Source organism: Lethenteron reissneri, chromosome 53, assembly GCF_015708825.2.
Source record: "Lethenteron reissneri isolate LAM-NWPU_2019-01 chromosome 53, ASM1570882v1, whole genome shotgun sequence".
Classification (NCBI taxonomy): Eukaryota; Metazoa; Chordata; class Hyperoartia; order Petromyzontiformes; family Petromyzontidae; genus Lethenteron; species Lethenteron reissneri.
Window position 1 is genome coordinate 2,049,436 of NC_083831.1, and position 102,255 is coordinate 2,151,690.

At 54.5% G+C, this 102,255-nt stretch overlaps 5 protein-coding genes across 9 annotated transcripts; 2 read left to right on the forward strand and 3 right to left on the reverse strand.

Annotated features, from left to right (window-relative positions):
• The first annotated feature begins 2,350 nt into the window (after positions 1 to 2,350).
• LOC133356282 (nuclear pore glycoprotein p62-like) lies at positions 2,351 to 18,788 on the forward strand. The gene is given in 14 exon segments (XM_061573705.1): positions 2,351 to 2,475; positions 5,622 to 5,940; positions 5,942 to 6,123; positions 7,219 to 7,349; positions 7,983 to 8,087; positions 8,898 to 9,074; positions 10,261 to 10,404; positions 11,644 to 11,791; positions 12,268 to 12,412; positions 12,698 to 12,747; positions 13,609 to 13,743; positions 14,032 to 14,143; positions 15,236 to 15,302; positions 17,667 to 18,788. Coding segments are annotated over 13 exon segments (1,794 nt in total). The 5' UTR covers positions 2,351 to 2,475; positions 5,622 to 5,634; the 3' UTR covers positions 17,759 to 18,788.
• Positions 18,789 to 21,888: 3,100 nt separating this feature from the next.
• Positions 21,889 to 30,024, forward strand: IYD (iodotyrosine deiodinase). Its single transcript, XM_061573782.1, has 5 exons — positions 21,889 to 22,286; positions 22,942 to 23,208; positions 25,537 to 25,702; positions 26,542 to 26,701; positions 27,403 to 30,024. Exons 1-5 carry the CDS (start codon positions 22,109 to 22,111, stop codon positions 27,583 to 27,585), a joined length of 954 nt encoding a protein of 317 aa, XP_061429766.1. The 5' UTR covers positions 21,889 to 22,108; the 3' UTR covers positions 27,586 to 30,024.
• Positions 30,025 to 30,096: 72 nt separating this feature from the next.
• LOC133356285 (zinc finger protein 526-like) lies at positions 30,097 to 38,751 on the reverse strand. 5 transcript variants are annotated; one of them, XM_061573715.1, is made up of 6 exons: positions 38,710 to 38,751; positions 36,407 to 36,940; positions 34,777 to 34,998; positions 34,037 to 34,153; positions 32,261 to 32,602; positions 30,097 to 31,745 (listed from the first exon to the last, which is right to left on the reverse strand). In XM_061573715.1, the coding sequence occupies exons 2-6, from the start codon at positions 36,906 to 36,908 to the stop codon at positions 31,213 to 31,215; spliced, it is 1,716 nt and encodes a 571-aa protein (XP_061429699.1). In that variant the 5' UTR covers positions 36,909 to 36,940; positions 38,710 to 38,751; the 3' UTR covers positions 30,097 to 31,212. The 5 variants fall into 5 exon arrangements, with proteins under 5 accessions (XP_061429699.1, XP_061429697.1, XP_061429700.1 ...); XM_061573713.1 differs by having other exon boundaries at positions 36,407 to 37,639; positions 38,670 to 38,738; XM_061573716.1 differs by having other exon boundaries at positions 38,670 to 38,732.
• Positions 38,752 to 52,661: 13,910 nt separating this feature from the next.
• Positions 52,662 to 85,315, reverse strand: LOC133356279 (glutamate--cysteine ligase catalytic subunit-like). Its single transcript, XM_061573701.1, is given in 18 exon segments — positions 52,662 to 53,551; positions 54,030 to 54,078; positions 54,080 to 54,151; positions 54,856 to 54,935; positions 55,842 to 55,923; positions 58,001 to 58,105; positions 58,602 to 58,694; positions 59,757 to 59,872; positions 62,114 to 62,252; positions 64,105 to 64,221; positions 64,793 to 64,867; positions 65,478 to 65,614; positions 65,766 to 65,824; positions 66,765 to 66,875; positions 70,904 to 71,086; positions 73,076 to 73,188; positions 76,804 to 77,280; positions 85,068 to 85,315. Coding segments are annotated over 17 exon segments (1,875 nt in total). The 5' UTR covers positions 76,951 to 77,280; positions 85,068 to 85,315; the 3' UTR covers positions 52,662 to 53,354.
• Positions 85,316 to 87,988: 2,673 nt separating this feature from the next.
• Positions 87,989 to 100,246, reverse strand: LOC133356193 (uncharacterized). The gene is made up of 4 exons (XM_061573571.1): positions 99,545 to 100,246; positions 92,803 to 93,249; positions 88,681 to 88,807; positions 87,989 to 88,009 (listed from the first exon to the last, which is right to left on the reverse strand). Exons 1-4 carry the CDS (start codon positions 99,553 to 99,555, stop codon positions 87,989 to 87,991), a joined length of 606 nt encoding a protein of 201 aa, XP_061429555.1. The 5' UTR covers positions 99,556 to 100,246.
• Between the last annotated feature and the right edge of the window lie 2,009 nt (positions 100,247 to 102,255).

A 102,255-nucleotide genomic window follows, 5' to 3' on the forward strand; every position in this document is an offset into this window, starting at 1 on the left:
CTAGTGTAGGTAGCCTGGTGGTGACCATCATAGGCAGTTACCCCGTGTGTTGGTGTTAAATAAATGTGTTGCCTCCGAGAGTACGTCTGCGACTAACTTGAACTCAACTACATAGGCACTAAATTTTGATTTAAAGCTTTCATGGCTGCAGGGATTCACATTCTTGCAGTCGAAACGTCGTGAGAATTTTTATTGTTTTATATTTATTTTATTTTGTTATCTCCCTTCTACGTGACTTTACCGAAAGAACCAAGAATACATAGGCACTGATAAGGGGTTGACATGTATGCGAGTTAGCACCTTGGCTGCTACATTGGGCACAGTCTGCAACTGCCTCGGACCCATAATTTTTCGGCCTCAGGAATGTGTGTGTGCTCAAGTACTTGAATTAACAACGCCGAATTGTACTTGAATTGTAAATTTTGTCGTGGGTTTACTCTCCAACACAACTGGTTAGTGCTGTACTAGTAACTAATTGACCACTTTTTTGTTTACGTGACAAACCTCTTACTAATTGGCTGTGTCGGTGGGGGCGGGTTTAACGAAATATTTATATTCACGCTAACCAACCCAAAAAATACCTCGTAGATAATATTGCTGGCGAAAGCCTACATGTTAAATATATTTTTATTAAGTTGGTGATTGGGCCCAGGCAATCATTGCTGTGTGGATTGTGCGGTGACCTCACTACACAGTTCTACCCATAGTGCAGATTTGCCAGCACCTTTTAACGATTTTACTTTCAATATAAATTAGTTTATATTGAGATATTTTTTTGTATTGAAGAGTGTATTACACAACAGCCACTGTTGGGAAACTATCCACATGGTAATAAAACAACTGACATGAAGAAGGGCCATTGCCTGAAACGTCGCCTGTTAGATAATTCTCCTTTAAAGACAACAACAGCAACAGTGTTTTTGACAACAACAAAAAGTGTTCAGTGTTTACAACAAAATGAGCACGCTCCCTTGAATGGCGAATGAGGCGCGTTCGTATTGTTTGGTTCTTTGGGTAAAGTCACGTAGATAGAAAAATAATAAAGCAAATAAAGTTAATAAACCCACTGCGTTGTCGTCGCTTCCTTCGACATTAGCATTATTTGCCCCGCCAATGCTGCTGACACACTTGGGCTACGCCCATTTTAAACCTTTATAAACAGTTTGCCTTTAGAGGCTAACCCCCCTTTTCCTGATGACGACCGCTTGTGTTGCCATCGAAACGTCGTGGTTTATATTTTTATTTTATATAAAAAAAGTTTATTTTATTTTATTCAGGTTAAGAACCAGGCTACAGTCTATATTATAGACTGCCAGTACGCTCATTCAGTTGAATAACCATTGCTACAGTCTACATCATAGACTGCCAATATGCTCACCAGCTAAAAAAAACGGCTACAGTCTACATTATAGACTGCCAGTACATCCACCGAGGTTAAGAATCAGGCTACAGTCTACATTATAGACTGCCAGCACACTCACCAAACTTAATAACCAGGATACAGTCTACATTATAGGGGCCGTCCATAAATGACGTCACGCACCTGGGGGGGGTGGGGGTCAGACATTTGTGACGATTTGTGACGAGGGGGGGGGGGTTTAGAAATGTGACATCACATCAAAATGCGCAACTTTAAATAAATATAGACAACACGTTCTACTGAATTAAATATACTTTTCAATAAATGTTTTCTCCTACAACATCAGAGTGCAGCGCCGCATTAAATACGCACTACAATGACAATAGTTTAAAGCGATTCGAAGCATGTTTTATTTTCAAAATGGAAATATGGTTTTGGGAGGGGGGGGTGCAGAGCTTTGTGACGTCATATTTGAGGGGGGGGGGTCTGACTTTTTGTGACGCCATGTGACGGGGGGGGGGGGGTCAAAAATTGTCCAAAATCGCTTGACGTCATTTATGGACGGCTCCATAGACTACCAGTACACTTTAGAACCAGGCTACAGTCTACATTAGTGCATTTTTTAAAATTAACTTTATTTTTATTATAATTTTTCTATCTGCGTGCCTTTACCGAAAGGTACAAAAGAAGATTAATTCATGCAGTTACGAAGACTACCAGTACACTTTAGAACCAGGCTACAGTCCACATTAGTGCATTTTTTATTCACTTTATTTTTATCATAATTTTCTATCTGCGTGCCTTTACCGAAAGGTACAAAAGAAGATGAATTCATGCAGTTGCGAAAGTTTTCAGTCCAAATTGGAGTCGCGCTCCCTTGAATGACGAATGAGGGAGCTGGGAATCAGGTGACGGGTGCCGGGGGGGGGGGTAGGGGTGGGGGGCGGTGACATTGTACGCGCGAATCTCGTGGCGCGAATCGGGAGTTGGCGGCACGTGGACTTGGCGGCATCGCGTGGTGAAGGCCCGAGGAGAGGAACGCCATAGAGAGAGGCGCGGAGTGCAGTACAACTCTCCCGACTCGCTCCAACACTCTCCCCGTCTCTCTCAACCAGGCGGGTACAACTCTGCCCACTCGCCCCGTCTCCTCTCACCCAGGCCGGTACAACTCTCACTCTACAACTCTCACCCAGGCGGCTTGAAAACTTATTTCTTTAGAACTGTGTTTAGGTCGTTGTCCTCCCCACCGCACCTCCGATTAGCACGGTTGGCTACGTACGGTGCGAAGGAAGTTCTACATACTACACACGGACTCACGCAGAGACCTATGTACTCACGCAGAGACCCATGTACTCACGCAGAGACCCATGGACTCACGCAGAGACCCATAGACTCACGCAGAGACCCACGGACTTACGCAGAGACCCACAGACTTGCACAGAGAACCATGGACTCACCCGGAGACCCATGGACTCGCGCGGAGACCCCATAGACTCACGCAGAGACACATGGACTCACGCAGAGACACATGGATTCACGCCGAGACACATGGACTCACGCAGAGACCCATGGACTCACGCAGAGACCCATAGACTCACGCAGAGACACATGGACTCACACGTAGACCCATGGACTCGCGCAGAGACTCATGGACTCGCGCAGAGACTCATAGACTCACGCAGAGACTCATAGACTCACGCAGAGACACATGGACTCACGCAGAGACACATGGATTCACGCAGAGACACATGGACTCACGCAGAGACCCACGGACTCGCGCAGAGACCCATGTAGTCACGCAGAGACCCATGGACTCACGCAGAGACCCATAGACTCACGCAGAGACCCATGGACTCACGCAGAGACCCATAGACTCACGCAGAGACACATGGACTCACACGGAGACCCATGGACTCGCGCAGAGACTCATGGACTCGCGCAGAGGCCCATGTACTCACGCAGAGACCCATGGACTCACGCCAAGACCCATGTACTCACGCAGAGACCCATGGACTCACGCCGAGACCCATGGACTCGCGCAGAGACCCATGGACTCACGCAGAGACCCATGTACTCACGCAGAGACCCATGGACTCACGCCAAGACCCATGGACTCGCGCAGAGACCCATGGACTCGCGCAGAGACCCATGGACTCACGCAGAGACCCATGGACTCACGCCGAGACCCATGGACTCACGCAGAGACTCATGGACTCGCGCAGAGACCCATGGACTCACGCAGAGACCCATGTACTCACGCAGAGACCCATGGACTCGCACGGAGACCCATGGACTCACGCCGAGACCCATGGACTCACGCAGAGACCCATAGACTCACGCAGAGACACATGGACTCACACGGAGACCCATGGACTCACACGGAGACCCATGGACTCACACCGAGACCCATGGACTCACGCAGAGACACATGGACTCAAGCAGAGACCCATGGACTCACGCAGAGACCCATGTACTCACGCAGAGACCCATGTAGTCACGCAGAGACCCATGTAGTCACGCAGAGACCCATGGACTCACGCAGAGACCCATGTAGTCACGCGGAGAACCATGGACTCACGCAGAGACCCATGTAGTCACGCAGAGACCCATGTACTCACGCAGAGACACATGGACTCACGCCGAGACCCATGGACTCACGCAGAGACACATGGACTCAAGCAGAGACCCATGTAGTCACGCAGAGACCCATGTACTCACGCAGAGACACATGGACTCACGCAGAGACCCATGGACTCACGCAGAGACACATGGACTCAAGCAGAGACCCATGGACTCAAGCAGAGACCCATGTACTCACGCAGAGACCCATGTAGTCACGCAGAGACCCATGTACTCACGCAGAGACCCATGGACTCACGCAGAGACCCATGTAGTCACGCAGAAACCCATAGACTCACGCGGAGACCCATGGACTTACGCATCGACCCACAGACTTGCACAGAGACCCATGGACTCACGCGGAGACCCATGGACACACACAGAGGCCCATGGACTCGCGCAGAGACTCATAGACTGACACAGACACCCATAGTTTGTTGCCCTCCCCCCCCCCACCGATTAACACGGGGTTAGCTACGTACAGTGCAACAGAAGTACACACAAACTTGCATCTCTCATGAATGCACTTGATTATTCGCTATTCCGCAACGGGTAAAGGCGCCGCCCTGCTATTGCTCCACTCAAGGGGGCTCTAGTGGATATTTGGTCTACTCTTCCAGGCTGGCCAAGTAGTCTTAGAAGAGGTGGCAGTACCCACACTTTACCCCAGGCACACGTGACGTGCCGATCGACTGTGGTGTACCAATTTAACACGTAGTAGTAGGACTTAAGCGACCAATATCCATAATATAAGTTTTTTGTTTGGTTTAGATCGCGTAAATATAAATGCGTCGTTAAACCCGCCACCACCCGACACAGCCAATTAGTAAGGTTTGTCACGTAAACAAAACGTGGCAATTAGTTACTAGTAAAGCACTAACCGGTTGTTGTGTGTTGGAGAGTAAACCCAATATAACATTGACAATTCGAGTACCTTGAAGTTTTGCCTGGATGGGGCAGCGATGGGGACATTTCATAAAAATGTTCCCACTGTTTGAATTGTTGAGCCAGGGAGATGGAATCGAACCTGCATCCTCTTGGATTCCAAGTCCAGTGGGGCTGCTCACCATTACATTACCGGGACAGTCCCCTTCTAGAGGTTGTCATTCATGGGAGGCGAGAACAAGTAACCCCAGTAGACCCCTTGGCAGATTTCCGAAGAATGTGAATCGGCACCAGCGGTAGAGACATTGTGTTTTGATGGTGTGAGTGGCACGTGATCAACAGTGTCGAAAGCCTTGGACTGATCCGTAGCGATGGCGTCAGGAATCTTGGCCTTGGTCCATAGCTGTGTGGTCCATGTGTCGGCTGTAACTTACAACAGGATTCATACTCTTAGGTTTTTTCGGTAAAGTCACGTAGGTAAAAATAAATAAGAAAAATATTAAAAATAAGTAATAATTACTTCTATTACTATTTCTATCATTTAATAATTTTATTTATTTATTTTTACCTACGTGACTTTACCGAAAAAACCTAAGAGTATGAATCCTTGCAGTCACGAAAGCTTCAAATCTAGAATTACAACAGGGTGGTTATTGTTGAATGCTTTTCGTGAAACCCAGATTCAAAACCGGTTAATAAATTATCACCAAGCATCAAATGCCATTTAATTTATATCAACTGTATATATTATCCACAGCTCTCGTTCCATCATGAGTTTCGTCTCTGGTGGCACGGGGAACGCCACCGGCTTCTCCTTCGGTGCTCAGCCCGGCGGTGCCGGCGGTGGGTTTTCCTTCGGCGGCGCCGGTGCCCCAACTGCGGCGGCGCCGGGGGCGCAAATGCCGGCCGCCGGCTCGGCCTTCAGCTTTGCCCCGGCCACCGCGGCCGCCCCGGCGGCGTCGTCCGGGTTCTCGTTTGGCGGCGCCGGTGCCGGGACAGGTGCCAACACCGGATTCTCGTTCGGTCAGTCGGCCATGGGCGCCCCTACTACCGCAGCTGCCCCTTCAGTATCCGCCGTCCGCTGCCCCCGCCGCTGCCCCCGCCGCCGCCACGGGGTTCCAGCTTGGGGGAGCACCGGTGGGGATGGCGGCGCCAGGGGGGTTTGCGTTTGGGGCAAGCGGTGCGGCCACCCCGGCCAGCAGCGCCCCGACGGCGAGCTTCGGGTTCGGTGGCGGAGCGACGGGCGCCTTCTCATTCAGGTGCCGACGCGGCGAGTGTGTGTGAGAGAGTCTATGAGAGCAGTGTGTTTGTGTGTAGTACAAGTGTGCGTGGACCTGTGTGTCTGTGATGGGAGCGGTAAGTGCAGTGGTTCTCGCACCGCACTACAAACCCGGAAACATAGGTTCAGTTCCAGGCTACAGGCAACATCGGTGCCAAATATTCCACTCCGTCCATGGCTTCCCCTAGGTCGACTTGGCGTTATTGGAATACCTGGCGCAGTGTGTAGTAGACATCTTCACTGGGGAGCCAGGTGTGCTACTGGTCACACCATCCCCTCGTAGATGCGCCGTGTTAGCCTTAATAGGCGCTTGCTAACAGCAATTTCCGCAACAGTCTGTCTATGCCACACGGGCATATGTGTCTTTGTTTAAATAAAACTTAGTGTGGTGTGCGCAGTAGCAGGGTGTGTGTGGATGCGGTTTCTAAACAGTGTGGTAAGTACCTGTGAATGCGTCTTTGCCATGCCTAGTGTGTGTGTGTAGTGTGGTGTATGTCGTGCGTATGGGTAGCAGTGGTTAGTGCAGCGCACTACAAAACCAGTGACCCTCTCACGGTCAACATCGAATATCTTAACTGGTCCTGGGCTTCCCCTAGTTTGCCCCAGCCTTAAATGAGCACCTGGTGTCTAAACATGAGCACTGGTGGCCGGGCTTGGTATTGGCCACACACTATCTTGTGCCGTGCCGGCCTTAATAGGTGCTTGCTAACAGTACTTGCCCGCAACAGCCTGTTAAAGTTTAACACGTAGGCTTTCGCGACCAATATCCATAATATAGGTTTTTTTGGGTTAGACTGCGTAAACATAAATGTGTCGTTAAACCCGCCACCACCCGACACGACCAATTAGTAAGGTTTGTCACGTAAACAGAACATGCCAATTCGTTACTAGTACAGCACACCGGTGTGTGGGAGGGACAATCCACAACATTTACAATCTGGCTTATCCGCCTGATGATGCTAGTTGTAATTACTGGCGAAACGTGGTACTCGGCCTGTTAAAGGCTATGTGGGGGACCTACATCTTTGTGGTAGTGTGTATGAGGTTATAACACTGTGTGTGCGCTGTTGTGCAGTACGCCCACCACCACCACGCAAGGCCTGATGCTGGGAGGAGCCCTGACGGGCGCCAGCTCTCTTGGGGGACCAGGAGCAGGGGCCTCCGCCGCCAAGCTGCCGTTTAGCTTTGGCGGCGCCACCTCGACTGGTGAGGGGAACTTCGGCCACTGGCACCGCAGTCCGGTGACGGTGGAGCTCGGTCGTGCGGATATTTTAGTAAGCGATTACACGGAGTTGGATTTTGGCCGCATCTGTGGCACTGAAGGTTTGCGGCTGCGTGCTTGCAATATTTGATTCGATGCTTCCGTTACCTTAATTCAACAGGGGAGAGCAGCCTCTGTAGGCCCGACCCTTCTTTAGTCCCTGACTCCTTCTTTGGGCCCCAGCCCTTCCTGATTAGGCCCCCATCGTCTCCTCTTCTATCGGCTCTGCGCCTCTCCTTTTGTAGGACACGCCCCTTCTTTTGGGGCCCCTCTTTCTGTTTAAGCGCCGCCCCTCTGCACAGTACTGGGCTAGTTTGGATAGTGGTGGGAATTGTGGAAGGTGGGGGGGGGAGTGCTCATGTGCAGCAGCAGTGGCAATGGTGGCCGGGGACAGTCGGGGTATGGGTGGGGCGGCTTCACTATAACAACCAGAATCCCTCTTACAGCGGCAATAAAACGCTAGATTCCAATTTACGTTTACGGCACCGTCCTTGTCGAGCCGATGTTTGTGGGTTCCGTGTTGCCGCCGCGATGTTTCTTGACGCAATCTCTGCTCGCCGCCGCTGCCGCCCACGCAGGCCTGACCCTGGGAGGGGTCGCGGCGCCCACCAGCACGATGGCCCAGAACACCGGCCAGGCCACTGTCGTGTCCTTCGGACAGAAGCCCCTAGGCGGCGCACAAGGTAAGACGGGGCCGGCGGCCGCCAGGAATGTGCCCAGGCGGTGTCGGATCTCGCGAGCTCGGCGAATATTTCCCCGCGTCGTGCTCGGGTTGTGAACTGAACCACCCCGCGTGTCCGTGATGGGTGCCAGGTGGCAATGTGGCAAGATGCGTTGTTGCGCTGTACTTCTGTGCTTCCGCGTCTACGCTCGGACCCGCCTTCAGCAATTGGCACGGTGAAGTACGGTCAAATAACCCTCACGACCTGCTCGTCTTGGGTAGGCCATCTTCCAATTGTGGATTGACAAAGGGGCTGTACGCGTTCCCATTGAGTCGTTGCAGAGTGGTGCCGCAGCAGTGTGCACACTGCACATAATCATCATCAGTGGTGATTTTGTGAACCGGTTCTGGGCCTCCCCTAGGTGTGTCGTGAGTTGAAGCTTTCGTGACTGCAGGGATCCATACTCTGGTTCTTTCGGTAAAGTCACGTAGGTATAAAATAAAATAAATCACGACGTTTCGATGGCAACACAAGCGGTTCCACTGCTGGATTATATTTTTTCCGCTTGAGGACGACCGCTTGTGTTGCGTTCGAAACGTCGTGATTTATTTTATTTTATACCTACGTGACTTTATCGAAAGAACCAAAGAGTATAGGTGTGTCGGCTGAACGTTAACGCCGGCGAGGTATGACAGCCAAGTGTGGTTCTGGCCACACCGCCCCGTCGTGCGCCGTGCCAACCTCAATCAGTGCTCACTCACAGCTCTTGCCGCGACCGCCTGTGTCGGCCACACAGGTGATCTTTTGTCTATTTTGTTGCTCTCTCTCCAGGTACGGGCATGGGTCTGAGTGGCGGACTGAGCATGGGCGGGACCCCGCTCACGTCCGCTGCTGCCGGGTTTGCGCAGGGAGCCCCCCAACTAGCCACGGCTGCCCCCTCGGCCGGATTCTCGCTCGGCTTGGGCCTGGCGAAGACCGAGACGACCACTGCACCGACTTCACTCAGCGGTGAGGGTGGTGGGGTCCCCGTGAACCAAGGAGGTAGAGCCGGGGCGGTTATAGCCGATGGGACGATTACTCGATTGATCAACTGGGACGGCCGCGTGACCCAGCAAAAGCGCGCTCGCCGGCTCGTCGGAGAAGCTCGCGGTTGTAATCCGGCAGGATGTCCTGATTAATGCCGCAGGTGTGTTAACCGTAAAATGATGAGCCTTGTGTTTCACGGTGGACGTTCAGGATCCCATGAAGTAATGCGAAGAAGAGTAGGCCATTGTGTGCCCGGCGTCACGATAAAATTTGTCAATGTTGAAAAATTACTTGATTATAAACACGGCAATCCTGAAATAGTCTGGAGGCTCAGTGAGGCTCTCCTGGGTGAACGAGCATGAAAATAATAAAAGTGGTCGGCTGCGTTGTTGGTGGTCGATTGTTCGGGCCCCTTGAGTGCTCTCTCAGCCATCCCTTTCCCAACCGTACGTCATTCTGCAGCCAGCCTCTCTTAATTAATTAAGTAAACCTGGTCACTTTGACTCGTTTAGTAACAATTGGGCATGACTGGTCCCTTTGTGTGCAGTTAGTTGTCTTGTCCAGATGTTGCCACTGGGTGGCAGCAGGAGGCACGTGCCGCGTGTGGCCGTAAACAAAATCTGCGCTCGCACCACGTGACGCTATGTCGGGACGGGCCGTGGAAGGCGTCACGGCCGGGTCGCGGGAGTAGACTGCTGTGAGAGGGAATAACTCGAAAGATCCGAAAATCTGGCCTAGATACGAAAGTATCATCCGAAAAACAACACCTTAGCTTTGGATTGCTCCGAAATTATGACCTCAGGGGTATTGACGTCACGTGTAATGCATAAGAGTGTCGTCAGGTGCTGCGGTTTCTTCCCACATGTACACTCATTGCCTGGCTGACAACACCTTAATATATAGAGGACTGCAGAGCCTGGGCAATTGTTGGCACCGGCTCAGTGTGGCTGACGATCCCGCTTGTCTGTGGCTGATCGCACTTCCGAGTCTCTCCGTCTCTACGAGAGCGAGCGGACACTTTGCGGCGGCGCAGTGTTACGAGTTGACGTTGTTATTCTTCGACGATGCTAGCGGTAGCCTCCGAGCCGCGCTCAGGAGTCATGCCACGGGCAAGTATGGCCGCGCTCGGGCTGCGAGCGGGGCTCACCGGCCCGGCTGTCGCTCGCAGGGACGACCAGAGGATTCTCCCTGGCCGGCGCCGCTGCTGCCGTCGTGGCCCCAAGTGCCACTGCAGCCGCCAGCACCGCAACGTCGGCGTCCTCCTCCTTCGGCTTTGGGACGGCGCCTGCCTCCTGTACGACCGCACAGCAAGGTGGGGCCTGCTCGGGGCACCCGTCCGGATGAACGCTTTCGCAACGAAGGTTGAAGGCGCGGATGAATTAGCTGTGTCCTTAGCTGTGTCCGTGTGTCTGCAACCTGGAGCCAGGGTGACTCTCGTGAAGATGATTATTTGAAAGTAATAACACTGGTCAACAAAAAAAAACTCTGGCCTTGATTTTTGCAGCTGTTTTAGACTCATTTCAGGGTGCTGATTCCAAATCTGATCTCAGATTTGCTCTATCACATCATTTTTATGCTATCGGCATTCCCCATTTTCATTGATTTTACCCGAAATTAACTCTGTCACTTATGATTGCAAGTTGTTGCGAGTCAGTGACTGCTTTAGTGTTAAAATATGGTGCTGTATTTTTAGGGTGTTTACAATATCATTTTATATAGATATCCACATTTATTTAATATTTTTCTTCTGAAGTTTTTATTGAAAATGCAATATTTGATATCTCAAAACCTTAAAACCGTTGGAATACCTTATTCCAGAAAAAGTGTGTTGACCAGTGTAATAGTTTAACTGAACCTGGAAGCCACACCGAGTCAGAGGGCTCGGTTTTTAGGAGGGTTCCTGCATTGGGTATTTATTTTAACGTATTCAACCGGTTTATGATGAGTGTTTATTACGACAAGTGGGATGAACGAGAGCACCCATAAAGAATCCACTCTGTCCCCTCGCAGATGGAAACATGCTGATTTAGTTCACTTTCTCTACTGCCTATGGCGCCTCCTCAAAACCCTCACATTTGTGCAATCCACCAACCCTGGCCTCCACAGTGCTGGATTGCAAGGCGTGCGCCACCACCGGCTGGTGTAAAGTTCTGTCGTTATCAGGGACGAGAGAAATCTTGGCACCACTCGTTTGTCTTGGTTCCCCAGTTTTATCCCAGTTGTGCTACCACATCACGAGATGGAGAATCTGTTCAGATATCTCACAGAGCAGTGCCCCGTGAAAGCGGATATCATAGAACTACACCTGAGATCAAGTGACCTCTGGTCCACATGGTAGAGGGGCATCACCTTCGACATTTGCCGAAGTTTCATATTATCCGTGTTTTTATGTTATCCTTGCCATCCTTTCCCCCCTGATCATTCCGGATTACGGAGGAGTTGCCTGTGGGGACGATCTTTCAGACGGCACAGCGACTGCCGTTCGCGGCGAGGCGTGCCTAGGCGTGCACGTCGTTAACGCGTGCCGTTTCTCGGTTGTTGTTCTCGACAGTGGCGGGCGCGGCAGGCGCCGGGCTGGCGTCCTTCGCTGGATTTAAACCGCCCTCTGCCGCCACCGCCACCAGCGCCGCCGCCAGCGTCTCAGCCGCCCCGGCCACAAGCTCCGCCAGTGTGGCGCCGGTCAGCACCACCGCCACCAGGTAACGGCACCCGCCCCGCGAGGAGCGCGAGTGTGTGACCTCCTGATGCGTGCGGGGAATCGCTCGTGCCGTGCGGAGCCGCGGAGTCCGGGGTTATCCAGCTGCTCCACCGCTCGATCGTCGCCGCTTCATCCAGCCCACACGGCCTTGTCGCTCCACCGCGCAGCCGTGCTAAGGGACCGTCCACAACAGTGTGGAGGGGTGGCCAGCTCCACAGTCGAAAGACTCATGGGTCTGTGTCGGTATACGTAATTCTACGTGATTTATACGTCTCTGTGTGAACGTACGGGTCTCTGTGTGAGTCTATGGGGTCTGTGTGAGTCTACAGGATCTGTGTGAGTCTATGTCTCCGTGTGAATTTGCGGGTCTCTGTGCGAGTCTGTGGGGTCTGTGCGAGTCTACGTCTCCGTGTGAATCTGCGCGGTGGCGCTGCAGCACCGCATCTCACCGCACCATCTGCCACCCTTCCACCGCAGTGCGGCACCCTCGCTATCGTTCGGGCAACTGGAGGAGTTGCTGAACAAGTGGGGCTCGGACCTGGAGGAACAGGAGAAGCATTTCCTGCACCAGGCGACGCAGGTCAACGCGTGGGACCGCACGCTCATCGAGAACGGGGACATGGTGAGTGCCGCTCGTGGCGGCCCGCGGCGCCGCAGGCACGGTGCAGCAGGCACGGTGCAGCAGGCACGGTGCAGCATGCACGGTGCAGCAGGCACGGTGCAGCAGGCACGGGTGCAGCAGGCACGGTGCAGCAGGCACGGTGCAGCAGGCACGGTGCAGCGACCGTGACTTGCGCAGAGGGCCGCGGACTTGCGTAGAGACTTTGTGCGCGATGCCCATTGTGGAATATAACCCAAACTGGAGTTGAATTCACATCGCGTCTCGTGCTCCCTGTGTTCTGTGCAGATCACGTCTCTGCACAAGGACGTGGAGAAAGTGAAGCTGGATCAGAAGAGGTGAGTGCTGCTTTTGCACCTGCGCAGGGTCTTGTTCTGTTTTTCTGCACGCAGCGCCGTTGATGCAGATTGCTTCTCAAAACGCTGTCGATTTCGTCACGCGCGCAGGCGTGGGAAGGAGGCATCCAGAACTGGCACCAGCAATGGCCTAAGCTCTGTGGTCCGATCTTGCCATGTTTTGCCAACTCCATTAATAGGTTGTTTATTCATGTGGGTGGAAGTTTCACGAGTGAGTGTGTGTGTGTGTGATCTACCAACTCTTGCTGCCTCCACACTTATGGGGTCGCAGGCCACCAGCGCCTGGGGTGCAGGGATTAGTTTACCACACAGGGTGTGAACACTACAGTTCCCAAAGATATATTTAAGACAAAGATCCCCCCCCCCCCCGTACAGCCTCAAACACGAAGGCTATATGGGGGAACTTTGTCTTCATGTATCTTAGGGAACCATAGTGCAGTGGTTAGTGCACTACACTACGAACTCAGTGACCCAAGTTCAATTCCCACTCACGATCAACGTCAGTGGCGAATATCTGGACTGGTTATGGACCTCTCCCAGGTTGGCTCGGCCAAAAATTAGTACCTGGTGCAGTGTATAAACAGCATTGATGAGACAGACAGATGGGCATGGTGCTAGCCACCCACCTCTGTGCCATGCTGACCATAGGTGCTCACGAACAGCAGTTATCCCATCAGTCTGTTGAAGGCTGTACGGCTAATCATTGTCCTATGCATGTTGAACTTTTACACCGTAATTAGCTAACTGTGCGCGCCTCACATCCCTGCGAGGGACGTCGTGCCATGGTAACGTCGTGAGCGCGCACGACCCCTCCTCTCCGTGCCGCCCCCCCACCCCCCTCAGGCTGGACCAAGAGCTGGACTTCATCCTGTCCCAGCAGCGCGAGCTGGAGGATCTGCTGGTGCCACTCGAGGACTCGGTGAAGGAGCAAACGGGGACGATCTACATGCAGCACGCGGACGAGGAGCGCCAGCACACGTACGCACGCACGCACGCACGCACGCACACGGAGGGAGAACTGGCACGTGTACACACAGAGACAGCACGCACACCGAGCCGGCACACGTAAGCACGCCCGCGCTGACCCCGCGGGGTTAAACACCACGGTCAAGGTTGGTGGACGGCTTCAGAAGCCCCGTGAAGCCCACGTGCCGACGCGTTGTGGAGCTGTTGGTGACGGTGCGACCCCGTGACCCCAGCCACGTCGACGAATTGTCAGTTATCGCTGCGACCCCGTGACCCCGTCGCCCGTGCCGATGCGCGCAGGTACAAGTTGGCCGAGAACATCGACGCGCAGCTCAAGAGGATGGCCCAGGACCTCAAGGAGATCATCGAGCACATCAACACCTCGAGCAGCTCGCACAACTCCACCGACCCCGTGAGTCACCCCCCCCCCCCCCCCCCCCCCCGCGTTCCCGCTGCAGGCCCCTGCACGGTCGAGCCGTTCGCCTAACCCTTGGCGAATGGGAACCTCGGTCGGTGGGCTTCGTGGGGGCGTCAGTCACGAGAGGCGGTGGATGTGCGGAGAGCAGACGTCCCGTTTTCCGCTCGTCGTGAAGTAGAGTCGAGGCGCAGCATTTCCCCGCAACTCGCTCTGCCGCTGGAAGTGCCGTGGAAGTTTGTGCCAAAATTAGGTGGGGAACCGAATTTTACCGTGTGAAAAATAAGAAAAGGTTTAACCCTTTCTGGCAAGAAGACAGCAGGTGTTAAGATGCTCAGACACCCAAATAGAAACCTTTTGCAAGGAATCAAGTCTGCATTACCCACATGTACTTGTGGTGAACATGCTAACAAACATGCTCTGATAATTACGTATGCGTTGTCTTTGAAACTGATTGGCCTACATCAGAGACGGCCTTCTCCATGGCCCTGTCTCACCAGCGTCAGACCAGAGGACAACGCCATTATCAGAACACGTTTGTTTGCATGTTTTGCCACAAGTACGTGTGGTTCATGCAGATTTGATTCATTGCAAAAGGTTTCTATTTGGTGTTTGAACATCTTAACACCATAATAATAGGGTTTTCCCCCTTTTTTCTGGCAACAAAACTGAAACCTTTTTACGAGGATTCATGTCTGCATTAACCGCAATACTTGCAGTCAAATGCAAACAAAAACACACTATGTGGTTAATGCAGACATGAATCCTTGTAAAAAGGCTTCAGTTTTGTTGCCAGAAAAAAGGGGAAAAACCCTATTATATTTTGGTACTGGCAAAGGAGGTCTAATGATGTAGATCTTAACACCAGTTTTATTTCCATAAAGGGTAAAACCTATTCTTATTATTCATACTTTAATGCTGGCAAAAAAAAGGTCCCATCAAATTTGACTTTAATTGGATTTTTTTGTGCAACCATTGGCGACCGGGTTGACACCATCAACTCACTGCGTCGTCAGTTCCGCCGTCCGCTCGGAATCCGTTTCATTGTGAGCGAAAATCCGCGTGTGGTTTCCTCTCCCTTGTCTCCAGCTGCAGCAAATCTGCAAGATCCTGAACGCGCACATGGACTCTCTGCAGTGGATTGACCAGAACACAGGTGGGGCCGGCACCGGTCACAACTCGCTGCACCGTGCCAGCACGCCACACACAGACCTCACTCGCTCACCATGCCAGCACGCCACACACAGACCTAGCTCGCTCACCATTCCAGCACGCCACACACAGACCTCACTCGCTCATCATGCCAGCACGCCACACACAGACCTCACTCGCTCACCATGCCAGCACGCCACACACAGACCTCACTCGCTCACCGTGCCAGCACGCCACACACAGATCTCACTCACTCACCATGCCAGCACGCCACACACAGACCTCACTCGCTCACCATGCCAGCACGCCACACACAGATCTCACTCGCTCACCATGCCAGCACGCCACACACAGACCTCGCTCACCGTGCCAGCACGCCACACACAGACCTCACTCGCTCACCATGCCAGCACGCCACATACAGACCTCACTCGCTCACCGTGCCAGCACGCCACACACAGATCTCACTCGCTCACCATGCCAGCACGCCACACACAGACCTAGCTCGCTCACCATGCCAGCACGCCACACACAGACCTCACTCGCTCACCGTGCCAGCACGCCACACACAGACCTCACTCGCTCACCATGCCAGCACGCCACACACAGATCTCACTCGCTCACCATGCCAGCACGCCACACACAGACCTAGCTCGCTCACCATTCCAGCACGCCACACACAGACCTCACTCGCTCACCATGCCAGCACGCCACACACAGACCTCACTCGCTCACCGTGCCAGCACGCCACACACAGACCTCACTCGCTCACCATGCCAGCACGCCACACACAGATCTCACTCGCTCACCATGCCAGCACGCCACACACAGACCTAGCTCGCTCACCATTCCAGCACGCCACACACAGACCTCACTCGCTCACCATGCCAGCACGCCACACACAGATCTCACTCGCTCACCATGCCAGCACGCCACACACAAACCTCACTCGCTCACCATGCCAGCACGCCACACACAGATCTCACTCGCTCACCATGCCAGCACGCCACACACAGACCTCGCTCGCTCACCGTGCCAGCACGCCACACACAGACCTCACTCGCTCACCATGCCAGCACGCCACACACAGATCTCACTCGCTCACCATGCCAACACACCCACACACAGAACTCACTCGCTCGCCATGCCAACACGCCACACACAGACCTCACTCACTCACCATGCCAGCACGCCACACACAGATCTCACTCGCTCACCATGCCAGCACGCCACACACAGACCTCACTCGCTCACCATGCCAGCACGCCACACACAGATCTCACTCGCTCACCATGCCAGCACGCCACACACAGACCTCACTCGCTCACCATGCCAACACGGCACACACAGACCTCACTCGCTCACCATAACAGCACGCCACACACAGACCTCATTCGCTCACCATGCCAACACGCCACACACAGACCTCACTCGCTCACCGTGCCAGCACGCCACACACATACCTCACTCGCTCACCATGCCAGCACGCCACACACAGACCTCGCTCACCATGCCAGCACGCCACACACAGACCTCACTCGCTCACCATGCCAGCACGCCACACACAGACCTCACTCGCTCACCATGCCAGCACGCCACACACACACACCTCACTCGCTCACCATGCCAGCACGCCACACACAGACCTCACTCGCTCACCGTGCCAGCACGCCACACACAGACCTCACTCGCTCACCATGCCAACACACCCACACAGACCTCACTCGCTCACCATGCCAGCACGCCACACACAGACCTCGCTCACCATGCCAGCACGCCACACACAGACCTCACTCGCTCACCATGCCAGCACGCCACACACAGACCTCACTCGCTCACCATGCCAGCACGCCACACACACACACCTCACTCGCTCACCATGCCAGCACGCCACACACAGACCTCACTCGCTCACCGTGCCAGCACGCCACACACACACACCTCACTCGCTCACCATGCCAGCACGCCACACACAGACCTCACTCGCTCACCGTGCCAGCACGCCACACACAGACCTCACTCGCTCACCGTGCCAACACGCCACACACAGACCTCACTCGCTCACCATGCCAACACGCCACACACAGACCTCACTCGCTCACCATACCAGCACGCCACACACAGACCTCACTCGCTCACCGTGCCAGCACGCCACACACAAACCTCACTCGCTCACCATGCCAGCACGCCACACACAGACCTCACTCGCTCACCATGCCAGCACGCCACACACAGACCTCACTCACTCACCATGCCAGCACGCCACACACAGACCTCACTCGCTCACCATTCCAGCACACCTCGTACACACCTGCGAGTGTTGTTTGCGACTGCGTTTGTGACTGTGACCATGCGTGTGTGGGTGCAGTCTTTCTGCAGAAGAAGGTGGACGAGGTGGCCAAGCAGTTTGAGACGCAGAGGAAGGAGCAGGAGCATCCGTACCGCCTGGGCCTCAACTGATTCTGGCCACAGTCCGCCGACAGACCCCCGTAACCCGCCGATAGGAGCGATCGGCCGCTCGGCCAGTTGTCTGTGGCTTAAGCCGTTCGCAAAACTACCGCCTGCAAAACATTCCATCGGCATCCGTGTAATAGTCTCGCTTTCGGTTCCTTGTCTTGCGTTGAGACTGCCCTTGTCGATGCCACTCACTCCTTCGTCCTGATGCTCGGTGGTCGGCTACTTGTGGGCCATATTAATCTTTTTGTTTTTGATGGAAGTGGAGTCCCCGTGTAAAGTTCACCTGTGAGACGGAATGAGTCTCTCGGATAGTTAAATGAGATTAGAATTGGAAGCATCGTCGCCTGGGCGCTGTGAGTGTGGTGAAGCCGCACTCGAGTATATGTGCGTGTATAAGTAACAAAGGCTATACGGGGGATCTTTGTCTTTGTAATCAACAGAGTCAAAGATCCCCGTTAATAGCCTTTACAGACCGTTAGGGGCAATTGCTGTTAGTGAGTGACACCGATGAAGGCCGGCACGGCACACGAGGGGGTGGGTGGCCAACACCACGTCCGGTCGCCATTGTCTCCCTTGTGGCGATGTTTTACACACCGCACCAGGTACTCAATCGAGGCTGAGTCGACCTAGGGGAGGCCCAGGACCGGTTCAGATAATCGTCACCGGTGTTTTAGATGCGAGGAGCGATGTCCCTGCTGGTGCCACCCTGGCGTTGTCGGTGTCCACAGCTGGAGCTGAACTGCGCCGGCCCTCACGGTGACTTGGTAACGACCTTCACGTCCCAGAGGTCGCAAACGGGTTTTGATTCCTTACCCGTACCCGGCCGGGTACGGGTAGCCGGGTATCGGGTAGGGTACAGGTATCGGGTACCCGGTTGCGACCTCTGCCACGTCCTGCCCAGTGGTGCAGCAGCAGCATTCAGGGCACCACCATCCTCCACGGCCTGTACCGGCGTGGAATATTAAAATGTCGCTACTTTTTGGATTTCTCAAAGTATTGAGCCCTGTAAAGGTAATAAAGAGTGTTATGGTAAGCTATGGCTCGTGTGCGCTGCAATCTCTTTCCCTCGGGTTTGTGCGTTGCGTGGCATCTGCTGGGTGTGCCCAGTGACAAATATCCGTCTCTGGCGCCGGGGACCAAGAAGAGGAATGGCTGAGGTTGAAGAAAACGTTCACGAGCAGCTTGACGAGGATCCCTCCACGAACACCACCCAGCCATGGGGGATGCTCATGGCCAGTACCCCCTGCTGCCTCGCAAGCAGCGGGCAGCCGCCTCACAAGCAGCGGGCGGCCGCCTCGTGACGGATCTGCACCGAACACGGCACGTGCAGTCACTCGCATCACCCGCCACTCGAAAATAAAATAACGAGACGGCCTGCGAACGGTGGAACACATCGCGAGCCTGTGGGCCTCTGTGTCTATAGGGTTCTGTGTCTATAGGGCTCTGTCTATAGGGCTCTGTGTCTATAGGGCTCTGTGGCTATAGGGCTCTGTGTCTATAGGTCTCTGTCTATAGGGCTCTGTGTCTATAGGGTTCTGTGTCTATAGGTCTCTGTGTCTATAGGGCTCTGTGTCTATAGGGTTCTGTGTCTATAGGGCTGTGTCTATAGGGCTCTGAGTCTATAGGGCCCTGAGTTTAGGTCTCTGTCTATAGGGTTCTCTGTCTACAGGGTTCTGTGTCTATAGGGCTCTGTGTCTATAGGGCTCTGTGTCTATAGGGCTCTGTGTCTATAGGGCTCTGTGTCTATAGGTCTCTGTGTCTATAGGGCTCTGTGTCTATAGGTCTCTGTGTCTATAGGGTTATGTGTCTATAGGCCTCTGTGTCTATAGGGCTCTGTGTCTATAGGGCTCTGTGTCTATAGGGCTCTGTATCTATAGGGCTCTGTCTATAGGGTTCTGTGTCTATAGGGCTGTGTCTATAGGGCTCTGAGTCTATAGGTCTCTGTCTATAGGTCTGTCTATAGGTCTCGTGTCTTTAGGGCTCTGAGTCTATAGGTCTCTGTCTATAGGGCTCTGAGTCTATAGGTCTCTGTCTATAGGGCTCTGAGTCTATAGGTCTCTGTCTATAGGTCTGTCTATAGGGCTCTGAGTCTATAGGTCTCTGTCTATAGGTCTCTGTCTATAGGGATCTGAGTCTATAGGTCTCTGTCTATAGGGCTCTGTGTCTATAGGGCTCTGAGTCTATAGGTCTCTGTCTATAGAGCTCTGAGTCTATAGGTCTCTGTCTATAGGTCTGTCTATAGGGCTCTGAGTCTATAGGTCTCTGTCTATAGGGCTTTGTGTCTATAGGGCTCTGAGTCTATAGGTCTCTGTCTATAGGTCTCTGTCTATAGGGCTCTGAGTCTATAGGTCTCTGTCTATAGGGCTTTGTGTCTATAGGGCTCTGAGTCTATAGGTCTCTGTCTATAGGGCTCAGTCTATAACTCTCTGGAGTCTATACGTCGCCAATTCTATATGTCTCTGTGTGAGTCTAGGTCTGTGAGTGAGTATAGGCTTGAGTCTATAGGTTTCTGAGTTTATAGCTCTCAGCCTATAGGTTTCTTAGTCTATAGGTCTCAGATTCTGCGGGTCCCTGTGTGAACTAATTAACTCTCCAAGAGCACTAGTGGTGACGGTCCGACGGCAGCGCGTTCACCGTTTTGTTGCAGAGGTGCACGGTTCGAATCCAGTGACCGCCCTGATTAACGTTGCGGGGTATAACTGATAATACTACGCGCCGTCTACGTCACTCGCAGTGGACATTGCAGTGCCGTGCACCCAATGAGATCCCCCTCGAGACGCAAAGCAATACATAGAGGTGGTATTGGGCACCACTGTAGTCCGTGCTCCTTCAGCGGAGGAGGTGGGGGGGTGGGGATAGCAAAAAGTTCACGAGCTCTCTGCTGAAGCCCTCTCGCGGCGAGCTGAAGAACCTTGACATTTACACCGACCACGCGGGCGACGTCGCCGTCGGCGGCGTCACGCGCTCGGATGATCGTGTCGCCCACTCCGAGTGCTGCACACCCGAGTTTTCTGGATGATGTAGCTGGTGAAGATGATGTTGCTGCTGATGATGATGTTGCTGGTGAAGATGATGTAGCTGCTGATAATGTAGCTGGTGAAGATGATGTTGCTGCTGATGATGATGTAGCTGCTGCTGATGATGAAGTAGATGATGATGTAGCTGGTGAAGATGATGTTGCTGCTGATGATGTAGCTGGTGAAGATGATGTTGCTGCTGATGATGATGTAGCTGGTGAAGATGATGTTGCTGCTGATGAAGATGTAGCTGGTGAAGATGATGTAGCTGCTGCTGATGATGTAGCTGCTGCTGATGATGTAGCTGGTGAAGATGATGTAGCTGGTGAAGATGATGTAGCTGCTGCTGATGATGTAGCTGCTGCTGATGATGTAGCTGCTGCTGATGATGATGTCGCTGCTGCTTGATGTAGTTGCTGATGATGTGGTAGCTGCTTTTGCTGCTGATGTAGCTGCTGCTGATGAGGTAGCTGTTGCTGATGATGTAGCTACAGATAATGATGTAGCTGCTGCTGATGAAGTAGCTTGTGCTGTTGATGAGGTAGCTGCTGATGATGATGTTGCTGCTGATGTAGTTTCTGATGATGTAGTTGCTGATGATGATGTAGTTGCTGCTGATGAAGTAGCTGCTGCTACTGATGATGTAGTTGGTGCTGATGATGTAGCTGCTGCTGTTGATGTAGCTGCAGATGATGTAGCTACAGATGTAGTTGCTGCTGATGATGTAGCTGCTGCTGATGAAGTAGCTGCTGCTGATGAAGTAGCTGATGATGTAGCTGCTTCTGATGATGTAGCTCCTAAAATAGCTGCCGCTGATGATGTAGTTGCTGCTGATCATGATGTAGCTACAGATGATGATGTAGCTACAGATAATGATGTAACTACAGATGATGATGTAGCTGCTGATGATGATGTAGCTGCTGCTGCTGCTGCACAGCAACACGATGGGGGGAGGGGGTAGGGGCAGCATCGCGTGGCCGACTCCGGCTGAACGGAATGCGCCAATGTCACTTAACCCCCCCCCGTCCTCCCCCTACCGAGCGAAGTCCTCTTGTCAACAGAGACCCGGGAGGGCAGGGGGGGGCAGGGGGGGCTTCTGTCTGCGCCTCTCGAGCCGTAGCGAGGACGCCACTCAGCATCAGCAGCGACAGCAGCAGCAGCCCGTCACGGAATTCTCTGCGCGGCTGAGACTTCGCTGCGCACTCATCTCGACATCCATCGCCACGGTCGGTTCAGTTTTCCACGGCGGGGGAAGGTGGGGGGGCATAGAATCGTGTGGAAGTGCCCCCCAATCCAGGAGAAGGGAGGTTAGGGGGAATCGCCGCCACGTGTCCCGATGTCGTGGCTGGTGTGGTGGGGGCTGCCACTCACCTCGTCGCTCTCGGCTCCCCTCCTCCTCGTCCTCGCCGCGTGCCTCCTGCTGGGATGGGCCCTGGGGATGAAGGGAGGAGGAGGAGGAAGGATGGAGGTCTGGGCAGGCGACGACACCGACCCGGCGAAGGAGGAAACCGAGGGTGAGTCGCGGCTCCAGCACGCGCTTGATATAGGTGCGCTGCGTAACCGGTAATCGCATGGGGGAAACCGGTTAATACCGGTTTGTCGCACACGTAGAGACCCCGAGAGCAGTGAGCACAACTTTGGTGTCAGCGAGTCCAGCAACGCGCCCATCCTTTGGACTTGACCGTCCGTCGCAGTCGGCCAGCCAGCCAGCAAAACTTTTATAAATGTAATACAGTCGGAGTTGTGACACGGAGACATTGGCATCGAGAACGTGAGACACATTGTTGCTGCGACCCGAGTTCGATTTCCGCTCTCGGCCAACACCAGTGACGATTATCTGAACCGGTCCTAGGCCTCCCCTTGGTCGACTCAGCCTCAAATGAGTACCTGGTGCTGTGTGTAAACATCGCCACTGGGGAGACAAAGGCGGCCGGGCGTGGTTCTGGCCATCCACCCCCTCGTGTGCCGTTCCGGCCTTCATAGGTGTTCGCTAACAGCACTTGCCCCAACAGTATGTTAAGGCTACACGGGGGATCTTTGTCTTTTGTGATCCAGAAAGCCTCGCTGCTGCTGTCTGCATAGCAGCAGCACAGCCACGAGCAGCAACAGCAGCAGCCCACGATCGCGCGCGTCTCTAACCACGGTCCGTGCCGCGTGGCGTGTCTACAGGGCCCGCCGAGGAGGAGGGTGACGAGGTGGGGGAGGGTGACGAGGTGGAGGAGGGTGAAGAGGTGGAGGAGGGTGGAGAGGTGGAGGAGGGTGACGAGGTGGAGGAGGCGAGCTCCATCCCCTTCTCGCTGCCGCGGCACGGCGAGGCGGACATGCTGCGTCGCTCGCGGGAATTCTACGAGCTGATGGACGCGCGGCGCTCGGTCCGCCACTTCAGCGCCGAGCCCGTGCCGCTGGCGGTGATCCGGAACGTCGTCCGCACGGCCGGTGCGCGCGCGCGCGCCCCACGTGACCCCTACGGCCGCGAGTGCCGGGGCGGTTTGTTCCCTCGAGCGCAGCGGTGGCCAATTGCACCCACGTGGTAGCGACGGGGTCCACTCCGGTGGTGTCTCTACGATCACCCCCCAGACAGCCCCGTGACCCCCACCCCCACCACCCCCACCCTACCACCCCCACCACCCCCACCCTACCACCCCCACGACCCCCACCACCCCCACCCTACCACCCCCACAACCCCCACCACCCCCACCCCCCTACCACCCCCACCACTCCCACCACCCCCACGACCCTACCACCCCCACGACCCCCACGACCCCCATCACCCCACCACCCCCACAACCCCCACCACCCCCACAACCCCCACCACCCTACCACCCCCACGACCCCCACCACCCGACCACCCCCACCACCCCTACCACCCCCCCCACCACCCCCCCGGGTGGATTGGACCACGTGATGCAACACTCGGAACACTCGCGCCATCCATCGGTCGCGGGTTGTTGACGTCTGCCCACACTGGGCATCTGCGGAAAAAAGCGCTTTCTAGCTCATCGGATTCCTCCAGGATAAAAAAAAGGATTGGATTCTGGTGTATGTTGAACTTCTTTAGCACCGTACGTAGACAACGGTGCGAATCGGAGGTGCGGGAGGACAACAAACGAAACACAAAGCGATCTCAGATGTAGCTCTGGGATATCCGCTTCCTCGGACCATCCTCAGCCGTAATGGGGATTGCTCCCAGCCGATGTTGGCGGTGCCTGTTATTGTTTCTCCTGAGACCCACGACATCTTTCGCGGCCATCCCACCCGTGGATCGGGATGCCCGGATTGGCCACCGCTGGGATAGAGCGGCCGGATATGATGGCCGTACCAAGACGCTGTATACATCCAGATCATTAGTATTGTTAGAGCTCCTTACTATTAAAATTCCTTCCCTTTATTACTGCTAACCCTACCTCCTCCCTTTGTTTCTGCTAATCCTACATAATGGACGGGCATAATATGACTTTGAGACCCCCCCCCCCCTCCTATGCATTCCACAAGTAGTGACTAATCCCATACCTGCATTTTCCATAAATATGCTAAATTCCTCCGTTGATATGCAAATTCCTTTGTCAAGGCGCCCTTCCTCCCCTAACCCAGCTTAAATATACGCTGCCCAGCTTGGTGGTGCTCATTCAGACGCTGTCTTTCCGACAGACCTGTTCTTCACCTGAGGACGGCTGCTTGCGTTGTGGCCGAAACGTCGTGAGAATTGTATTTTATGTTTTCTTTTTATTATTTTATTATTTCCCTTCTACGTGACTTTATCGAAAGAACCAAGAAGATTGTTAGGGCAGTTCGTGTTAAATCACGAGACAGATAATCCATTCGGAATTCTCGCAGAATGGTGCCGCCCTCCGTGTTGTTCGAGAACAGTCCGTGGAATCGGATATCACAGAGTTAGGGGCCGTCCATAAATGACGTCACGCACCTAGGTGGGTGGGGGTCAGACATTTGTGACGATGTGTGACGAGGGGGGGGGGGGGTTGAGAAATGTGACGTCACATCAAAATGCGCAACTTTAAATAAATATAGACAACACGTTCTACTTAATTAAATATACTTTTTGATAAATGTTTACTCTTACAACATCAAAGTGCAGCGCCACATTAAATACGCATTACAATGACAATAGTTTAAAGCGATTTGAAGCATGTTTTTTTTGGGGGGGGGCAGAGCTTTGTGACGTCATTTGAGGGGGGGGGACTTTTTGTGACGCCGTGTGACGATGAGGGGGGGGGGGTCAAAAATCGTCCAAAATCGCGTGACGTCATTTATGGACGGCCCCATTGGTGACCAGGCTGAGACCGTCAAACAACTCGCTGCTACTGCGGCCCGCAGAGAGGATATCCTTGAGACCCCCTCGAGGGTTTCACTGCTTCTGCAAGAGTTCCGAATGGCGTCGTCTCACACCCCACTCGCTCCCCATGCCTCCCTCCCCCCACCACCCCAGTGTCTCCCCTACCCAAGCCCCCCAACCCCCAGTAGCCCATGCCCCACGCCCTCCCTATGCCTCCCCCCACCCCACCATCCCAGTGTCTCCCCTCCCCATGCCCCCCCCCCCAGTGTCTCCCCTCCCCATACCTCCACCACCCCACCCCCGATATCCCCCTCCACGTCTCCCCCCCCCCCCTTCGTGTCTCCATCCTCCCACCCCGTGTCTCCCCACCCCGTCTCCGCCCCCCTAAGCCTCTTCCCCAGTGCCCCCCCCCCTAATGTCTCCCTCCCCCCACCAATATTCCCCCCCCCCCGTTCCGCCCCCGGTGGGAGCAGGCTCGTCCCCGAGCGGGGCTCACACGGAGCCGTGGACCTTCGTGGTGGTGCGTGACGCCGCCACCAAGCGGCGAGTGCGTCTCGCCGTGGAGGCCGAGGAGGAGGTGAACTACCGGCGGCGCATGGGCGCCCGCTGGGTGCGCGATGTCCGCCGCCTCTCGCACAGGCACGTGGGGACAGCTGCCACTGGGGGTTCCGCCCCTCCCCGCCCGCCCTCCGGTTTTTTCCCTCCATGCTATATAAATCCACGTGATAAGCCACTTCGTTGAGCTATCATTTGCAGCCAGGTCCAAGGCCGTAATTATAATATATATTGGCGGGGACACATCCCCCCCAATATTCAAATATGCTAAAAATGCCCCCCCCCCCAATATATTGCTATAAAATAGATTTATGTTTATATGATTGCGGTTTTGGTTGTACTTTATTAATTCCTAATCTCTGCCATTACATACAATGAAACAAGAAAAGGTAAAAATTTTAAAACAGAGCAATGTAATACAATAAACTATTAAACATTATTGTAAAAAATAAATAAAAAGTCCATCCTATGTGTTAGAAAATTTTTTAATATTTTAGGCAGGAAATTCGTTTTCAAATTGAGATATTTTTTTTCTGGGGTGGCGACCCCCAGACCCCCTGGAAGATTTGGTCCCCCCCAATGTTGACTCCATGGCTACGGCCTTGGCCAGGTCGCTTCTGGAAAAGAGCTACATAGCTCAGTGGGCTTTACCTGGTACAATAAAAAGTTAGTATAGTTTAAATGAGTACCTGGTGCAGTGTGTAAATATCACCACTGGGGGGACAAAGGCCGTCAGGTGTGGTGCTGGCCACCCACCCCCTCGTGTGCCACGCCGGCCTTCATAGGTACTCGCTAACAACACTTACCCCAACAGTCTATTGAAGGCTATACGGCTAATAATTGTATGCATGAACTTCTTTCACACACTGGTATGGCAATACAGGGGGAGGGGGTCTTTGTCTTTGTGTTGTCTACCTATCCAGCCTGTCCTGGCAGAAGCCCTACCTGGAGACGGCCCCGTACCTCATCGTGGTGTTCAAGCAGGTGTACGGCACGCGGCCCCACGACGGGAGCCGCGTGGTTCACTACTACAACGAGATCAGCACATCCATCGCGTGCGGCATCTTGCTGGCAGCCCTGCAGGTGAGGACGGGGGGTGGCGGTACGACCTCACACGGGGGGCACACTCGGGCGACGACGACCACGACTACCACGACGTCAGCTGTCGATGCCTTGCACTTCCGCCAAGGTTGCGAGATGGCGGTGCCCGGTATTAGCGGTTAAAGCAAACACAGTTTGGGAAGTTGGCTTTGTTTATTTTACAATTCACATTCTCCACAACGACGCGTAATGATCATTTGGTGTTTACGCACTTCTCCTTGGTCTCGTTGTCCTGCCACCACACACTCCTCTGTTTATCAAGTTAAGTGGCACCTATGACCAGCAGTGGATGGACCATGGCACGTGATGACGTAGCCCAATCCGGAGCCCTGGCAAGCTCCTCCAGCGCACGGCACCTGCAGGAGCCGCCACGCCAACAAGACGCTCCACGCTCCGTGTCCCACCGCTATGTCGCGAGTAGCCCCACGTCCCCACGCCGACTCTCCAGCTGCCCGCTGCCATTCGAGGGAGATGTGAACGCATCTGCCTTGACCCATCTCTCTCCACGCTGGTGGTGGCGGCGGCGAGGTTTTCGGCAACATCCCTGGCAGTTGTGCCAAGCTGTGATCCCCACGTTCCCGGTCGTATTTTCTTCCAAGCGGTTCTGATTTCTGCGGCTCGGATGCTTTTCGTTTGATCCGTTTAAATCGGTCTCCCTTGCCCCCCCCCTCGCCGCTGCGCAGAACGTGGGGCTGGCGACGCTGACGTCCACGCCGCTGAACTGTGGCGCGCGACTCAGGGAGCTCCTCCGCCGCCCGGACAACGAGAAGCTGCTGATGCTGCTGCCCGTGGGTTTCCCCGCGCGCGGCGCCACCGTGCCCAACCTCGCGCGCAAGCCGCTCGACGACATCATGGTCCTCGTCTGAGAGCGAGCGAGCGAGCGGGAACTAGTTGGGGCTGTGATGCGCGAACACTAAGGACTGCCACGCTCGCCCTCGTGTATTCGACGTGGAGAGTATTGCTCACCCGTGTGGGGACGCAGTGCTCTCGCACTCGAGTTATATCGACACACAACTGAACATTGCAATGCGTGCCATCTCCAGTACTCTGAAGTAGACGCCGACCTAGCGGCTCCCGGTGCTCACCCACCGCAAATCCCATCCGGGAATACCAAAAAATTATCGTCAACCCGCACCTTCCGGTACGTTGGAATATAAACCCAGCGCCGCTTATCCACCTAAAATCACGCTACCCATTCTGGATCACAGCAGCCTCGCTCCAAGCCACAAATACAAATGAAGTCGAGAGATAGAAGCGAGTCTCTGGACTGCGCCCGATGTCAAAAATTAACATCTCGTACAGGCCCCTACCGTCGAACCTCCCCGTTTCAACCTTCCACACCACCAATGATCGACCATCAACCAAATCAGGACCGGGGCATGTGGCCGATGCGGCCACCCGATGCACAAATGGCGCATCAAAGATTCGGCGGCATGCGAGTGCGGCCACGAATACCAAACCATCGACCCACATAAAGACTCACCTGCTGCTGCCTTCACTCATTCCAATAGACAAGTGAGTGGATAACAAATCTAAAATTACATCTGTAATCTGCCGCTATTAATCCATACGAAATATGAATAGAGCGGGTGAGCAACCTACGACGCTGGCGCAAACTCACGGAGAGAGGCAGACGGAGGAAGAGAAAGGCGGGGAGCACTAGACACGTTTCGGCAGCAGCGCGCGGCCATCGCGAGTTGCTTTATAAACCGGGAACCCGTTTATGAAGGAACTCGCCTGGCGAGCGAGCGACACTGTGGGGTCACGCGCACAACAGGACGGTCCCAACTTCGATGAACCGGAAAGGGGAGGTCAAATCAGCGGTTCGGTGCCACGTCGCCATCAGCACAGCAGGGCTGATGGCGACATTCGCAACGGCATTAATACCGAATCAGAGGGCCCGTATCGACAAGCTCGCATCCCGGTCCTCTTATCGCTACAACCACAAATTACCTTTCCCGCGCACCCCGGACATCGCCGCCGCCGCCAGTGTCACGGACCCCTTCTGCTGGTTTAACACGGACGCTGTCGCCTGATGACGCTAGCTGCAATCACTAGCGAAACGTACTCGAATTGTAAATGTCATAGTGGATTTACTCTCAAACACACCGGTGTGCTGTGCTAGTAACGAATTGGCGTGTTTTTATTAACGTGATCAAAACCTTGCTAATTGGCTGTCGGCTGGTGGCAGTTTTAACGACACATTTACATTGAACTAACCCAAAAACATGGATTATGGACCCTCCTGCCAGATTGGCCGTTTCCTTTCGGAGTGTTCAACCACCATATTGCCGGGCCTCCTCCTCTCTGACCACCCCCACCATCTCCTTGACCCCCGACTTCTTATAACCTTCGCTCGAGTCGTCGCACGTGTAAAACGTTGCCTGCCATGTTGAAGAGTGCCTTCCATCACATGCTGTGGAACTCCGCATTCCCAAATACCCCACCCTGTCTGCTGCCCCCCAACGTAGCTGCTCGCGGCCGTGTTTATTACTTCACGTTGTACGATACCAGCGAGTTGCCATTTTACCCATGGCGATTATGCGAACCCGGTCTCTGTGTTCAATAAGGCTCGTTAGTTGTACGCACATTGTACGGCTCGGCGGATAAAACGCATTCGTCGTTTCATTGTGGAGATTTGCCCCTGGTAATACAGCGGTGTATTAACCAATTACCAGGCGCCGTCTGGTAATTACAGCGTACAAATACAAATATGCCAGGCACAGTCTGGTAATTACATCTGGTAATTACAGCGGTGTAATAACCGCGCGAATACCAGGCGCCGTCTGCCTCACAGTGAACATTAAAAGATCCCCTGACATCATTCGCAAGAGTACCCGTGTCACGGTCCAAACTTGACGGGTTACACCGCAAATTGCTCACTTGGGAATACGCACGATGACCTCGCCCCGCCGCCGTGAACACTCCCGCAGGCTGCATCTGTGAAACCCAATGGGCGGCGCCTACCTTCATGATCACCACCTACGCGCCATAAAGAACCATAGTACTGATGCCAAAATGTGCGAATGACTTATTATCATCATCATCTTTATAATAAAGGCGACAACCGTAAACGTGGCGCGAACCGCGGGGGGGGGGAGAGAGAAACGACGGGCGAAGCCACGCACGTTCCCGTTTGCGACTGCTCCCGCCGCGGTGGGAATCCACACGAGTCGAAGGCGGGAGGCGGGGATCGACGCGGAGCAGCGATCGGCTCGGCCGAGGAGAACGCGACGGCAGGGCGTGACGGGAAGCCGCTGGTACGCTGCGGCGTGGTGACGGCTCGGCATCGGGCGAGCGAAGGCCTCGACTCGCGACGGGACACGCGCCGGGCCGCAACGTGCACAGTCGCGCATAAAAATCTCTCGAGACCCGTCCATGTTTGCATCCCTTAAGTTATATTTGCATGGCAGACAAGTGTGTACGCGACAAGCAGCGGCTGCCACCCTCACCGCTTCATCACCGACTACACACACACACACACCGCGGGATTTCGATTCACTACATTCACCCCCTGGACTCCAGCGTGTCTACGAGCCCTGGACGAGCACAGGCTTCACAAACCCTTGCGGCTACGCCTCGCATCATCACGGCGTGGCGCGCGCGTGTGGAACATGATACAAAAGAGTTCTTGGCACCCACGGACATTAAGCTTGCATGCACCACGGTTCGTTTGGTTTTCACTCGCTGTGCTTATTGCCACGACAGAAACAAAATTTCGCAGACCGCTCGGTCAAAAACGCGAAACGCGCACCCCTCTCCCTCGTGCCCCCGAGTCCGTGAAAGACGCCGCGATCGCCGCCGCCACTGCGCACGCGGCAGCGACCCGAGTCGTCTCTCGATCCTTGCTATAGAGATCGTGGCAAACTGCGGTTATTTATTTGGTTTATGAAGGGGGATAAATCCGTGTCATTTGCCGTCTCCTACCGGTCCACAGCTCACACATTGGCCAATACTTCATCGTGTCAACACAAACTCTTGTTATGTTGGAAGTGGCAATTTCTCTTTCACGCCACCAACTGTGATCGATAAAAAAAACACTTGTATTACTTTAATTCGGCATGTCACGTCCGCCACGGCAGATAGTTTGCCCCCAGCGGCGAAGGCCGCGAGGCGTCTGCAGAGCGCGGAGTTCCCAGTTTGTAACGACGTGATGCAAGCACGGTGAACGTTTACCAACGACGCTGACCGCGAGCAGAGTAGGCGTGTCCGAGCTGCGCGCGCACACAACGGTGCACTTCCACGTCACCTTCCGACTCTGAAAACACGACCCGAGCAAAAGAGTCCAAATTACAAACCTATCAAAAAGGAATTAAAAAGATGACCTCTCTGCACCAAAGCAGCTCCCAGTGCGACAACAGTTCACCGGATCAAGGTCGCCGGCTCGGAGCGACAACTCTCAATGTGTCCTACGACGGTGCAGGCCTCCGCGGTGCCATGGCCTGGACCGCGGTCGAAAATCCCAGCGAGAAGAGAGCGGCAAAAGCGGCGTCTCATCCCTCGAACACTCCGTGCTGCTCCTCCCCAGCGGGCTCCCCCAGGGGCTTCAGGGCGTGCATCTCCTTCTTGTGGTGCGCCAGCATGTAGAAGCGCGAGAAGTGCTTGCCGCACACCTCGCACGCGAACGTCTCGCCGCGGTGGATGCGCTTGTGCCGCGACAGGTTGTGCGACAGCGAGAAGGTCTTGCCGCACAGCTCGCACGAGAAGGGCTTCTCGCCCGTGTGCTTGCGCATATGCAATGCCAGCAAGCACTGGTAGCGGAAGCTGGCCCGGCACACGTGGCACTGCAGCTGCCCGCACCGCCCGCCGTGCTGCGCCGTCGCCGCCGCCGCCGCCTTCTTCGCCCGGCTGCCGCCGCCGCCGCCGAAGGCCGCGTCGCCGCGCGTGGGGTGCGAGGGGGCCGGCGCCGCCCCCCCCCGCGTGCCGTGCGGCTCCAGGTCCCCCGCGCTGAACTGGGCGCCGGCGGGGCCCGGCACCTGGGAGTAGGTGAAGCCGTACCAGCCCCGGGGCTCCCCCCACTCGGCGGCTGGGAAAGAGACGGGGGGGAAGGGGTTAGAATGCAAAGCTCCGTGGCGGTGTGCCCAGTAGCCATCGCGCGTTTGGCGGGGGTCTCGTACTCAATGTGTCAAGATTCATCATTGGATTTTTTTGGGTTAAGCCGCGTAGCAATGATACAGCCAAATTTGTGCCGTGAGACACTCTCACACTCTCACACACCCGACACGGCCAAGTAAATTAAGTGGCCGCGTGTACAAGCGTTCAACATGCCGATTATCACCGTTGTTGCAGCTCACCGGTGAGTTTAAGAACAAATCTCACATACAAATTTAGCAGCTATCACATGTAATTTTATCAATGGTATTCGTTTGGCTACGTTGGGTTATGCAAGTCGCTTATCGCGTGTAAAGCGCCGCCCAAAGTGCCCCCCCTCCCCACAATCCCTGGCATCAGGGACGGTGGCTCCATCGCGAACACAAAACCGTGATCGTCGTGGCGAGAGGGGTCCGCGAGCGCGTCGCCCCTGGGTGGACGCATGCTCACATCGCTGCTGGCTCGCGTTGCCGGCGCCGGGTGCCGCCAGGCCGCGCGCGCTCGGGCACGCGTGCTGCTCCCGCCGCTCGCACGGGAGCCATCCTAGCGCCGCTCCGTCGTCGCCGCCGCCTCCGCCGCCCCCCCTGGTCCGCGACTCCGAGCCGTTAGCCGAGCCGGAGCCGCGCTGGCGCACGCCCACACGGCCGCTCCCTCCCTCCCCCGCGGCGCCGGCGAATGGCCGCCATGCGGGGAACCCCCGGGGTGCCGGGGCCTTCCTCGCCGGGGCGAGTGGAGGGGTCCCTCCGTCCGCCGCGTGGCGCAGGGGCTCGCTGCCCTCTTTTTTCAGGTCGCCTGCAAAGAGAGAAGCGCAGAGCCCACTTGACCGCGAGCTCCGTCTCGGATGATAATCTTCACCCAAGCGCGTAGGTGTCGGCAGCCGAGGTTACGATTTCACAATTGATTTCTTTTGGTCATGGCCATGTAATGGTCGGCTCAAATTTGTGTCGTTCAGACCCTCCACCAACCCGACGCAGCCAAAGAAATGAAAATGTGAGATTATTGTTTCAGCTCGCTCACCGGTGAGTTGAAAAACAATGCTCATTTGGCCACAATTAGATACGTTGCTTGAAACTGCGCCAGGCATCTGCAGGTCAAGATTCAATAAGTCGGAATAAAAATCGCGTCTCACGACCTGACACGTGTACAGTTATGACGTCGGAAGGCGGCACCACAAGGCAAAAGTGGCCACCGAGCCAGTGCTATGCAAGGAGGGCCAATGCCTCAATCTCCCCAGCAAATCAGGCTGGTACACAAACAGCAAGCCAGACCCCTGGCCCGCCATTCACGATCAGTCCGTGCGCTGTGTGGCCATACGGCAGAGAGTGTGCGGGTAGAGTGTGTGAGCAGAGTGTGCGCGCATAGTGTGTGTGGGCAGAGTGTGCGGGCAGAGTGTGTGTGGGCAGAGTGTGTGTGGGCAGAGAGTGTGTGGGCAGAGTGTGTGTGGGCAGAGTGTACGGGCAGAGTGAGTGTGGGCAGAGTGTGTGGGCAGAGTGTGTGTGGGCAGAGTGTGTGTGGGCAGAGTGTGTGTGGGCAGAGTGTACGGGCAGAGTGAGTGTGGGCAGAGAGTGTGTGGGCAGAGTGTGTGGGCAGAGTGTGTGTGGGCAGAGAGTGTGTGGGCAGAGTGTGTGTGGGCAGAGTGTGTGGGCAGAGTGTGCGGGCAGAGTGTGCGGGCAAGAGTGTGTGTGGGCAGAGTGTGTGGGCAGAGTGTGCGGGCAGAGTGTGTGTGGGCAGAGCGTGTGGGCAGAGTGTGTGGGCAGAGCGTGTGGGCAGAGCGTGTGGGCAGATCGTGTGAGCAGAGTGTGTGTGGGCAGAGTGTGTGGGCAGAGTGTGTGGGCAGAGCGTGTGTGGGCAGAGTGTGTGTGGGCAGAGCGTGTGGGCAGAGTGTGTGGGCAGAGTGTGTGGGCAGAGTGTGTGGGCAGAGCGTGTGGGCAGAGTGTGCGGGCAGAGTGTGTGGGCAGAGCGTGTGGGCAGAGCGTGTGGGCAGATCGTGTGGGCAGAGTGTGTGTGGGCAGAGTGTGTGGGCAGAGTGTGTGGGCAGAGCGTGTGGGCAGAGCGTGTGGGCAGAGTGTGTGGGCAGAGCGTGTGGGCAGATCGTGTGGGCAGAGTGTGCGGGCAGAGTGTGTGGGCGGCGAGTGTGCGGGCAGAGAGTGTGTGTGGGCAGAGTGTGTGGGCAGAGTGTGTGGGCAGAGTGTGCGGGCGGTGTGTGTGCGGGCGGTGAGTGTTTACACGCGTCGCCGGCGTTCTTCATGTCGTCCGCCTTCACGTCCACGTCCCAGTTGGTTTCACCGTCGTCGCTATCTTCTCCCACCCCAGTGTCTCCCTCCACGTGCCAGTCTTCCAGCTCTGGGTCACAGATCACACTTCGCTTAGTTCGATCTAGCCAATCAACAAGAGTTTCTCTGTGTAGGCCGACAATGAACCACACTTTCTGTGGATGAGAAACCCGTGAGATGGAAATTCAGGAGGCCGGGTGGCACAGAGGTCCGAGCGCAGAAGTGGTACTGCCGGTGACTAAAACTGGGTTCTCAAGGGCAGTGAGTTGATGGTCTTGGTGAATACCAGCTAAAAAAAAACAAAGGAGAAATTTGGTTTTCCAGTGCATAAATTCAAGCTCTGTAAAGCATTTTTTTGTTCACCACGGGATGAACATCACTCTCAGTGGCACGGTGGACAAAAAAGTGCTACCCCCCCCCCCCCCCTATGTGAAACAGAGGTCATGGGGATCTCAGAGGTAGCTCCGAGAACTCCGATTCTGCGGGCCGTTCTCCAACGCCAAGTGTGGCAATGCTCTGCGCGAGTCCGTAAACGGATTCTGTCTCGTGCCCAGATGTCGCCGACAAAGTAAACTGAATAAAAATTGATGACGTGTTTTTTTTCTTCCCCCATCATCAAGGTTGACGACCGACTCACTGCCCGTTGACTCACTGCCGCCTCGCCCTGTACACTCACTGCCCTGGATGCCGTACCTTCGTACGCTTGCTCCGTCTTGATGTTCGTCGTCTCCCAGAGGCTGTTGTTGTCCTGCGCGTCGCAGTTCTCCTGCAGTTCCCCCGAGGCTTCAGTCAAGTCATGGGCCCCGTCGTGGGCCCCGTCGTGGTCCCCGTCGTGGTCCCCGTCGTGGGCCCCGTCGTGGGCCCCGTCGTGGGCCCCGTCGTGGGCCCCGTCGTAGGCCGAACCGTCTCCCGCTTCTGAAAGCGCAAACGCCAGGTGTCACAACAGCGGCCTAAAAAGATCGCACGTGAGCAGCTTGGAGCACGCAGCACCGCAGCAAAGCGTGGTACGGCGCAGGCGTAAGCCAGATTTCCTGACCCCAAGAGGCAGCGACGCGACCCCCCAGCGGTAGCATGTTTGGCGCTTGTTGCAGAGGTCCGCCGTTCGAATCCGGCAGGACTCCCTGGTTACTTCTGCGGTGCGTGTTAACCGCAATTACTACACGTCGTGTGTTTCACAGCGTACCCCTGACATTCCAAAGAATCCCTGACATTCCAAATGCGTAGGCCATTGTGTGCCACCATCATATCCAAATTGGCCAAATTCTAAAATTGCCAGTACTACGTATGGGAATCATCAAGGGACCGCTGCCACTGGGGGTGGCCTTTGAATGCTTGAGACGCGATGTAAAGTGCTTTGAGTTGCCGAGACATTCCAGCAAGATCCATGTGAATGAAAAAGATCGATAGATTGCATGGCCTAGAGTCACAAGACACACAGTGGTGGTCATGCGGGGATGGTCATGAAGGTCAATTTGCCCGCGCTGGTTGGTCAATTGTTAAACCCAGACATTACAAATACGGGAACGCGTCGTGGAACGTTGAGCGTAAAACCGCCTGTCATAAAGGTTCAGGTTCCACGTTCAACAATAGATATCAAATGAGAGAGGGGCAAGAGGGGCATGCGAGTGACTAGTAGAGGCATTCACCCACAAAACAAAGATCCTTCGTGTATCCTACATAGATTGTGGGGCAAGTGCTCTTAGCGAGTACCTTTTAAAGTCATAATGGCGCATGAAGGAGTAGTGTGGCCGAGACCAAAGCCGACTGCATTTGTGTCCTCGGTGCTAACGTTTACAAACGGCGCTAGGTGCTCACTTAAGGCCGAGTCCAACTACTGGAGGCCCCACGTTTTCACCACGGCCCCTACAATTAAACACCACCGATATCACAACCCGCACACTTCGTTGCCCTAAATCTGCAGCCGACTCCTCACGTCGACGGTGACGGTGTTGGCACAAGTCAGAGGTCGCAATCGGGTACCCGATACCCGTACCCTACCCGATACCTGGCTACCCGTACCCAGCCGGGTACCCGTTTGCAACCCTGGTGCGGCCAGGTACGGGTAGGCCGTGAGTCACTGGTGAGTAACCGTTTGTCACTCATTTCCCAACGTCTTGTCTCTTCTCACAATTCAAGTTCCTAGAATCAACCCACCCGCGCCTGCAACATGGCTTCATCCCAGAGGTCGCAATCAGGTACCCGATACCCGTACCCTACCCATACCCGGCCGGGTACAGGTAGGGTACGGGTACGGCCAGGTACGGGTACGGGTAAAGAATCAAAACCTGTTTGCGACCTCTGGCACAAGTAGAGCGCTGCGCACCTGAGCCAGCGTTATCCTGCACGGTCACGCCATCCCCCGCTCCGCCGTCGTCCAGCGTGCCGCCGTACAGCGCCGGCTCCAGGCGGGTGAACCGCTCCGCCGACTGCAGAAGCTCCTGGCTCAGACTGTTGAGCATCACCACGATGGCGTCCAGGAGGCCGCTCAGGAACGGCCGCACCGCCGACACGTGGCCACCCGGCGAGCCCGGCACGACGCCGCCACCGCCGTCCCGGCACGCGGGGGCGGACGCCTCGGCCACGCGGCGCAACACGGCGTAGAAGGCGAAGGGCAAGCGTTCGCGCGCGGCGGCGAACAGCTCGGCACGCACGTGCGACTGTTCGGCGCACGCCAGCAGCGCCTCGTAGTCGCCGATGCCGAGCTCGCGATTCACCGCCTCCGCCACGCTCATGCTCATGCCTTGAGCCGCAAGCCACGCGGGGAAGTCTTGCCGCGGGTTCACGGACCCCCCCACCGCCGCCGCCACCGCCACTACCGCCGCCATCGCTCAGTCGCTGGCTTCCTGGTCACCGCTCGCTGACACGGGAAGGGGAACGTGATGGAAGATGCTGTAGAGGAAGACGTGTTTTGCGGTTGTGTCCCGTACCAGCGCGTCTCCGACGTGTTTTTTGGTTGTGCCGTCCGTTGTTCGGCACGATGTCAGATGTTTTTGCTAGGCTTGATGGGGGGAGCAAGACATCAGACATCGCGTCTAACAACAGAGAGGAAAAGACGGTCCCCTCCATTGCCAGGCCTCTCGATGTGCTATCAGTTTCAAGTTACGAGACAAATAACTAATTCAGAATTCTCACCTAGAAGTGCAACCCACAGAAGCGGATATTACAGAGCTACCTGCGAGATCCCTGTTTCATGTGACCACTGGGTCTGCACAACAGGGAGGGGGTGAAAGCACTTTCCCATCAGCACTGGTACCGAGCTAAATGTTCGTCACAAGGTCACAACTTTAACAGCTTGTGGCATTTTTAAACCGTCAATGTAAACATGCGCTAAGGTTTGTATTGATTGGCACCATTTTTTTTTACTGTTATAGTCATGGTAAAATGATAATTCTCAGCAATAAGGGTATGGTCTCATTAATTGGTAAATATCAGTGGTGATGTGTTTAAATCTAAATGATGTGTGCTCCACACCGTACCACCTCGCATTCCCCAAGTGAATTCTCAGGCTTATGACTTCTGCTGGCTTGGGTGGTAGGACTGTATACGTATCAAACCCCTGCGAAAACAGTGAGATGAAAAACCACCTCATGTCCCTGTGACATGAGACGTTAACACCTTGACTCCGAGAGCTAAGCAAGAACACGCTGTTGTAATGGGGCGAGACTATGAGTTGAACCCATGTCGATGCGTATGACGAATGTGCCGTGTTACCAAGATAACATAGAATGCGTTACCAGGTCGACACAAGAGGTTTCGCGTAACCAGGTTAACAGAGAAGCGACGTTATCAGGTTAACACAGATAACCCACGTTATTATATTTAGAGACCCTCCATTAGCAGGTTAACACAGAGACTATGTTATCAGGTTAACACAGACTACGTTATCATGTTAACACGGAGATCGCGTTACCAGGTTAACACAGAGACTATGTTATCAGGTTAACACAGACTACGTTACCAGGTTAACACGGAGATCGCGTTACCAGGTTAACACAGAGACTATGTTATCAGGTTAACACAGACTACGTTATCAGGTTAACACGGAGATCGCGTTACCAGGTTAACACGGAGATCGCGTTACCAGGTTGACACCGAAATCGCGTTACCAGGTTAACGCAGAGACAACGTTATCAGGTTAACAGACTACGTTATCATGTTAACACGGAGATCGCGTTACCAGGTTAACACAGAGACCGCGTTACCAGGTTAACACAGAGACCGCGTTACCAGGTTAACAGAGATCGCGTTACCAGGTTAACACAGAGACCGCGTTACCAGGTTAACAGAGATCGCGTTACCAGGTTAACACAGAGACCGCGTTACCAGGTTAACAGAGATCGCGTTGCCAGGTTAACACAGAGACCGCGTTACCAGGTTAACAGAGATCGCGTTACCAGGTTAACACAGAGACCGCGTTACCAGGTTAACAGAGATCGCGTTACCAGGTTAACACAGAGACCGCGTTACCAGGTTAACAGAGATCGCGTTACCAGGTTAACACAGAGACCGCGTTACCAGGTTAACAGAAATCGCGTTACCAGGTTAACACAGAGACCGCGTTACCAGGTTAACAGAGATCGCGTTACCAGGTTAACAGAGATCGCGTTGCCAAGCGCCGGGACCCACTTCAGCTGCGAAGAGGCCTTGGGCCTACCACTCGCAGTGATGGCGCCCAGACCCCGCCCCCTCCACCCCAACCCCGCCCCCTCCACCCCAACCCCGCCCCCTCCACCCCAACCCCGCCCCCTCCACCCCAACCCCGCCCCCTCCACCCCAACCCCGCCCCCTCCACCCCAACCCCGCCCCCTCCACCCCAACCCCGCCCCCTCCACCCCAACCCCGCCCCCTCCACCCCAACCCCGCCCCCTCCACCCCAACCCCGCCCCCTCCACCCCAACCCCGCCCCCTCCACCCCAACCCCGCCCCCTCCACCCCAACCCCGCCCCCTCCACCCCAACTCCCCCCCCTCCACCCCAACCCCGCCCCCTCCACCCCAACCCCGCCCCCTCCACCCCAACCCCAACCCCGCCCCCTCCACCCCAACCCCGCCCCCTCCACCCAACTCCCCCCCCCTCCACCCCAACCCCAACCCCGCCCCCTCCACCCCAACCCCGCCCCCTCCACCCCAACCCCGCCCCCTCCACCCCAACTCCCCCCCCTCCACCACAACCCCGCCCCCTCCACCACAACCCCCCCCCTCCACCCCAACCCCGCCCCCTCCACCCCAACCCCCCCCTCCACCCCAACTCCGCCCCCTCCACCCCAACCCCGCCCCCTCCACCCCAACCCCCCCCTCCACCCCAACTCCCCCCCCTCCACCACAACCCCGCCCCCTCCACCACAACCCCGCCCCCGCCACCCCAACCCCCCCCTCCACCCCAACCCCCCCCCTCCACCACAACCCCGCCCCCTCCACCACAACCCCCCCCTCCACCCCAACCCCGCCCCCTCCACCCCAACCCCCCCGCCACCCCAACTCCGCCCCCTCCACCCCAACCCCCCCCCTCCACCACAACCCCGCCCCCTCCACCCCAACCCCCCCCTCCACCCCAACCCCGCCCCCTCCACCCCAACCCCGCCCCCTCCACCCCAACCCCCCCCTCCACCCCAACCCCCCCCTCCACCCCAACCCCGCCCCCTCCACCCCAACCCCGCCCCCTCCACCCCAACCCCCCCCTCCACCCCAACTCCGCCCCCTCCACCCCAACCCCCCCCTCCACCCAACTCCGCCCCCTCCACCCCAACCCCGCCCCCTCCACCCCAACCCCCCCCTCCACCCCAACCCCCCCCTCCACCCCAACCCCGCCCCCTCCACCCCAACCCCCCTCCTCCACCCCAACCCCGCCCCCTCCACCCCAACCCCCCCCCTCCACCCCAACCCCCCCCCTCCACCCCAACTCCCCTCCTCCACCCCAACCCCCCCCTCCACCCCCCCCCCCTCCACCCCAACCCCCCCCCCTCCACCCCAACCCCCCCCCTCCACCCCCCCCTCCACCCCAACCCCCCCCTCCACCCCAACCCCCCCCCTCCACCCCAACCCCCCCCTCCATCCCAACCCCGCCCCCTCCACCCCAACCCCCCCCTCCACCCCAACCCCCCCCCTCCACCCCAACCCCGCCCCCTCCACCCCAACCCCCTCCACCCCAACTCCCTCCACCCCAACTCCCTCCACCCCAACCCCGCCCCCTCCACCCCAACTCCCCCCCCTCCACCCCAACTCCGCCCCCTCCACCCCAACCCCCCCCCCCTCCACCCCAACCCCCCCCCCTCCACCCCAACCCCGCCCCCTCCACCCCAACCCCCCCCCCTCCACCCCAACCCCGGCCCCTCCACCCCAACCCCCCCCCTCCACCCCAACTCCGCCCCCTCCACCCCAACCCCCCCCTCCACCCCAACCCCGCCCCCTCCACCCCAACCCCCCCCCCTCCACCCCAACCCCCTCCACCCCAACTCCCCCCCCCTCCACCCCAACCCCACCCCCTCCACCCCAACTCCCCCCACCTCCACCCCAACTCCCCCCACCTCCACCCCAACCCCCCCCCCCTCCACCCCAACCCCGCCCCCTCCACCCCAACCCCGCCCCCTCCACCCCAACCCCGCCCCCTCCACCCCAACTCCCTCCACCTCCACCCCAACTCCCCCCCCCCTCCACCCCAACCCCGCCCCCTCCACCCCAACTCCCCCCCCTCCACCCCAACTCCCCCCCCTCCACCCCAACTCCCCCCCTCCACCCCAACTCCCCCCCCCCTCCACCCCAACCCCGCCCCCTCCACCCCAACTCCCCCCCCTCCACCCCAACTCCCCCCCCTCCACCCCAACCCCGCCCCCTCCACCCCAACCCCCCCCTCCACCCCAACTCCGCCCCCTCCACCCCAACCCCGCCCCCTCCACCCCAACCCCGCCCCCTCCACCACAACCCCCCCCTCCACCCCAACCCCGCCCCCTCCACCCCAACCCCCCCCTCCACCCCAACCCCGCCCCCTCCACCCCAACCCCCCTCCTCCACCCCAACTCCCCCCCCTCCACCACAACCCCGCCCCCTCCACCCCACCCCCCCCTCCACCCCAACTCCGCCCCCTCCACCCCAACCCCGCCCCCTCCACCACAACCCCGCCCCCTCCACCCCAACCCCCCTCCTCCACCCCAACTCCCCCCCCTCCACCACAACCCCGCCCCCTCCACCCCAACCCCCCCCCTCCACCCCAACCCCGCCCCCTCCACCCCAACCCCCCCCTCCACCCCAACTCCGCCCCCTCCACCCCAACCCCGCCCCCTCCACCCCAACCCCCCCTCCACCCCAACCCCGCCCCCTCCACCCCAACCCCCCCCCTCCACCCCAACCCCGCCCCCTCCACCCCAACCCCCCCCTCCACCCCAACCCCCCCTCCACCCCAACCCGCCCCCTCCACCCCAACCCGCCCCCTCCACCCCAACCCCCCCCTCCACCCCAACCCCGCCCCCTCCACCCCAACCCCCCCCCTCCACCCCAACTCCCCCCCCTCCACCCAACCCCCCCCTCCACCCCAACCCCCCCCCTCCACCCCAACCCCCCCCTCCACCCCAACCCCCCCCCTCCACCCCAACCCCGCCCCTCCACCCCAACCCCCGCCCCCTCCACCCCAACCCCCCCCTCCACCCCAACCCCCCCCTCCACCCCAACCCCCCCCTCCACCCCAACTCCGCCCCCTCCACCCCAACCCGCCCCCTCCACCCTAACCCCCCCCTCCACCCCAACCCCGCCCCCTCCACCCCAACCCCCCCCCTCCACCCCAACCCCGCCCCCTCCACCCAACCCCCCCCTCCACCCCAACCCCGCCCCCTCCACCCCAAACCCCGCCCCCTCCACCCCAACTCCGCCCCCTCCACCCCAACCCCGCCCCCTCCACCCCAACCCCCCCCCTCCACCCCAACTCCGCCCCCTCCACCCCAACCCCCCCCCTCCACCCCAAACTCCGCCCCCTCCACCCCAACCCCGCCCCCCTCCACCCCAACCCCGCCCCCTCCACCCCAACCTCCACCCAACCCCCCCCTCCACCCCAACCCCCCCCTCCACCCCAACCCCGCCCCCTCCACCCCAACCCCGCCCCCTCCACCCCAACCCCCCCCCTCCACCCCAACTCCCCTCCTCCACCCCAACCCCCCCCCTCCACCCCCCCCTCTCCACCCCAACCTCCCCCTCCACCCCAACCCCCCCCCTCCACCCCCCCCCTCCACCCCAACCCCCCCCTCCACCCCAACCCCCCCCCTCCACCCCAACCCCCCCCTCCACCCCAACCCCCCCCCTCCACCCCAACCCCCCCCTCCACCCCTTCCCTCCACCCCAACCCCCCCCCTCCACCCCAACCCCCCCCCTCCACCCCAACCCCGCCCCCTCCACCCCAACCCCCTCCACCCCAACTCCCTCCACCCCAACTCCCTCCACCCCAACCCCGCCCCCTCCACCCAAACCCCCCCCCCCTCCACCCCAACTCCGCCCCCTCCACCCAACCCCCCCCCTCCACCCCAACCCCGCCCCCTCCACCCCAACCCCCTCCACCCCAACTCCCTCCACCCCAACCCCGCCCCCTCCACCCCAACCCCCCCCCCCTCCACCCCAACTCCACCCCCTCCACCCCAACCCCGCCCCCTCCACCCAACCCCGCCCCCTCCACCCCAACCCCGCCCCCTCCACCCCAACCCCCCCCCCTCCACCCCAACTCCCTCCACCCCAACTCCCCCCCCCTCCACCCCAACCCCACCCCCTCCACCCCAACTCCCCCCACCTCCACCCCAACTCCCCCCACCTCCACCCCAACCCCCCCCCTCCACCCCAACCCCGCCCCCTCCACCCCAACCCCGCCCCCTCCACCCCAACTCCCCCCCCTCCACCCCAACCCCGCCCCCTCCACCCCAACCCCCCCCTCCACCCCAACTCCGCCCCCTCCACCCCAACCCCGCCCCCTCCACCCCAACCCCGCCCCCTCCACCCCAACCCCGCCCCCTCCACCACAACCCCCCCCCCTCCACCCCAACCCCGCCCCCTCCACCCCAACCCCCCCCCTCCACCCCAACTCCGCCCCCTCCACCACAACCCCCCCCCCTCCACCCCAACCCCGCCCCCTCCACCCCAACCCCGCCCCCTCCACCCCAACCCCCCCCCTCCACCCCAACCCCGCCCCCTCCACCACAACCCCGCCCCCTCCACCCCAACCCCGCCCCCTCCACCCCAACCCCCCCCCCCTCCACCCCAACCCCGCCCCCTCCACCCCAACCCCGCCCCCTCCACCCCAACCCCCCCCCTCCACCCCAACCCCCCCCCTCCACCCCAACCCCGCCCCCTCCACCCCAACCCCCCCCCTCCACCCCAACCCCGCCCCCTCCACCCCAACCCCCCCCCTCCACCCCAACCCCCCCCCCTCCACCCCAACCCCGCCCCCTCCACCCCAACCCCGCCCCCTCCACCCCAACCCCGCCCCCTCCACCCCAACCCCCCCCCTCCACCCCAACCCCCCCCTCCACCCCAACCCCCCTCCTCCACCCCAACTCCCCCCCTCCACCACAAACCCCCCCCCTCCACCCCAACTCCCCCCCCTCCACCCCAACTCCCCCCCCTCCACCACAACCCCCCCCTCCACCCCAACCCCCCCCCTCCACCCCAACTCCCCCCCCTCCACCCCAACTCCCCTCCTCCACCCAACCCCCCCCCCCTCCACCCCAACCCCCCCCTCCACCCCCCCCTCCACCCCAACCCCCCCCCTCCACCCCAACCCCCCCCCTCCACCCCTTCCCTCCACCCCAACCCCCCCCCTCCACCCCAACCCCCCCCCTCCACCCCAACTACCCCCTCCTCCACCCCAACCCCCCCCCCTCCACCCACCCCCCCCTCCACCCCCCCTCCACCCACCCCCCCTCCACCCACCCCCCCTCCACCCCAACCCCCCCCTCCACCCCAACTCCCCCCTCCTCCACCCCAACCCCCCCCTCCACCCCCCCCTCCACCCCAACCCCCCCCCAACCCCCCCCCTCCACCCCAACTCCCCCCCCCTCCACCCAACCCCGCCCCCTCTACTCCCGCTCGTGAGTCGTGAGTGGGTGTTGTTGTCAAGGCCCATGAGATAATAGGCGAGGGCTGTGGGTTATTGGGGCCGTCCATAAATGACGTCACGCGATTTTGGACGATTTTTGACCCCCCCCCCCCCTCGTCACACGGCGTCACAAAAAGTAAGACCCCCCCTCAAATATGACGTCACAAAGCTCTACCCCCCCCCCCCCCCAAATAAAACATGCTTCAAATCGCTTTAAACTATTGTCATTGTAGTGCGTATTTAATGTGGCGCTGCACTCTGATGTTGTAGGAGAAAACATTTATTATAAAGTCAATTAAATTAAGTAGAACGTGTTGTTTATATTTATTTAAAGTTGCGCATTCTGATGTGACGTCACATTTCTCAACCCCCCCCCCCCTCGTCACACATCGTCACAAATGTCTGACCCCCCACCCCCCCTAGGTGCGTGACGTCATTTATGGACGGCCCCTAAGAGGTGGGGGCCTTACCATCAGACCCATCTAAACTAAGCACCTGCCTGGGAATTTAGTGTCATAAATACTGCGCCCGTCTAACTCCCCATGAGGGATGGGGCAGTTGTGGAGAGAGTGGAGATGTTTCTATACCCGGGCAGTGTGTTTAGGGACCGCCCATAAATGACGTCACGCACCGAGGGGGGGGGGGGTCAGACATTTGTGACGATGTGTGACGAGGGGGGGGGGTGAGAAACGTGACGTCACATCAAAATGCGCAACTTTAAGTAAATATGGACAACACGTTCTATTGAATTAACTTTTAAATAAATGTTTTCTCCTACATCAGAGTACAGCGGCACATTAAACACGTACTACTATGACAGTAGTTTAAAGCGAATTGAAGCATGTTTTATTTGGGGGGGGGGCAGAGCTTTGTGACGTCATATTTGAGGGAGGGTCTGACAAAATCGCGTGACGTCATTTATGGACGGCCCCTCAGCTGTGCAATGCTGTGTAGAAGCTACCTGGCCTGTCGCTCTACACCAGGGGTCCTCAAACTTTTTAAACAGGGGGCCAGTTCACTGTCCCTCAGACCGTTGGAGGGCCGGACTATAGTTAAAAAAAACTATGAACAAATTCCTATGCACACTGCATATATCTTATTTTGAAGTGAAGAAACAAAACGGGAACAAATACAATATTTAAAATGAAGAACAAGTAAAGTTAAATCAACAAACTTTCCAGTATTTCAATGGGAACTATGGGCCTGCTTTTGGCTAATGAGATGGTCAATGTCCGGTTCCATATTTGTCACTGCTAGTCGTAACAAGTGATGCAAGATGTGTATCCGTTAGTCTAGATCTGGTTGGAGATTTCAAATGTTTCATTCTGGTACAAGTCTGTTCACAGACATAAGTGCTGCCAAAGATGGTTGCCATTTTGAGTGCATGGTTCCTGCGATGAGGATATGTCTCAGAGGGTAGAGATGCATAGAAATTATGAAGGCTGCTTGACTTGAATGCGTCTTTCAGAGAGTCACAATTCTGCAGTTCAGCCAGTTCCATTTGGTAAATTGTATCCACATTTTCAATGTCAATAGAAAATGGGTTATGGAAAAGCTGTATGTCCTGTTCATGGAGATGAAGCTCTTTAAATCTAAATTGGAACTCCTTTTGCAATTTTTCCAATAAATCCACACATGTTTTGTTTGGGAATGCAACCAATGGTTTTTCTGCTAACAGATTTTGAGTTGTGGGGAGATGGCAGAAGTTTTCCTCCTTCACTTGTTTGATGAGGAGGCCTAATTTTACTTCAAATGCTTTGACATGTGATTGCATATCACAGATGAGCTTCCCCTTTCCTTGAAGTTGCACATTGAAACTGTTGAGTAGCTCTGTTACATCTGTCAGAAAGGCAAGGTGCCATTTCCATTCTGCATCATTGAGCTCTGGTACTTCTTTGTTTTTTGAAAGCAGAAAAGCTGTAATCTGTGGAAGTAAGTCATATAAACGTTTCATAACTATCCCTCGACTCAGCCAACGGACTTCTGTGTGGTACAGAACATCTTCATAGTCAACATTTAGCTCAGACAGAAATTCCTGAAATTGTCTGTGGTTTTGTGCATGAGCTCTAATGAAGTTAACACAAGATACCACAATTTTCATAACAGTCCCACTTCAGTGATTTACTACACAGCGCTTGTTGGTGGATGAGGCAGTGTATGGCTATTGGATGAGAATGGTTATGTGTGTCCATCTCTTGGTTAATGCGAGCAATTACTCCTTTCTTAGACCCCACCATGCTAGGAGCACCATCAGTTGTCACACTGGCTAGTTTAGCCCAGTTCAGCTCCAAACCATTCACAGTTTGGCAAACCTTTTCATAGATATCCTCTCCTGTAGTTGTTCTTTTGATGCTTTGCAGTGCAGCAAGCTCTTCTGTGACTTCGAAATCGTCATTCGTCCCACGAATAAAAATTAGAAGTTGTGCAGAATCACGAACATCATTGCTTTCGTCGAGTGCCAACGAAAAATAGGAAAGTTTTTTTGTGGAGTTTTGCAAATGCTGATGCAAATTGTCTCCCATTTCTTCAATCCTCCGTGTAATTGTAGGTCCTGAAAGACTCACTGTACTAAATAAATCGACCTTCTCTGGACACATCTCTTTGGCAACAGAAAGAAAGCATTCTTTAACAAATTCTCCCTCCACGAATGGTCTGCCAGTGCACGCTATTAGCTTGGCAACTTGAAAACTTGCTCGCAGTGATGACATTTAGCTGCTTCTGCTTCACAAAAGTATTTTGCTGAGTTGTTAATGTGTTTTTCAGTTTTAATAGTTTATCTTTTCTCACTTCTCCGACCAAACAATCATATTTATCTTTATGTTTAGTTTCATAGTGTCGAAGTAAATTGTATTATTTGAACACAGACACTATATTCTGGCATATCAGACACACAGCTCTTTCCTTGTACTGCATGAAAAAGTAATCATAAGTCCACTGTTCTTTGAATATCCTACACTCCGAGTAAATTTTTCTTTTTCTTGACATCATTGTTTCCTAGGGAGTCAAAATTGCTATTAGTAAAATACCAATATATATACAGCGCTACACAAACAATATACCAGCAATAACTTTGCCCACACAGATACATACAGACTGCACTGCCCATCAATGCAGTCTGATTGGGGGGAACTCCGCCCCCTCTCACTCTTCCACCAATGACCGTCCTTCTCATGCAGAAAAAAAGTAACAGACAGGCAGCGGCGGCAAAAACACCCGGCGGGCCGGATAAATGTCCTCGGCGGGCCGCATGTGGCCCGCGGGCCGTAGTTTGAGGACCCCTGCTCTACACGAAGCGTCGGGTCTTCGCCACATTTTTGCCCTCCCTTCTCTATGTTTGCGAAATGTCGACCCCTCTAATGGAACATCTGCGCCCGTTAGAAACATTCAGGCGGACATGGCTATGATCCTGCCTTCGATTTAACTCGACTGGATTGTGCGAGAAGCTCGCAGATCCTTGAAAGATCTGGACAATCCCATCGGTGAGATCTTGAGGCAGGCAATGCTGCAATGGCTGGGTCACGTAGCCTGCATGCCCAGCCACCGCATGTCCAAACAGCTTTTGTTCGGCCGGATTAGAGGGGGGCTAAACAGACACAGCACGGGCGAGAGAAGTGGTGGGCTTATGCGGTACATGAGGATGTGGAGCTGATTTGAGTTGCCGAACACAAGCGGTGTCAAGATCGGCTTCTGTGGAGGAGGCTCATGAAGGACGCTACTGGGCAGTTGGAGGCAGTCGCCCTCCAACAACAACGCTCACAACAACGAGTGGAGTGCCGGACGGATAAAACGCAGCAAAGTCTGCAAAGTAGGGAGCACAGGTGGTGCACTTCCCAGCTAATCCATAGCACCTGGGATCTGTCCCATGACATCCAAAGAGCAAGCCTCTGACACTTTACGTGGCCTCAAAGTGCACCTAGCCTGGCACAAGCGCTGTGGTGACCACTACTCGAGTGGCAAATGGAGCCTGCTGTTATTGTTGCGAGCTGCGTTGTGGGCGAGTTGAGTGAGTGTCGTTGTGGGGAGCTGAAGTGTAGTGGTTAGCGTGCTGCACTACGAACCCAGCGACCCGAGTTCGGTTCCCGCTCACGGCCCCCAACACCAGTGACGATGATCTGGACCGGTCCTGGGCCTGCCCTAGGTCGACTCAGCCTCAAATGAGTACCTGGTGCGGTGTGGAAACATCGCCACTAGGGAGACAAAGGCGGCCGGGTGTGGTGTTTGTCACCCACCCCCTCGTGTGCCGTGTCGGCCTTCATTGGTGCTCACTAACACCACTTGCCCCAACAGTCTGTTAAGGCTACACGGGGGATATTTGTCTTTGTCGTGGTTGAACGCCGTGTGGACAGTCTTAGTGGGCCGATCCTCAACATGGGTGAAGTTCACAGGAACAGTGACCACTCACCAATCCCTACAGCACACACTTAGCGTCACAACAGGAACGCACAGAAATATTTTCTAAGAGTTTTATTTTATGAATTTGCCGTGACGGGTGGAGGAGGGTGGAACGACACATTCTACTCGTAGCCATCTGACCAAAAAGCGATTTCGAATTGCATCGGGTCGTGAAAGCCTACACGCGTTAAATCTGTACACGGGGTCACTTTGGTCCACCTAGATATTTTGTTAGTCTGCGGTGGACAATTCACACGCGGTTCCCTGCTGACCTCACCTGAAACCCACAGACCACCACGACTTCTACAAAAGCTTTGTCTTCGTTTTTTTTATCCAATTGTAGTAACATCGCGGATGTCACTGTGTAATGCCGGCTCTCGATAGGCACGGCGTGCGAAGTTGTGACATCACGTGCATCACGTGGATGTGGGTACAGTGCCGGCCCTAGAGGGGCTCGGTGAGCGCTGACTGACAGCGCAGGATGGCACCACGCTCTGCATGCAGTGCCGACCCCTACAGGATAGGGTGTGAGAGTGCCGGCCACGGGAATGGAGTTACTAAGGGCCATGGCACTCTGGTTGACCCTAGAGGCCACGTAACGGGCAAAGTCTACACAGGGCCCCCAGGTGGGGACTAGGGGTGGTCACGTGTCATGGCCGAGATCCTGCTCGAGGGTTCTCGAAGGTGGGCGTGGCTAAGGGCGGGGCCAGCCACGCCGCGGAGGACATAAGCCGGGTCCCCCAGAGGGGATATAGATTTCAGTAAAGAGACCAGGTCTGGCTTGAGGGCAGTTGTTGAGATGCGTAAAATGCCACGCAAGTGGGAGTCACTCATCCTTGACCTCAATCGGTTCTTGTTTAAGTTCATGACTGAGAATGTTTGCTCACACAAATATGTGGAGCCGAATAAGCTCAGCATTTTCTTAGCGAATGACCGCATTTCTGAAAACCTGCTTTTGTCCAGCTGCCGGTAAAAGTCAACAAGATAACACTGCTGGTGTTTTCCGCGGCACTCATCGTCACACTGCAGCTCAATGAGCTCCAGCTGCAGCTGTGGAGGAGCATCATCAGGGTCCACGGCCTTGATGTGAGCATATAGCTGGCTCACCACTGCATCTTTTCCTTGAAGATTAACATTCAGCGCATTCAGATCCTTCGTTATGTCAACCAAAAAAGCCAGATTTGCCAACAATACAGGATCGGACAGTTCTTCCATTGGTTGTCCCTTCTCACCCAAAAAATGTCCAATTTCCTCTTTGAGAGAGAAAAATCGCTGCAGTGCAGACCCCCGACTTAGCCACCTCACATCGTTGTGATATATTACGTCACCATATTCAGCCTGGATGTCACGCAATAACTGCTGAAACTGTCAGTGGTATAGAGCTTTAGAGCGAATATAATTGATTGCCTTTGCCACTGGTTTCATAACATCGTCAAATTTGAGATGTTTGGCGCAGAGAGCCTGCTGGTGAATGATACAGTGAAGTTTAATAGCGTTGCCTGCTTCTTCGCTGACTTTATTGCAGATCAGTGTGGACAATCCACTTCGCTCACCAGCCATTGGAGGTGCACCATGCCACCATCGGTAATGATCCCAGAAACTTTACTCCATGGTAGTTTCATATCAACAGCTTCACAAACAGAAACGAAAAAAATCTGTTCCTCTGGTTTACCCATTAAGGCTTTTGAGGTCAAGCAGCTCCTCTGTCACGTTCATGTTGTTATCAACTCCTCTTAAAAAAAATAAGTAGTTGTGCAGTGTCAGATGCATCGGTGCTTTCATCGCAGGCTGATGAAAAATAATCAAAAGCCACTCCCCTGTCCCCCAGTTGTCTCTGAATATCTGACGATATGTCCTCAACTCTCCGTGCCACAGTGTTGCATGCCAGGCAAACATTCATAAATTCTTGCTTCTTCTCGGGGAAAATGTTCTCCACCATTTTCATGACACAGTCTTTGATAAATGCACCTTCAGTAAAAGGTTTTCCATGTTTAGCTATTAAGATGGCCATGTGGTGCCACAGCGACGGGGCCGCTCTGCCGAGCCAGGGAGCCGCCCGGCTTCCCCCACCGCACTTCCCCCCATCCCCCCCCCCCCCCCCCCCACATAAGCACGCACCCGCACCCACGTAGGGCCTCGTGGTCGGGTCACCTACCCTGAGTTTTCACCCGAGGGCCCCCTCGGGGGGTTACCCCACGGTTTCTCAGGGCCAGGGAATTTGACAGGACCCTTCCCAGGCCAAGTAACACTGCGGCGCCGTGGGCGGATTTGAGATCGCACGACCACGGCGAGCTCAGAGAGCCCCGCAGTTAGAAACGCATACAAACACAAACACGGGTCAGCAAGGCGAATAGCTGGGATCAGGACCAAAAAAAAAAAGAGCAGCGTTGGCGGAGAGCGACGGACCCGGGGCTACTGATTGGTCGAAAGGTCAAAAGCCGGCGGGATCGCAAAAGGGCGGGAAATCCTAGGCTCAGGATTGGTCGAGAGACCAAGGCGGTTGGGACGGGGGCGCCTAGCCTTTGATGTGAATAGGATAAAGGACGGAGGGCAGAGTAGGGGAGGCTCTCTTCTTCTGGAGTTTTGACACGGAGTCAGCGATGAAGGAGTCATCGGGCGAACCGCTAGATTGTCTGCAGGACGATCTGAGCGCCGCAAGGCCACCAAGGACTACAAACGGTATCGTATTACGCGCCTTACAACACCTCAGAGCGGAGAGTAGGATCGTAGGAGAAGGGTTAGTTCGGGGTAAGGACGAGAGGAAAGCAGTTTAACAGAGAGCGCAGCATAGAATAGGGCTGCACGCCACCAGAGTGTGGGTTAGAAGCGCCTTGCTGGCCCGCACACACACACGGGTGGCTCGGTTGGTTAACAAGGGCTAATAAAATCTCGAGCGTAGTAATAAAACCGTGTTGTTGGGTATTTTTGCACGTGGTATTAGCGTGCGCTGCATTCGCGGGTGTGTGGTCGTTGTATGCGTAAAGGCCGTGGTCTCTGTACGATTGTGCGGGTACGGAGGTGTGTGTGTTGACGCCCGGGGAGCGCACAGTGTATTTGTATAAACGCGCGGCCGCGCAAGAGGGGGGTTTTACGTGCTCTCGCTCGAGCGTGGGCGTCGCTCGCGTGTGTGCACGCCGCGCTCGGTAAAACCCGCAAGCCGCACACGGTGAACCCGCGAGCCGCGGCGCCGGAGCGCGCTGTGATCGCACGGCCGGGGGGAGCGAGAAGAGGAGGAGGGAGAGCGCTTTTGTGTGTTTGCGTGCCTACGCAGCCGTGTGAGAGGAGAATCGTCCTTGTACGATACTTGTGTTGACGTACACGTGCGAGTGCGGGAGGGGACGAGTCGTTGTGTCGGCGTGTGCCCCGCTCGCGTGTGCGAAACCGCTATGCGCATTGAAGCTGTTAGCTTTGTGCGATCGTGTGTGTGCTCGTTACTTGCGTAAGTGCGGCGCGGTGGTGGGCCCCTGACCCCCAACCCCGCGGCTCGAGCGCGTAATCGGCTGCGCATTGTCGTGCTGTCTATCTCGCGCGCACGGCGGCGGCAACTTGCGCTCCGCGACCAACATCAGCGCAGGGAGAGCATGCACACACGATCCGCAGCACTCACGGGGGTACAGGATAGGGAGCAGATGGGGGACGAAAGTCCGGACCCCACCAGACAGCAAGGGGGTAATGATACGGAGGGGACGATGGAGACAGAAGCGAGCAGCCTCCACAGCCACTTCGTAGCTGGCTTTGGTGAAGTTTTCCTTTGACTCACAGGCCCGCGTGAAGAATCGCCGTTGCGATGCCAGAGCAGCACGGAGTTGCTTCACTTTTTCAGCGCGGTCACTCCCTGTTAGCTTGTCATATGTTGTAGCATGTTAAGTTTTGTAGTGTCTCTTTATGTTGAAATCCTTAAACAAGGCATCCGTCTCTTTACAAATTAGACAAACACAATTGCCTCGATTTCCAGTGAAGAAGTATTGTAATTCCCACCGCGCCTGAAAGCGGCGGCCCTCACTGTCAACTTTTCTCTTTTATTTGCAGTCGCCATGGCAGAAATGACTCGAGAAGGGTTCGCGGCACGGATGCAGAGCCAGAGGGCATTAGAATTGTGCTGCCACCGTGTGGCGGAAGGAGGAAGTTTTATGATTTATTTATTCTGACAGAGATAGCGAGCCATAAATAACACATTATAAGACCGAAGCTGCGGACCGTATGAAATCTGACCGCGGGCCGGACTTTGGACATGCCTTTTCTACAGTCACCAACACGTGGACCTGGACCCAAACTGGGGTCCTGTCAGTTGTAGCTACTCCAGTGTGATTAGTGCAGTTAGCCTGGTGGTCCACCACCATTGGTTGTTATCTGGTGAAGGGGCAGTTACCCCTTTGTGTTGGTATCAATGAATGTGTTGCCTCCAAAGAGTACGTCTGCACAATTATGTGACGTGAAGCGCCCCGTAAAACAATTAATTGATATGAAGTGAAGTGACGGGCCACGCAAAAACAAAGCATGGCCCCCGTCTGGCCCACATGCCACAGGGTCCCTGCTGTCCTGGGGCCTGTGGGTTTATCAGAGTGTGGTGAGCGTGGTGAGCGCAAGGAGCGAGGTGAGTGCAGGGAGCAAGGTGAGCGTGGTAAGCATTGTGAGCGTGGTGAGTGCGGTGAGCGTGGTGAGTGCGGCGAGTGAGGTGATTGTGGCGAGCGAGGTGAGCATAGTGAGCGTGGTGACCAAGGTGAGTACGTTGAGCGAGGTAAGCGTGGCGAATGAGGTGAGCGTGGTGAGTGCGCTGAGCGTGGCGTGCGATGTGAGCGTGGTGAGCGAGGTAAGCTAGCCGGTCTGGCAAGCACCGTGGCTGAGCTCGTGCAAGGGGTCCGTGCCGTGGCCGTGGGGCCGCGCCCGCGCCAGGGCGTCGCAGCGCAGCAGCAGGTCATAGTTGACGCGCTCCGAGATGACGCTGTCGTGCGCGTAGTCGGGGTGGCCGCTCACGAAGGCGCGCAGCCGCTGGGCCGTCGTCCCCAGCTCCCCTGGGGGAAACCAACGAGACGCGCGCGCGGTCACCACGGCGTCGGCGGTGGCAAAGGAGGCGGAGACGACGACGACGACGACGGCTCCCATGCGCGTAGCGATGCGCGAAGACTCTCGCGCGCGTAAAGCGCCCGGGCTCGTCGCACCGCGCAACCCGAGCAGGATTTATGAGCCCGGAGAGCGCCTGGATGTTAGACCGCCGCGCACGCCGAGGTGTTACAGGCTGCTGCGGTGCTACGTCGTCGGCAGCAGAGGGCAGTGTACCCAGATTCAATTGTACTGTACTACGCTCCCGCTTCTACGCTCCAGGCCATCAACAATCCGCGGTCATCACCCCTTCGGTTGCTTCCCCGCTTATGGCTGCCATTCCAACACCGAAATCGTATGTCGGGCACCGACGATGAGGTTTGCACGAGGTCAGGACTCATCGTCGCTTGCACTTGGAAAAGGGGCGGTGCTCCCCCGGAGTGCACTCACCGGACGCGCGCTTGCTGATGAGCTCCAAGTAGTGGGAGATCGTGCACCTGAGTCTCCACGTCGACCTCCATGTCCTCCAGGAAGCTGTAGACTATGGGGACGAGGCCCTGGAACACCCCGACCTGTGCTTGCACAGCACACCACAGCACACCGTAAACACCACAGCACAGCACAGCACACCACATGACAACTGATCACACCGCACCACACCACACCATAGCAGCAGTGTCAGCTACAGCCTTCAGTTTAATAGTGTTACTCTCACCAGGCTTGTCACGTCGTTTTGTTGCATCACAGGATGGCGACAGATGGCAATGCCGTGGGGGAGGCCTGCATCCAGCAGTGGATTGATCATGGCTGATGATGATATGTGGGATGGATCCACGACTGGGAAGTGGCGAGCCGGTCTGCTGTACGGGAAGCGCGAGTGACTGCTCTGAGTGGAGCTGAACGCTTGAAGGCAGCTCACGTGATCACTGGGGGACGATGAGCTCTAATCATAATTGACAACCGTCAATCCACCGCTTGATGATGGCCTCCCCACACAGTCATGGGGGCTTTTACCATACGTCACATATGCCAGCGTGGGGTTTTTTTTATGGGCACGTTGGGAGCGTGGCGGAGTCTCCAGAACTGGTTCAGATTTCGCCGACCACTACACCATCGCACAAAACGGCGGCAGCGAGACGTTGAAACGCGGCGATTTGTTGCGGCGTTCTGGACCGCCACGGCGGTGGACGGCACAGGGTGAGCGCGATGCTGCAAGAGTCCGCGGGGCCTGACACTGCGAGGATGGTCGTGCGCACTGCCCCGCCGGGTTGCCCACCTTGCCGTTGATGATGGTGTCAATGCTCATGAGGATCCCCACCTCGGACTCGGTGCCGTCCGCTGGGGGAGCGTCCATCTCTGGTCGCAAAAAAAAGAAACGGCACACGGCAGTTTGATGGTGCGTGTGACGCGCACAAACACGCAGGGCAGGGTCGGGTGAAGGCTCGGGTTGTCAGGAGGCCCGGATCGGTGGCCCGGAGGTCAGAGTGGCTGAGCCGGCACTGCTGAGACCCTGGGTCCCAATCCGGGGTTCAGTGGCCGCCTGTGATCAAACCGGGTTCTCAAGTGCGGTGAGTTGATAATCTCAGCCCGGTCAACAATGATTGCTCAAAAATGACTAAATCCATGACGTAAAATTTGGTTCTGCACTTAACTTCGCCAAATTCCAGTTGTGAGACTTAACACATTCCTGCGGAGGGAGCTGGTAGGAACGTTGGGTTGCTCGGTCAATGGCCAGGGTCAACGGCGGCGTGGTGTATTCCGCAAATATGGCCGACTGTGAGGGCGGACACAAGCCGGCGTGAGTAGGTTAAACGTTGAGTTTTATAAGGGCACTACGGGGTGACCAGCCCCTCCTCACCCAGCCCCTCCCCACCCTCCCATCTCCACCCAACCCCCCCCCATTTTTGGATGCACGATGGACGGACACAATAATCCCCTGTGGGCTGGTGTAACCAGGAGGTTCCTACCAGTAAAATATCACTTTGACTGCCATGTGACAAACATTTCTGTCGGCAGCGGAGCGAGTGCTGCCCCCTCCCTACCTTATGACCCGGAGGTCATATGCAGAAGGGATCTCAAAAATAGTTCCGGGATATTAACTTCTGTGGGCTGTTCTCTAACACGGGGATTGGGGGGGGTGGTCACTGCCACGTGAGATTTCTGAATGGATTCTTCATCTCGTGACTCGACACCGAGAGCTCAATCAGGGTAAAGTTGTGAGAAAAAAAAAGACAACGTATGATTTGTAATGGCTCGACTTGCCTGCCTGAATGTCCTTCCTGAAATAAAACATCTCATCCAGCACCGCGTTCCTCTTCTGCGCCTTCCTGATGTTCTGATCTATCTGCGGTGGAAGAGAATTGGCGGTCAGGCACATGCCGAACATTCAGGTGGCAACCTTTTGCGCCAAAGATGCTTGAGAGAGGCAATACAAAAGTAGCAAAGTAACAAAAAATCGCACACATTTGTAACGCGCTGCACAGTTCTCATAACATTCAGGGGCGATGGAACCAGAGCCCGGTGCTAAAAATTGCCCAAGCTCTGAGGTCCAATATAGGGACTTCTCTACTTACGAACATTCGACTTACGAACTTTCAGAGATACAAACGCACCGAACAGTCGTAAGCTCAACCGCTGTGCAAGAGATGGCAGTGGTGGCATCTACATCTACAGAACATGAAGAATCAGTGGCATCTGCATCTGCAGAACCAGTGGCATCTACATCTGCAGAGCATGAAGAACACAGTGGCATCTACAGCTACAGAAGATTATTCAACTTTTGAAGCCATTCCCCGTATTTAGTGTACACGCCGTATAACGGATTTGGAATCGATGGGAGTAAAGTTGGACTTACGAACAAATCGATTTACGAACAGACTTCTGGAACCTAAACTTCGTTCGCAAGAGGAGTTCCCGTATTAGGATGCTTAGGCCAACTCTATGAACGTGTGTTTCTACACGTGGGAGGAAAGCAGAACACCCGGAGAAAACCCACCGTGTGCGAACGGGGGGGAGAGGGGGGGAGGTTACAGATGGAATACATATAGTAATGAATTCACTTGCTGCACTGACATACCCTGGGTAAAGCCAGGAGATGGCAACCTTGCAGCGCGAGCGGCACCGGGAGTTTCATGAAGGTGCGCGCGTGTGTGCGCGTGTGTGCGCGTGTGTGCGCGTGTGTGTGCGCGTGTGTGTGCGTGTGCGTGTGGGGAGCGGTAGTGTAGCGGTTAGCGCACTGCGCTATGAACCCGGCGACACGGGTTCGATTCCCGCTCACGGACAACACCGGTGACGATTATCCGAACCGGTCCCGGGCCTCCCCTAGGTCGACTCAGCCTCAAGTGAGTACCTGGTGTGGTGTGTAAACATTGCGACTAGGGAGACAAAGGCGGTCGGGCGTGGTGCTGGCCACCCACCCCCTCGTGTACCGTTATGGCCTTCATAGGTGCTCGCTAACAGCACTTGCCCCTACAGTCTGTTAAGGCTATAGGGGGGATCTTTGTGGGGAGCGGTGTGCGTAATGCAAACGTACCGTTAGTCACAATGTTAACGTGAGTTGAAACAATGGGGTCCTTATGGGAGGTGAAACGTTCACCGCAAAAACCGTTAACTAGGTATCACTGTTAACCGATGGACTACCGTACAAGTTACATTGTGTGTGGAGGTCTGTTTGTTTTAGCTATGGGAGGAAACCAGAGAACCCGTTTAGGAAACCCATGCAGAACAGAATCCACTGATGAAGGTACCCAAGTCTGGAATAAAACCCAGGGCATTCTTACTCCGAGGCACAACCTCTACCATAATCATAGGCTATCCGTCGCAATCGAGGATAATTGTCTTCCATAGAAAAGTCTGATTCTCTGTGGGCCCCAAGATGACTGAAGAGACGGATGTGGGATTGACAGATGATTGACAGATTCTCCCGCAGCTCGGGCACGTGTCCGGCAAGAGTGGCTGGGTGGAACCGGGTTAAGAAGTCTGGCTGCAGCGTCGTGCTGTTTCCACCGTTCTCGCTTTTCCTCTCCCTACTCTTCGGTTCTTTCGGTAAAGTCACGTTGCCGCGAGATAACTAACGAATATGGATTCCTGCAGTCACGAAAGCTTCAAATCAAGATTTTCCTCTTCCTGTTTCCGCCGTTCAGTTAAAAAATGTGTGGATCCGTGAAAGAAACGATGTCTCCAGCGCTACCACTGCGCTACCATTTATACATATGCGGCCGAGTTGCAATGCGACCAGATCGAGCCTCGCGGCAGCGATCACACGTGCCCGAGTCGGGAATCGAATCCAGGACATTCTTACTCCTAGGCACAAGCGCTACCACTTGCGCCAGCCTATATACAAGCGGCCGGGTTGCAATGCGACCAGGACGGACCTCCCGGCGGCGCTCGCGCGGCCGGTGGGAAGGGACGTGGCTCCTTACCTTGGAGAGCGGCACGAGGAAGTTGAGGCCATAGGAGACGATGACGCGCGTGAGCAGCACCACGAACACCACGTAGGCCGCGTTCTCAAAGTCTGTGAGCTGCACCTACACCACACGCTGGGCACTCGGTCTGGCTGCTTCATCTCACCCGCACTCTGCTCAACCACCACGATTGCATGTCACAGCATACTCACTCAGTCGTCCACTCACTCACACGCTCATCCACTCACTCACCACACTGCATGTGACAACAACAACAACACTCGCCCACCCACTCAATCGCCCATTCACTCATCCACTCACTTATTCACCCACTCACCACACTGCATGTGACAACAACAACACTGGCCCACCCACGCAATCGCCCACTCACTCACCACACTGCATGTGACAACAACAACACTCAATCACCCACTCACTTACTCACCCACTCACTCACCACACTGCGGGGTCACAACGCTTCTCGTTTTGCTCCTTCCCACGCACTGCTCCACTTTGAAATTCCCTCCTCCCATCATCACCTCCTTTCCCAAGCTCAGAGGCATCTCGGTATGACTCCACCTCAGCGTATAATCCGCGTCGCCCTCTCGGAGAGACTTACGTCCATCGGCCGGAACTCGACGCGCCACCCGATGTTGGTGTTCGGCGGTGGAGGCTTTAAGCGCAATGTCTTCCAGTTTGTGGCCTGGATGCACTGTAACGCACACGCACACGGACGCACGCACGCATGCACATGCACGGGACAGGCGCTCCGGTCAGCGGCCACGATCACGGAAGACACGCGCCAGATCTCTCGCAGGCTGTGCTCCAGTCTGGCTTTCACTTCTCACGGAATATTTTTACGGGGTCGCCGGTTAGGCTGGCACGCGACTGGTAGCTACGGACACCGCGAATGGGGAATTCGGGGGTCGGCAGGGCAGATCGGTAGTAACGCACTTGTGTAATAAAGGACTATGACGACACACAGCTTGGTCTCCATCTCTGTCTTTATTCTTATTATGCCGCTCACACCCCGCCGGTCCCGACTGTGGACCGGCTGTTCCACTGGCGCGCCCTGCACGCTCTTTCCGTCAGTAGCACTACCGCACACCGCTATCCCAACTGCCCCGAGCCTCTTCCGGATCCCCCTTATATTCCCCTCCCACGTCATCCCGTCTCCACCTTCCACCACGCCCTTTCCGAACCTTCCAGATCACGCCCTTCACTTAGCGCCCCCCCCCCGGCTCCGCCCCTAGGCTCCGCCCCTGATCATCCGGGCATCCGATTGGACTGGAGGTGGGCGGCAGACCTTCCCATACGCCCACCTTACTGGGCCCCGCCCCCAGTACTCCGGGCCGTCCGATTGGCCCAGAGCTGAGCGGCGAAACCTCGCTTACGCTCGCATTACACTTGTATATCACAGTAGGAAGAGGCCTGGGTTAGATTCCTGACTCGGGCACCTTTCTGCGTGGAAGACTTTGTGTGTGCTTTTGCCCCCTGTTCTCTACGGGTCTCCTACGGGTTCTCCAGTTTCATTCCGCAGCTAAAAACGCCATTGGCCAAACAACATCCCAATGCTGAAAAATTACCTGCAAATTACTCAAATTAGCATCAAACAGAAGCAGCTGCAGCAATATCGCAACCCCCACCATATGCGAAAATTGGCGGCACCCTCCTGAAAAATCTTCTTGGGACCAGGCGAGGCTTTTATGGGTAAACAAGCGAAATAATATTAATATTTATAAAGTACATTGGCAATGGTGTGTGGATGTCTCACTTCAAAGTGGTAGTCCTCGTTCTCATCGTCGTCGGCGTAGATCTTCTCCCAGAGTATCACGAGGGGGTCGCGGAGGAAGAGGTGAGCAAAGTGCCGAGCGAGCAGCGGATCGATGCCTGCAGGCCAGAGGCACGGCACATGCAAAAATACAAAAATCTCCCCCCCCCCCGCCCCCCGTGTGGCCTTGAACAGACGCTGCTGGGAGCAAGCGCTGTTAAGAGAGCACAAATGACATCCGGAACGGTACACGAGGGATGTGGGTGGCCAGCACCACGTCCCCAGTAGCGATGTTTACACACCGCACCGGGTACTCATTTGAGGCTGAGTCGACCTAGGGGAGGCCCACGACCGGTTCAGATAATCATCACTGGTCGCTAGTTTCGTAGAGCAGCACGCCAACTGCTACACGACCGCTTCTCCACGTGCACACACAGTTCACGCACACGCACGTTGCATGTCACTCGAATAAGAATAAAAACACTTTGCATTGACGAATCAAAAAATAAAACAATTACAACCAGCTTCATCAGGCGATAGCCAGAAATGTGGAGAATTCCTCCTGTTTCGGTCTTAACTCCTCCTGGAATTAGCAACGAAATGTCACAGTACGAGAATTGTAAATCTTGTGGGGTTTACTCTCCAACACACAACCGGTGTGCTGAACGAGTAACGAATTGGTACGTTTTGTTTAAGTGACAACCCTTACCAATTGGCTGTATATCCAATAAACGCCCTCTATTATGGCCTGAACCAGTTTAAAAAGCGAAGAGGGGAGAGCTGGAGGGGATGGGGAAGTGGGGGCCTGCAAGGGACACCAGCCAGGTGACGCACTCAGCCCTAGGCCTCGGCAAGGTAAGGAAATTTACCCTTTTTACCGGGTAAAAGGGTAAAGGTAAAGGTGTCGACATGCCAAAGGTAGTGCGAAGTATTACCCGGTAAATACGGTACCTTGTTTACCGCTAAAAGCTCCGTGGCGCAGTCCGTGGTTTCCATTTAATAAATAATATTAAAAAAAACTTTTTTTTAAACACGCTTTTATGTAATGTACTAGTAATGGCAGAACTCCACGACTCCAGGAAGTGGCCCCGAAGCTTGCCATAACGTAAGGGACCGTGGTGATTTACAGCCAACGTCAGTTGACCGTGGACAATTAGACCCAAGCCGAAACATAACATATAAAAAATAATGTTTAAAAGAATATATTTAAAATTTTTATGATAGAATATATTATTGTCATCAGTATGACAAAAGTATACAAAGTTTTCAGTCGATATCATATTGGGAAGTGGGTTAAAATTGAGTTACAAGATTTGAGAATACAACAACGACAACAACAACAACAAGCGTGTAAAATTGGAATCTACGAGAGTATTCTATATGAATAAAGCGCTCTACCTAGCATTTACCGTTATACACCTTGTTCATGTGCAGTCCCCCAGTAATTACCCTGTAATCGGGTCATTTGTATGGGGTAAGGGTAAAAGGTAGGCTCGTTGCTTTTACCTTTTACCTTACATTGACGAGGCCTACTCAGCCCCATCACAATCGACGTGACGTATCAGGGTCCCCTCGCCCGCATGCCTGTGGTCACGCAGCACCGAGTTACGTGTCCTCGACCAGTGAGGAGCAGCTGATAGTAGAACCGGCACGGCAGGTCAAAAAAACCTTCGGTGTTTCACAGCAAGTGCGATTAATCCATAACCCCAATTCACGGTCGGTGAGAATGAAGGAGAGGAGAGGTGAGCACGGAGGGGGAGGTGAGTGCGGAGGGGAAGGTGAGAGGGGAGGGGGAGGTGAGCGCGGAAGGGGAGGTGAGTGGCCAGTACGGTAGGGGAGGTGAGTAAAGCAGGGGAGGTGAGCGTGGTGGTGGAGGTGAGCGTGGTGGTGGTGGAGGTGAGCGTGGTGGTGGTGGAGGTGAGCGTGGTGGTGGTGGAGGTGAGCATGGTGGTGGAGGTGAGCGTGGTGGTGGAGGTGAGCGTGGTGGTGGAGGTAAAGCGTGGTGGTGGAGGTGAGCGTGGTGGTGGAGGTGAGCGTGGTGGTGGAGGTGAGCGTGGTGGTGGTGGAGGTGAGCGTGGTGGTGGTGGAGGTGAGCGTGGTGGTGGAGGTGAGCGTGGTGGTGGAGGTAGAGCGTGGTGGTGGAGGCGAGCGTGGTGGTGGAGGTGAGCGTGGTGGTGGTGGAGGTGAGCGTGGTGGTGGTGGAGGTGAGCGTGGTGGTGGAGGTGAGCGTGGTGGTGGAGGTAGAGCGTGGTGGTGGAGGCGAGCGTGGTGGTGGAGGTGAGCGTGGTGGTGGAGGTGAGCGTGGTGGTGGAGGTGAGCGTGGTGGTGGAGGTGAGCGTGGTGGTGGAGAACTTCCGTGCCTGCGTCCAGGAGCTGCAGGTAGACGTCCTCGTCCTTGGGCAGCTCCAAGTCATTGAACTTCGCTCCGCCGGGCGACAGGAAGCTCTCGATGGAGTCGAACCGCAACTTGGGGATTCGCCACTTGCACGTCGTCAGGGGCTGCAAGGGGGAGATGCGCCGATTGTCACTTTGATTGTGAAGATTATCAGCGGCGCCAGCTCAATGCTCACGCCTCAGGGGCCGTCCATAAATGACGTCACGCGATTTTGGACGATTTTTGACCCCCCCCCCCCCCCCATCGTCACACGGCGTCACAAAAAGTCAGACCCCCCCCCCTCAAATTTGACGTCACAAAGCTCTGCCCGCCCCCCCAAAAATAAAACATGCTTCAATTCGCTTTAAACTATTGTCATTGTAGCGCGTATTTAATGTGCCGCTGCACTCTGATGTTGTAGGAGAAAACATTTATTAAAAAGTCTATTTAATTAAGTAGAACGTGTCGTCTATATTTATTTAAAGTTGCGCATTTTGATGTGACGTCACATTTCTCAAACCCCCCTCCCTTGTCACACATCGTCACACATTTCTGACCCCCCCCCCCCCCCTAGGTGCGTGACGTCATTTATGGACGGCCCCTCATGGCCACGACAACCGAAGGCTGCAAAAAACAAATGGCGATAAACCCGGTGCCTAGGAAACAAAAAACAAATGGCGATAAACCCGGTGCCTAGGAAACAATGCTTAATTATATATATTATTATTTCAAATGTAGTCACGGATTTTCGCGAGCACGTACGCACTCCCCCTGGAGAGTTAACTGCGACGCGGTGTTTAGCAGCGACGCCCACGATCGCAGGTCACCGACTCGAGTGACCGGCAAGCACCGTTTGTCCGCGAAATGTCACGAGGTCACGAGATTTCAAGCGTTGTCAAAGTGATCCATTAACAGACGCGAAACAGGAAGCACTGGCAAGTCAGGGCTTGAATTCAGCCAGGGGGCCTGTCTAGGTTGTCGATCCAGAAGATGTTTCTGATCCCGGCAATCCCTTGCCTCCCCCCAGGTTTCCAGAACATTGCTCCTTGGACAGAAGCTCTGCTTCACTCTGCTGTCCGGTTATAAAACTGCCTGCCCTGAACACATCGGCGAAAATCACTGATTCTGGTCTTCTCGGCCTCCAAATGCCGAGCGTATATGGTCCATCTCCTAACTTCACCACACACCTTGTAAGACTGAGTCTTTTAGCTGCAGTGAACCAATGAATATGCTGATTAGATATAATAATGTCTTATATGGCTATTGTTTACAAATTCACCCAAAAATGAAAGAAATATCCAGGATATCTCTCATCACTACGGCTGTGGCTCGTCACGTGCCCCCTACTCCAGTCACCAGCAACCAGGAAGATTTTCAGTGACAGAACTTAAACTCCCATTGCAATATGCGGCTCCATAGATGTCGTGCAGCCTGAAAGATCGTTGCAAAGTTCAAGAGGTCACCACGGCTGAGGATAAGGAGTATAACCACCGCAGATTAGACGGGAGCCGGAATCGAAGGAGTGGAAATACAAAATTCTCATTGAGGCCGCCTTCTATGTTTTTCTTTTCTTTATGTCAGCTGTGTTTCGGTTATATCCCTCTCTCCCTTGGCGTATGCTGATGGTATGTGTACACGTGCGTCACAACGTAATGTGTTGGGTCTGCACATTGCCTCAATAAAAATAAATAGAAAGAACATTTTTAATTGGTTTTGGCAGAATTACAGCTCCGAAAATAAAATGAAAATACCGGTTTGGCTGCCGTGCAACGCACAAGTGAAAGAGCGCTGGACCAGATGGCACTTTGAAGTGGGGATCTCAGCGATAGTTCTGTGATATTCGCTTTCGTGGGAGCCGCTCTCTTAAACGGGGGTGGGGGGGGGGGTGTCGGAATATCCATCGTGAACACAGAGAGAGTGATCAGAGGGGGGAGAGAATGCATTTGGCGGAGTAAAAAAAAGGATTATAATCGTCACCTCGAGCCCTCTCTCCTGTCGCGTGCGGTCGTCGCATGCGACGGAGTTGATGCTCCAGCGGCAGTCCACGTCCGACACGAGCCCCCGGTAGAAGGGGGCGGCGGCGCTGAGGGCCATCTGCAGGAGGGGCGAGCGCACGCACTCAGATGGTACTCGCCGATGATGGAGGGAGCCAGCTGTACTAACCACGATGGGACAGAGCAGCCAGCTGTACTCACTGACACTCACTCACCATGATGGGACAGAGAACAGCCAGCTGTACTCACTGGCACTAACCACGATGGGACAGAGCAACCAGCTGTACTCACTGACACTCACTCACCACGATGGGACAGAGAGCAGCCAGCTGTACTCACTGACACTCACTCACCATGATGGGACAGAGAGCAGCCAGCTATACTCACTGGCACTAACCACGATGGGACAGAGCAGGCAGCTGTACTCACTGACACTCACTCACCATGATGGGACAGACAACAGCCAGCTGTACTCACTGGCACTAACCACGATGGGACAGAGCAACCAGCTGTACTCACTGACACTCACTCACCACGATGGGACAGAGAGCAGCCAGCTGTACTCACTGACACTCACTCACCATGATGGGACAAAGAGCAGCCAGCTATACTCACTGGCACTAACCACGATGGGACAGAGCAGGCAGCTGTACTCACTGACACTCACTCACCATGATGGGACACAGAAGAGCCAGCTGATCGTAGATATGTCGCGCTTCTTCTATGTTTTTCGCCTGCATTGTGACCTGTGACGCAAAAGAGAAAGCTTCCGAAGCAGTATTGATCATTCTCTCTCTCGCCTCTCTCCGTGTGCGTGAGAGTGAATGAAATCTGTGCACGCGACGAATGTTTCAGATCGTTTTCGTGTGGTAAGCCAGTTTGTGGGATTTTGCAAATCCCGCGGTGGACATGAGTGGGCCCCGAGGGGGGTAGGCTTGTCTAACTGGGGCGCCACAGTGGCTAGGAGATGTTAACTACCTCGCCTGGTGTACAGGAGATTGTGGGTTCGAGCCTGACCCTGACGCCTGTATATTTGGAGTTTGCATGTTCTCCCCTCGTGGTCGCGTAGATTTTTACTCCGGGCCCTCCGGCTTTTCCCCTCCACATTTAGAATCATCATCGCACGTTCAGAGTCTTTGGCTGCTGCATCACGACGACGATGATGATGATGAGCCCATTTCGTCGAGCTATCATTTGTGATAGCCAGGTCGCTTCTGGAAAGAGCTACCTAGCTCAGTGGGCCTTCTTATCATGAAATATGTTTCGTAATTAGAAAAAAAATTGTTGAGATTCAACTTCCTACACCGATGTGAAATGCCTGGCAATAGTTTAATATATATATTTTTTAAACTCTACCTGGAGGCAGCAGTTTCCCGCGCCGAATCCCATCGTGTCCATGTATATGTGGTCGGCCTTCATTGCGATGGCCGCTTCCTCGTCACCGTCCGGGATTTTGTCGATGAATGGGGATGGAGTGTTTCTGTCCCTGAAGACTGGGGGGGGGGGGGGGGGTGGGGGGGTGGTAGACGAGGGGGGGAAGCGAGGTTTGAAGCGCAGAGCACATACTCCTGTTGTTGAACGTTGCAAGTGAAAGGGAAAAGAAAGGGGGTGGGGGGGGGGGCAGCTGGTTTGAATGATACCCACTCGGTACGTTCACCACGATCTTCTCTCCTCGCCTCTCGCGGAGGTTCCTCGCAAGCGCGCTGCTGGGCGAGAGACGACAAAAAACGACGTCCCTGTGAATTTCAAATGAATGCAATGGCCCTCCGTAATGATACCCCGCAACATCGGCATTCCCTGCCCCCTGACGTCAATCCCAGGGTGCCACGGTGGCGATGAGATGTTAACTACCACGCCTGGTATACACGAGGTTGTGGAGTTCGATCCCGATGCTGCCGTCTGTATATTTGGAATTGCATGTTGTCCCCGTGGTTGCGTGGATTTAGTTTACTCCCAAGTACTCGTTTGAGGTTGAGTCGACCTAGGGGAGGCCCAGAACCGGTTCAGATAATCGTCACTCGTGTTGATCATGAGTGGGGATCTAACTGGGTTCAGTAGCGCAGCGCGCTGACCGCTACTACACTATCGCTCCCCACACTGTGGGGCTGTCCATAAATGACGTCACGCACCTGGGGGGGGTCAGACATTTGTGACGATGTGTGACGAGGGTGGGGGGGGGGTTTGAGAAATGTGACGTCACATCAAAATGCGCAACTTTAAATAAATATAGACAACACGTTCTACTTAATTAAATAGACTTTTTAAGAAATGTTTTCTCCTACAACATCAGAGTGCAGCGCCACATTAAATACGCACTACAATGACAATAGTTTAAAGCGATTTGAAGCATGTTTTATTTTTGGGGGGGGGGGGGCAGAGCTTTGTGACGTCATTTGAGGGGGGGTCTGACTTTTTGTGACGTCGTGTGACGAATGGGGGGGGGGGGTCAAAAATCGTCCAAAATCGCGTGACGTCATTTGTAGACGGCCCCTGTCCAGATCTCACGCACTCACTCACATACTCACTCCACACACTCATACACTCACCACACACACTCATAAACTCACCACACACACTCATAAACTCACCACACACACTCACACACTCACCACACACACTCATACACTCACCACACACACTCACGTAAAGCGCGCGTGGCCGACGATCGCCTCGTCCGGCAAGAACAGTGACGTGAATATTCCGTCTCGGTGCTGGGGCACAAACTCAGGCTGAGAGAAACCCGGGCAGCCGAGTCTGCGTCAACAGGAGCCACACACGGGGGGGGGGGGGCACGCAAAGGTGAGTCAGCGCACGTGGACGCCCAGGGCTGCAACATTTTCTTCATTTTTAGTTTTTTTTTAAACTGAGAAACGAGGGCGAATGTTCCACGCGGTCAATTCGCGGACCCCCCCCCCCTTCCCCACGTGGCATTCTGTGTCGGGCTTCTGGGAACATCTGGGTGGGCCTCGTGCTTTTAAATGTAGATCTAAAAAGGAATTTTCTTTAAAAATGCTTGTTGTTGTGTTTAGTTTGTTGTCCCCCGCCCCCCACACACTTCGATTAGCAAGGTTGGCTGCGTTCAGTGCGAAAGAAGTTCAACATACATATGTAGTGACACAGCGCTGACTGCTGTACAGCAGCTGCAACTGCAGGTAGACACTTAGCGCACACGCCGTTGAACATATACACGGTGTGTGTGCCGGCAGGGCGGAGGAACTGGGTCAAGGGTCACGGTAGACCTCGTGGGGAGGCCCCTGGAACCCTCTGGTAGGTTCGAGAAGGGAGGCGCGGCTAGGGCGGAGCCAAGCCGGGCCGAGGGGAATAAAAGCAGCGGAGAGTGAGAGCCCCGGGCTGATGGTTCTGGGAGTGGGCTCGTCTCATAGTCGCCGCTGTCGGCACGGCCGGACAGTAGTTGGCTTTCTCGGTCGATGCTGTCGATGCAACACTGCCAGGGTCGTGTCTGGGCCGGGTCGTACAGCAGCGTGGTCGTGAGAGAGAGAGAGGGGGCCGGAGTTGGTAGTGTGAACGTAAGGGGCCGTCCATAAATGACGTCACGCACCTAGGGGGGGGAGGGGTCAGACATTTGTGACGATGTGTGACGAGGGGGGTTGGAGAAATGTGAAGTCACATAAAAATGCGCAACTTTAAGTAAATATAAACAACACGTTCTACTTAATTAAATAGACTTTTTAATAAATGTTTTCTCCTACAACAGGGGTGTCCAAACCTTTTGCAAAGAGGGCCAAATTTGATAAAGTGAAGATGCCGGGGGGCCAATAGTTCCTTCTGACATTTTTTAACCACAAAAGTTACGTGAAAATACACACTGTTATAAAAAATGTCATTGTCACAATTACCTTTATTTTTCAAATGACAATGTAACCAAATATAAGCCACTCAGGCAGACGTGAACAACTCTAAAAACACAATTCTGCCTTTCATTTAGTCAGATAACATTGAACAAACTGTATAGAATACCTTACATTTCCATGAGTTAAATATCTTTGCCTCATAAACATTTTAAACCGGAGATATAAGTAATGCAAAGTGGTCTGTTATCGTTAAACTTTAAAACAAGTGAATTTTGCCCCTGTCTTTTACAAGATCTTTCAGAAACCAATAGTTTGTGTCACATCTACAGGTACATAACATCAACAGTTATAACCAAATCTTATTCAAGAGTTTAATAAAACAAGTGCCATAAGTCCAAGTGCATTAGTGTGCTTTAGACTTTTCACTGTTAATAGTGACAGATGTTACCGTTCAAAACACTCAATTTCAGATTGATCAAGGAACAGATAACTTGCCGACACTAATGAGAAGGGTGATACTGAGATCAAGATTTCAGTAAAGAGACCAGGTCTGGCTTGAGGACAGTAGTTGAGATGCGTAAAATGTCACGCAAATGAGAGTCACTCATCCTTGACGTCAATCGGTTCTTGTTTAAGTTCATGACTGAGAATGTTTGCTCACGCAAATATGTGGAGCGAATGACCGCATTTCTGGAAACCTGCTTTTGTCCAGCTGCCGGTACAAGTCAACAAGATAACACTGCTGGTGTTTTCCGCGGCACTCATCGTCACACTGCAGCTCAATGAGCTCCAGCTGCAGCTGTGGAGGAGCATCATCAGGGTCCACGGAGAAGGGAGAAGAGAAAAGCAACATGTCCTTTTCAATAACTGCAAAGTCCCGAAAGCGTTTGTTAAATTCCACAGAAAGAGATGCGATAGCTGTTGCATAACTCTTCACTCCCTGTCAGCTTGTTGCATAACTCTTCATTTGCGCACCAATGTTGTCCTGTGGGAAACTGCCAATGACCTCTTTCAAAGCTGGGAAGTGCACAGTGCAGGGCTCTGTTTGGGACAAGTGTCTTTGGAAAAGTTGCAGTTTGGTTCCAAAGGCCTTGATGTGAGCGTATAGCTGGCTCACCACTGCATCTTTTCCTTGAAGATTAACATTCAGCGCATTCAGATGCTTCGTTATGTCAACCAAAAAAGCCAGATTTGCCAGCCATACAGGATCGGACAGTTCTTCCATTGGTTGTCCCTTCTCACCCAAAAAATGTCCAATTTCCTCTTTGAGAGAGAAAAATCGCTGCAGTGCGGACCCCCGACTTAGCCACCTCACATCGTTGTGATATATTACGTCACCGTATTCAGCCTGGGTGTCACGTAAGAACTGCTGAAACTGTCGGTGGTATAGAGCTTTAGAGCGAATAGAATTGATTGCCTTGCCACTGGTTTCATAACATCGTCAAATTTGAGATGTTTGGCGCAGAGAGCCTGCTGGTGAATGATACAGTGAAGTTTAATAGCGTTGCCTGCTTCTTCGCTGACTTTATTGCAGATCAGTGTGGACAATCCACTTCGCTCACCAGCCATTGGAGGTGCACCATGCCACCATCGGTAATGATCCCAGAAACTTTACTCCATGGTAGTTTCATATCAACAGCTTCACAAACAGAAACGAATAAATCTGTTCTTCTGGTTTGCCCTTTAAGGGTTTTGAGGTCAAGCAGCTCCTCTGTCACGTTCATGTTGTCATCAACTCCTCTTAAAAAAATAAGTAGTTGTGCAGTGTCAGATGCATCGGTGCTTTCATCGCAGGCTGATGAAAAATAATCAAAAGCCACTCCCCTGTCCCCCAGTTGTCTCTGAATATCTGACGATATGTCCTCAACTCTCCGTGCCACAGTGTTGCGATGCCAGGCAAACATTCATACATTCTTGCTTCTTCTCGGGGAAAATGTTCTCCACCATTTTCATGACACAGTCTTTGATAAACGCACCTTCAGTAAAAGGTTTGCCATGTTTAGCTATTAACATGGCCACTTCGTAGCTGGCTTTGGTGATGTTTTCCTTTGACTCACAGGCCCACGTGAAGAATCGCTGTTGCGATGCCAGAGCAGCTTGGAGTTGCTTCACTTTTTCAGCGCGGTCACTCCCTGTCAGCTTGTCGTATGTTGTAGCATGTTTAGTTTTGTAGTGTCTCTTTACGTTGACATCCTTTAACAAGGCAATCGTCTCTTTACAAATTAGACAAACACAATTGCCTCGATTTCCAGTGAAGAAGTATTGTAATTCCCACCGCTCCTGAAAGCGGCGGCCCTCACTGTCAACTTTTCTCTTTTATTTGCAGTCGCCATGGCAGAAATGACTCGAGAAGGGTTCGCGGCACGGATGCAGAGCCAGAGGGCATTAGAATGGTGCTGCCACCGTGTGGCGGAAGGAGGAAGTTTTATGATTTATTTATTCTGACAGAGATAGCGAGCCATAAATAACACATTATAAGACCGAAGCTGCGGGCCGTATGAAATCTGACCGCGGGCCGTGATTGGCCCATGGGCCGGACTTTGGACATGCCTGTCTTACAATATCAGAGTGCAGCGCCACATTAAATACGCACTACAATGACAATAGTTTAAAGCGATTTGAAGCATGTTTTATTTTTGGGGGGGGCATAGCTTTGTGACGTCATATTTGAGGGGGGGGTCTGACTTTTTGTGACGTCGTGTAACGAAGGGGGGGGGGGGGTCAAAAATCGTCCAAAATCGGGTGACGTAATTTATGGACGGCCCCTAATAAAGGAAGGACGGTGCCTCCTGCGACTACCTCGTCTCCGGCTGAGCGTGTGCGCCACACGCCACCCGCACGCGCACACAAGCTTCAACAAGGGAGAAGATACCTACGACACTACACATACATACAAAGGGGGTGAGCTTGCACGCAGGTGCCTACTTCTTCTCCTGAGAGGAGAGAGACGCCAACGACGCACCCTCTCACCTGGGGAAGGTGGTGAGGGAGCATATCGTCTCGTTCGCGTGCAGCCGAGCCAGCACGTCCCTCCGCCGCAGCCTCATGCTCGTCTCCACGCTCGTCAGCTCGGCCATGGAGCCTCCGTACGGCTGCGCTGGGATTCCCTCCACCATGTAGCTGCTAAACTCCAGGTGCCACCGCGACGGGTGCCTGCCGCATGGAAGGGATATTACCATTGTTATTGTTATTATTGTTGCTTTGCTTCATCCTGCTTACTAATAGGGTTTTTCCCCTTTTTTCTGGCAACAAAACTGACATCTTTTGCAAGGAATCATGTTTACATTAACCACAATACTTGCAGTCAAAAAAAAAGTATTGTTTTTTGTTTGCATTTGACTGCAAGTATTGTGGTTAATGTAAACATGATTCCTTGCAAAAGGTGTCAGTTTTGTTGCCAGAAAAAAGGGGGGAAACCCTATTAGTATATTTTGGTACTGGCAAAGGAGGTCCCATGATGTAGCTGATCGTCCTGCTTGTTTGTACGTGCAAGGAAATCTCACCGACATAAAAATTACTCTCTTTAAGTGGAGTCCTGCCATATTGTCATGGGTGGAGATGATTGATATGTATATTCCAATGCATGTAATTTTGCGGGTATTTTTTTTCTTCAAAATAGGCAAAATTAAAACTGTTAAACTATTTTTTGATTTTACCAGGTAAGGCTCACTGAGCTGTATAGCTCTTTTCAGAAGCGACCTGGCCACAAATGATAGCTCAACGAGGTGGGTTATCATGTGGAAATGTATAGCAGCCAAATACACTAAACCCATGTTGGTAAATGTGGAGGGAAACCCCGGGGAGAAGCTGGAGAAAAATCCACGCCACCACAGGGAGAATATGCAAACTCCAAATACACAACAGGCGTCAAGGTCGGGATCGAACCCATGACCTCCTGCACACCAGGCGAGGTAGTTAACATCTCCTAGCCACCGTGACATCCCCGTGGATGCTGATACACAACGGGCCTCCTGCAAAAGACGTCACGAGACCTTTAGCGTCCCCTTTGAAGCAGACGGCGGGAGCGTACCATGTGACCCACTCATGAACTGGCAGTTCCCGTGATGGTTGGGTGCCTTCGCTCGACCGTGTTCGCTTCCACCTTAGCGCTCATCTCCTCTCGTCCTTGTCTTTGGTGCAATGTGCCTGTTCGTTTGGTTAATATTGTCATGTTTTGATAACCTTTAAAACAGTCTGCCTCAGCAGCACTCCTCCTTTTTTTCCTCCTGATGACGATCGCTTGTGTTGTGATCGAAACGTCGTAGTTTTTTGTTATTTTCTTTGAACCTATCTACGTGACTTTACCGAAAGATATTATTTGGGTCTTTCGGTAAAGTCACGTTGATAGGTTTGAGAGAAAATAGCAAAAAACTACGACGTTTCGATCACAACACAAGCGATCGTGATCAGTAGGGAAAAAAAACTATCTACGTGACTTTACCGAAAGACCCAAAGAATATGAATTCCTGCATTCACGAAAGCTTTAAGTCAAGATTACCGAAAGATTTCGATTTAAAGCTTTCGTGACTGCATGGATTCATCTTCTTGGTTCTTTCGGTAAAGTCACGTAGAATGGAAGTAATAAAATAATAAAAATATTACATAACAAAATAATTCTTACGACGCTTCGGCCACAACGCAAGCAGCCGTCTTCAGGTGGAGAATAGGTCTGTCGAGAAGGCAGAGTCTGATAATTATTTTTGTTATGTTTTATTTTATTATTTTATTACTTCCCTTCTACGTGACTTTACCGAAAGAACCAAGAAGATTACCGAAAGACTCAAAGAATGTCTCCACCCTGCGTGCATTCCTCCTGCCACTCCCCCGAGGGGAATTCTCACAATTTACACAAAGTGTTGGGTTTGACAAACATCTTGGGGCCGTTGGGGCACGGCCACTCTCCCGTGAGCACGTGGCAGGGTGCGGAGGAGGGTGCATTCCTCCTGCCACTCTCCCGAGGGGAATTCTCACAATTTACACAAAGTGTTGGGTTTGACAAACATCTTGGGGGCGTTGGGGCACGGCCACTCTCCCGTGAGCACGTGGCAGGGTGCGGAGGAGGGTGAGGAGGAGGGTGAGGAGGAGGGTGCGGAGGAGGGTGAGGAGGAGGGTGCGGAGGAGGGTGAGAGGAGGAAGTCTCACCCCGGGTTGGCCTCCTCGTCCATGGCTGTCAAGTCGTTGGCCAGCTCCTCTGCGTTGAACAGGAGTCGGGCCCTGCGAGCCACGTGATCGAAGGAGACGAGCATGTACTCGACCTGCCAGCTCACACGGGGGCAGACGCAGAGAGGATTCGGAGACGGAGAGAGGAGGGGGACACGGAGAGGTGGAGGGAGGAAACAGCGGCACGGCCAAGCCGATGCCCCTTTCAGACTGAAAATATCAACAAACACATTCGTCAGTAAAACTGTGGCCCTAGAAGTAAAACGACGAGTTTTTTCGTTGCTGGATTGTGTTTTGTTTATTATTATTTTGTGTTGAATTGCCCCCCCCCCCCACCCGCCCGCGCTCCTTCCCCCCTGTGCGACAAGCTTGCGACAGAAGTTCAACATACGACCAGCACCACCACCAGCTCCACAAGCACCATCATCACTACCTTCAAAGATCACCCCGTATAGCCTTAACAGACTGCTGGGGCAAGTGCTGTTAGCGAGTAGCACCTATGAAGGCTGGCACGGCACACGAGGGAGTGGGTGGCCAGCACCAAACCCGGCCGCTTTTGTCTCCCCAGTGGCGATGTTTACACACCGCACCAGGTAACTCATTTGAGGCTGAGTCGACCTAGGGAAAGCCCAGGACCGGTTCGAACAATCGTCACCGGTGTTGTCCGTGAGCGGGAATCGAACTACCGCCGACGGCAACGATGCCTCCCGTTACAGGCTTCACAGACTGCGGGATAAAGTTGGTGTGAGCGATCAACCACCATCTACCGACTGGCCTCAGCAGCATTCGATGTCAACCAAGGCTGTAGCCATGGAGTCAACATTGGGGGGGACCAAATCTTCCAGGGATCTGGGGCTCCCAACCCAGATTTTTTTTTTAAAACGAATTTCCTGCCATTTCCTGCCTAAAAATAATAAAACATTCACTAACACATGGGATGAACTTTTTATTTATTTTTTACAATAATGTCTAATAGTGTATTGTATTACATTGCTCTGTTTTAACTTTTTTAACATTTCTTGTTTTATTGTATGTAATGTTTGGGATTAGGGATTAATAAAGTACAACCGCAATCATATAAGCAGAAATCTATGCATTGATTTTTATGAAGACTAGTCCAGATATTGTGGCCATGGTTTAGCAAATTGTTGTTTTTATTTACATAGCATCGCATTTTTATATTTACATATGGGGGGGGGGGCATTTTGAGCATTTTTGAATATTGGGGGGGATTGTGTCCCTCCCAATACCTATTATAATGACGGCCTTGATGTCAGTGATAACTCACAAAGTCACGCTGGAATGGGCTCAAGGCATAGGCGTGTAATTGTAATTGCTGCTGTTGCCTGGACCTAGAGGCAACAGGAAACCCACCTCATCACCTCAGATACACGCTCGTCAATTCACACTGACCTCATCCTCTCACCTCGTCTTATCACCTCGTCTTATCACCTCGTCTCATTTACCTCGTCCCCTAAACAATCTCATCGCCGCGACCTCTCACTTGATTTTTCAGTCGCCTCATCACCGCGCTCACTCGCTTTCTCGTCATCTCGTCTCTCTCACCTCGTCCCCTCACTCATCACCTCATTGCCTCACTCATCACCTCATTGCCTCACTCATCATCTCATTGCCTCACCCATCATCTCATTGCCTCACTCATCACCTCGTCCCCTCACTCATCACCTCATTGCCTCACTCATCACCTCGTCCCCTCATTCATCACCCCATTGCCTCACTCATTACCTCGTCCCCTCACTCATCACCTCATTGCCTCACTCATCACCTCGTCCCCTCACTCATCACCTCATTGCCTCACTCATCACCCCATTGCCTCACTCATTACCTCGTCCCCTCACTCATCACCTCATTGCCTCACTCATCACCTCGTCCCCTCACTCATCACCTCATTGCCTCACTCATCACCTCGTCCCCTCACTCATCACCCCATTGTCTCACTCATCACCTCATTGCCTCACTCATCACCTCATTGCCTCACTCATCACCTCAATGCCTCACTCATCACCCCATTGCCTCACTCATCACCCCATTGCCTCACTCATCACCTCGTCCCCTCACTCATCACCTCATTGCCTCACTCATCACCTCGTCTCCTCACTCATCACCTCGTCTCCTCACTCATCACCTCGTCCCCTAACTCATCACCCCATTGCCTCACTCATCATCTCATTGCCTCACTCATCATCTCATTGCCTCACTCATCACCCCATTGCCTCACTCATCACCCCATTGCCTCACTCATCACCTCATTGCCTCACTCATCATCTCATTGCCTCACTCATCACCTCGTCCCCTCACTCATCACCTCGTCCCCTAACTCATCACCCCATTGCCTCACTCATCATCTCATTGCCTCACTCATCACCTCGCCCCCTCACTCATCACCTCATTGCCTCACTCATCACCTCATTGCCTCACTCATCACCTCATTGCCTCACTCATCACCTCATTGCCTCACTCATCACCTCATTGCCTCACTCAGCACCCCATTGCCTCACTCATCACCCCATTGCCTCACTCATCACCTCGTCCCCTCACTCATCACCTCGTCCCCTAACTCATCATCTCATTGCCTCACTCATCACCCCATTGCCTCACTCATCACCTCATTGCCTCACTCATCACCCCATTGCCTCACTCATCACCTCATTGCCTCACTCATCACCTCATTGCCTCACTCATCACCCCATTGCCTCACTCATCACCTCATTGCCTCACTCATCACCTCATTGCCTCACTCATCACCCCATTGCCTCACTCATCACCTCATTGCCTCACTCATCACCTCATTGCCTCACTCATCACCTCATTGCCTCACTCATCACCTCATTGCCTCACTCATCACCCCATTGCCTCACTCATGCCTCACTCATCACCCCATTGCCTCACTCATCACCTCATTGCCTCACTCATCACCTCATTGCTTCACTCATCACCCCATTGCCTCACTCATCACCTCATTGCCTCACTCATCATCCCATTGCCTCACTCATCACCCCATTGCCTCACTCATCATCTCATTGCCTCACTCATCACCTCATTGCCTCACTCATCATCTCATTGCCTCACTCATCACCCCATTGCCTCACTCATCACCCCATTGCCTCACTCATCACCCCATTGCCTCACTCATCACCTCATTGCCTCACTCATCACCTCATTGCCTCACTCATCACCCCATTGCCTCACTCATCACCTCATTGCCTCACTCATCACCTCATTGCCTCACTCATCACCCCATTGCCTCACTCATCACCTCATTGTCTCACTCATCACCTCATTGCCTCACTCATCACCTCATTGCCTCACTCATCACCCCATTGCCTCACTCATCACCCCATTGCCTCACTCATCACCTCATTGCCTCACTCATCACCTCATTGCCTCACTCATCACCTCATTGCCTCACTCATCACCTCATTGCCTCACTCATCACCCCATTGCCTCACTCATCACCTCATTGCCTCACTCATCACCTCATTGCCTCACTCATCACCTCATTGCCTCACTCATCACCTCATTGCCTCACTCATCATCTCATTGCCTCACTCATCACCTCATTGCCTCACTCATCATCTCATTGCCTCACTCATCACCCCATTGCCTCACTCATCACCTCCCCCCTCACTCATCACCTCATTTGCCTCACTCATCACCTCCCCCCTCACTAGTCACCTCGTCGCTCTCACCTCGTCGCCCCAGAGGAACGGGTAGTCCCCGTGTCCCCGCCGCGCGAGGATCCGCACGAGCTGCTGGAGGCCGCGTGCGCGCACCAACCCCGCGAGCGCCTCCACGTCGCTCCAGCGCAGCGTCGTGCCTCTCAGTTGCGGCCCCATCCTCGGTGACGAGGTGAAGCGACGAGGTGGAGGGAGGGAGGGCAGGGCGAGTGAAGAGGGGAGGAGATGAGGGAGATGACGGGGGCTAGGGAGAGACGACGAGGTGAGTGACGTGGTGAGTTGATGAGGTGGAGGGGGGATGAGGGGAGTGACGAGATGAGGGAGATGAAGGGGGCTAGGGAGAAACGATGAGGTGAGTGACGACGTTTGGCGGAGGGAGTGAGGGGCGCGATGCCGAGATGAGGTGAATGACGAGCGGGTGTGAGAGCAGGTGAGGGGAGGCGATGAGATTCAGAGAGACGTTGATGAGGTTAAAGACGACTTGCGGACCTGAGACGAGGTGAGAGAGTGTGACGAGGTGAGGGTAAGGGTGTGTGACGAGGTGATGGTAAGGGTGTGTGATGAGGTGAGGGTAAGGGAGTGTGATGAGGTGAGGGTAAGGGTGTGTGATGAGGTGAGGGTAAGGGAGTGTAATGAGGTGAGGGTAAGAGTGTGTAATGAGGTGATGGTAAGGGAGTGTGACGAGGTGAGGGTAAGGGTGTGTGATGAGGTGAGGGTAAGGGTGTGTGATGAGGTGAGGGTAAGGGTGTGTGATGAGGTGAGGGTAAGGGTGTGTGATGAGGTGAGGGTAAGGGTGTGTGATGAGGTGAGGGTAAGGGTGTGTGATGAGGTGAGGGTAAGGGTGTGTAATGAGGTGATGGTAAGGGTGTGTGACGAGGTGAGGGTAAGGGAGTGTGACGAGGTGAGGGTAAGGGTGTGTGATGAGGTGAGGGTAAGGGTGTGTAATGAGGTGATGGTAAGGGAGTGTGATGAGGTGAGGGTAAGGGTGTGTGACGAGGTGAGGGTAAGGGTGTGTGATGAGGTGAGGGTAAGGGAGTGTGATGAGGTGAGGGTAAGGGTGTGTGATGAGGTGAGGGTAAGGGTGTGTGATGAGGTGAGGGTAAGGGTGTGTGATGAGGTGAGGGTAAGGGTGTGTGATGAGGTGAGGGTAAGGGTGTGTGATGAGGTGAGGGTAAGGGTGTGTGATGAGGTGAGGGTAAGGGTGTGTGATGAGGTGAGGGTAAGGGTGTGTAATGAGGTGATGGTAAGGGTGTGTGATGAGGTGAGGGTAAGGGTGTGTGATGAGGTGAGGGTAAGGGTGTGTGATGAGGTGAGGGTAAGGGTGTGTGATGAGGTGAGGGTAAGGGTGTGTGATGAGGTGAGGGTAAGGGTGTGTGATGAGGTGAGGGTAAGGGTGTGTGATGAGGTGAGGGTAAGGGTGTGTGATGAGGTGAGGGTAAGGGTGTGTGATGAGGTGAGGGTAAGGGTGTGTGATGAGGTGAGGGTAAGGGTGTGTGATGAGGTGAGGGTAAGGGTGTGTGATGAGGTGAGGGTAAGGGTGTGTGATGAGGTGAGGGTAAGGGTGTGTAATGAGGTGATGGTAAGGGAGTGTGATGAGGTGAGGATAAGGGTGTGTAATGAGGTGAGGGTAAGGGTGTGTGATGAGGTGAGGGTAAGGGTGTGTGATGAGGTGAGGGTAAGGGAGTGTGATGAGGTGAGGGTAAGGGTGTGTGATGAGGTGAGGGTAAGGGAGTGTGATGAGGTGAGGATAAGGGTGTGTAATGAGGTGAGGGTAAGGGAGTGTAATGAGGTGAGGGTAAGGGAGTGTGATGAGGTGAGGGTAAGGGTGTGTAATGAGGTGAGGGTAAGGGTGTGTGACGAGGTGAGGGTAAGGGTGTGTGATGAGGTGAGGGTAAGGGTGTGTAATGAGGTGAGGGTAAGGGTGTGTGATGAGGTGAGGGTAAGGGAGTGTGATGAGGCGAGGGTAAGGGAGTGTAATGAGGTGAGGGTAAGGGTGTGTAATGAGGTGATGGTAAGGGAGTGTAATGAGGTGATGGTAAGGGAGTGTAATGAGGTGATGGTAAGGGAGTGTAATGAGGTGAGGGTAAGGGTGTGTGATGAGGTGATGGTAAGGGAGTGTGATGAGGTGAGGGAAAGGGTGTGTAATGAGGTGAGGGTAAGGGAGTGTAATGAGGTGAGGGTAAGGGTGTGTGATGAGGTGAGGGTAAGGGAGTGTAATGAGGTGAGGGTAAGGGTGTGTAATGAGGTGAGGGCAAGGGAGTGTGATGAGGTGATGGTAAGGGAGTGTGTTGAGGTGAGGGTAAGGGTGTGTGATGAGGTGAGGGTAAGGGAGTGTAATGAGGTGAGGGTAAGGGTGTGTAATGAGGTGATGGTAAGGGAGTGTAATGAGGTGATGGTAAGGGTGTGTGATGAGGTGAGGGTAAGGGTGTGTGATGAGGTGAGGGTAAGGGAGTGTAATGAGGTGAGGGTAAGGGAGTGTGATGAGGTGAGGGTAAGGGAGTGTAATGAGGTGATGGTAAGGGTGTGTAATGAGGTGAGGGTAAGGGAGTGTGATGAGGTGAGGGTAAGGGTGTGTGATGAGGTGAGGGTAAGGGTGTGTAATGAGGTGAGGGTAAGGGAGTGTGATGAGGTGAGGGTAAGGGAGTGTGATGAGGTGAGGGTAAGGGTGTGCGATGAGGTGATGGTAAAGGAGTGTAATGAGGTGAGGGTAAGGGAGTGTAATGAGGTGAGGGTAAGGGTGTGTAATGAGGTGATGGTAAGGGAGTGTAATGAGGTGAGGGTAAGGGTGTGTGATGAGGTGAGGGTAATGAAGTGTGATGAGGTGAGGGTAAGGGAGTGTGACGAGGTGAGGGTAAGGGAGTGTGACGAGGTGAGGGTAAGGGAGCGTGACGAGGTGAGGGTAATGGAGTGTGATGAGGTGAGGGTAAGGGAGTGTGACGAGGTGAGGGTAAGGGTGTGTGATGAGGTGAGGGTAAGGGTGTGTGATGAGGTGAGGGTAAGGGAGTGTAATGAGGTGATGGTACGGGTGTGTGATGAGGTGATGGTAAGGGAGTGTGATGAGGTGAGGGTAAGGGAGTGTGATGAGGTGAGGGTAAGGGTGTGTAATGAGGTGAGGGTAATGGAGTGTAATGAGGTGATGGTAAGGGTGTGTAATGAGGTGAGGGTAAGGGAGTGTAATGAGGTGAGGGTAAGGGTGTGTGATGAGGTGAGGGTAATGGAGTGTAATGAGGTGATGGTAAGGGTGGGTAATGAGGTGAGGGTAGGGTGTGATGAGGTGAGGGTAAGGGAGTGTGATGAGGTGATGGTAAGGGTGTGTGATGAGGTGAGGGTAAGGGAGTGTAATGAGGTGATGGTAAGGGTGTGTGATGAGGTGAGGGTAAGGGTGTGTAATGAGGTGAGGGTAAGGGTGTGTGATGAGGTGAGGGTAAGGGTTGTGTAATGAGGTGAGGGTACGGGTGTGTAATGAGGTGATAGTAAGGGTGTGTAATGAGGTGAGGGTACGGGTGTGTAATGAGGGTGAGGGTAAGGGAGTGTGATGAGGTGAGGGTAAGGGAGTGTGATGAGGTGAGGATAAGGGTGTGTAATGAGGTGAGGGTAAGGGAGTGTAATGAGGTGAGGGTAAGGGAGTGTGATGAGGTGAGGGTAAGGGTGTGTAATGAGGTGAGGGTAAGGGTGTGTGATGAGGTGAGGGTAAGGGTGTGTGATGAGGTGAGGGTAAGGGTGTGTAATGAGGTGAGGGTAAGGGTGTGTGATGAGGTGAGGGTAAGGGTGTGTGATGAGGTGAGGGTAAGGGAGTGTGATGAGGTGAGGGTAAGGGAGTGTGACGAGGTGAGGGTAAGGGTGTGTAATGAGGTGAGGGTAAGGGTGTGTGATGAGGTGAGGGTAAGGGAGTGTGATGAGGTGAGGGTAAGGGTGTGTGATGAGGTGAGGGTAAGGGAGTGTGATGAGGTGAGGGTAAGGGTGTGTGATGAGGTGAGGGTAAGGGTGTGTGATGAGGTGAGGGTAAGGGAGTGTGATGAGGTGAGGGTAAGGGAGTGTGACGAGGTGAGGGTAAGGGTGTGTAATGAGGTGAGGGTAAGGGTGTGTGATGAGGTGAGGGTAAGGGTGTGTGATGAGGTGAGGGTAAGGGTGTGTGATGAGGTGAGGGTAAGGGAGTGTGATGAGGTGAAGGTAAGGGTGTGTGACGAGGTGAGGGTAAGGGTGTGTAATGAGGTGAGGGTAAGGGAGTGTGATGAGGTGAGGGTAAGGGTGTGTGATGAGGTGAGGGTAAGGGTGTGTGATGAGGTGAGGGTAAGGGTTGTGTGATGAGGTGAGGGTAAGGGTGTGTGATGAGGTGAGGGTAAGGGAGTGTGATGAGGTGAGGGTAAGGGTGTGTGACGAGGTGAGGGTAAGGGTGTGTAATGAGGTGAGGGTAAGGGAGTGTGATGAGGTGAGGGTAAGGGTGTGTGATGAGGTGAGGGTAAGGGTGTGTGATGAGGTGAGGGTAAGGGTGTGTGATGAGGTGAGGGTAAGGGTGTGTGATGAGGTGAGGGTAAGGGAGTGTGATGAGGTGAGGGTAAGGGAGTGTGATGAGGTGAGGGTAAGGGAGTGTGATGAGGTGAGGGTAAGGGAGTGTGACGAGGTGAGGGTAAGGGTGTGTAATGAGGTGAGGGTAAGGGTGTGTGATGAGGTGAGGGTAAGGGTGTGTGATGAGGTGAGGGTAAGGGTGTGTGATGAGGTGAGGGTAAGGGAGTGTGATGAGGTGAGGGTAAGGGTGTGTGACGAGGTGAGGGTAAGGGTGTGTAATGTGGTGAGGGTAAGGGAGTGTGATGAGGTGAGGGTAAGGGTGTGTGATGAGGTGAGGGTAAGGGTGTGTGATGAGGTGAGGGTAAGGGTGTGTGATGAGGTGAGGGTAAGGGTGTGTGATGAGGTGAGGGTAAGGGAGTGTGATGAGGTGAGGGTAAGGGTGTGTGATGAGGTGAGGGTAAGGGTGTGTGATGAGGTGATGGTAACGGTGTGTGATGAGGTGATGGTAAGGGTGTGTAATGAGGTGAGGGTAAGGGTGTGTGATGAGGTGAGGGTAAGGGTGTGTGATGAGGTGAGGGTAAGGGTGTGTGATGAGGTGAGGGTAAGGGTGTGTGATGAGGTGAGGGTAAGGGAGTGTGATGAGGTGAGGGTAAGGGAGTGTAATGAGGTGAGGGTAAGGGTGTGTAATGAGGTGAGGGTAAGGGAGTGTGATGAGGTGAGGATAAGGGTGTGTAATGAGGTGAGGGTAAGGGAGTGTAATGAGGTGAGGGTAAGGGTGTGTGATGAGGTGAGGGTAAGGGTGTGTAATGAGGTGAGGGTAAGGGTGTGTGATGAGGTGAGGGTAAGGGTGTGTGATGAGGTGAGGGTAAGGGAGTGTGATGAGGTGAGGGTAAGGGAGTGTGATGAGGTGAGGGTAAGGGTGTGTAATGAGGTGAGGGTAAAGGTGTGTGATGAGGTGAACGTAAGGGTGTGTGATGAGGTGAGGGTAAGGTGTGTGATGAGGTGAGGGTAAGGGTGTGTGATGAGGTGAGGGTAAGGGTGTGTGATGAGGTGAGGGTAAGGGTGTGTGATGAGGTGAGGGTAAGGGTGTGTGATGAGGTGAGGGTAAGGGTGTGTAATGAGGTGAGGGTAAGGGTGTGTGATGAGGTGAGGGTAAGGGTGTGTGATGAGGTGAGGGTAAGGGTGTGTGATGAGGTGATGGTAAGGGTGTGTGACGAGGTGAGGGTAAGGGAGTGTGATGAGGTGAGGATAAGGGTGTGTAATGAGGTGAGGGTAAGGGAGTGTGATGAGGTGAGGGTAAAGGTGTGTAATGAGGTGATGGTAAGGGAGTGTGATGAGGTGAGGGTAAGGGTGTGTGATGAGGTGAGGGTAAGGGAGTGTGATGAGGTGAGGGTAAGGGTGTGTGATGAGGTGAGGGTAAGGGAGTGTGATGAGGTGAGGATAAGGGTGTGTAATGAGGTGAGGGTAAGGGAGTGTAATGAGGTGAGGGTAAGGGAGTGTGATGAGGTGAGGGTAAGGGTGTGTAATGAGGTGAGGGTAAGGGTGTGTGACGAGGTGAGGGTAAGGGTGTGTGATGAGGTGAGGGTAAGGGTGTGTAATGAGGTGAGGGTAAGGGTGTGTGATGAGGTGAGGGTAAGGGTGTGTAATGAGGTGAGGGTAAGGGTGTGTAATGAGGTGATGGTAAGGGAGTGTAATGAGGTGATGGTAAGGGTGTGTGATGAGGTGAGGGTAAGGGTGTGTGATGAGGTGAGGGTAAGGGAGTGTAATGAGGTGAGGGTAAGGGAGTGTGATGAGGTGAGGGTAAGGGAGTGTAATGAGGTGATGGTAAGGGTGTGTAATGAGGTGAGGGTAAGAAAGTGTGATGAGGTGAGGGTAAGGGTGTGTGATGAGGTGAGGGTAAGGGTGTGTGATGAGGTGAGGGTAAGGGTGTGTGATGAGGTGAGGGTAAGGGTGTGTGATGAGGTGAGGGTAAGGGAGTGTGATGAGATGAGGGTAAGGGAGTGTGATGAGGTGAGGGTAAGGGTGTGTAATGAGGTGAGGGTAAGGGTGTGTGATGAGGTGAGGGTAAGGGTGTGTGATGAGGTGAGGGTAAGGGTGTGTGATGAGGTGAGGGTAAGGGTGTGTGATGAGGTGAGGGTAAAGAGTGTGATGAGGTGAGGGTAAGGGTGTGTGACGAGGTGAGGGTAAGGGTGTGTAATGAGGTGAGGGTAAGGGTGTGTGATGAGGTGAGGGTAAGGGTGTGTAATGAGGTGAGGGTAAGGGTGTGTGATGAGGTGAGGGTAAGGGAGTGTGATGAGGTGAGGGTAAGGGTGTGTAATGAGGTGAGGGTAAGGGTGTGTGATGAGGTGAGGGTAAGGGTGTGTGATGAGGTGAGGGTAAGGGTGTGTGATGAGGTGAGGGTAAGGGTGTGTGATGAGGTGAGGGTAAGGGAGTGTGATGAGGTGAGGGTAAGGGTGTGTGATGAGGTGAGGGTAAGGGTGTGTGATGAGGTGAGGGTAAGGGTGTGTAATGAGGTGAGGGTAAGGGTGTGTGATGAGGTGAGGGTAAGGGTGTGTAATGAGGTGAGGGTAAGGGTGTGTAATGAGGTGATGGTAAGGGTGTGTAATGAGGTGAGGGTAAGGGTGTGTGATGAGGTGAGGGTAAGGGTGTGTGATGAGGTGATGGTAAGGGTGTGTAATGAGGTGATGGTAAGGGTGTGTGACGAGGTGAGGGTAAGGGAGTGTAATGAGGTGATGGTAAGGGAGTGTAATGAGGTGAGGGTAAGGGTGTGTGATGAGGTGAGGGTAAGGGTGTGTGATTAGGTGAGGGTAAGGGAGTGTAATGAGGTGAGGGTAAGGGAGTGTGATGAGGTGACGAGGTGAGGGTAGAGTGTTTTGAGGTGATGAGGTGTGTGAGGTGAGTGTGGAACAGCCACGCGAGAGTTACATATAAAACAAGTATCAGGACATACGCGTGAACACATTAGAACAAGAGGCACTGATGTTAATCACAGCGACATTAGAAGACACTTCTCACACACTCTTATTGGGAGATAAAAAATTAACCCGTAAATACAAAGTTTTTCACTATAAATCCTTTATATGCGTGGCGGCTAGAGTCCTCTCGTCCTCTGGCTTGAGATGGCTGCCACCTATGGGTCAGATGATTGCCTGCCACCATTAAGCAATTGGTAATAAAATAGAATTAATTTTTTCCTAAAAAGTGTAAAATTTAGGAAAATTTTTTTTACGAAAATAAATTGTCACGCACAACGAGTCTGTGTGCAAAATGTCAGCTCGATTGGATCACGGGAAGTGGGTTACAAAACGACCGAAAGATTTGCACGGTCGTAAGCGCGCAATCAAGCAAGCAAGTGAACTTAATATAAAGGATTTAAAAAGGCGGTAATGAACTCCGAGACATTGTAGAGAGAAGCCGCTGCCAAGTGGGCAAAACTAAACTTATTAACCACAAGTTCGCCACATTGTTCACTCATCAGCGCCTATTGTGCATGTTCGCGTGAACGTCTGTGTGTTCACGTGTGTGCGTTGATGTGATATGTGCTCGTGTTGATGTGCACGTGTGTTCATGTGTATACGTGTGTGTGTATTATCGCGCGTATGCGTTCACGTGCATATGGAGGTGTTGATGCGCAAATGTTGATGTGCAGTGTGTTCGCGTGCGTCGTTTGCACGGTGCGCGAGAGCCAGAGAGGTCCCTTGCGCTCTCCCGAGGTGGTGCCACGCACCTGGGGTGACCCCGTGTCTCTCCCCGCCTCGCCCGTCTCTCACCTGGCCAACATCCAGAGTCGTCACTACCACCACCACCGCCGCCGTCTCCTCTTCCTCCTAATCCTCTCCCTGCGTGTCTCTCTCGCTTTTATAGGCAGCGTTAGCCAGGTGAAGCGCCACAGGGAGTCACACACACGAACACACACCTCACGCGCATACCAACAGATAACAATCACGATGACGTGCCCTGACCATCTGCAGACGGTCAGGTTGCACTCAACCTCAAACGTGCCGAGTGCATTTTTTTTTTTGCAGTGTGCAGGAGAAGGGTTTCAACCACTACCATTAACATCACACCTCCCCCGCAGGGTACCACGGTGACTCGCACGCGATCTTCACGTACATGGGGACCTGGGTTCCATCCCTGACACGGGGATCTTCAGTTTGCATTCTCCCACAGCGAGCATAAATACGCAAATGTTACCGGTATGGGGCCGTCCATAAATGACGTCACGCACCTAGGGGGGACATTTGTGACGATGTGTGAAGATGGGGAGGGGGTCTGTTGAGATATGTGACAGCAAAATGCGCAACTTTAAATAAGTATAGACAACACGTTCTACTTAATTAAATAGACTTTTAATAAATGTTTTCTCCTACAACATCAGAGTGCAGCGCCACATTAAATACGCACTACAATGACACCTCATCCACCACGCCAATGTCCATCATCACCACCCACCACCTCATCCACCACACCAATATCCATCATCACCACCCACCACCTCATCCACCACACCAATATCCATCATCATCACCCACCACCTCATCCACCACACCAATGTCCATCATCACCACCCACCACCTCATCCACCATACCAATATCCATCATCACCACCCACCACCTCATCCACCACACCAATATCCATCATCACCACCCACCACCTCATCCACCACATCAATATCCATCATCACCACCCACCACCTCATCCACCATACCAATGTCCATCATCACCACCCACCACCTCATCCACCACACCAATATCCATCATCACCACCCACCACCTCATCCACCACACCAATATCCATCATCACCACCCACCACCTCATCCACCACACCAATATCCATCATCATCACCCACCACTTCATCCACCACACCAATATCCATCATCATCACCCACCACTTCATCCACCACACCAATATCCATCATCATCACCCACCACCTCATCCACCATACCAATATCCATCATCATCACCCACCACCTCATCCACCACACCAATATCCATCATCACCACCCACCACCTCATCCACCACACCAATATCCATCATCACCACCCACCACCTCATCCACCACACCAATATCCATCATCATCACCCACCACCTCATCCACCACACCAGTATCCATCATCATCACCCACCACCTCATCCACCACACCAGTATCCATCATCATCACCCACCACCTCATCCACCACATCAATATCCATCATCATCACCCACCACCTCATCCACCACGCCAATATCCATCATCACCACCCATCACCTCATCCACCACGCCAGTATCCATCATCACCACCCACCACCTCATCCACCACATCAATATCCATCATCACCACCCACCACCTCATCCACCACACCAATATCCATCATCACCCACCACCTCATCCACCACATCAATATCCATCATCACCACCCACCACCTCATCCACCACATCAATATCCATCATCACCACCCACCACCTCATCCACCACACCAGTATCCATCATCACCACCCACCACCTCATCCACCACATCAATATCCATCATCACCACCCACCACCTCATCCACCACACCAGTATCCATCATCACCACCCACCACCTCATCCACCACATCAATATCCATCATCACCACCCACCACCTCATCCACCACGCCAATATCTATCCTCGCACCGGGGGTTCAGTTGAGAAACCCCGAGGCCAGTCTGTTATCACGTGGCTCGTGAGCAGAGCCCCCCACTGTCGCTGTCATGCCGCATCGCCCCCACCCCCCACCACCTTTCTCTGTTCGCCTGGCGGCGGCGCGCCCCCACTTCCCACCTACCACCGGGGCAGTGTCTGCACACGCGTGACCTTGCGCCCACGCCCACGTGTCCAACTCCACGTGTCACGGTGGCTAGGAGATGTTAGCTACCTCACCTGGTACACAGGAAGTCGTGGGTTCGATCTCGAACCTGCTGTATATTTGAGGTTTGCATGGTGGCGAGATGTTAGCTACCTCGTCTGGTACACAGGAGGTCGTGGGTTCGATCTCGAACCTGCTGTATATTTGGAGTTTGCATGGTGGCGAGATGTTAGCTACCTCGCCTGGTATGCAGGAGGTCGTGGGTTCGATCTCGAACCTGCTGTATATTTGGATTTTGCATGGTGGCGAGATGTTAGCTACCTCGCCTGGTACGCAGGAGGTCGTGGGTTCGATCTCGAACCTGCTGTATATTTAAAGTTTGCATGGTGGCGAGATGTTAGCTACCTCGCCTGGTACACAGGAGGTCGTGGGTTCGATCTCGAACCTGCTCTATATTTGGAGTTTGCATGGTGGCGATATGTTAACTACCTTGCCTGGTACACAGGAGGTCGTGGGTTCGATCTCGAACCTGCTGTATATGTAATATCTTCAATAATGGCGGGAGACGAGTTGACGGGGCAGCACTTGTTTATTCACAATGGTTGCACAGTAACAGGCACAACCGAGATAACGCCTATGTTACGCGTGCCTGACTCGGCCACGCACTCCGTCTCCCCCGTGGGGTACGCATACCTAACTCTGCCTTGCACTCAGGCTCTCCGGCTACGCTCTCCCCACGGGGAGCTATCAGACCCCTACGCGCGCCCGGCTCGGGCCGCACTCATTCTCTCCCGTAGGGTATGCGTGCCTAACTCTGCCTTGCCTCAGGCTCTCCGGCCACGCTCTCCCCACGGGGAGCTATCAGACCCGCCTTGTCAGGCCACGGGTCTCGACCACTGAGTTACACAGCCCGGCCCTTACAAGGGCGTTGGGCCGTGAATCCCAAGGCCTCGCCTCTGAGCCTCACAGAGCCCCGGCCCTTACAAGGGCAGCGGGGCTAGGGGTCCCAGGGCCTATCTCTTCCTCCGTCTTCTGTCTTCGCCGGTTACCAACTCCCCGAGTGCCCCCGCGCATTGCCTTACATAGCCCTCCGCTCCCGGGGGGGGCGGAGCCTATGCGGACCGCGATGTGGGCACCCGCTTGCGGACCGTGATGTAACCACCCACCACGCGCTGTCTCACGATCCCCCCTGCCAGCACGTATCACCACTACATCACCCCCTCCCACATAGCTCGCAGCTGGCCCGGCTGCAAAAAAAAAACCCCACTCCACATGTGCGCCCCGTAACATGAACACAACGCAACACAACACAACCCAACACAACACAACAGCAATAACCCCGAACATTAAACAGTAATAACAACGAACATATGTACAAACCGACGAGTAAATCGAATAAAGTTTTTACAAGAATGACGTGTCCAGCGTCCCCTCGACCCCCTGGTCCCCCCCCCCCCCCCCGCTCGCCCCTTGAACGGAACAATAGAGCGGTCGGACGGACGGGGAACGCTGTGACGAGACGATCCGGCGGAACCGTCCTGCACCCCCCCTGGCCGGTCCGTCGTACGGGACGGGACGTTGTTGACCGTCCGGTGGCTCCGGCAGCCCAGGAAGGCATGGAGCAGGCCTGGAAGAACCGCACGTGCCTTGGGGATCCGGTCGCCGATGGTCGGCAGTCGTCAGTTCCGAGACACCTGGGAGCGGATCAGGCGGAGACATGTGAGGATCAGGCGGAGACATTTCCCTTCCCGAGTCGCCGGCCACATCACATGCTCGGTCCTCACGACATAAAGGAAGGCTATATGGTGCCGAGAATGGTTTCAGCCGGGAGGGGTGAACGTACCAACGGCGCTTTCCCCATTTTATCTGAATACACTGGGGTCGTGCAACCCGCACGACCTCCACGGGTCCCCGCCATGGCCTCAGTAGTTTAGGGGACGTAGCCAACGGCGCATGCGGGCAGTGCAGCCAGGCCCTATCGCCCGGTTTCCATTCGTGCACTACACCTTCCGTGCACGCAACCGCTCGTTAGCGATTTGGCGAGACCTCGAATTCAGCCTTGCAGCCTCCCGTGCCTCGGCCAGTTTCGCTATGTTAAATTTAATATAGTCGGCCAACTTAGATTTAGGCCGCGGCTCGGAAATCCCCAGCTGGGTCTCCATGGGCGGATCGGCCTCCCGACCGTACATCAGATAAAATGGGGAAAACCCCGTAGTCGCATGGGGGGCCATCCTGTACGCGGCGAGGACACCCGGGACCTGCAAGTCCCAGTCAACCTGTGCCTCGCATACCTGTTGGCACAACATGGAAGTTATTGTTCTGTGGAGTCGCTCCACCATCCCATCAGTCTGTGGGTGGTACGGGGAGGTACGCACTTTTTTGTACCCAAAAGGTCGCACACCTCATGCAGTAATTTGCTCGAAAAATTCTTCCCCTGGTCGGTCAGCAAGCGTTCGGGAACACCTTTGTCCAAGACATAGCCCTGGACAAAGGCGTCCGCCACGGCCGCTGCCGACTGGTTGGCAAGCGGCCACGCCATGGGCCATCGAGTGAAGTATTCCACACCAACCAGCAGGTACTTGTTACCCCTAGGCGTCACCGGAAAAGGCCCCAAGATATCCAGCGCAACGAGCTCGTTCGTGCGCGAGACCTGAATGGACTGTAGCGGTGGATTAGCCGCAACGGGCGGTGGTTTCCATTGAGCGCACCCTACACACCCCTTTAGTATGTTGACCACATCGCTCCCCATCCCCGGCCAATAATAGTCCCGCTGGAGCAGAGCGAGCGTTTTGTTAACTCCCAGATGCAAGAGGCGTTCGTGTGCGGCCAGAACAACTTTGCCCCGCATAGCGGAGGGCACGACAAGTGCGTGCCGCCGGGACATACTGTCCCATCTCATGAGCAGGCCCTGTTTAAGCAGCCAGGATCCGGCTCCCTTCTGACCTTCCTCGGGACCCCCTGCCCTACGACGCAAAGCAAGCAGGGAGCTGTCAGCCATCTGGAGTCGGCCCCACTCAACGAGAGACAACGAAAGTAGCGAGTCCCCGCCCACAGGAGTAGCGGGAACGTCGACCCGCGGTGCATTTGCGGCCGCGACCAACTCACCCCCGGGGACAGCGACATGCGGCTTACAGCGCGCCGACCCCATAAAACACGCACATTCGGAACGAGGCGACAACCGCGACAGGGCATCCGCGTTGGTGTGGCGCAACCCCTTACGGTAAGTGGTCGTAAATTGGTAGTCCTGGAGGACCTCCAACCACCGTGATAATTGGCCCGAGGATTGGGCGACCCGCAATGCGTATTGAAGCGCCGCATGGTCCGTACGGACCGTAAAATGACGGCCGTAGAGATACGGTCTAAATTGCTGTACAAAAAAAACGATAGCCAGCAACTCGCGACGGGTCACACAGTAGCGCTGTTCCGCTGGCGACAAAACCCTGCTACCGTAGGCGACCACCCGTTCGACTCCCCCGACCACCTGCGAGAGCACCCCCCCCAATGCCTGTGTTGCTGGCATCCGTATCCAGCAGGAAGGGTTTCGTAAAATCAGGGTAACACAAGGGCGGAGCACCCACCAAGGCGTCCCGAAGGGAGCAGAACGCGGCCTCCTCCTCTGGCCCCCAGCGAAACCTGACCCCTTTGGCTGTCAGAGCATGCAAGGGTTTGGCTATGGTGGCGAAGTGCTCAACGAACCGACGGTAGTAGGAAGCAAACCCAATGAAACTGCGGACCTCAGTAACCGACGTGGGCGTTGGCCATGAACTGACGCAGTTTGTCTTCGCGGGATCGGTGGAGATCCCCGAACGGCCGACAATGTGCCAAGTACCGTACGGATTCCCGAAGTAGGTGGCGTTTAGCTGGTTTAAACTTTAACTTAGCCGATCGCATCCTCAGGAACACCCCCCTTAAGCGTTGGAGGTGTTCCTCGAAAGTTCTACTGAAAACGATGACGTTGTCAAGGTAAATTAAGCAGGTATCCCATTGCAGACCCGACAAAACCAATTCCATAAGGCGCTGAAACGTCGCGGGAGCAGAATGGAGTCCCATGGGCAACCGATTAAACTGGAACAGGCCTACTGGGGTCCGGAATGCGGTCTTAGGTTTCGACTCGTCGTCGAGTGGTAATTGCCAGAATCCCGACAGTAAGTCTAGCGTAGAAAAATAACGCGCCCCTGCTAATGCATCCAGAGATTCATCCATTCTGGGGAGCGGATACGCATCAGCCACGGAGATCTTATTGAGGCGACGGAAATCTATGCAAAACCGCAAGGACCCGTCTTGTTTTTTAACAAGAACGATGGGTGCTTCCCATGGACTGGATGAGGGCGAAATGATGTCGGCGGTCAGCATGTCATTGACGGCCAATTGAGCGTGTTCCTTCTCGGTTGGACTCAACCAAAAGGGATTCTGCCGAACCGGGGCTGCGTCACCCGTTTCAATGTGGTGGCGTAACAGGTCCGTGCACCCAATATCATATTTGTGCTTGCTGAATACGTCCAAAAATTCGATCAGCAGAGCGCGCAGCGCACCCAATTGCACACCCGACAAATTACTGGAGCCCGCACACAGCGAGTCCAACCACTGCTGGTCCTCCCCCGATTGAAATTTCTGCACCGGAACGGGATCAATGTGCGCAATAAGCCGCTCTTCCACAGGGACCGGTGCCGCGTGAGCAAGCACGGTGCCCTGTGGAATAACGGCCGGCCGCGACCCCGCGTTCAAAACCATGACGAACGGGTCCCTGTCAGCCCGTACCAACGTCTGAGCCACCGCCAAGTCCAGACCCCCAACAGCTCTGTTCGACGGACCCAACAGCACGCCCTGCCCCGCAGTCTCCCCACCCAATGGCTTCCGCAACCGGAGGGATACCAACATCTGCGAACCCGGGGGTACGTGCACCGTATGGGTCGCCAGCGCTTGGACCGTCGCACAAGCCGTCCACAGTTTAGAAGGGTTAGACAAAAAGAAATACGGCGACCCGATGGCAGCTCGATACAACCTTGATCAACGAGAATTTTAATCGGCATTTTAGCCAAAAAGTCTGCTCCCAACTGACATGGAACCGCCAGGGAAGAAGAGACCAAAACAGGTCCCACCAATTTAATATCCCCTATACAAATGCTCGCCCGAATCTGGCCGACAATGCCCAACGAGCCCCCATTCGCCGCATAACATGGCACGTCTACCGGGAGCAGGGGCCGACATTGGACGGGGAGAATGTTGTAAATAAGATCAGAAATGATAGTCGCCGACGCACCCGTGTCCACCAGCACCCTGACTTCGATACCGTCTATAAATCCCGTAACCACAGACGACCCGGCCGACGCAGCCACCATCCTGTGGCCCAACTCGGACCATTCAATCGCTCCCGGCCCCCGTACGAACCCCCCTTGCCGAACTGAATCCCCGGCCCCCATGCGCACCTCCTCCGCCGCGAAGCGGCGGCCCATGTGTGACGTGTATGTGGACCGAGCATGTGTAGTGCCGCGACTTGCCGGGGGTAGTTGGGACGACTTTGGGCCTTGGTCGTCGTCCAGCCGAGGTCCCGTGGCGCGCTGACGTGGAGCGCGGCACCCGGACGCCACGTGGCCGCGAAGGCCGCAGTTGTAGCACGTGACGAGGGACGTCGCAGGTTTCGGTTGCTCCAGCTTGCGGGTTGATCGCAGAGGCGAACGACCCCCCCGACCTCCAATCCCCCGGTCGCGCTGTAGCGAATGCCTCCTCCCGAGGCCGGCTGACTTGGGGGTCGGTGTCCACCGGGGCAGGAGTTGAGACCGCGGCAGAAGCGCAGACGACCGCCTGCTTCTGTTTCAGGACCTCATGCGCCTGGATGCTCGTTGCAACCCGCAATGAACAAATGTCCACCTCGTCCGCCGTGTTGATGGGGACCCCCAGGTCCTGAGCCAACGTCAGCAGCTGTTCCATCACCATGGCGTCCTGCCCCTCCTCATCCATGCGAGGGAAGGCGGCGTCCGCGAGAGCAAGCAGCGCTGTGCGGTAGGCGAGCGTAGTCTCCGTGTCCCCCTTCCGTCGCCTGTAGAATTGGTGGCGGCAGGCCGAGGGTGGTCCATACACCTTGGCCATAAGGCCCAGCGCGGCCTTGAGTGTGGAGCGGGCCGATCTCGGGGCGGACCTGAGGGTAAGGGAGTGTAATGAGGTGAGGGTAAGGGTGTGTAATGAGGTGATGGTAAGGGAGTGTAATGAGGTGATGGTAAGGGAGTGTAATGAGGTGATGGTAAGGGAGTGTAATGAGGTGAGGGTAAGGGTGTGTGATGAGGTGATGGTAAGGGAGTGTGATGAGGTGAGGGAAAGGGTGTGTAATGAGGTGAGGGTAAGGGAGTGTAATGAGGTGAGGGTAAGGGTGTGTGATGAGGTGAGGGTAAGGGAGTGTAATGAGGTGAGGGTAAGGGTGTGTAATGAGGTGAGGGCAAGGGAGTGTGATGAGGTGATGGTAAGGGAGTGTGATGAGGTGAGGGTAAGGGTGTGTGATGAGGTGAGGGTAAGGGAGTGTAATGAGGTGAGGGTAAGGGTGTGTAATGAGGTGATGGTAAGGGAGTGTAATGAGGTGATGGTAAGGGTGTGTGATGAGGTGAGGGTAAGGGTGTGTGATGAGGTGAGGGTAAGGGAGTGTAATGAGGTGAGGGTAAGGGAGTGTGATGAGGTGAGGGTAAGGGAGTGTAATGAGGTGATGGTAAGGGTGTGTAATGAGGTGAGGGTAAGGGAGTGTGATGAGGTGAGGGTAAGGGTGTGTGATGAGGTGAGGGTAAGGGTGTGTAATGAGGTGAGGGTAAGGGAGTGTGATGAGGTGAGGGTAAGGGAGTGTGATGAGGTGAGGGTAAGGGTGTGCGATGAGGTGATGGTAAAGGAGTGTAATGAGGTGAGGGTAAGGGAGTGTAATGAGGTGAGGGTAAGGGTGTGTAATGAGGTGATGGTAAGGGAGTGTAATGAGGTGAGGGTAAGGGTGTGTGATGAGGTGAGGGTAATGAAGTGTGATGAGGTGAGGGTAAGGGAGTGTGACGAGGTGAGGGTAAGGGAGTGTGACGAGGTGAGGGTAAGGGAGCGTGACGAGGTGAGGGTAATGGAGTGTGATGAGGTGAGGGTAAGGGAGTGTGACGAGGTGAGGGTAAGGGTGTGTGATGAGGTGAGGGTAAGGGTGTGTGATGAGGTGAGGGTAAGGGAGTGTAATGAGGTGATGGTAAGGGTGTGTGATGAGGTGATGGTAAGGGAGTGTGATGAGGTGAGGGTAAGGGAGTGTGATGAGGTGAGGGTAAGGGTGTGTAATGAGGTGAGGGTAATGGAGTGTAATGAGGTGATGGTAAGGGTGTGTAATGAGGTGAGGGTAAGGGAGTGTAATGAGGTGAGGGTAAGGGTGTGTGATGAGGTGAGGGTAATGGAGTGTAATGAGGTGATGGTAAGGGTGTGTAATGAGGTGAGGGTAAGGGAGTGTGATGAGGTGAGGGTAAGGGAGTGTGATGAGGTGATGGTAAGGGTGTGTGATGAGGTGAGGGTAAGGGAGTGTAATGAGGTGATGGTAAGGGTGTGTGATGAGGTGAGGGTAAGGGTGTGTAATGAGGTGAGGGTAAGGGTGTGTGATGAGGTGAGGGTAAGGGTGTGTAATGAGGTGAGGGTACGGGTGTGTAATGAGGTGATAGTAAGGGTGTGTAATGAGGTGAGGGTACGGGTGTGTAATGAGGTGAGGGTAAGGGAGTGTGATGAGGTGAGGGTAAGGGAGTGTGATGAGGTGAGGATAAGGGTGTGTAATGAGGTGAGGGTAAGGGAGTGTAATGAGGTGAGGGTAAGGGAGTGTGATGAGGTGAGGGTAAGGGTGTGTAATGAGGTGAGGGTAAGGGTGTGTGATGAGGTGAGGGTAAGGGTGTGTGATGAGGTGAGGGTAAGGGTGTGTAATGAGGTGAGGGTAAGGGTGTGTGATGAGGTGAGGGTAAGGGTGTGTGATGAGGTGAGGGTAAGGGAGTGTGATGAGGTGAGGGTAAGGGAGTGTGACGAGGTGAGGGTAAGGGTGTGTAATGAGGTGAGGGTAAGGGTGTGTGATGAGGTGAGGGTAAGGGAGTGTGATGAGGTGAGGGTAAGGGTGTGTGATGAGGTGAGGGTAAGGGAGTGTGATGAGGTGAGGGTAAGGGTGTGTGATGAGGTGAGGGTAAGGGTGTGTGATGAGGTGAGGGTAAGGGAGTGTGATGAGGTGAGGGTAAGGGAGTGTGACGAGGTGAGGGTAAGGGTGTGTAATGAGGTGAGGGTAAGGGTGTGTGATGAGGTGAGGGTAAGGGTGTGTGATGAGGTGAGGGTAAGGGTGTGTGATGAGGTGAGGGTAAGGGAGTGTGATGAGGTGAAGGTAAGGGTGTGTGACGAGGTGAGGGTAAGGGTGTGTAATGAGGTGAGGGTAAGGGAGTGTGATGAGGTGAGGGTAAGGGTGTGTGATGAGGTGAGGGTAAGGGTGTGTGATGAGGTGAGGGTAAGGGTGTGTGATGAGGTGAGGGTAAGGGTGTGTGATGAGGTGAGGGTAAGGGAGTGTGATGAGGTGAGGGTAAGGGTGTGTGACGAGGTGAGGGTAAGGGTGTGTAATGAGGTGAGGGTAAGGGAGTGTGATGAGGTGAGGGTAAGGGTGTGTGATGAGGTGAGGGTAAGGGTGTGTGATGAGGTGAGGGTAAGGGTGTGTGATGAGGTGAGGGTAAGGGTGTGTGATGAGGTGAGGGTAAGGGAGTGTGATGAGGTGAGGGTAAGGGAGTGTGATGAGGTGAGGGTAAGGGAGTGGTGATGAGGTGAGGGTAAGGGAGTGTGACGAGGTGAGGGTAAGGGTGTGTAATGAGGTGAGGGTAAGGTGTGTGATGAGGTGAGGGTAAGGGTGTGTGATGAGGTGAGGGTAAGGGTGTGTGATGAGGTGAGGGTAAGGGAGTGTGATGAGGTGAGGGTAAGGGTGTGTGACGAGGTGAGGGTAAGGGTGTGTAATGTGGTGAGGGTAAGGGAGTGTGATGAGGTGAGGGTAAGGGTGTGTGATGAGGTGAGGGTAAGGGTGTGTGATGAGGTGAGGGTAAGGGTGTGTGATGAGGTGAGGGTAAGGGTGTGTGATGAGGTGAGGGTAAGGGAGTGTGATGAGGTGAGGGTAAGGGTGTGTGATGAGGTGAGGGTAAGGGTGTGTGATGAGGTGATGGTAACGGTGTGTGATGAGGTGAGGGTAAGGGTGTGTAATGAGGTGAGGGTAAGGGTGTGTGATGAGGTGAGGGTAAGGGTGTGTGATGAGGTGAGGGTAAGGGTGTGTGATGAGGTGAGGGTAAGGGTGTGTGATGAGGTGAGGGTAAGGGAGTGTGATGAGGTGAGGGTAAGGGAGTGTAATGAGGTGAGGGTAAGGGTGTGTAATGAGGTGAGGGTAAGGGAGTGTGATGAGGTGAGGATAAGGGTGTGTAATGAGGTGAGGGTAAGGGAGTGTAATGAGGTGAGGGTAAGGGTGTGTGATGAGGTGAGGGTAAGGGTGTGTAATGAGGTGAGGGTAAGGGTGTGTGATGAGGTGAGGGTAAGGTGTTGTGATGAGGTGAGGTAAGGGAGTGTGATGAGGTGAGGGTAAGGGAGTGTGATGAGGTGAGGGTAAGGGTGTGTAATGAGGTGAGGGTAAAGGTGTGTGATGAGGTGAACGTAAGGGTGTGTGATGAGGTGAGGGTAAGGTGTGTGATGAGGTGAGGGTAAGGGTGTGTGATGAGGTGAGGGTAAGGGTGTGTGATGAGGTGAGGGTAAGGGTGTGTGATGAGGTGAGGGTAAGGGTGTGTGATGAGGTGAGGGTAAGGGTGTGTAATGAGGTGAGGGTAAGGGTGTGTGATGAGGTGAGGGTAAGGGTGTGTGATGAGGTGAGGGTAAGGGTGTGTGATGAGGTGATGGTAAGGGTGTGTGACGAGGTGAGGGTAAGGGAGTGTGATGAGGTGAGGATAAGGGTGTGTAATGAGGTGAGGGTAAGGGAGTGTGATGAGGTGAGGGTAAAGGTGTGTAATGAGGTGATGGTAAGGGAGTGTGATGAGGTGAGGGTAAGGGTGTGTGATGAGGTGAGGGTAAGGGAGTGTGATGAGGTGAGGGTAAGGGTGTGTGATGAGGTGAGGGTAAGGGAGTGTGATGAGGTGAGGATAAGGGTGTGTAATGAGGTGAGGGTAAGGGAGTGTAATGAGGTGAGGGTAAGGGAGTGTGATGAGGTGAGGGTAAGGGTGTGTAATGAGGTGAGGGTAAGGGTGTGTGACGAGGTGAGGGTAAGGGTGTGTGATGAGGTGAGGGTAAGGGTGTGTAATGAGGTGAGGGTAAGGGTGTGTGATGAGGTGAGGGTAAGGGTGTGTAATGAGGTGAGGGTAAGGGTGTGTAATGAGGTGATGGTAAGGGAGTGTAATGAGGTGATGGTAAGGGTGTGTGATGAGGTGAGGGTAAGGGTGTGTGATGAGGTGAGGGTAAGGGAGTGTAATGAGGTGAGGGTAAGGGAGTGTGATGAGGTGAGGGTAAGGGAGTGTAATGAGGTGATGGTAAGGGTGTGTAATGAGGTGAGGGTAAGAAAGTGTGATGAGGTGAGGGTAAGGGTGTGTGATGAGGTGAGGGTAAGGGTGTGTGATGAGGTGAGGGTAAGGGTGTGTGATGAGGTGAGGGTAAGGGTGTGTGATGAGGTGAGGGTAAGGGAGTGTGATGAGATGAGGGTAAGGGAGTGTGATGAGGTGAGGGTAAGGGTGTGTAATGAGGTGAGGGTAAGGGTGTGTGATGAGGTGAGGGTAAGGGTGTGTGATGAGGTGAGGGTAAGGGTGTGTGATGAGGTGAGGGTAAGGGTGTGTGATGAGGTGAGGGTAAAAGAGTGTGATGAGGTGAGGGTAAGGGTGTGTGACGAGGTGAGGGTAAGGGTGTGTAATGAGGTGAGGGTAAGGGTGTGTGATGAGGTGAGGGTAAGGGTGTGTAATGAGGTGAGGGTAAGGGTGTGTGATGAGGTGAGGGTAAGGGAGTGTGATGAGGTGAGGGTAAGGGTGTGTAATGAGGTGAGGGTAAGGGTGTGTGATGAGGTGAGGGTAAGGGTGTGTGATGAGGTGAGGGTAAGGGTGTGTGATGAGGTGAGGGTAAGGGAGTGTGATGAGGTGAGGGTAAGGGTGTGTGATGAGGTGAGGGTAAGGGTGTGTGATGAGGTGAGGGTAAGGGTGTGTAATGAGGTGAGGGTAAGGGTGTGTGATGAGGTGAGGGTAAGGGTGTGTAATGAGGTGAGGGTAAGGGTGTGTAATGAGGTGATGGTAAGGGTGTGTAATGAGGTGAGGGTAAGGGTGTGTGATGAGGTGAGGGTAAGGGTGTGTGATGAGGTGATGGTAAGGGTGTGTAATGAGGTGATGGTAAGGGTGTGTGACGAGGTGAGGGTAAGGGAGTGTAATGAGGTGATGGTAAGGGAGTGTAATGAGGTGAGGGTAAGGGTGTGTGATGAGGTGAGGGTAAGGGTGTGTGATTAGGTGAGGGTAAGGGAGTGTAATGAGGTGAGGGTAAGGGAGTGTGATGAGGTGACGAGGTGAGGGTAGAGTGTTTTGAGGTGATGAGGTGTGTGAGGTGAGTGTGGAACAGCCACGCGAGAGTTACATATAAAACAAGTATCAGGACATACGCGTGAACACATTAGAACAAGAGGCACTGATGTTAATCACAGCGACATTAGAAGACACTTCTCACACACTCTTATTGGGAGATAAAAAATTAACCCGTAAATACAAAGTTTTTCACTATAAATCCTTTATATGCGTGGCGGCTAGAGTCCTCTCGTCCTCTGGCTTGAGATGGCTGCCACCTATGGGTCAGATGATTGCCTGCCACCATTAAGCAATTGGTAATAAAATAGAATTAATTTTTTCCTAAAAAGTGTAAAATTTAGGAAAAAATTTTTTACGAAAATAAATTGTCACGCACAACGAGTCTGTGTGCAAAATGTCAGCTCGATTGGATCACGGGAAGTGGGTTACAAAACGACCGAAAGATTTGCACGGTCGTAAGCGCGCAATCAAGCAAGCAAGTGAACTTAATATAAAGGATTTAAAAAGGCGGTAATGAACTCCGAGACATTGTAGAGAGAAGCCGCTGCCAAGTGGGCAAAACTAAACTTATTAACCACAAGTTCGCCACATTGTTCACTCATCAGCGCCTATTGTGCATGTTCGCGTGAACGTCTGTGTGTTCACGTGTGTGCGTTGATGTGATATGTGCTCGTGTTGATGTGCACGTGTGTTCATGTGTATACGTGTGTGTGTATTATCGCGCGTATGCGTTCACGTGCATATGGAGGTGTTGATGCGCAAATGTTGATGTGCAGTGTGTTCACGTGCGTCGTTTGCACGGTGCGCGAGAGCCAGAGAGGTCCCTTGCGCTCTCCCGAGGTGGTGCCACGCACCTGGGGTGACCCCGTGTCTCTCCCCGCCTCGCCCGTCTCTCACCTGGCCAACATCCAGAGTCGTCACTACCACCACCACCGCCGCCGTCTCCTCTTCCTCCTAATCCTCTCCCTGCGTGTCTCTCTCGCTTTTATAGGCAGCGTTAGCCAGGTGAAGCGCCACAGGGAGTCACACACACGAACACACACCTCACGCGCATACCAACAGATAACAATCACGATGACGTGCCCTGACCATCTGCAGACGGTCAGGTTGCACTCAACCTCAAACGTGCCGAGTGCATTTTTTTTTTTGCAGTGTGCAGGAGAAGGGTTTCAACCACTACCATTAACATCACACCTCCCCCGCAGGGTACCACGGTGACTCGCACGCGATCTTCACGTACATGGGGACCTGGGTTCCATCCCTGACACGGGGATCTTCAGTTTGCATTCTCCCACAGCGAGCATAAATACGCAAATGTTACCGGTATGGGGCCGTCCATAAATGACGTCACGCACCTAGGGGGGACATTTGTGACGATGTGTGAAGATGGGGAGGGGGTCTGTTGAGATATGTGACAGCAAAATGCGCAACTTTAAATAAGTATAGACAACACGTTCTACTTAATTAAATAGACTTTTAATAAATGTTTTCTCCTACAACATCAGAGTGCAGCGCCACATTAAATACGCACTACAATGACACCTCATCCACCACGCCAATGTCCATCATCACCACCCACCACCTCATCCACCACACCAATATCCATCATCACCACCCACCACCTCATCCACCACACCAATATCCATCATCATCACCCACCACCTCATCCACCACACCAATGTCCATCATCACCACCCACCACCTCATCCACCATACCAATATCCATCATCACCACCCACCACCTCATCCACCACACCAATATCCATCATCACCACCCACCACCTCATCCACCACATCAATATCCATCATCACCACCCACCACCTCATCCACCATACCAATGTCCATCATCACCACCCACCACCTCATCCACCACACCAATATCCATCATCACCACCCACCACCTCATCCACCACACCAATATCCATCATCACCACCCACCACCTCATCCACCACACCAATATCCATCATCATCACCCACCACTTCATCCACCACACCAATATCCATCATCATCACCCACCACTTCATCCACCACACCAATATCCATCATCATCACCCACCACCTCATCCACCATACCAATATCCATCATCATCACCCACCACCTCATCCACCACACCAATATCCATCATCACCACCCACCACCTCATCCACCACACCAATATCCATCATCACCACCCACCACCTCATCCACCACACCAATATCCATCATCATCACCCACCACCTCATCCACCACACCAGTATCCATCATCATCACCCACCACCTCATCCACCACACCAGTATCCATCATCATCACCCACCACCTCATCCACCACATCAATATCCATCATCATCACCCACCACCTCATCCACCACGCCAATATCCATCATCACCACCCATCACCTCATCCACCACGCCAGTATCCATCATCACCACCCACCACCTCATCCACCACATCAATATCCATCATCACCACCCACCACCTCATCCACCACACCAATATCCATCATCACCCACCACCTCATCCACCACATCAATATCCATCATCACCACCCACCACCTCATCCACCACATCAATATCCATCATCACCACCCACCACCTCATCCACCACACCAGTATCCATCATCACCACCCACCACCTCATCCACCACATCAATATCCATCATCACCACCCACCACCTCATCCACCACACCAGTATCCATCATCACCACCCACCACCTCATCCACCACATCAATATCCATCATCACCACCCACCACCTCATCCACCACGCCAATATCTATCCTCGCACCGGGGGTTCAGTTGAGAAACCCCGAGGCCAGTCTGTTATCACGTGGCTCGTGAGCAGAGCCCCCCACTGTCGCTGTCATGCCGCATCGCCCCCACCCCCCACCACCTTTCTCTGTTCGCCTGGCGGCGGCGCGCCCCCACTTCCCACCTACCACCGGGGCAGTGTCTGCACACGCGTGACCTTGCGCCCACGCCCACGTGTCCAACTCCACGTGTCACGGTGGCTAGGAGATGTTAGCTACCTCACCTGGTACACAGGAAGTCGTGGGTTCGATCTCGAACCTGCTGTATATTTGAGGTTTGCATGGTGGCGAGATGTTAGCTACCTCGTCTGGTACACAGGAGGTCGTGGGTTCGATCTCGAACCTGCTGTATATTTGGAGTTTGCATGGTGGCGAGATGTTAGCTACCTCGCCTGGTATGCAGGAGGTCGTGGGTTCGATCTCGAACCTGCTGTATATTTGGATTTTGCATGGTGGCGAGATGTTAGCTACCTCGCCTGGTACGCAGGAGGTCGTGGGTTCGATCTCGAACCTGCTGTATATTTAAAGTTTGCATGGTGGCGAGATGTTAGCTACCTCGCCTGGTACACAGGAGGTCGTGGGTTCGATCTCGAACCTGCTCTATATTTGGAGTTTGCATGGTGGCGATATGTTAACTACCTTGCCTGGTACACAGGAGGTCGTGGGTTCGATCTCGAACCTGCTGTATATGTAATATCTTCAATAATGGCGGGAGACGAGTTGACGGGGCAGCACTTGTTTATTCACAATGGTTGCACAGTAACAGGCACAACCGAGATAACGCCTATGTTACGCGTGCCTGACTCGGCCACGCA

Coding starts and splice junctions, on each gene's coding strand:
- IYD (XM_061573782.1), top strand. CDS start 22,109: ATGTCGTGGCTGGTGTGGTGGGGGCTGCCACTCACCTCGTCGCTCTCG. Junction 22,287..22,941: donor GGCGAAGGAGGAAACCGAGG/GTGAGTCGCGGC, acceptor GCGTGTCTACAG/GGCCCGCCGAGGAGGAGGGT. Junction 23,209..25,536: donor GAACGTCGTCCGCACGGCCG/GTGCGCGCGCGC, acceptor CGGTGGGAGCAG/GCTCGTCCCCGAGCGGGGCT.
- LOC133356285 (XM_061573715.1), bottom strand. CDS start 36,908: ATGGCGGCGGTAGTGGCGGTGGCGGCGGCGGTGGGGGGGTCCGTGAAC. Junction 34,154..34,776: donor GACGGAGCAAGCGTACGAAG/GTACGGCATCCA, acceptor TCTGTGACCCAG/AGCTGGAAGACTGGCACGTG. Junction 31,746..32,260: donor CAACGCGAGCCAGCAGCGAT/GTGAGCATGCGT, acceptor TCTCTTTCCCAG/CCGCCGAGTGGGGGGAGCCC.
- LOC133356193 (XM_061573571.1), bottom strand. Junction 88,808..92,802: donor GCGCGACCGGGGGATTGGAG/GTCGGGGGGGTC, acceptor ATCCGCTCCCAG/GTGTCTCGGAACTGACGACT. Junction 88,010..88,680: donor GGTCAACAACGTCCCGTCCC/GTACGACGGACC, acceptor TGTGTAACTCAG/TGGTCGAGACCCGTGGCCTG.